We start from the raw sequence: 144,179 nt of genomic DNA on the forward strand, positions 1-144,179 counted from the left end.
ATTAAACAATATTTTAGTTCATATAATATTCTATATAATAGTTCAACATATAAATGTTCATTTGCTAGTTCTTCGTGAAAATTTTAAAGGGGCCGCCTCCAGGTACAACCCCAGGGATCACCTCAAAACAACATGAGATGTGCGCTATTATATTTTCCTATCTTAGTTTTTCTTTCATCTTTCTATTCAAAGCTGTTTCTGAGTTAAAAGCACTGGACTTTTTATCTGACACAGAATAAATTTTTGCGGCCATTTTGAAAACGGTGGCCAAAAACGAAATTTTTTTCCTGTAAAAGATGTTTCGTTTTTCAAGAATAACTGAATGAGGTATGGCTCATACATGGTCCCGTTAGAAAATTTGAAGTTGTCACCTGCTCCCAGTTCGAGAAGGGCACTGGGTGTCATCAAATCAGAAACGTGTGACGTGCTCTGTCACGTTTTATTATCTCATTTTTTTTTTGGTATTTTCCCAAACGTTTCTGATTTTAAGGACTGGATGATTTATCTGATACAGGACTCAATGTTTTGCGGCCCTTATGTAAGTGGTGGCCAAAATCGAAAATTCTTTCCTACAAAAATTGTTTCGTTTTTCAAGAACTACCGAATGATATATGACGCAATACATGGTCTCATTAAAAATTTGAAGTTGGCCCCTGTTAAGTTTCAATGAGGGCACTATGATAACCACAACAACAACATGTAACTTGCTTGTGACATTTTATTATCTCAATGTTTGCTTCGTATTTTTATACCTTTTCGTTCCTGATTCATAATGGCAGAACGTTTTATCTGACACAGTACCCAATTTCTTGCAGCCACTTTGAGAACGGTGGCAGAAAATCAAAACTTTTCCTACAAAACTTTCGTTTTTCAGGAACTAAAGATTGAGGTATGGCCCAATACATGTTTGCATTTGAAAATTTGTGTTTGGTCCTAGATCCCAACCTTGAGGATCCCAAGGGGACAACCTTGGGGATCACCAAACCAAGATGTGATGTGCCTTTTTATATTTTCCTACCTGTGTTTTTTTAAACCTTTTTCCCAGCCTTTTCTGAGATATAAGCACTGTACGTTTTATCTGATACAGGACCCAATTTCTTGCGGTGATTTTGAAAGCAGTACCCAAAAACCAAAATTTTTTCCCTACAAAAGTTGCCTCATTTTTTCAAGAGCTACCAAACAAGGTATGACACAGTACATGTTTTCCTTGTTTCGTTGCTTTGTTCCCAGCCGTTTCTGATTTATAAGCCTTGGGCGTTTTTTATGATACAGGTCACAATTTTTTAGGCTATTATGAAAACGATTTCCCAAAGCGAAAAATGTTTCCTACAAAGAGTAGAATCGGTTTCAAAGAACTACCACATGAGGTATTATTCCAATAGATTTTACTATTTAAAAATTTGACGCTGGGTCGTGGACGTTTTCTCGATGGTCCCTGGGGGTCACCATAGTAACACCATCTGATGAGCTTTATGACATTTCACTATATCAGATTTGTTTCATCTTTTTATTCTCGGAAGTTTCTGTGTTATAAGCACTGAACGTTTTATCTGATACAGAAGTTATTCTCTTCTGGCCATTTTGAAAACAGTGGCCGTAATGTATTTCGTTTTTCAAGAACTACCGAATTAGATGTTACTAAATACATATTTCCATTTCAAAATTGAAGTTGACGCCTAGTCCAAGTTCAAGGACAGAATTGCTAGGTCATCACAACATCAAATGTGATGTGCCCTGTGACATTTTATTATCTCTATTTTTTTCTTTTCTCCACATTAATTTCTGATTTATATGCAGTTGCTATTTTATCCCACACAGGACCCAATTTTGTCGGCCATTATGAAAATGGTCTCCCAAATCCAAAATTGTTTCCTAGAAAATTTGTTTCGTTATCCGAGAACTACCGAATGAGGCATGATTCAGTTAAGGTTACAATTTGAATTATTTGAAGTTTTCCTCTAGTTTTCCTATCGAAGGGCACTGAGGGTCACCACAACAACACCATGTGATGTGAATTATGACATTTCCCTATCTCAGTTTTAGTTTCATTTTTTTATGTTCAGACGTTTGTGAGTTATAAGCACTGGACATTTTATCTGATACAGGATACCCTTTCTTGCTGCTAGTTTGAAAATGCTGGCCGAAAACGTAAATTTTTTACTACAAAAAATTTACGATACGGAAATTTTATAAGTTTATCAAGAACTACAGAATGATGTATGATTGAATAAATGATTTTGTGGAAATTGAAGTTGATGCCTGGCAATGGCGGTCGCCACAACATCATGTGATGTGCCCTATGACATTTTACTATCTAAGCTTATGTTTCATCTTTTGATTCTCAGACGTTTCTGTGTTATATGCACAGGACCTTTTGTCTGATATAGGACCAATTTTTGCGGCCACTTTGAAAACGGTGCCCCGTAACGATTTTTTCCTACGAAATTGTTTCCTTGTTCAAGAACTACCGAATGAGGTATGATTTAATACATATATTAAATTAGAAAATTATCCCACTTTTTCACGAAAGTTGATACAAACTCAATTTTTTTGCGTCCATTGCTAAAACGCTGGCGCAAATAGAAAATTATTTCCTAAAAATGTTGTTTCGTTTTTCAAAGGCTATCCAATGAGGTATGACTTGTTCCCGTTTGAAAATTTGAAGTTGGTCCCTGGGCTTCTTTTATGAGGGCCCTGGGGGTTACCGAAACAACACCATGTGATGTGTATTATGACATTTTCTTGAGTTTGTGTTTCATCTTTTATTCTCAGTCTTTTCCGAGTTATGAAATCTTGACATTTTTTGATACATGATACATTTTAAAAACGGTGTCTCAAAACGATTTTTTTCCTACAAAAATTGCTTCCTTGTTTAAGAACTACCGAGTGAGGTATGATTCAATACATGTATCCATTTGAAAATTTGATGTTGGCCTTTGAGCTTAATTCATGGAAGGCACTGGAGGTCACAATAACAACATATGGGTGCATTATGACATTTTAATATCTCAGTTGTTTTTTCATGTTTATATTCTCAGCTGTTTCTCAGTTGTAAACTATGGACTTTTTATCTGATACAATACACGTTTTCTTCCGGCCATTTTCAAAGCGGTGGACCAAAAGGATTTTTTCCTACAAAAGTTTCTTTTTTCAAGAGGTGCGCAACGGTGTATAACTCAGGACATGTACACTTTTATATCAAGCTAATATTATGTTAAATATTAAGTTGACCCATGATCCCAGTTCAAAGAAAGCACTCAGGGTCACAACAGCAATAACATGTGGTTTTCATTATGACATTTTCCTCTCTCAGTTTTGTTTCATCTATTTATTCTCAGCCGCTTCGCTTCTCACTTATAAGCACTGAAGGTTTAACCACTTTTTTGCGACCATTTGGAAACGGTGGCTCAAAAGGAGGTTTTTCCTACAAAAATTGTTTTCTTTTCCTAGAACTACCGAATGAGGTATGACTCAATAAATGTTTCCATTTGAAAATTTGAACTTTGCCCCTGTTCACTCTGAGGATTGCCCTGGGGTCGCCATGACAACACCATGTGATACATAATATGATATCAGTTTTTTTTTCACCTTTTTATTCTTATCTGCTTCTCAGTTCAAAGGACTGGAAAACTAGTGGTACAATACCTAATTTCTAGCGGTGATTTTTAGACAGTGGCCCAAAAGGAATGTTTTCCTTTAAAAGGTGTTGGTTTTCTCAAGAACTACCGTATGGGATATAAACCAATAAATGTCTACCTTTAAAAATGATAAGTTGAACCCTAGTCCCAGCTCGAGGAAGGCACTGTGGTTAGCAGAACAACACCGTGTGATCTTCTTTGTGACATTTTTTTATTTCATTTTTTCTTATTTCCAGATGTTTCTGATGTATAAGCACTGGACATTTTATCTAATAGATGATCCAGTTTTTACTGCCATTATGAAAACTATGGTCCAAATCGAAAATAATTTCCTACAATACTTGTTTCATTTTCCAAGAACTAGCACGAGAGGTATGACTGAATACATATTCCAATTTGAAAATTTGAAATTTGCCCCTGGGCACTCTCGAAGGAGGGCTGTTGGGATCAATACACCATGTGATGTGTCCTATGATGTTTTCCTATTTATGTTTCTTCTTTAATCTTTTTATTATTAGCCATTTGTGATTTATAAGAAAATTACTTTTTATCTCACACAAGAAACATTCTTGTCTCCCCGTTTTGAAAACGGTGACCCAAAACGAAAATATTTCCTACAAAATTGATTTCGTTTCTCAATATCTACCAGATAAGGTATGAATCAATACATAGTCCCGTTTGAAAATTGAAGTTCCCTCTGCTCCCTGTTCAAGGAGAGCACTGGAGGTTACAAGAAAAGCACAACATGATGTGCCCTGTTATATTTTTCTCTCAGTTTCTGTTTTACCATTTTATTCCCAGCCGTTTCTGCTTTATAAGCGCTGGACCTTTTATTAGATACAGTGCCCACTTTTTTCGGCCATTATGAAAGCCGTAGCCTAAATCAAAAATAGTTTCTTGCAAAAGTTGTTTCATTTTGCAAGATGTACCGAATCAGGTATGATTAAATAGATGTTCCCATTTGAAAATTTGACGTTCGCTCCTGAGCGTCCTACTGGAAGGTCCTGGTGGTCACCACAAAAATACCATGTGATGTGTCCTATGACATTTTTCTGTTTCAATTTTTTCGTCTTTTTATTTTTAGCCGTTTCTGAGTAATAAACTCTGGACGTTTATCTGATACAATACCCAATTTTTGCGGCCATTTTAAAACAGTTGCCCAAATCGAAATTTTTTCTTGAAAAGTTTCTTATTTTTATCAAGAAATACCGGATGAGGTATGACTCGATACATGTTCACTTTTGAAAATTTGAAATTAGCCGCTGGTTCCAGATGGGTAAATTCCGGGGAAGATATATTTCGGTAATATTCCCTAGGAATATTCCTTGGAAGATTACCAATATGAGATTTTTTCCGGGAATTTATGTGCAATCACTTAGAAAATTAATTGCATTCTATTACTATATTATGATTTCATAGTTAAATTCGCTTTTTATCACAGTATATTATTACAGTTTCTTCAGAGGATTCTTTAAAATGTATATACATAATGGTACTATGTTACTTTATTAATATTGTATCATTGTTAGAGAGTATGCATAAATGTATATTTCCTTACCACACGTTCTACGAAAGTAAAAATATAAAAAAATGGTATAGTAAGTCCACATATTTTTACACAGTTTTTAAACAGTTTAAATTTATAAGTAAGTGAATTTTCTAAACTTCACTCTACCACTTATATTATAAAGATATTAAATTTTTAATGTTATAAAAAATTAAATTGAGTAGCTGCCATAAGATACATGTCTCACCAATTTATCAGCAATAATTTGTACATATTTATGTTCAAATATTTCCAAGATGCTGACTTATCTTTTTAATGCAGCACCAACATTCTGTCACTTGATCCTTCCTCCTATCTATTTCTTGAAATTTTATGCGATAATTCACATGTATGGTAAGTGAGAGTACCTCTTCAGAAATTCGGGTCTCCTCTTCAGACAGGAGACAGACCGATATCTGTTCGTGTTATATTAAGTGTAATTCATCACTATTTGTGCATAATTTGTACATTACTTTACAAACTGGTTCCTTTTATCATGTATAAATTAGTACTTTTATACTTTCTAGTGCAAATGGAAATGGAGCTAACAAAGCATATAATTAGTTATATAAAGTACAGTCAATGAATTTTATTTTTTTTAACCTCCAAATTATTTAAAGCCTAGAAGTAAATCATAATTAATAAATAAAGTAATTAGTCATTCGGTTCTTATAATTTGGAAGATAAAACAAAGAAATGGAAATAAATTCCTTCACGAGAATTTATAAGCCAAAGAAAGAACCGGGAATATTCCCATCTTTTATTTTCCTTCCCACCGGGAATATTCTCTCTGCGAATCACTAGTTATTGTTCAGGGAGGGCGCTTGGCGTTACCATAACAACACCATGTGAAGTGCCTTGTGACATTTCACTATCTCAATTTTGTTCCATCATTTATTCCCAGCCGTTTCTGATTTGTAAGCACTGTACGTTTCATCTCATACAGGATCCACTTTTTTCGGCAATCATGAAAACGGCTGCCCAAATCGAAAATGGTTTCCTACAAAAGTAGCTTCCTTTTAAGAAGAACTATCTCAAGAGGGATGATTCAATACATGTTTCCATGATGATTCAATACATGAAAATTAGACGTTCGCAACTGGGCATGCATCAAGGAGTGCCCTGGGGGTCACCACAACAACACCATGTGATGTGCCTTTTAACATTTTCTTATGTAAGTTTTTTTATCATCTTTTTATTCTCAGCCGTTTCTGAGTTTTAAGCACTATATATTTTATCTGATACAGGACACACTATTTTGGGCCGTCATGAAAACGGCGGCCAAAAACATTTTTTTCTTTACAAAAGATTTTTCGTTTTCCAAGAACTACCGAAAGAGGTGTGACTCAATATATCTTCACATTTGATAATTTAAAGTTGGGCTATGGTCCGAGTTGAGGTAAGGCCCTGTGAATCACAACAACAACACCACGTGATGTGCCTTATGATATTTTCCTATCTCAGTTTTTGTTTCGTCTTCTTATTCTCAGCCGTTTCTCAGTCATAAGCACTGGAAGTTTTATCTAATAATGAATTTAATTTTTTGCGGGCATTTTGAAAAGGGTGGAACAAAAGGAAAGTTTTTCCCCAAAAGAATCGTTTCATTTTCCTAGAACTGCCGAATCAGATATGACATAATAAATAAAATTTCAAGTTTTCCCCTGTTCTCCCTCAATGTATTGCCCTGGGATTGCCATGACAATGCCATGTGACATGCCCTATAATATTTTTATCAGTTTTTGTTTCATCTTTTTATTCTTAGCCGTTTTTCAGTTATATGTTCAGTTATATTGTCTACGTTTAAAAATTTTAACTCGACCCCTGGTCTCAGTTCAACGAGTACACTGGGGGTTACCAGAACAATACCATGTGATGTTTCCTGTGACATTTTATTATCTAAGTTTGTGTTCCGTCTTCTTATTCCCAGCTGTTTCTGATGTATAAGCACTGGACATTATATCCGATAGAAGACACAGTTTTTTACTGCCATTATGAAAACGGTGGCCCAAAACGAAAATTATTTCCTACAAGTTTGTTTTATTTTCTCCTGTTCATACTAGCACATGAGGCATGATTAAATACATATTCCAATCTGAAAATTTGAAGTTTGCCCGTAGGTCTCCTCCAAGGAAGGCCATTGAGATCGACACAACAATACCATGTCATGTGTCCAATGATGTTTTCATATATCTGATTCTTGTTACGTCTTTTCATTTTCAGCTCTTTCTGAGTTATAAGAAAATAACATTTTATCTCACACAACAAATATTCTTGCGCCCTCTTTTTGAAAACGGTGACGCAAAACAAAAAATTTTTCGCATAAAAGTTGTTTCGTTTCTCAACACCTACCGGATGAAATATGACTTAATAAATGTTCCTGTTTGATAATTGAAGTTGACCCCTGCTCCCTGATAAAGGACTGCACTGGAGGTCACCACGACAAAACCATATGAAGTGCCCTGTGCTGTTTTTCTCAGTTTTTGTTTTATCTTTTTTCACAGCGGTTTCTGATTTATACGCGCCAGACGTTTTATCTGATATAGGACCCACTTTTCTCGGCCTGTATGAAAACCATGACCCAAATCGAAAATTGATCTTACAAAAGTATTTCATTTTCCAAGAACTATCGAATGAGGTGCGACTAAATAAGTGTTCCCATTCGAAAATTTAACGTTGGTTTTTGGGCTTCCATCGCGGAAGATCCTGGTAGTCACCAGAAGCATACCATGTGATTTGTCGTATGATATTTTCCTGTTTCAGTAATTTTCATCTTTTTATTTTAGCCGTCTCTGAGTTATCTCTACACTCTCGACTTTTATCTGATACCCACTTTTTGCGGCAATTTTGAAAACGGTGTCGCAAATCAAAAATGTTCTCCTATAAAAGTTGTTTCGTTTCCTAAGAGCTACCGCATGAGGTATGATTCAATTCATTTTCCCATTTGAAAATTTGAAGTTGGCACCTTGCCCTTTCGGTATCCTTGGTTTTGGGGTATTTTCTAGGCTTTCAGTCAAGCAGCTATTGCTTCGCACTATTTATCCTAAGATCCTGGTCGATACCCCATTCTCTTTAGAATGGAGCTTGCTTTCAAATGGTACCACTTGTATGCTCATACCATATACCAGGAGAGGGAAAAGTGATGTCAAAGGTAAAATTTTGGGATGAATTTTTTTTTCAATTTGGGCCCCTCTGGAACGGCCCAATGTGAACGTACAGATCTCAAAAAAAATTGATAAATAGTACTTGGAAGATTAAATATGTGTGCCAAATTTAAAGTTTCTATCTTGAATACTGAGGGCGGGTGAAATTTTTATCAAGAATCCCCACAATGCCCCAAATTACCGCAAAGCACCATGATCTCAGATAAAAAAATTTCCTGAGACATCTCTATTTACCCTAGGAATATAATCCGCCAATCATTCTCTTTAGAATAGAGCTGCCTTTTAGGCGGTACCATTCACATGTCTCCATCACGTATGGAAGACGGGAAAATGCGTAAAAAATGGATTTTTTGGTCTAAATATCCCTTTTTCAACTTTTATCCCCTCTGGACCTCTCTGTTTCAACGCAGAAATCAGAAAAAAATCTGTTAAATACTACTTGGTGGACTTAATGTTTGTGCACAATTTCAATCTTCTAGGTGCAAAAATAAGCCCGCAAAAATAATACCGAAAATGTCCAATATTTCCCTATCCAGAAGTATATTTTGATAAAAATTTCCTGACTGATCCCTAATTACCGTAGGGTCATGTTTCGCCCATCATTCTCTTCATAATAGAACTGGCTGTCAGTCGATATGACTGACGTGTCTCGAAATGGATTTTTTGGTCTAAATAATCCTTTTTTATACTTTTAGCCCCTCTGGACCAACTCTGTTTCAACACAGAGATCTGAAAAAATCTGATAAATACTACTAGGTGGGCTGAATGTTTATAGACAATTTCAATCTTCTAGGTGCAAAAGTAAGCCCGCCAAAAAAAGTAAATACCGACAATGTTCCATATTCCCGTATACAGAAGGATATTTTTTTAAAAAATTCTCTGAGACATCCCTAATTACCCTAGGATCATGGTTTGTACAACATTCTCTTAAGAATAGAACTGCCTTTCAGGCGGTACAACCACATGTCCCCATCTTGTATCTACCCGGAAAATCCCGAAGAAAGTATTTTCTGATAAAAATGTCCCTTTTTTAACTTTTTGCCCGTCTCGATCCCCCCTGTTTTAACGCAGAAATCTGAAAAAATCTGGTAAACACTAGTCGGTGGACTAAATGTTTGTGCAAAATTTCAATCTTCTACGTGCAAAAATGAGCCCACCAAAAATAATCAAAATAGACTTAATAATAGAAAATATATATTTTAGAATTATGACGTCATCACCTCCTATTTCTCGACGCAGGAAGGCCTCTGGACTTGAAAAACCAAAAAAAACGGACGAAAAAGCTCAAAAAGGATAATTATACCATAAAACACCCGTATGGTACAAATTGTACCATCGGATGCTGAAAGGGCTAGGCTCCCTCTAAGGATGGTCTTCGGGATAGGCACAACATATCTTGTCTGTGACGTAGCGTAGTTTTGAATATTGTAGTATATGTTCAATCGTATGAGCTTCTAACCAGGTAATAGAATTTTGCTTAGTGGTCGGAAAGAATTTAAAGCCTGGTAGAACGAATATTGGAACTGTGTTAAAAGTAGGAACGGTACGGCAGATTTTGCAGACAGCCGTTTGGAATTTGAGCCATATTGTCGCTGCAGATCCACATTGAGTTAATCGATGACTAGATCATCTTCATTACCAAATGTGTTACAAGCAGTTGTATCACTAAAGTTGAGACGGTGTTTTTTGGCACGCGTGGGAAGAAGCCCATTGACAACAGTGTACCAAGTCGATTGAACATAGGGAGGGCATAGGTAGGATCTGGGCTAGATACCATAGTTCGGAAAATGTGAAGACATTTAGAAAATACACTCTGGATTGTAAGCCTATTTGACGGGATCTGTGAAGCGGGAGAACATGTTGCAAAGTATTAACTAACTGGTTATAATTTAACTGTATGGTGTCAGCAAAGAGAAGCGTAAATGCTATCCCAAGAATTTTCAGTTGGTCGACCGTTCGTATTTGTGCGATGTAAGAGTTCTGTACAAGTATTAGTATTTTAGTCTTTGCACGATTTACCTGAGACATGTTCACATAGTCTTCAATGCATGTTTCTATAGAATGAATATCCTCTTGGCCACGTAAGAACACCGTCATATCATCCGCATAACTGCAAACTTTTAATCCATTGTTAAAAGAAATATCTTGTGTATGAGAGGCAATGTGGCTGAGTAAAGGACTAAGGGAAATAATGAACAGGGTCATGCTCAGAGGACAGCCTGCGTTTCAATTTTATGGGATCACTCAAAAATCCGGTTATTTTAAGCTTTGTTTGTGCTTCATCATATAGTACACAGATCCATCTTATAAATTTCTCCCCTATGCCAAACTTTTGTAGAAGCGCCCATAAATAGGCATCATTTACTCTATCAAATGCCTGATGGAAATCAAAAGATGGAAATCAAAACCGCATGATTGCTAGATGCATCTTGGCAACTAGTAATTACATCCCGAATCGTTTGAAGAAGATGATAGATTTTCCTATCTCCTACACTTCCCAATTGGTATGGTCCTGCCAAGGATTACAAATAGGGCTGTAGTCTGTTATTCAAGCAGCAGGCAAGAATTTTATAGTCAGAGTTTATTAGTGTGATGGGTAGGTAATCAGTAACCAAAGTTGCAGTATTTACTTTGCGAATAAGTACTGTTACTCCTGGAGATTTATATTTTTGTACAGGAGCATCACTGAAATATTCATTGGCAATGTCTCTAAATGTGTCTCCTATGAAAGGTAAGAAGCGTTGGTACCATTCTGCTGGAACTTTATCTAGTTTTCTTAGAAGGTGTGTTCGTCACAGCAGATTATACCTCTTCTTTTGTAATCGGGATGTCCATCGCTCTAGCTGAATCATAATCGAGCACTGGACAAAGGTTGTAGAAAAGCTGCTGTTGGATATATGCTTCGCCGCTTTCACCAAATAGGGAACTATAGTAGGTGTAAAATGCTGTTTTGATTTCAGAGAAAGAAGAAAATCTGTTCCCTTCATCATCTTGAATGCGTGCTACTAATTTATTCGCACCATGCTTATACTCCTGCAAAACATAATGTAGTGAAGGCTCTTCTTCGAGGTCGAAGACAGACGATTTCGTTCTGATAAGTACACCTTTCCTTCTCTTTTTGTTCATGGTTATGAGTTTTACTTTAAATTTATTAACAGTAATTAGAACCATACGATCAGAAATCGCTGAATGTTGAGCATGACATAAATATCTGTAATAGAAATTATATAGATTACGATTATCTCGACTCTTCTCTAACGAATACCATCTGGAAGAACTAGAAACTCGAGGTTTTAGATATCGATGCAACCATTCGCTAAACGTTCAAAATTGTCGTTGTGTCACCCAATAATGCCATTTAGCTGTAAACGCTTCACAGTAATTGGTGTCAGCGAGAAGAGAAGTGTTCGACTGCCAGCATCCGCTACTACGTTCAATTTCATCATCTTGAATGCGTGCTACTAATTTATTCGCACCATGCTTATACTCCTGCAAAACATAATGTAGTGAAGGCTCTTCTTCGAGATCGAAGACAGACGATTTCGTTCTGATAAGTACACCTTTCCTTCTCTTTCTGTTCATGGTTATGAGTTTTACTTTAAATTTATTAACAGTAATTAGAACCATACGATCAGAAATCGCTGAATGTTGAGCATGACATAAATATCTGTAATAGAAATTATATAGATTACGATTATCTCGACTCTTCTCTAACGAATACCATCTGGAAGAACTAGAAACTCGAGGTTTTAGATATCGATGCAACCATTCGCTAAACGTTCAAAATTGTCGTTGTGTCACCCAATAATGCCATTTAGCTGTAAACGCTTCACAGTAATTGGTGTCAGCGAGAAGAGAAGTGTTCGACTGCCAGCATCCGCTACTACGTTCAATTTTAACATCAGAAATGTTCAAGGATATGGCTTATGGGTGATGATCAGAAAAGATGGTATGAGTAACTTCGACGTCTATAATCTTGTTACCAAGGCTGGAAGACAGATAGATACGATAAATTCTCGAAGTTGAATTATTCCTAACGTAAGTATGCTCACGTTCATATAAACGTTTCAATGGCCAGTTGTCTTGTAAGCGAAACCATTTAACCAGTTCGTTTAGGGTAGGAGAGTAGTTAAAACCAGGAGATCGGTCTTCAGGACGGAGTACGGCGTTGAAATCTCCAGCCAGTAAAACATGCTCATGCTTTGGGGAGAGGGCAGATGGAACATCAAGTACATAAAATTATTTCCGTACTACCCGATGATGTGATTCGGATGGTCAATACAATTTTACGATATCTATGCTTCCTAACGTTCTAGTCAATATTCTGCAGGTTGGGTAAAATTCTCTATGTTTGAAGTTTACTTCACTCTTGACCACTATTGCAGCACCTGTGCCGTTGGTGGTGTAATTATTATATATTGTATAAGCTGCACCACGATTTAGACTTTCTAAGGCAACTTCCTTTAATAGCGCGACATCTACGTGCAACTGAATTAAAAAAATCACGTAACGGAAATTCTCTCATAGGTTGTTAATATTAATAGTGGCTATATTAAAAGACATGATATTGAAGAAAATTATTGTCGAAAAGGTAAAAAGGTAAGGACACCATATTTTGCACAATCTATTGGAATCGATCAGAATCGATATGCTGAATTGAAATATCCTACAAACTTCACTATTGCTGGAAACGGATATGTCATACAATGTTCAATGTTGTCAAGAAAGTAACAAACAGGGAACAGACACGATGTGCAAACTGTATGCAACTAACGTAAAGTTATAGTACTTACTTATTATCGCAGGGACATGTTCAGATAACTGATCGTTTCTCTGAGAGAGGGCTTCACTCAGTTCGTGTCGTTTTGTGCGTTTCCGCTTAGTGTAGTCGGGTGTACTAGGTGCACTTCTTACTGTTTCTCGTGGAGACGGGTATTCCTGCACTTTATCATCTGCTAGAAGACTGAGAGCGGGGAATGATAGCGACGGAGCATTGAGATTTCTTAGGTTTGGTTGAATGGGGGTAGCACTTTTGGTCGGTAATAATGGTACGGGAATCATCTTCTGAACAAGAGGCGAAAGAAGTTACCATATTAGAAGGGGTGCTAATTGGGGAGGAAGTTCAGCGTTGAGGTTGCAGCATTGCCTCCGGTACATCACTTGGTTGTTTGTTGAGAGATAGTCAGTCATCAGCCTCATTATCACATGAAAAGGTTTTGTCACTATCAGCAGCACATTGAAACATAAGGGGTGGAAATTCAATGGTATTGTTGATATCAAATGATACAGGCACTACGGTATTATTCACACTAATTTTGGAAACTCACTTTTCTGACGCTGAAACATTTGGAGACACTGCAGGTAAACTTTCTTCACTTCCTCGCGGCAGAAGAGGTGGGGAAAGGTTTTTAAAATTTCGGAACGAAATTCGGGGTTGATGTCAAATGGGAGGGCTTTGTAACAGATATTGTCCAGCATAACTCAAGGTACCAGGAAAAGCCAGTGGTGTAGGATGGAGCTGACAATCCGAGTGTAGATGTTGGAGCAACTTGCAGCGGAAGCATGTCTTTTGTTGACCAGGATAGGTAACACAATATCGATTGTTCTGAATACTTAAGAACGAAGGAATGACATGTTTCAGTTCCATTTTGATCAGTTTGGTACCAGTTCGAATAGGGTAAACATATTCAACTGAATAAAGTTCGTCATGTATACTATATATCTTACCGTATTTCTCTAAGACATCCCTGACATTATTATGGGCCAACTCCAAGGGAGCTTTACTATTAGAATGCTAATATTTGCCCAAGTTACATTTATGTCATACGAACTTTGTGAATCGTGCAACTTTACATCACCATTTCCATCACGAAGGATTTTCTCACATAACTGTAAAGAGAACAGTTTGACAAAAATACACTTACGATACATATCCATTTCAATACTCAATACCTGATCAACAGTAACGGAGAAGGTGTTCTGCAACCACTCACGAACTACAAGAGACGTAGGTCGATCAGAGACGGACCGAAAACAAACTTTAAAGAATTTACTCGTTTAAGAGTAGACATCTTCAAATGGAGCACTAGAACTAGAACAAAATGTAGTCAACTAGAGCAAAAGATAAACTCACACGTATAAAGTGAATAACTTCACGCATAAGACTGAAAGTGATACAATCGTAGAGAACGCACAGCACACGCCCACACACTCCAGCAACCAAACGAGTTATGAGGTAGTAAGTTGATTGATGTTTGTTCTATTATGCTTAGCATAGCACATAACAAGGCAGATCAAGCCAATACAACAACATGGCAACTTTGCATTCAAGATGGCGACTTCTCCAATGACTTGTTTCTTCATTGAAACTACACCTCATCCTTATTAATATAACAAAGCGAGACTGTCCTACCGTAAGAACAATTTACAATTTTCATCGTTACAAACATTTGAACCGCCATCTTGAATCGAAGATGACAACTTTTAAAACATTTCCTATTTTTCCCCTTACTTACGCTGTAATCTACACACTTGAACGCAATTTCGTGATACATCATATCTACAAGTTGTCTAGAATTAGACCCACCATTATAACATTTCTAGCACTTTTTTACACCGAAGATGACTATTTTTTCATGTTTAAGGACGGATTCCCTAGCTACGCATCAGAATAAAGATCAACTCGAAATTTCGACGTTCTAGCTACAGCCATTACAAATTTTACATTTTCTACATTTGCGTCGCCAAACCAAAACTACTCTAATGCTCTTCTTTGGAACACAAATTATGTTCCTATCTTCACTACCTGACAAAATATGACGTTTCTACGATGTGCGCAACTACTATAAAAACCAACATTTCAAAACAACGAAAAATTTCGACACTTTATTTACATGGAAAATGTCGACTTTTCACGATATCGAAATAATCCCATTACTCACATCACATGACGAACACTGATGCTAATTTTAGTGTTTGTATGTTTTGGGGAAGAATGCAAACAATCAAGTGTGATTGCGACTTTAGAGGTATATAATACCATAGATGCTGACCCCATATTACTATGTGAGCAGTTACTAGAAACTTAAAATTTGAAAACTCAAACAGTTCAGTGGCCTTTAGTGCATTTAATGTTGAAGTGAGTAGACGTGTTTTCGCTCTGCGCAACAAACTCTGACTTGTTTACCTTCAACGGTGCTATTGTGAGTAATCAGTTTTCTTCTGTAAAATTTGAAACAGTTGTTTCTTTGTTCTATTTTTCTCTGTTATTTTTGTGAGTGAACTCGTTGAATGAACCATGTTGTTCCAAAGAGTCAATATGATTTTGGTGGTGTTTCACAGGCACCAACTACCTTGAGTTTGCATCAGTGGCTCAGTGATTCTTTCAAGTTTTCTGTTGATGATGTCTTGAGTTTACAAATGGATGTTTATCATAAATTGTTGTATGTGAAATTTCGTACCGAAGAACTTTGTGGAAACGTTTTGCATGCTTCTGCTACAGTGATACAGATGGCCAACATGCAGTACCAGTTTTGTGGGCTGATGCGCAAATTGTAACAGAAGAATTGCTTTGTACTCTAATGGAACTGGACGATTTTTAAATTTAAAAATTTCTTGAGGACTATGGGATCATGTCTAAAATTTCTGATGAGCTATATTCGGTTGATCATGTTTACCCTATACGTACCGGGCGTAAATTAATACGTATGGACGTGAAAAAACCTATTCCATTCTTTGTTGTCATCCAAGGACAAACGTTTTGTGTCACGTACCGCAACTAGATCAGAACGTGTCTCAGGTGCAATGGGGCTCATATGTACTCTAATTGTCCCCTTCGAGTTCCAAGTGATCCGAACAGGGATGGTCGCTCCTATATTTTGCAATAACAATCCTGCAGAGCGTGTTATGCCTAAATTTGAGTGTTTGTCCATTCCTTCCCGACACTGGTTCAAACCCGCCACTAGTGTATCGTGATCATCTAACGCAATTGTAATTAAAAGAGACGCTTCCTAATTTCCAGCACTACCAAGTACGAATGTTTCCTGCGAGCCGAACAGTGCTAAGACTGTTTCCTCAGAATCATCCGCAAGTGCGTGTTTTAGTTGTTCTACTGAAAAAACACGACGGTTCACAGCCATTACCACTTCCACCTAATGCACCTTTATCTAATTCTGATTCTGATCTCGAAACAGTTCCTGGGGGACAAAATCTCTCTTCTGTGCCGATTTTTACGACAGTTAATCGCAATGAGAGCTGCTTCCCTGGCTCCCAAGAAAAGTGTGGTTCTCCTGAAAGAATGTTTCATGCTCCATCCCCCATCTCAGTCTAGTGAGACGGAGGTCGCTTCTTCTATCATGGAAGTAAGTAGAATTAGTGACGACAATCGAAATCGACGCAAGCGTACGAAGCGTAATGAACAGTGTTGAATTCAGACATTTTCACCCGGGGGGGAATGTGAACTCCTCGGGGGGAAGGGTTCTTTTTCTGTATTTTTGCAAGAAAGCAGCATATTTAACAATTCCATTCACATGCAATCTTACCTAATATTGAGACTAATTGCTGATAAATATTCAATGTGAGATTATAATTTAAAAAAACAATCGTTTAATTTTATCTAAAACATTAAATAAAGACCGGCAAAAATATTTTAGACTAAACTTTAACTGCTATTTACAGTAGCTATTTTTGTTATTATTTCCTATACTCAGTAGTTACTGTTTGTTACCAATGTACAAGTTTTTAAAAAGATTTAAATCAACTCTAATATTTTTTGTCCTAAAACAAACATACATAGGATTATCTTAACAAAAAGTTATCATTCTTTCTCTGATTTCTGATTCTAAATCAAGCATATTAACCTTGGTTTCTACACTGCAATAGTTTAGTTTACGAAATCTTCAGTAGAATTAGTGCCTTGTCGTGGAAAATCAGTGCTTGGGGCGAGAGTATAAGATGACATCCCCGTACATATAAGTGAGGTCGACAGACCAGCCGCGAAAGGTGAGAAAATTTTAAAAAGTAAACCCTGCTTTTCCTTGATTTTGAGCACTTTTTATTACTTTTTTCCTTTCATTTTATAGATGTGAACATGCCCACATGTATACATGTATTTCATTCCTCTCTTTTTTCTTTCCTTCTTTTGTTTTCTTTTTCCCTCCTGAATTTTGCGCCCCTTACTTCGGCGCCCGGGACCGTCGCCCCGCTTGCCCCTTCCCCATGGCACGGCACTGAGGAGGATCTTCGTCACCTTCAATAGCAATCTTTCACTTATATACTACTATTATATTGATAAATTCTATATAAATCTCTAACACAGGAGGGATAACTGTTATTCCCGGATCCCTCTAAATGACGCCCACTGAATCTCGCCCTTTAACTGACTTATTTTTAGTTAATGAAAGGTGTGTTTACTCTAACAATCGTAAAACACATTTAAGTCTGTCACTTCCGATGCGAGAAATGGGATTTAGGCGCTCTATTTCAAATAATGCAAGAACAGTACATTTTCAAGAACTGAAGTCTGCTGACATCAGAGATCATATGGAATGATCGAAAGATCTTCCCTATCTTTCCTTTCCTATCTCAATCTGTGCTAGTGCTACCTACTAATATATAATATAGGGCGAGAGTATAGTACCTACTACAATACAAACCTTTCTTCAACAGTTGACAATTTCATGTTCTGGCAAACTCGGCCATGGCGTTAAGAAATACAGGTTTTATTGACTATTTGGTATTCTATCTTAGATATTACATGTTTAATATTTATATCGAATGGGTCTGAGTCATTTATATATATATTGAGAGATCGGATTTCGTCTGCACGTGCACGGAAAGAAAAGCAAATAATTGGGTGAAGTGATTTCTACATTTTGTGACTGAAATTTTGGGAGTTTCTCCGGGGGGGAATGAATTTTCTTCGGGGGGCAGACTCCCCCCCAGGGCTACCCCCTGAATTCATCCCTGGTAATGAATTGAATGAAAATCTAATTAAAAAGTCTGAAAATGACACGAATGCGTCTATTCTGTCTCCAAATACTGACAATACGTCGTAATACAGTACGTGTGCTATATTTTAATGAATTCAGTTTAAGTATCTTACAATACGTTAATCTCTAGTATATTACGTTAAATTCACATGTATGTCATTTAGATGTTTTAAGCTGTACTTTACTGTTTCTCTTCTCAGAAATTATGCCGTTATATTTACTTTTTCTGCTCATTCTGTTGTGTCGGTGGTTTTAGGTGCTTACGAGTGTGATAATCCTTGAAAGTGATGCGATTAATATTAATAATTTGCAATGTTCCGCCAAGCTGTTTGCTCTTTGTGACTTTTTGCGCATAGAGGGTATTGACGTTCCCCTTTTAAAGGAGGTTGATATTTTTGAACTAAATCTTAGTCCATCCTATGCAGTAGAAAATAACTTTGACAATAGTGGCACAGGTACAGCTATTGCTTACCACCTGTCCATCTGCTCGAATATTACGGGGTAATCCAGGAAACATCAATCTTGTCAATATTTATTCTCCGAGTGGTTCGCAAGCTCGCACCATGCGAAATGCTTTCTTTTCCCAGGACCCAATGTTGAGAGGTTAATTTTGGCTGAGGATTATAGTTACGTTTTAAAGGCTGAAGATCAAACGCCGGGACTTAACTACTGCCATGCCCTTCAAAAGTTAGTCAATGGACTTCATTTACGAGACACCTGGTTCCGTTTGAAGCCACAAGCACGGGATTACACTTTTATATCACACCAGAGTGCATCTCACCCTGATCGCATATATGTATCTCCTGTGTTGATCTCATGCATTAAGCACGTTGAAATTGTCCCCACCTCCTTTTCTGATCACTGAGCCTATATCGTAGCTTTCACCTTTCCTGATTTACGTGTTGAACGAGGTAGGGGTTATTGGCAATTCAATACATCGTTATTGGAAGACGATCAATTTTGTGCTCAGTTTCAGTCCAAATGGCGTTACTGACTTAGGCAACGTAATTACTTTCCCACCGTAGGTGACTCTGTCGGTGGTACTCATCTGAAAAATCCAGAGATCTTATAATCTGCTTTACTTTTATACCAGGTGTTTGCGAGAAGCTCGCTGTGCTGCGGTTTCTGACTTATCTATGTTCCCTCAGGTTAAGTGCTATCAAGCTTTGCTTCTCAATTTAGATCACCTCCATGTAGTAGGTACCAAGATCAGAAGCAGGGTTCCAATAATAGATGCTGATGAAGAGCCATCATTATATCATGTCTTCAAAAAAATCAAACGAAGCCAAAGAAAACGGGTAAATCAAATCACAGATAGATACTCAGAACTCTATAGTATTGCAGACACTACTACAACGTTGGAGGAATTATCTACTTCATTTTCTGGTATTCTTAATGATGCAGCACAGCGATCTCTTGTTCGAGCTTTTAGTATTGAAGATGTACATCACGCTGTTCTCGCAGCTCCGAAAGGAAAATCTCCAGGACTAGATGGCATATCTGCAGAATGGTATTTTTGTTTTTCCCTCTAATTGGTGAAACACTGTCCTGTCTCGTTAATGAATATTTCTGTTATTACCCACAGAGACGCATAGAAGTCCTGGTGTTACAGTATCTATATCTAAGCAAACACACCCTACAAGTATTACTCATTATCGACCCATCACTCTCCTCGACTGTGATTACAAGTTGCTTGCTCATTGTTTGAACAACAGACTATCCCAGTATATTGATATTCTAGCGGGACCATTTCAATATGCAGGAGTCGGAGGAAAAAAATATATCACGTACATCTAACTGTACGAGAAGTTATTGCAAATTTTCAGACTCATACTACTAGTCACGCTTTGCTAACCTTAGACTTTAACCAAGCCTTTGATCCTGTGGTCAGTATTGAACCATATGGGCGTTGGAGACTTATTTGTCCGTTGGATTTGCGTCCTGTATGGTGATGCTCAATCGAAATTAAAAATCAATTGTTTCCTCACTACACCTCTTAAATTCTAACGCAGCGTTAGGCAAGGATGTCCATTAAGCATGACTCTTTTTATGATTTCCATCTGTTCCTTCCTACATAGCATTGCGCAACGTATCCAAGGCCTTGTTATCTGCAATGTTCCTGTTAAGGTGTATAGTTTTGCTGATGACATGCATGTTTTCCTTCGTGATCCCCAGGATTTAGAAGCAGTTGAAGATTGCGTTCACAGGTATTCTGAACAGTCAGGGGCACGTCTTAATTGCTTGAAATCTAAACTTATGCCGCTAGGAAACGGTTCTACGAATGCATATACCAATTGTCCTCAGGTAGTGAAGGTTATGAAAGTACTTGGTATTTATTTTCCCTGCAACTTGGATGAGAGTATAGCAAAAATTTTGAAGATGTTTTTCTGAAGTTCCGATCTGTTTTACATCAACATACATCTCATCACCTGTCCCTGATATCTCGTGTCTACTTTGTGAATACATATGCATTTTCCAAGTTGTAGTACGTCTGTCAAATTTCGCCTATGCCTACATTTTATATTCAGAAGATTAGGAGAATTGGTAATTGGTTTGTGTGGACAGATATGATTTTTCGAGTACGATATCCAACTCCATGTTTACCATTTGGTGCGGGAGAGCTCAACTTGATCCATGTTGCAAGTCAAACGAAAGCTTTATTCTCCTACAGAGAATTCCAAAACATTCAAGGTATTGGAGATCAACTCAGCATGACCGTTCTTTCGTCTCTCGTAGCTACCAATGATGCAGAGTGCTACCTGAGAACTTATCTAAGATTCCTCCCGACTTTTAGTATTTTAAAGATGTAATATGTAATTCTTTCTATCTGTATGCCCATGGCCTTCAAACGTTACCTCAAAGAGTGAAACTTCTATATAACTTGTTTCTTCAAGAACAACCAAGCCAATGTCCAAACATAATTACAAAATTCCATTTGCGCATTGCCAACATATTTGGAGAACAATTTCATCTACTGTTGTATCAACCCCATTCCGCCCTTTATGGTAAAGAACTGTTAATAAGATTATAGATACTAAGACTAAACGACATAACTTTCAAATTACAGATAACGACCTGTGTTTTCTTTGTGGACAAGTTGATACTTTAGAACACCGTCTTACAACATACAACGAATCGACATCAATTTGGAAAACCTATAGGGAAATGGTTCAATATTTGTGTAAAAAAGCATGTATTTCATTACTGTTCAGATCCTTTTGTTTCTGATTTTAAGTTTTTTTCCCAATGAGAAGCAAAACCCTGTGGTACGACTCACTTCTAATACCATTGAATTTATTCTGTCCCCTAGTTCTCTTCAAGCACATCACACCTATAAAGGTTTCCTATGTTTAAGATATGGTAAATTACCACCACTAATTAAGAAAAAGCTTTTCGCATATTACCTAAATTACCTCTTGTATGGGTACGCACTATAATTAAGTATAATTTCTTTTTATTTCTCTACTATATATATTCGGTTTGTAAATACAAACTGTATCAATATATAGTATTATTTTTTTCCGAATTTTTCGCTCATATGTAATTTTAATTATTAACAAAGAACAATATCAATTATTAACAATAATTAACAAAGAAGTGGTCCAGTGAATGCATGTTAGACAACTGCGGGCGAGCCCTGGTTCGATCACATCAATTTTTGATTATAGATTTATTTCTTCAAACTTTTATTTCGTTAACGTATATTGATTGTCAATAAGGTTAAGTCAATTATACAGGCCTTTTATTCCCACCTCGCCCGATAGAGAACTAATGAATCGAAAGGAGTACTTTTCCACGTATCTCATATATTATAACTATATACGCTGCAGACTACACAACTGCCATAAGGTGTTTGTGTGTATGTGGTTAAAATTAAAATATTACGCTTTTTGAGCATTTGTTATTACTATTTCCCAAACTGTTGTTCCGATACTAACATACTTCCAATTTGGAGGCTAGATGTATGGTATATATTCTACTTTCGTTATACGCATGTATCGTAACGAGGATCATAATGAGGATAAAAGGAGAGATTTTGTTCGATCATTTTTCCCATTTTTTGTATCGTTTCCGAGATATCAGCTAATTTTTCGGTTTTAATAACACACGCTGACACTATATATTACAAGTGATGCCCACTGTTTCTTCAAGATCTATATTTCTTTGGGGGAGGAGGCACCGGCGGAGCTTTGAGAGTGCCTCTCGGAGCACACCAAAATTAAAGCTCTCATAGTAAAAAAGGTGGAATTTCTCAGCAGGAGACCTGGGTTCGATCCCCATCAATTTTTTTCCGATTTTTTCATTCTTCGAAAATTTATTTTTATAACACATATTGATAGGTAATAAGCTTGACTCTATTATATAGAGCATTTCATTCGAACTGGTCCCGCCACCTAAACTATTAAATCGAAAGGGGCACTAGTAAGTCGAACTATTAAATCGAAATGGACATATCCTCTACAGACGCGGCCAACGAGACAATCATCAAGAGGTGCCCATTTTTGTGTGGATGTGTGTCTCATCTAAAAATTAATAATTTTATACTCTCCAGTTGTGGTATTGACTTCAAACTTGGTATCCGCCTGTATCTTAACGAGGGACATAAAACGGGAGATATTTTGCAATCAATTCCAGTTTGAAGCAACACTGTTGTCGCGAGAAAAATGTATTGTAGTCTCGTATGGGCACTATATCGTGAAAATGATGCCCAATGTTTCCTTCAGACTCTTTTCTGAGGGACACTGCCTTCTCAGTGTGCCCCTGGCGGAGACCAAAATAATACGTTTATAATACAAAAATAAATAGAATATTATCAGTAGTGCCCCAGGTTAATAATCCCCCCCAGGACATTGCTTCGAAAAGAGACGCGGCTCGTGCTCCTTTTCCAAATCTACATATGTTTGATTTTAAATACTTCAGTATCGTCTCGAAACTTCACCTAAACATACTGTATCATTTCGAGACCATCTCAAAATTTGCCCTATAAATATATCCTTTCCATCTACGTGTTAAATAACAAAAATATTTTGTTCGCGCAATAGGAACAAAAAGTACTTTGCTTATACGAAGCAATAGAGATAAGGAAAAAATACAAGGCCAAATACCGTTTAGCCGGAATAGAACCACCTTCTACTTAGAAAGCACATACGTTAGTTCTGGATTTTGATTGTACGTACGTAGCACACAGAAAATTAACAACAATCCAACTGTCGTTAAAACTTAACTCAGAAGAGCAGCTCTAATAATAGCTATACTTAATTAACATCAACATATAAGAAAAAAATCAACATATTAAAAATATGAAAGAATTATTTAAAAAAATGATAGCTATTACATATTTGCCTAGATTCACACGTACGGGAAGGAAAGGGTCTATAGCAACACCACCTCTAAAAGCCGACTGAAGAGGCGTCGGTCCAGCTCTTGAGGGAAGAGCTTTCTGCGAGCGCGTCGCAAAAAAATCAAAATACGTGTTTAAATCTAACAAACTCATGTAGCGCTGAACATAGATTATCGTACAGGCAATTAGAAAGAGCACTGCATGACGTTCGGCTTATGGAAAAAAACGAAAATCTTGAAATAGCAAGTAATCAACAGAGAATTGATGCGGTGGGCGGCGGCTAATACAACCTAACATCGCCATCAGACTTCTCCAGGTTGAGGACGCACCTACGCACTTCGTATAACGATCGCATTAGGTGGAGGTGAAGTGCGAATAAACACGCACGAGTAGGAATGAGCTGATGCACAACTTTAAACCAGGCCTCTTGCATGTAAGAAGGTGACACAGCATCAAAAATATTGGCCCAGACTTGTGGCCAAATCACCTCCAGGAAATGGTGGAGTATTCTAAGGCGTGTTTGACGATATGTTAACTCCAAAAGGATACGATATAATGTACGGGCATTGTGACGGGAGGGGTCTATGATCATCCAAGCGTAGGTCCAATTACGAGCTAAGGTCATAACACAGGACGGACACTGGGACGCAAATTGTATAAAAGGAGGCTTCAGAGGATATTAATATCTCAGCCAGAAGCAACAAATCCACGAATCCATGTTAGTGTTACTGAGACTCCAAGGAGAAGAGCATTATAGAAGACGCATAAACAATGTTATACATTTAAGGCGAAGGTGAACGAAACTGAAGCCCTCACGTAAACGCGGAAGGTAAAGTGCTGTACGGAGAATGCGGAAAAAGAATCCGCGAAAAATATGCCAAAGAAACAGGGATTAAAACTTACGTGAGAACATTTCCGGCAAGGGATGTACTCTCGCCCGGTACACAATTTGGTTGCCACTTAAACGTTAATAATGTGAATACGATGTAAGAGATGTAGTCTTCGAAAACGCATGGAATATAAGAGCTGACATACTTGTGATATCATTGGGGACCAAATCTCATCATAATTCTGAGTTGGACATGACGTAAAGGGAATTCCTAGGATTGTTGAAGACGTGACCTGCGGGATGCACCTCGGTTATGTTCAGATCGTGAGCATACGCAAAGATATTTTGGCTGCGAAACATAGTGTATCCAGGAGGCGATAACGCAGCCAATCGCCGAAGTAAAGAGTCTAGCACCAATTCAAAGAGCCTGAAACTTAAACTACATCACTGGCGCAAACCTTGTTTTAACTGAATAACGGGGGAAAATAACCATTAATCTGATTGCGAACGTTTGCTGTACAAACATATTGGAGATGACCTGCCGGAAGGCTAACGGGAAAACCCAGGCTTCAAGTGTAAACGCTAAGATCGGAATTTGAGATCGTTAATACGTGCTAAATTTTCCAGGGAAGCAGGTGCAGCCCAAAGTTCACGAACAGCACTATAAAAAATCGTGAAACTGACGATCGTCTTCGCGCGCGATTCTACCGCGCCATTTAATAAAACTACGGATTTGTGGCTTACAATATACGTTCCAGTATGATGCGACAGTCGAATAATATTTTTTTTTCATATTACAAAAATAGACAAACTTGTAGAAAACAACTCTACCACTTCTTCCCGTGACATAACTTCCTTATTAATTTTCCAAAAAGAAGAACCTGAAAAACGGGGCTGAAGGTATGGAAAAAGGCAATTTAAAAGCCACTTCAATGGCTGAATGGTCTGAAAATGCAAGTGAAGAGTTAACAAATGTACCACGGGTGAACTTAAAGGTGCCGTTACGTATCCTCGGTCGATTCTGCTCTTAGTTGTTGACCTACCGAAGGTAAAAGCATGCGGCGAGTTGGATATACTGAGCGCATCAAGTAGCTGAATATCTCGCACAAGCTCCACTAACACATAACATGGTGATGAGGGGGTGAGTGAATCATGGGTGTTAATTACTGCATTAAAATCACCTATCAATATACACTGATTAATGTCGGGCGGAACTAAAGACGGGACGGTATGCTAATAAAAGTGTTCGCTTTCTCGTACCATGAGATAGCCCGAAGGCGCATACAATAGAATTAAAAATATATTTTGAATGTAACAACGTATGGCCCTCCCATCGGGAGATAATACCACTCAATCATACGTAAGACCATTCCTTAACAAAAGAGCTAGCCTGTAGATGATTCACAATTAATTATTGCGTGGTAATTACTAAGAAAATCTAACGACAGAAAACTCAGTTCAAAATACCACATACGTCGTGATGACGGTGTTCAATAAATTGTTTAAGGAGAGCTTTATTAGACGCAGAACTGATGCGATGGATATAAGGCGCTAACACTGTAAATGAATTTACAGCTGACGTATCGGAACAAAAGAAGAAAAAATGAAAAATAATATGCTCAGTATGAAAATTAGAAATCTTTTCTTCGCACACGAGTGAGAATTCTCTATTCACCAGTAGTATCATTGATACCAGTTCTGACGCTCTTTCTCCATCCAACCCCAAACCCGCCACTGACCATAGTACTTAAACAAAGTTACAGAGCGTAAAGTAGATTGAGTATTGTACCTTGTGCACTGGCTTTTATCACATTTAAAATCATAAAAACTTACATCTAAAAACTTACAATGGAATCCTACACAAAATATATTTATTGCATCTTAATCTCCAGTTTATAAGCTTTCATTTGACACTTGAATCATGAAAATCCGTTAATAATTAGCTTTAAAAACTCAATAAGAAGGAATACATATAGCTTTATAGAAGGAATACATATATAGGTGATCTGTCACTGATTCATTTTAACGATTCCAGTACTAACATTGGAACATCACAACACGAGATCATAAGAAGTAGGTTAAATAAATATGTTTAAAAAATCAGAGTTTATTTCAGCAAAACTGCCGTCGCAGAAATCCTAGGATCCATCTGAGAGGTCAGCGCTGATGTTGTTGTTGTTGTTTTCCCTCCAGATAGATCCTAGGATTTTTTGTTCAATTTCTATGTGCCTTTCTTCTTTCTTTCCTTCCTTCCTTTGAGGTCTGTAAGCGAACTTGTTGCTTTCCACCCAGCCTCAGTATAGCTACCTATCTGAATACGAGTCACAACATTCACCCACACAACTCACAATCTTATTGCATCCATCCCATCCCATCCCTGGCGCCAGGTTCCCCTTCCTTCCCCCTTCCTTCCCCCATTTTGCTGTCCCAAGTAACAGAGACGCCCAGCCATATCCACACATGAGTCAGAGGTGAGGACACTGTAACCATCTGTGATGAAAGACAGCAGTATAGCTCAGTTTACTTTACAGTTCCTTGAGAAATTACAAATTTATACCCCGGCCGTAGATATAAATTTGCAATTCCATGGCGAGGATTCGAACTTACATTAGCAGCTACGAACCACAAGCTTTATGCAACTGCGCGCTAACCAACTGAGCTACGGATTAACGCTGTATATAGGAGAGAAAATCAGTCCTTATATATGAACAAATACTTCTACAAGCAACGCCATCTATTAGCAAAGTGATAAACTACACGATATACAGCACTATCTACTGACTAACTGAGTAACTTCTTAGAATGTCCACCTAGCTAGCAAAAATAGCTAAAACATCAATGTTCAAAAAAAGAAAATAATGCCAGTGTTGCCAACTCACCCAATATTATAGTGTTTACCCAAAATATTTTTAATAGGGTAGTCTTACGTCCCCATAGTTATAATGTGCTAACTCATCAAATAAAAAAGTTGGCAAAATTCAGAAAAAAAATTATGAGTTGGTATACACTGCGAAAAATAAAATTCATAAATTTGAAAAACAAAAAATACTAACATAATCTTCACAAAAATTTAAGACTTTTTAAAAGAATAACATTTTCCCGAAAACTCAAAAATAAACCCGTAAAAAATTCCCGAAAATTTTGGTTTTTTCTAAAATTCTCTGTAACTTCACCGAATATTAACCGATTTTCAAAATTCCAACGACAATCGATAGAGACTTAAACGTACTATTTTTCTCATGTATAACTGGTTGCCTACCTTTAAGGATGCGATTCTAATTTTTAATAATTTCACTAATTATTGCTACTTTTGAAAAATAAAAAATACTAACATAATCATCACAAAAATATAAGTCTTTCTAAAAGAATAACATTTTCCCGAAAACTCAAAAATAAACCCGTAAAAAAATTCCCGAAATTTCGAGTTTGCTGTAACTTCGTCAAATATTAACCGATTTTCAAAATTCAAAGGACAGTCAATAGACAAATAAATTTCCTATCTATTGAATGTCTTATAAATTGCATAACTCTAAGGATATATTTATAAAAAACTCAAATAAATCCCTTATTTATACATGTATCTTAAAATTCAAATGACATTGTGTTCTGTATATTGAAAGGCCTTAGTTTTTATAGTGTTGATACTATAAAAACACTTATACACTTAAAACATACTTAAAACATACTTAAAATTACAAGTTCGGATACTGATAATGGAATCTTCTGCTAACCTCGTTCTCTATAGGAAACAGTGACTTCTTAAACTCTGTCCACTGATCATAATACAAGCTAAATAGACAGCCGTTAATATCAAAAACTACTTGAACTTCGGTTTGCACATTTTTCACAATTACATTAAAATTATTAGTAAGTATAAATTTCTTTTGAGGATCCATTCTATGCACTCCATTTTTTACTTCTGACGACATATTTTTTTTTCATTTTTTGGATTTACATACAGAACTCAACAGTTGGATAATTATCTTTTAAACCAGTGTATTTAATTTTTATTCCATCTTTAACGATCTCATCAATCATTTTATCTGTTAAGTGTTTTGTAAATCTAGGTGGAAGAAATACCTTAAACTCTTCACATTCAACTAAAATGCTCTTTCCAAACTTTGTTTTAATCTTTTCCATTTTCACAATCTTATATTCTGTATTTAATTCTAATTCTCTTAATCCAATAACCTGTTTTTGTTCAAGACTTCCAAGTTTATTTAAAAGTTCAATATGACTCGCCATCGTATTTATTATATTAAAACTTTTTAAAAATCAGTTTCTAATAGCCTCGAATTTCGTTAAGTATGTCATTGATTCTGTTAACAATATCTCTTACATTTTCATCTGTTAATTCACCATTCATGAGCTTAATTACATTAAGCTCATCTTTAAACAACCGAATTCGATTCACCATATTTTTATAATATTCTTTCTTTGAAGCCATATTAAACCGTGTTGATAGACCAGTGATAACAGCAGAAGCCGAAGCAAATGCAGTTGTAATAATTGAATACACTGTAACAGGAATAAATACATTGATGAACCCTGTTGCAGCTGATAATAGAATTGATAACGTAATAAGAGTAATATAAACACATTTTATTCTCTTAAACTTCCTTTTGTTTTTCATTAATAACTTCTCAAGATTTAATATAGTATCTTCAATTAACACAATTAAATTCTCACGTGGAATGTTATCTGGAATAGTCATTTTACTAAATAAGTTTTTATGATATTATCATAAAAACACTTACAAACTAAACAAATCTAATAAACATATAATTGGTTTATATCTTCTCAATTATTTATTCTTTCTCAACATCATACTCTAAATTTTTCTTACCAATCATAACAACATAGCAAATTGTTTTATCTGGTACATCGCTTTCAAAATTAACAGTCAGTTTCAAATTAGTTCTATCTCTTACAGTTACTGATTTATGCTTGCTTGTGTTAATTACAAACACTGGTCTATTTTCTAAAAATTCCTTAGGATAATAAAACATCTCAGTATTTCCAATTGTAGCTCGCTTATATACCGTATACGTTTCATAAACTTTCAAATACTTATGTTTTGCAAAATCTAAGTTTAAAGATTCTAATGGGAAATATTCATTTCTAGAATTACGAAAATGGATATTCTGAACTTTACAATGATCAAAATAGCTTGAATCTCTTTCTTGATTATCATTCCTATTTGTCTGGAAAAAGGCAATCACGAAATTAGGCATATCAAATTTACTTGAGTTAAATTGTGTGGTTAAATCGAATTCTAAATATTTGCCACTAACTGATTTCTGTAAACATTGATATGTGTTAAATGAAATAGGAATCTTACCTTCTTTTAACGTATTAGATCTTAACCAAGTGGCATAGTTAGGTTCATAATTAACAATAGGCATTCTTAATTCCATATTTGTAATCTTAATTTTACCTGGATGTGGTTGATCATTCTCATATGTTCCATCCTGCTTTTTTGTTTTCCAAATAGCAAATGCATTATCATCAGAACCACTTCTTTTAAATGTATATTTCAAACCTCCTTTCCACATAATATCTTTAAAATCTGAACAAAATTCTAGCAAAAGTCTGAGCAAAAACACTATTTCTTCATCTGTTCTTGCCCACGTAATTCCTTCCCATCCACATTCATCATAGTGATTTGCCTCTGGTTTTGAAATCGTACATGTGTTTACAGCTGTTGAAGTTAAACCAGGATAATCAATAATATCCAATATCTGTCCATGCTTACTAACTTGAATTTGAGAAAACAAATGTGGGAACAAATGTGGGTCTAATATTTTGACCAGTAGTATATTCTCCATCAGCATCTCTACCTCTAATTTCAAAAGTTACATAAATGTCAGCATAATAAGGATGTATAAAGCCATCACCCACGTCAATACCAAATTCAATAGACCTGTTTGACTTATTTAATTTCTCGATTTTTTTTGATTAGGTTTAAAGGATTGTAATTCATATGATTCTATCTTATCCATATTTATTATAAAAATATTTGTAATCGTTTTATGAATTAAGCCCATAAAAACTTAAATATAACTTCTCCAAATATCCTTATTCCTATTCACTTGACTAATAATTTCTGAAAAACTATACCCATCTGTAAACATTTTTAACACTGTAATGCATAAATGTCCACAAATTACCTCGTTATAATGTTGTATACGGCTGCTATTGTACTCTATATTATGACCAAGATATTTTACGAGTGTTTTTGGTGGATTACCTCCAAATGAATCAAACACATACTTTCTATTTCCTTTTTTCCAATAACAAATCCAATGCGTTCCTATATTTTTAGACGTATCAAAATTAACAATACCACACTCATTCTTCCTTGGTTGTTTAGGCAATTCATCACTCATAAATACACCTCTAAAGTTTCTTATCTTCAGTTTTTTTAACAAGTTGTATTAGGTCTAAATTACTTAAAGGTTTAATTTCTTCTTTTTCTTTACTGTTTTGGAGTTTACGTTTTTTAAAAGCTTACCACCATGTTTTTCTTCCATTGCTAAGTTATGTCGCTTTTGTTCCTCTAATTCCATTTTATTCTTTTTTGCATCATCTACAGTCTTAGCAATAGCAGCCGCACCTCCAGCAACCTATTAAAGCTAAAATCGTTGGAATAGTAAATATAAAACCACCATAATGAACTTTATTCCCAATTTAAGTAATTTAGTTTACCCATATTAAGTTGTGCACCAATATATTTTGCAAAGGAATGAATAGTGGCAATGAAACTATCCAACTCAATTGTATCTTTAAGGAGGATCGTCTGCTTAGGAGAAAAGTTTAAATTGTAAATCCGTGAATTGCATATAAGATAGTTTTACTGCAAGAGTATAAAGCAAAGGCATCACACACACACACACACACACACACACACACACATATATATATATATATACATATATATATATATATATATATATATATATATATATATATATATATATATATATATATATATATATATTGACAACCCAGTCACTCTGTGCCTAATTTGGGGATACTGCCACAATATATAAATATATATATATTAAAAAGATCATGCATAATGAACATCCTTGTCTCACTGATCGGTTAACAGCAAAGAATCGAGTATAAAATATCCATTAACCTGCACTTTGGATCTCGATATAGTATATAATGCTTTGCCTTGTTGTATGACTTCCATTCGAAACCAAAAATTTCTCATCACGTAAATAGTAACGATTTACTAAGTTGAAAGCACCTTGAAAATCTATGGATAATATTCCATGTGTTTTTTCTTGTTGTAATCCAAATATGACACTGTTTCTCTTAAATCCATCAGCAAATCAATCATGTTCCGATCATTAAATACAGCTTGCATTAGATGTAATATAGAGGGTATAACCTTCATTAGCCTATTGGTAATCCATTTTGTAATCCACACAAAGCATAGATAATGGACGATTATCTTTAATTTTACGTGAATATCTAGTTTTCGGAATTAGCCTAATGAAGCTTTTGAGAAATTCCGATGACCAAAGTTACCGAAAAGAATTTCATACACCATTTTAGTGAATTCTGCTCCAATGGTGCCAAAAAATTTCTGAAAATTCCACTATTAAACCATCTAACCCTGGCGTCTTGTTTCTTTCAAGATCATTAATCATTATCATCATAGGTATTCTGCCTTTATTGGCAGGTCACTTGCCGCAGCTGAGAAGCTTCCATGCTCCACGTTCCTCCGCTAAAGTTTTCGTCTTCGCGTATGATCTTTCTGTTTTTATATAATCCATTAATTGTAGTCTCCTTCGCCCCCTCCCCCTCTTTCCCGCCACCATACCCTCTAGGACGTCCCCTGTGATATAATCTCTTCTTAGGCAATGTCGCAACCAGTTTTTAATCCTCTTCCTAATAATATCTAAAAGTGTTCTTTTCTCACCCACCATTTCTAACACTCTCTCATTCGTTTTGCGCTCGACCCAAACTAATTCTTTCCATTCTTCTCCACACCCACATTTCGAAGGCTTCCAGCCGATTTTCGTCACCTTTAATAATGCCCAAATTTCCACCCCATAGAGATTCCACACGAAGCATTTTATGAGTCTTTTTCTCAACCCTTTATTCAAGGTCCCACGAAACAGACTTTTCTTCCTCCTAAAGGTTTCTTTCGCCATTCCTATCCTTGCTTTTATGCACGTTCGTACTTTATGCCATTACTAAGAATACTACCCAGGTATCGAAAAGTATTCAATTGTTCTATTTTCTCACCTGCTACTTTTATATTTGACACAGACCCCTTCGTTCCAATCACCATGGCTTTTGGCTTTCTAACATTTATTTTCATCCCATATTTTACAAAGCCCTTTCTCATTTTTTCTAAAATTTTTTTGATTTTCTTTTCAGATTCTGCAAGAAGCGCCATATCGTCTGCTAATCTTATACATCTAATCATTCTACCTCCTACCGAAATGCCATTATCATCATCATGGCTCTTTTTCACTATCTCTTCTGGATAGACACTAAATAGTGTTGGCGAGAGGCAGCATCCTTGTCCAATTCCCCGTCACTTCTTCCCGTATGCTAACACTTACTTGTTGGTTCATGTATAAGTTTCTTATGAGTTTCCATCTTTCCATTCCAACCCCATCTTCGTTACAACTCACAACAACAATTCCCAATTCACACGGACAAAAGTCTTTTCTAGATCAATATATATATAACATACACCTATTTTCCTTTTTCTATAAATCTTTCACCGATCGCCCTTAATAAGCCAATAGAATCTCTTGTGCCCTTGCCTCTTCTGAGCCCGAACTGCTCCTCCTCAACATCTTTATTTGTTCTTCCATATAACCTTCTGTTCAGCATTCGGAGCAGAATTTTAGCTGCACGAGATATGAGACTAATAGTTCTATAATCCTCACATCCCCTTTTGTTCGATTTCTTAGCCATCGGTATCATGATCGTTTTCAGAAAGTCTTTTGGCCATTCTCCTGTGTCATATATTTCATTGCATAGTCGGAACAATTCTTTCCTTCCCTTGTCTTCTATATTTGTAACGAATTTGATTGGTATATTATCTATTCCGGTTGCCTTTCCATTCAATCCTTTATCATTCATTCATTCCATTTCTTTATCATCCTCGCCTACTTCATTTTCTACTTCAACATTTAGACTACACGGTCTATCCCTACTCTTATATAAGTCTGCAACGTATTCTTTCCATCTTTCTATGACCTCATTTCTCTCGCTGACTACCTTCCCATTCTTATTTTCTACTGCAATCATAATACCCCTTTGTTTCCTCCGAAATTCCATAGATTTCACTTCCTTGTACATTTCCTCATATTTCCCAACTCTTTCTAATTCTTCTATGTTCTCGAATTTTCTTTTGTAAAACTCTTCCCTCGTTCTGTCTGTTTCTCTTCATAATTCATTACTTAATTTTCTGTACATCTTTCTGCCCTCTTCTGTATCAACCTGTTTCCACATCTTTCTCTCCCTCATTTTCTGCAGCATGTCCTCTGTAACCCATGTATTTTTAGCAGTTTTGTGTTCGCGGTTAGCTACTTTTCTTCTGCCTAAATTTTCAGTTGAATATATACTTCGGCCAGCACAAGATTATGATCAGAGAAAATATCAGCCCCGGAAAGGGTCTTTGCGTTCTTTAAGCTATTCCGATACCTGTCCTGAATCATAACACAGTCTATCTGATATCTTCCTCCGTATATTGGTGATTTCCATGTGTATCTTCTCTTGTGCTGATTGAACCAAGTGTTCCCAATTACTAGTGAATTCTGTCTACAGAAATTCATCAGTCCCTCTCCCCTTTCATTTCTTTCGCCTAAATCATATTTGCCTACGATACTACCTTCCTGTTTTTCTCCCACAACTATATTGAAATCTCCTATTAGAATTATGTATGCACCCTTCTTCTCCCTATCTATAATTTCTTCTATTGTCTCATAATTTTCCTCTACTTCTTCAATTGCATGCGAAGTCGTCGGGGACATGTCTGTATCACCACTACATCCTTCGTTTTCCTTTAAGTGTTAACATCATAAATCTATCATCAATAAATTCTACTTTCACTACCTTCTCCTTTTAGCGGTTTCCAAGAATTATTCCTACGCCATTATGCCCGCCCTTTTCATTACCTGAGTAAAACATTCTATATCCTTCGCTGTTCAATACCCCATTATCTTCCCATCTAACTTCACAAACGACTACAAAATCTAAATTATGTGACCATCTGCCCGGCCACAAAACTATGTTTTTGGACGAGCAGTGTATTTAACTTTTATTCATGCAACGAAATTATTATTTTGTTCATAGAAACGAACAGCTAGTTTCCTTCTGGTGAGAACTTCAATTCTTTCTGTTTATGCAGGCGTTCTCCGGCCATTCTTATCATTTTTCACGATAGAACAAAGAACTTGTTGTTTTTCAATGCAACTCTTATCGTCTAGACAGTGTGTTTCGTTGCAGCAAACTTATTTTTTTTCTTTCTTTAAAATAGTTGCCAACTTATAGTCTTCGTCACCATGACTGTTCCGCATATACTTTTTTCTTAACAACATTTATTAAGAGTGGGAATATTTTTGGATACGAAGTTGATATGGTGTGGGAATGATATTGGTTTTGTCGTGTTCCCACGCACTCTTATTACGTCATCCTTCCTGCCGTGAGAATAAGTGTTCATATCCTGCAGGAGTCATAGGTGGAATGACTCATACACACAATTACCATCGTTCGCTCCTTTCCACTGAACTGTTTCACGTATAACAGTAGTGCATAAAAATCCTATAACCATGGAAAGAATTTATTTGTTTAGACTGCTACACTTTTTTTAACTACTCTTTTCAAGCTTCTTTCCCACGGGATCAAATCAAATGTTGCCAGTGTTCTCTATTACAACATCGACACATTGGCACTGCGTATGAATGCAAAAAAATATTAACATTTTTTTTATTATTTGATACAGTGCATTGCCAACCCTAAGTGTCGAAAACGGGTTGTTCCTAAGAGTTAGTAGAAGCGGAGAGTTAGCAAAAAGAGTTCGATATATGGAGAAGTAATAGCAAGAAGTCAGAGTATGAACAACTTCGCGGTGCGACGATGTGAAGCAAAAGAACAAACAGATACCTTCGGGATATGTAGCGTCCTTTTGGAGTCAAGATACTTCGTTGACCAGTGTTTTTCCAACATTTCCTCTTTCCCCTTGTCAATATTACAAAGCAAAAGTCTTGACTCAGTGCGAACAGTCAATGTATAGTGCAAGTGATATTTAAACAAGGGCTACGTTTCTAGTGTCTGTATAGAGTGTGCGCATATCTACATTTACCCTGCAGTGTTAAGAGTTTTATTCTCCATTTCGCTTATTCGATTGCCGCAGAGCAATTTCTCCTTTTTGAGCATGTAGCTCTGTCAAGTGAGAATTTTGAGTGTTGTTAATGCATATATATATTTTATTCCGTTCCGTACCCACATACATCCATACTCAATAAATAAGAATTTACCTAAGTAAATATCATCGTCTTCATTCATGTGTGTTTGAATTCCTGCGAGCAGACGACTTGCCAGTTGCGTATATGTATGCGTGTGCATACGCAAAAGTAAGTATAATACAACCTGAGTCTCAAAAGCACCAACGTGGCTCATGCCAAATCACTTGTCATATTTCAACATCATCAATCAGCTCCCAAACAGAGTATGAGCCTGGAGCAGAATTGTTATCAGCTGTTTCTTAGGGAGTTCTTCGGGAGCCAGCACCCAAGGTAGCAATTTTAATGACGGCCGAACTAGCGACACGAGCCGAGACCGTCAGTGATTTTTGCATGGGGACAGTAGTTATATATGAATAAGTACTAATAATATTGGATTAGGAAATTTTATTAATCATATTTTCTTTTTACAGGTTGTCCCAATACAAACAATAATAGTAAAACTTAGTATTTTCGTATTACATAGTGTTCTGTAATATATGTATTTTATTTGAATTTCATTTACATTTATTATTTGCGATTAGTAATTTTATTTTCATTATGGCTCACCAACAGGTTGACATACTTAAGATACTTGAACAACTGCAAGCTGAAAATAGAGAACATTCTAAGAAAAAGGAACAGGCACAGATAGAACATAAAGAACATTTTGCAGAAGTAAGAGAAAAATTAGATAGACAAGAACAGGCACTGAATGAGAATAAGGAAAATCTTGCTAAGCTACAGGCACATATTGATGCAGTTGAAATTAAATGCGATGAGGGAACTACGAAAATAGCTGATAGAATACTAGCGTTAGAGAACAAAGTAGATCAAAATATTGAAAGAGTTCAGAGGGAAATCGAATATAATACAGTTGCTATTTAGCAAAGCAGAGATAACATAGAATTTATAGTCCGCGATGTATACACAACTCCAAAAGTGCATTACCACCTGCAATTCTCGTTTTCCTGCAATAGTTGGCAACCCAAAAAGCTCGGCGGTTGGGTTGGTTCCGAATTCGAAAGGCGTTGGACCAAACCACAATTCTCTTAAAAATATATCAGTGTGGCAAACTGAAAAATAAGGAAATAAACAAATTGTTAAGAATGACAATTTTATTATCGAAACGGAGTTGGATGATATCAAAAGTTACAAAATGATCTTACTTAAGCACCTCAGAAAAGATGAATGGCAAAAGACACATATCAGAAAAAACATTTCTCTCCTTCTCCCCCCCCAAAAAAAAGAATTTTAAAAAAGAAGGAGTTACATAAAGGAAAGCTTTAATATAAAAGCCTCACCCAAACTTTTGAAAACTGACACGCGAAAGGCAAGAATAACTGAACCGAAGTGAATAAAATTGTGCACAGATATTGCAGACGTAAAATGGCTTCATATTTTCCTGAAAAAAACGGTAGGGTGGGGCACGCACCTCCTCCAAACCCTTGATCACGAGATATAAAAAATGCTAGTCACAGTATGTCAGATGTGTATAAAGGACATGAAGAATTGTAACGAAACTTTTTCTATGGACAACTCGCAAAAAATAAAGGAATACGAGTTTTTACTGTTCTGCGGAAAACAGTTTTAGGGGGCAAAAGCCCTCACGAAAAATTTTGAAATTTGACGCCCGAAAGGTAAGAAGAAGTGAACCGAACTGAATGAAATTCTGCACAGATATTATAAACAAAAAATGAGGGAATACGGGTTTCTTATTTTCCTTTAAAAAACGGCGGGGTAGGGCACGGACCTCTCCAAACATTTGATCACGAAATACCAAAAGTGCTAGTAACAATATGTGAGATGTGTGTAAAGAACATGAAAAATTGCAACGAAACTTAGTGTATGGATAATATACAAAAAACATACGGATACTGTTTTTTTTTATTTTCTGCGTAAAAATGGTTTTACGGGAAAAAGCACCCACCCAAAATTTTGAAAGTTGACGAACGAAAAGCAAAGTCAAGTGAATCGAAATGAATGAACTTCTGCACACACATTGTAAACGTAAAATGAGTGAATACGGGTTTCGTATTTTCCTGAAAAAAAACTGTTGGAAAGGGCACGGACCCCTCCAAACTTTTGATCACGAAATATCAAAAAGTACTAGTAACAGTATGTGAGGTGTCTGTAAAGGAAATGAAGAATTGCAACGAAACATTTTGTATGGAAAATAACTATAAAATAAATCAATACGAGATTCTTATTTCCTGCGGAAAAACTGTTTTAGGGGTCAAAAGCTCCCACCCAAAATTTTGAAAGTCGACACCCGAAAGACAAGAAGAAATGAGCCGAAGTGAATGAAATTTGCATAAGTACCGCAGACGTAAAATGAGGATAAGGGCTTCGTATTTTCCTAGAGAAAACAGTTAGGTGGGGCGCCGACCCCTGCAAACGTTTGATAACGAAACACCAAAAATACTATTAATAGTATGTGAGATGTGTGTAAGGAAATGAAGACTTTCAACGAAATTTTTTGTAAATACGAGTTTTTCATTTTTACGGGAAAACGGTTTTATGCGGCAAAAGACCCCACCCCAAAATTTTGAAATTTGGCGCCAAAAGGGAAGAAAAAGTGAACCGAAGTGAATAAAGTTTTGCGCAAATATTGTAGACATAAAATGAGCGTATACGGATTTCGCATTTACCTAAAAAAAAACGGTTAAGTGTGGCATGGACTCCTCCGAATCTTTGATCACGAAATTTCATAAGCGCTAGTAACAGTATGTCAGATGTCTGTAAAGGACATGAAGAATTGCAACGAAACATTGTGTATGGAGAATACGCAAAAAGAAAATGAATACTTGTTTCTCATTTTATGCGGAAAAATTATTTTGCGGGCAAAAGAACCCACCCCAAAATTTTGAAAGTTGACGCTCGAAAGGTAAGAAGAATTGAGCCGTAGTGAACGAAATTGTGCACATATATTGTATGAGGGAGTACGGGTTTCGTATTTTCCTTGAGAAAACGAAAGCGTGGGGCGCCGAACCCTCCAAACCTTTGATAACCAAATATCAAAAGTGCAAGTAACAGTATCTGAGATATGTCTAAAGGACATGAAGAATTGCAACATATCTTTTAGTATGAACAATACGCAAAAAATAAAGGAATACGGGTTTTTTCTTTTTTGCGGAAAGACTGTTTTATGGGGCAAAAGAACCCACCCCAAAATTTTAAATTTGAAGCTGGAAAGGTCAGAACAAGTGAACCGAAGTGAGTGAAATATTGCACAGATATTGAAGGCTTAAAACGAGGGAATACGGGTTTCGTATTTTCCTGGAAAAATGGCTTGGGTGAGGCACGGACTCCTTCAAACATTTTGATCACGAAATACCAAAGTACTAGTAACAGTATTTGAGATGTATGTAAAGGACACGAAGAAATGCAACATAACTTTTTGTATGGACAATACGCAAAAAATAAAGGAATATGAGTTTCTAATGTTCTGCGAAAAAACGGTTTTAGGGGACAAAATATCCTATCCAAAATTTTGAAAGTTGACGCCCGAAAGGTAAAAAGACATTAGCCGAAGTGAATGAAATTCTGCACAGATATTACAGACGTAAAATGAAGATATAAGTTTCGTATTTTCCTGAAGAAAAATGTTGGGTGAGGCGCCGACCCCTCCAAACCTTTGATCACGGAATATCCAATGCGCTAGTATGTCAGATGTGTGTAAAGAACATGAAGAATTGCAACGAAACATTGTGTATGGAAAATAACCAAAAAATAAATGAATACTGGTTTCTTATTTTCAGCAGAAAACTGTTTTAGGGGTCAAAATCTCCCACCCAAAATTTTGAAGTTGACAGCCGAAAGAAAAGAAGAAATGGGCCGAATTGAATGAAATTTGCACAGATATTGCAGACGTAAAATGAGGATACGGGTTTCGTATTTTCCTACTGAAAACAGTCGGGTGGGGCGCCTACCCCTCCAAACGTTTGATAACGAAAAATCAAAAGTGCTACTAACAGTATGTCAGATGTGTGTATAGGACATGAAGAACTGCGCCGAAACTTTTGTATGAATAATGTGCTGAAAACAAAGGAATACGTGTTTTTTTATTTTTGCGGAAAAACGGTTTTATGGGAGAAAAGAACCCATCCCAAAGTTTTGAAATTTGACGCCAAAAAGTAAGAAAATATAAACGGAAGTGAATGAAACTTTGCACAAATATTGTAGACATAAAACGAGGGAATACGAGTTTCGTATTTACCTAAAAAAAAACGGTTAGTTGGGGCCCGGACTCTTCTGAACCTTTGATCACGAAATATCAAGAGTGCTATTAACAGATTGTCAGGTGTGTGTGAAGCCCACCAAGAATTCCAAAGAAACTTTCTGTATGGACAATACGCAAAAAATAAAGGAATACGTTTTTTATTTTCTGCGGAGAAACAGTTGTAGGGGGCAAAAGAGCCCACCCAAAGTTTTGAAAGTTGATGCCCGAAAGACAAGAAGAAATGAGCCGAAGTGAATTAATTTGTGCACAGATATTGTAGACATAAAATGAGGGAATACGAGTTTCGTATTTTCCTGGGGATAACGGAAGCGTGGGGCTCCGACCCCTCCAAACCTTTGATCACGAAGTATGAAAAGTGCTAGTATGTCAGATGTGTGTAAAGGACATGAAGAATTGCACCACAACTTTTTGTATGGACAATACGCAAAAAAGAAAGGAATACGGGTTTTTTATGGTCTGCGGGAAAACGGTTTGAGGCGGCAAGAGACCCACCAAAAATTTTAAAAGTTGACGTCCGAAAGACTGCAAGAAGTGGACCAAATTGAATCAAATATTGCACAGATATTGTAGGTTTAAATTGAGGGCATATGGGTATCGTATTTTCCTGAGAAAACGGTTAGGGGGCAGTTACCCCTCCAAACCTTTGATCACGAAATATAAAAAATGCTGGTAACAGTATGTCATATGTTTGTAAAGACCACGAAGAATTCCAATGAAACTTTTTGTATGGACAAATACGCAAAAAAAAGGAATACATTTTTTATTTTCTGCAGAAACCTTTTTAGGGGGCGAAAGAACCCACACCAAAGGTTTGAAAGTTGACGCCCGAAAGGTAAGAAGAAGTGAACCGAAGTGAACGAAATATTGCACAGATATTGTAGGTTTTAATTGAGGGCATACGGGTTTCGTATTTTCCGGAGAAAAACGGTTAGGGGGCAGAGACCCCTCCAAACCTTTGATCACGAAATATAAAAAATGCTGGTAACAGTATGTCATATGTGTGTAAAGGCCAATTCAAACGAAACTTTTTGTATGGACAAATACACAAACAATAAAGGAATACTTTTTTCTTTTCTGCGGAAAGACGGTTTTATGGGGCAAAAGAACCCACCCCAAACTTTTGAAAGTTGATTCCCGAAAGGTCCATATTGTCTCAAAGGTCGAAGGCATTCTTTATTGCTATTTTGAGGCAAAAATTTTCTAAGTCCAGCTTCGGGTATCTTCGGGGAAAAGTAAACCAGGTTCGAACCTCGGGGCCAATCTTTGCAATCGGGAGAAATTTTGCAGATGTGTTTTTCTTCTTTTAAATATAATAAGACTTGTTAATAATTGTATAAAAAACCAACATTGATTGAAATACTTAATAATACAATATTTCAAAACTTTGTATTAATATCAGCACATGCTTGTTTGTCATTTAGCTCTCCATACGTAATGAAACATTTAGATACGTAAACAAATCTTTCCATATGTGAAAGAATGCAGAAAATTAAGACATAGAACACAATTCTCGCCTGAGTACGAAAATAAAAGTCAAAATAGAACAAAAACAGCGTTTGCAGTGGATATGAATCAGAGCCCTGCAGGGGCTGGGCGTGTCCTGTTCGGCCCGGACACAAATGCTATAGGGCCGAACCGGGTGCATGTATTTCCGGGCCGAGCCACGCCGGCCCGGCTCGGCCCGGACACACAAAGACGGGTTGGAAACTAATGTCATTTTTTTCCTTAAATGTCCTCCACTACCCCTGCCTTTGCCGTGTTCGTACGGTCTTACTGTCAGTCTATGTTAATCGTAGTGTGTTTGGGAAACTGATTCTTTATTCAAGACTGCAAAGTACTTTAATACTACTAATATTACTACTTCTATTATTACTACTACGACCACAGTTAATACTACTATAACTGCTACGATTTCGCGTCAGAGTTGACATGTCTGGTGGTACAGAATTTACCTTCTAAGTTCAGTATTTTATAACAAGACGTTTTAAACAGGGTGAAATATTCCTATTTTCATTTTCCAACCATTTTTGAACATACATCGACTTTTGCGAGGTGAAAAAGGAAGATACGACCGAAGGAAAACAAAATTATTGTAAAAGCATTATCTTCAATATTTTGCATTCCAAAATACGAAATGTTTCTTAAAAAGGCATAACTTTAAAAGAAATATCTTCTAAAATGAAAGAACAAATCAGTGCATTTTAGGCGTGTGCGTAACAGTAATATACAAAATAAATAAATAAATATTACAATACTTTTGAGGGTCTAGATCATTTAGATTCGGTTATCGGTATTCCAAAGGTAAACAAATGAAATGTTTTTTTTTACTTTTGACTGAAAACGTGATTTTGAATTATATATATATATATATATATATATATATATATATATATATATATATATATATATATATATATATATACAGACTGTTCCATAATTCGTGTAATTTACTACAGCACTGGGAATAGATGAAGTTTTCACACCATTAATATAAAATTTGGCACTCTTATTGAGAAATATCTGAATTTTTCGAATTTTTAGGGGAAATAGGAGAAAATTGCTGTTTAGCTCCCCTTTTGTGAGTGTAAACACAGAAGTACATTTTCCTTATGGGAGATTCAATGTTAAATTTTGGAAGCAGTTTTTTTTCGTAAAGATCTTGGGGCAAATGAGTTGTATTTGTTACGAAATGCAAAAACACTCATTCACAAAGCTAGTAAAGCCGTCTCAAACATTAGTTTGGGAAGACCCCCTTTCGGGGGGCAAGGGACGTAAAAGATGGTGGGTGATGTGTTACCAAAATCCCAAAATTTATTTTCGGAGTGTCAGTAAACGTCAGATTAATCACGAATGTCACAGAATCAATGCTCCTTACATGTAAGAGTGATTGATAATGGGGCTACAGCCCCCTTCCAAAAGTAAGAAAATCACCATAAATATCCTTAGTAGGGACATACGAGAAGAAGTTATTTATTGTTAATTAATGTGAATTTTTTTCGTTATTGTAGCAAAAGGGTATGCATTTTTGAAATCTGGAATGATATTTTGGTAACGCACCGCCTTAGGGGGCACAGGGGACGAAGCATTAGATGATGTATCTTTATAAAAATTCAAAATTTTGTTCCGGAAATGCCAGTGAGCGTCAGATTTTCACAAATGTCACAGAATTAATATTCTAATGTTCCTTGCATGTGCCAGTAACTTATGTGGTTCTATAGCCCCTTTTAAAAAATAAAAAATATCCTGGTTATGGTTATGGTTACAGTTATATCCTGGTTATGGTAGAATATCTTAGCCATATCGTAATATTAGTATCTCTGCGAAACATGAAAGCTCCTACAGAGGCTAGAGCCATCTTGGACGAGTTAATCACGCGTTTTGGTCCCCCAAAGGAGATATGAACAGACAAGGGAACTAATTTCTTAGCAGCGATAATGGCCGAACTAAATGACTTATTTGACATTAAAAATGTTCGAACTGCAGCATTCAAACCGTCAACCAACGGGCTATGCGAACAATTTGACTCTGTCATTGCAAATTTTCTAACTAAGTATACGGCTAAGCAGCCTACCAAGTGGGTGGAATTTGTCCAGTAGTGTGCATACGCTTATAATGTATCAACTTCTCCTATTAGAAAATACTCCCCATACGAGATTGGTTTTTGGTCAAAAGGCAAGATTCCCCTCTTAGTTGGACACCAAGTATCATTTTACAAAAAAATACAGGAACATGAAAAACAACTAAAATTAATCCGTAAGCTAGCTCAGCAGGCCATGACACAAGTCCAGCAGCAGACATAATTACGAGTTGACCGCACTAGACAACTTATAAAACTAAAGGCTGGTGACTTAGTTTTATGCAGAGTTTATCTACCAAAGAAGGACGTTTCTCCTAAGTTGACACCAAGGTACACAGGGCCGTATTATTTAAGAAGAATTTCTCCCACAAATGCCTGTAAAATCGAATTAGTGGCTAACCCTAACCACACTCAGATTGTAACCATCAAAAGGTTAAAGAAGTATTTCCCCCGTGACAACTCACGCATTCTGGAAGTTTCTAGCGATAGTAAGGACGACGAATGTGAAGTGTAACGTATAGGTTGACCCTGCGTTCTAGTCGCCGCAATTTAGACGGACTTATGCCATACCAAAAAAGTGGGAAAACTTGGAGTATATTATTTGTTGAGTGTGCTGAATATCTCTTATATCGAATAGACCACTAAAAGGTGGAGTACACATATTTATACATGACCTCTGGCTCACCGGAACACGCACATACATAGCTATAGATAGAGCCTAAAGGTATATATGCATATTGCCATGACTCGAGAACCCCTCCCTCGAGAACCCCTCTTTATTTTGAACTCCACCCCAGCAACAGAGGGATGGGCCACTAGGGTCAGCTCCGGTGACTTTCTCATGCTGTTAGTCTCACTTTATCTCAAATATGAACCCTGGGTTTTCCTAGGTTTTTTTTACAAAACAACGAAAGGATCTCTTAAAAATAGTAAAAATGTGAAATGAAAAGAACTGTATAGTGTACTCTTCGAGAATCAGAAACAAAAAGTTGATTCTCCTTTTAATTCCTGGGATCCATTTCCCTCTGCTCTCGATGCCGCAACAGGCACTAGCAGGCCATATGTGATAGGCACTCGTCGTAGTTCGGCGGCGCTAAGACTGGTCTGAGAATCAAACAAGTCACTTATAGAATTAGGGCCCTACCATACCAAGTATGTTAGACGCGTCACAGGGAAATTACGTCGAGTCGATACCTGCATAATTGCCAAAATATTGGGATGAATATTCTTTTGTTCTTAGTGTGAATGTGGTTGGCCACGACTGAGTTATCCTTCTTCTTCTCCCATAAGATTCCCAATATGCTGACAAACACGGAGAACATATAAGGAAAACAAGTGTTGGCATAACTGAAAAAGAAATTACTACTAGTGATTCCGAACATTTATACATACATGTGTATATCCCTGTATTACCGCGTATACTCAACTCCGGCTTTAAGTATACTTTGCTGCAGGTACAAAGCCCTCATTCACATTAGAGGGATCCATCCGTTGCCGACACCTGATTACTTTATTTCTTCCCTCTAGGAAACCCGATGCTCTCCCTCTTCGTGTCTAGGAATGTATTGACCTGGAACATGAAAGAGATTCAGTATTTTTGCTCACCTACAGACTTACTCCTACCTATGATACACATGTTAATGTTACGTTTCGCTTTACATTTGTCTTTGTTGTCTACCCGTAAATTTAAAAAACAAAGGGGGCTTGATTCTCCCCACCAGACATTTACATAGGCTCCTTTAACTAGGCCCGTTATTTCTTTCCACGTTGTCCTCTCTAATTTTGAGTCTTATCATGGCCATGGCACGAGGTGTCCAAGAAGAGCGACATCTAGCGCTCGGTAATGTCAATTCTGTCGCTTCCGCTTATTTTCTTTTCATTGCTGGGGTCACCTTGGACCCACATCTCTTTGTCCCCTACGAATTATCTTTCCTTGTTACCAATGATTCCCCCCTTGACGGACCTGTCGCGTATGATTTCGATAATTCCTTTCTGGCTGCTCCTTTCTCTTCCACGGCTGACCTCTCCTATGCTAACCAGCTACGCATAGCCATAAACGAAGCATCCACTTACACCGCCTTTAATGTTGGCCATCACCTCTTAGAGGATGTGCTGGGGAGGATAATGACTCATATCCCTTATGGGACGGTCATTTTTACATACGGCAAAGCCGCCACAGAGTTGCTACAGTTCAAAATTCCCAAGCAACTGTTTATGGTCCTAGCAGTAGTGGGCCCCAACCCCTGGGACCATTGGCTTGCGTATCTGGATTTGGAGATTGATTTTACCTGCCCGGTGGTGGCACATCATGGAATCGATCCCAAGCGCTGTAGCCACAGCACGCTACAGCGTATGTACACCTCGTACATTAATTGCAATCTGCCTTCTCCAAGTACCAGTGACTGGGATCCAGATTCAGAGGCCTCCGACGTGTAGCTTACCCAGTCTCGCACCCGGGACTAGATGGGTTTGCACACTAGATGAGAATGACCCCGTTGTCTTGGGACAGGTGTCACTTGGGGGGCACCATTGCAGTCTTCACTGATTATGCAGTCCCGCTACTTGTTAGTGCGCATGCTATACCATTGAGCCAGTGCGTCTTTGCGACCGCTTCTGAGGCGAATCTTACATGAATTTACCGAAGCTACCACTTAACACGGACGAAGTGTCCAGGGATATTGTCCCTGGTGTAAGCCGGCCATGGCCGTGGTCGTCTTTCCCCTCGGGTATTCCCTAGGTAAGTCCAGCCTCCTCCCGCTTCCCCCTTCCTTCACCCTCTCTCCTGCGGCCTTGTTTTTTGTCTTGTTGCTAGAGATGCAAGGGCTCGAAGAAAACGGCTTTTTTGTAAAAAAAAAAAACTCGGTTTTTTCTGCTTCGCTTTTTTGCTGGGGAAATTTTGGGCTTTTTTGAAAATTCTGCTTTAAATTGATAAACCAGATTTTGTTTCGCTTCTCTACAGCACAAAAAGTCATTTAATTAGTGGTTGATGCCGATAATAATATAAAACCTCGAAAATAAACCATGAATTTCGAAAAGATATTTCAAACAGTTTTACTTCTCAACATATTTACATTATGAATTCCAAAGGATTAACGAATGTATATAATAAGATATTTTTTAACCTCCTACATACAAAAGTAAGCAGGGTTGGCAAGAGCCATTGTGGTTTTTGAAAATGCCAAAAACCCGTTTTTTGGGGGGAGTTTAAACTAGGCTTTTTTGGTTTAAACCAAGTTTTTTTGGGTTTAGATATTTTCCTTTATGTATTTATATTACATATTGACAGAAATAAGTTTGTTTCGCCTTGGTGTTATTATGCAACAACGGGGTTATGCTGGAAGAGGTCACATAAGCTTAAAGAAGTCCGGTCAGTAAATTTCTTAAATTGAGAAACTCCCGCCCTAGCCATCGGGAAAATCCCGTCATTACTCTAAATGTAAAACAATAACGGAAAAAATCCTGTTATTGCTTTGCATGTAAGATTTAAGGTCAATGTATCATAATCAGTACGCTAAAACTGAGGTACTAAATTACAAATTTAGTGCGTACATATCATTGAAAGTACAATCCATGATAATGTTAGAAACTACGTAGGCAATCGATAAATTTTGTCAATTTATATCGGTATATTTAAGCAACCTTGGCTTCTTTATAAAACAACAGGCATTCAGGCATGCAGAAATATACAATTTAGTTTCGTTTCGTATGTTCAGGCTTAACATCCTTACGTAAAACCGAGGTTATCAAGGAGAAGTCTTTCGCTTAAAGTGACATACGAACCGCTACTTTGTTTACGCATGAAAGAAGGGTTGTGGTTAGACCTAGAATTGAACATGGGACACCTTGATTAAAAGGTGAAAAGGAAATAAAACTAATGCAGATGGTTTGATGTATAGAAACCTCACCATGAAGTTCACACGATTTGCATTTTTCGTACCTTTTATTTTTTTCGGTTTAAACCAGTTGTTTACTTAAAAAAAGAAGAAAAACAGCTGGTGTAAACCAGCCAACACTAAAAGTAAATACTTCTTTTAAAAAAAATACTCAAATAAGTAGCAAAATTCTATGTAGTATTTTTACTTCAAAATATTCCATACCCTCTTTTTGGAACCAAATGAAATCAAAATAAAATATAAGAAATATACTTAGTTTTATATGATACACGTAAAGGCTGCACACCTAGAGCTTTTGGTTTTGTATATTCTTGAAATTCTACAGTTTTATATAAGCACCATCACGGTTTATTCAGTCTTCAAGTTTTCTGTATTTTTAACAAGAGGGATTGAACATGAAGGGTGTGAGATAAGAACATGGTAACCCATAATTTTACTATTTTAACAAATTAGAAATTTTCTGCTGCACAATCCATTTTGAAAGTCGGAAAGCTGACATTTCACATAAGTCTATACACGAGGGATTAAGCGAAGTGGTATGCGTTGCTGCCTATCTGATGCTGCGTAACTCAGCAATTGAAAATTTGTTAGTTACCATGTTCTAGGCTCACACCCTTCATATCATTATGGAACTCTCCCCACCCGACCAACACACACAAAAAAGGACTACGGAATATATTTAAGTTAAGATAAATACAACTGCACAACAAACATGATTGACTGGAGCTTTTGCGCTTCCATCGAGAAGTCCGGAATTCAACTCAGAATTCGACCATTCTGACAAAACTTTTCTTCATTCCATCTATGAAGTAGAAATAGTGCGTGTACTGTGAGTTGGCTGACTTCATTTCTTATTGTTTTTAAATCGTTATTATTACTAATTACCAGCATTGATTGTTTAGCACTGCACTCGGACGCAGAGACTACGCAGAAGCCCGAGAACTCACCATGCTATATCCCTTCTACAATCAGCTCCAGGCAGCAGACCAATCCTTCTTTAAGGAACGTGTTCGCCTCCTCGTTATTACTATACAATTTGATTGGCGCACAGGGCCGCCAATGCAAACTTCGTCTCCGTTCCAGGACTTGTGGTGCACCACCCCCCAGCTCTTTTTCGGCCACCAGCTTCCACCACGGCGAAGAAACCGGCGAAGAAGAAGATGGGTTCAACGGATGGCGCCTCCACCTCCGGAAAATGACGACCCACCTCCAGTGTTCGACTTTTGGACTCCGCTTCCAATACCCGATGTTCCTCTAGACCCTGTGCAAGATGAATTAGTTCAACAACCTGTGGTCCCCATGGAACCTTATGATCCGCTGGCGGACCTAGTTCTGGACCTCGACCTTCAACCGGAAGACGTGCAGTGGCCCCCAGCGGATCCACGTCTCTTATTTCTGTATCTGGCGGAGCAGCGCGGCTTGGACATCCGTCGTGATCTGGGAATCGGTGAACCAGTGGCGCAGCTCCCCCCAGACTGGGACTTTTGGCGTGCTATCCTACAGAATTTGAGTGAAGTTCCCGAAGACGAACCACAGGAAGATCAACCTCAAGATGAAGATACCTCCGATACGTCCTCCACACAAGACAACCCTCTCCAGGAATCTAACATTGCCCCAGCTCCGCTACGGCATGTTGTTCCCACTAGTGTCTCGTTCCCACAACCCGGCTCATATTGCTGTGCTCAACTTGTACATCATACTCCCCTTCGGGTGTGCAGTGCGCCTTACGGCGAACCCCCTTGTGTTATGCCCCGGTTGTGCGAGCTTTGTGTGCAGCTAACATACTTGAAGAAGTTCCAAAGTGCCTGGTCAAGAACTGTTTCCAAATATTCTGTGTTCCTAAATCAGATAATGATGTTCGTGTGATCTATGACTGCTCTTCTTGGACCTCGGCTTACAAATACTCAAGCCACGTTACTCTCCCGACTATTGACTCAGTGCCACATTTAGTGCAACCAGATGATCACTTAGTAAAAATCGACCTTTCTCAAGGCTTTTATCATTTAGAACTCCATCCGGCTACACGCCGCTATTTTGGTGTCCGTTTGGCTGGGAAATTCTACCGCTTTATGAGATTACCTATGGGCTGGTCACTTAGCCCGCTTTTCATGCAACTGGCTACTATACGTGAACTCAAGAACCATCTTCCCCCTGGGGTAAAGTTCTTGGTTTACGATGACGATATTTTACTCATGGCCCCCCATGATTTATTGTGCAGTGCAGTGCAGCAGCTCCAGCAATTGCCTTGGAAAATTAACGAGAAAAAGTCAGTGCTTCGCCCTACAATGGCGCTCACCTTCCTTGGTGTGGATGTGGATCTTACTACTAACACTATGTCTGTGCAGCGAAAATATTTAGATATTGTGCGTTCTGTGCCCTGGCCAATTATTGGTGCTTCTAAACATGCTCGCCAAGTGCTCGCGGGATACATAACCTGGATTGCTCCAGTTTCCTTCCTCACTAATCCCGTAGCTCATTCTGTGCTCCATCAAGGACCCTCTATGTTTGTCCGGAATGCAGTGAACAGTCCTCGTTCTCGACCGCGTCAAATCTGGTGTGATACTACCTCCAAATGTGAATTATATGTTGATGCCACGCCACGCTCTATTGCCATAGTGGATTCTCAGTGTACCCCTCTCTTTGCGGTAACCATTGATCATGAATACCCCATCTTTGTGATGGAATATCTTGCAGTTGCTATTGCAATACTTCTCTATGCGGAGTACACGCCGCACATATATTGTGACAACTTAGCAGTTGTTTATTACTTTACTAAAAAGATTTGTCGTGTACCATACCTGTATGCCATAGCTCATGTTATGTATAATGATTTTCTTTATAATGTAACCTATGTACACCTTGTCTCAAAAAAGTTGAGCGCATTCTTTATTGGTGTTTTGAGGCAAAAATTTTCAAAGTCCAACTTCGGGTATCTTCGGGAAATAGTAAACCAGGTTCGAACCTCCAAGCCAGCCTTTGTAATCGGGAAAAAGTTTGCAGATGTGTTTTTCTTCTTTAAATATAATAAGACTTGTTATCAAGTGTTGAAAAAAAGCAACATTGATTGAAATACTTAATGACACAATATTTCGAAACTTAGTATTAATGTCACCACATGCTTGTTTGTCATTTAGCTCTCCATACGTAATGGAACATTTAGATATGTAAACGAATCTTTCCATATGTAAAAGAATGCCCAAAGTTAAGACATAGAGCATAATTATCGCCTGAGTACTAAAATAATAGTCAAAGTAGAACAAAAACAGCGTTTCTAGTGGGTATGAATGTCATAATTTTCTTGAGAACCGTTATACATCGCTAAAAGTACCTTAGCAGAAGTCCTTGTGTTAGCTCACTGGTAAGCTGTTGGATTTCAAATCATAAGGTTGTGAGTTCGAATCCCTTCTGGGGAAATGCCTTTTTAAAAAATTATATTTTCCGCAATGCATGAAAAATTATATAAAATAATGACATTAAATACATCAGTTGTATATATATAACATAATCATTGCAGAATGTAGTAATTATTATGTTTAAAATATAACATCTGAAATAGGTAGGTGTCCACAGTAGGTCTGTATTATATATATGAGAATGTTAAATACAAGTTAAGAAACTCGTTCACTAGCAATAAATAAATCATGTAGTGTATTTATTTGCAGCTATTTGTCATATAGAGGGTAATTCTCAACATTCATAATACAGCATGTCATTTATGTTCTTGAAAACTTATTCGATGCATAAACCGAAGGTTTAAACAGAGAATCCAAAGTCGCAACGCTCGCAAGAAATTCATGAACCCCAAAGGTCACGTGAGCAGACTGGAATTGTACTTATGAAGCACGCCACAGTAGAAAGTCTTTACATAGATTTTCAATTCAATTCCTGATATATGCTTTTGCAATATGGAAGTGGTGATGCCTTTAGTCGCTCTCTCTCGCTCGCTCGCTCACTCTCTATTTATACAGAATATAAAAGTGGATGTATGTGTGTGTTTCAACATAATTCTGATATATCTAGCGCAATTATAACTATATTTCTTACAGTCTGGAAAAGAGTACTGTCGGGATACATATCAAAAATGCTAGAAACTGGTCAATATTAGTATCGAATCCATAGCTTCGTGGTCGCTTAGGTGAATAGTTCTACTTTCAATTCAAGTCCAATTAAGTTCCCATCAGCGCCCAGGGCGGTTACGTAGCGACATAAAAATATCGAAATCAACCGATATTAGAATCGAATCGTAAATTTTCAGCGCCGCTAACTGCGGCATTTCCCATTAGTCCACATTAGTCCACATTTCACATTAGTCCCATTGCCTAGAGGGCAATATATTTGCAGAGTGCAAAGTTTAAAACTTGAATAATATTTTAATTTTTTTCCGTATGAAAAAGTTAAAAATCAAGAGCAAATATACTATTTCATGAACAATCCTCTTTTACTGTTCTAATATGTATAATAATAGCGTAAGAAATCTAAAAATAATTCAGAACACGTTTCACATTTGTTATTTTTTGTTACGTAGTTCTAGCTGTAGCATGTAGTGAGTGGTATTTAAATGTAATAAATTCACTAATTAAGCATATTCGAGCGGAGAGGCGCCGAGCTTTTAAATGCAACACTGGTCGCTAAATTAATTGGTAGAAATTTTAATGTCATTTAAGACCAAATTTAGTCCTAACGGTGGCAGTATCCGTTTGCTCTCCTAGGAGAAATGAAAGGGGCTGACATCAAAATTATATATATATATATATATATATATATATATATATATATATATATATATATATATATATATATATATATATATAAAAGACCGACATTAGTGTCGAATCCATAATTTTCGAGGTGGATTAGATAAAGAGTGGCACTCCAGGTGCTTAATGATATAGAAAATTAGTTTTTCTTTCTTTTTTTACGTTGGTCTACTTTTCCTTGATTTGAGACTTTCAAATTTCATCCTATTTTCTACTGAAATGTGTCTGTAAGGCAACAAAGAAATAATTATATATGATAAATTTAAATTCATTTTAATTCGGAAGTTGAGAAACACTTTGCCATTATATATCGTAAAGGTCAGATCCACCAGCATAGTAACAGAGAGGTGCTTGAGCCATTGACGGTAGAAATTCAAACTCCGGTAAGTGATAATTTCACAGTCTTGTTTTATTACAAGTGTAGCCTCTTTAGTCAACGGAGAAGAGGACGTGGATCATGGGTCAGAGTTGATGTCGATGGGTCGGAGTTGGTCGCAATGGTTCAGAGTGGTTCATAGTTGGTGGTGGGTCAGAGTAGATCACGATGGATGATGGGTCAGAGTGGGCCAATGGGTCATTTGGGTGGTGGGTGATACTGGATCATGGTGGGTCGTGAATCAAATTTTCATTGACCCACACCATCTCTGGTTAAAATTGTACTAAAGATAAGAGGCACCGAAGATGCATGTCGGCTATTATGCTCAAATTTTGCACATAGATAGTACCCCACCAGAAAGCAATATATCTGAAACGATTCACGGTATCACCTCCTAGAACTCGAGATGTAGGGGTTTGTCTGATTGGCTAAATTAAGACGTCAATGATTTATCCATCAACAAGCAAGCATTTTATGATCGTTTCCGTAGGGAAATCAGAAGAACACGTGCCTAGTAATCGTAATATTGATAGTTCGCGTCCTCCCCGGGGTATTTGTTTTGCGTTTTTTTTATTTATTTATTTATTTATTTAACGGCAGAGTTAAGGCTATGTTTGCCTTTTCTTACACTCAACCAACTCAAATGTATACAAGACATACTCACCTAAATATAAACAAATCACACATATAGGCATTTTAACATATTTTGGGAGAGTAATTTTGTGGTTCGTTGTCGTTTCATCGCGTCTCTGCCCCTGGTAGTAAAGTTTTCAAAATGGAACTGGGGCCACCGCGGATTGTCGCTGCGGGGCCACCAATTTTTGGCGAGAGGTCAATAGTTGACCATCTGTAGTCCACCGACGCTTACAGCTTAGGGTAATGAACGATGTCTTTGCCTTGTAGACGTCATGACTACCGACGTCGGCAGTCAACTAGCTTTTAGTATTCCTTTACTAACCATCTATCGTTCATGTTTATACACGGTGTTGTAATAATAATAATAATAATAATAATAATAATAATAATTATTATTATTATTATTATTATTATTATTATTATTTGTAGTAATAGTAGTATAATTGATAATAGAATAATTATATTTTCTATGTATTGTCTAGGTTTGGCTCGTTTTAGTTTGACTCGACTCTAATCCGAGTCGAGTCGAGTTTCAAAGAAAAGTCGCTCGTGCTCATCCCTACTAATGAGAGCTTAATCGGAGTTAAGCGAAATCGAAAGTCACACTATTTATCTAAGCGACCCCGAAAACTATGAATTCGACACTAATACCGATCATTTTCTAGCAATCTTTTATATGTATCCCCCTCCCATTCACCATAGGTAACCCGACAGCACTCTTTTTCAGACTATAAGAAATTTGGTTAAAATTACTCTAGGCCAGTCGTTCTCAATCTAATTCCTATCACGATCCCCTTTTATCACATCCTCTTGCCAGCGACCCTTTTATAATTTGTGTTTTATAATAAGCTTGTGTGAGATTTTTAACATATCTATTTCTATAATAGTAGAATCCATTTCTTGTTTATAGTGAACAGTGCCGTGGCATGGAAAATCAGCGCTCGGGGCGAGAGTATACGACGATGTCTCCGTACATATGAGTGAGGTCGACAGACTAGCTGCGAAGCACCACCATGGTTGGCACGAAGCTCAATAAAATTTTCAAAAGTAAACTCTGCCTTTTCTTGATTTTCAGCACATTTTATTACGTTTTTTCTTCTATTTTATACATGTGCACATGCACTTTCCTATAGGGATGCACGCGAGACGCGAGAAGTCTCGTCTCGTCTCGCATTTGCGATACGAGACACGAGACGAGAGTGAAAATTTTTTGCGAGACGAGACGCTAGACGAGACTCGGTTAAGTCTCGCACGAGAAGTCTCGCGAGACTTCTCGCAGTCTCGCAACATTTATGAATTACATTTAATTGTATATTTAGTAATTTTACATTTATTGAGTTTTCTAAGTTGAGCGTTAATGCCTCCAGGAACAAAAAAGTGATTGGGGCAATAGACATTTTATGAGATTTATTATTAATCAAGGTTAATTTTCAGAATTAAAGCCTTCTTTAGTTTCTAAAAAAAGAAAAGCTTTGTAAATTGGAAATTTATTACAGCATCGATTTAGGACTTTATTTTGCGACACAAACATATACACGCGGGCGCGCACGAATACATGAACTTCTATTTTTGGTCTGAAAAGCGAATAAGACTCCCTATTGCTGCGAAATATGATATTTCTGTTGTTTCTGTCTTTTTCACATTACTTTAACTCTTTTTTTTACATTCATTAGCGATTAATGTTGGGGAATGGCGAGGAAATCCCCTCTCGTCAAAGTTTATCCCTGGCCCGGCTCGCAGAAATAACATGATATTTTTACATGGAATAAGTATCTTCTTTCTATATATTTATCAAAAACACCCCCCTCTAGTTCGGAAGTTTAATTCAAATACTGGTTTGGTAGGATGTCCCTATAGGTTTCGTGGGAGATGGTAGGAATGGCCCTATATCTGTCAGTAATTTTATTTTCTAGATCTGGCAGTATAAGTTGAAAGCGAAAGTTGATAAAATGCGATAATCCAACATTGCTACAAGCCCGAACGAACCAAAAGAATTGGGTCGTATTGTGTTGTGAGGAGTTTTTCTGTTGTGTACAAGCGCTTTTGGTGGTATAAAAACATCTTTATACTGGAAAATCACCGTTCAAGGAAACGACCAAAACGTATAAATGTTGATAGTGGCGACGATATTTTAGAAGAGGCAAATATTGCTGGAGACCTCTAAGCTGGAAAACAATGTTGGATCCAGCAACAATTTATGCTGGTTTTGCTGTAAATTATGCTAATTTGACGAAAATTAATGGTCCAGCGAACAAATTCCAGCACAACTTTTCTTTTAATTTGGAGCGGAGGGGACACAAGTTCGGATACCATATTGAACTCTAGGTTCCTTCTCCTTAGGATGTTATGAACATTCATCCCATGGAAAGCAATGGCAAACCACCATTCACCTTGCCAAGGGACTTTTAGGTCAAATACCTGCCTTCGGACAGAATATCACATCATCATTCATTAACAGCCATAGAATAACACATTGCAAAATTTTGACCTATAATATATGCGAGACCATGCAAGAAAGTCTCGCGCGAGACGCGAGATGAGACTCAAAATTTTATGGAGACGCGAGACAAGACGTCACATTTGCGAGACAAGACCTTACGCGAGACGAGACCAACGCTTGAGGTTGCGAGACGAGACGAGACTTTGCATTTCTCGTCTCGTCTTGTCTCGCGTGCATCCCTACTTTCCTAACATGAGTAACACACTTCCTACGAAATTTGTGCCCCCTTTTTTCGGCGCCCGGCATTGACAGTGGATACAGTAACTGTACTATCTATATTCCCAACGACGAAGGTGCTGGTTCAAGATGGATGTTAAACTTCTTCTTTGAAGAGGCCATTAACGTATCTGATCTAAGCCCACAACTTCTTGACCAAATAATAGAATGATCATGCTACAAGTCTTTGCAACTGGTTTTCTGTAACGAAGACTTGGACAAGTTCTGCCTGATGAGGAGAGAAGAATATCCTGGTCTGGTATCTGCTGCTTTAAAAGTAATAATTCCATTTGCTACATCGTACTTGTGCGAAAGTTTTTTTTTCATGGTAAACATTAAAACAAAGACAAGAAATCGCTTATCAGTTAAAAATGGCTTCATAATGTTCGTCACGAAGATTGAACCGGGCATTGCTGCACTAGTGAAATTACACCATGCTTAGGTATCTCATTAGGTTTCAATTTTAATTGTATTTCAATGTGCAGGTTTTGTTCCATGTGTATTTTTCTAGTATTTCTATATACAGTTCTCATTAGTATCATATCATATCATACGTCTTTCATTTAAATTCATTTTTAAACAACTCTGCACCCTTTGACAATGTTCAGTAGACTTATTTTTTATTGTTCTTTATAGTATGTATAAAAAATAAAAGTATGCCTATCAGAACAAAATTCAAAATAATTTCCGGTATTAGATTCTAACTATATTTATCTCTTCCGCTTATCTTCGCGACCTCCTAGAGGCCACGACTCCCAGGTTGAGAAACCCTGCTCTAGGCATACATGAGTTATGTTGGAACATACATACATACACTTTTATATGTATAAATGCAGATAAGAGAGAGTTGAGAGAGAGCGATTAAGGTATTACCGCTCTCAATCTCTTCACTTTACTTTTGCGATTCGTGAGTTTCTTACGTGACAGTTTGGGGCTAGCTAGTTTTTTGTCTTGAACCACGATCCGATTTTCGATATGCTCTACCTAAATGCTGTAATGCGAATATTGAGAAGTTACCTGCGTATGAAAATAGCTGCAAATAAATACATTACATAACTTATTTATTGCTATTACACGATTTTCTTAATTTGTATTTAATATTCACATATAACATACCGACGTTCTGTCAATACCTCAAATGTTATATTTTAAAGATAAGAATTGTTTATGTCGTGAAATGATGTGAATATATATATTCAACTGATATATACAACTGATGAATTGTAATGTAACTATTTTACATAATTTTCATGCATTGAGGAAAGTAGAATATCATAAAAGAATCTCACCTGAACGGGTATCGAACTCACGATTTAAACGCTCGGGTGTGTACCACTGAGCTAACATGACCGCTTTTCGGAAGCTGCTTCTGAAATATAACTGAGCTCATACGTAAATTATTTTTTTCGTATGGAAATCACAATGACGAAACGAGAGTGTGAATATATAGTTTCGAAATATTGTATCATTAACTATTTCAATCAACTTTACTTCTTTTCTACACTTAATACCATTTCAACATGTCTTATTATATTTAACAGAAGGAAAAACACATCTGTACATTTTATCCCGATTGCTAAGGTTGGCTTGGAGGTTCGAACCAGAAGCTTTAGTTTACTGTTTTCAGAAGATACCCGAAGTTGGACTTCGAAAGTGTCGTCTCAATACAGCTATCATCATATCGCTCAATCTGTTTGGTATATGGTATGTGTTTTTATACGTGTAAAGTCAGTATAACAATTCATTCTTTAAACAGCTTTTTGTATGTATTAATACTCCTTTATAAAGACTGTTTTTAATATTATTATTACGGCGCACCATTTTCAGATTTCTTTCGCGAGTCGTTGACCAAGTCGTTCCCCACAATAGGCGTGTCGTTCAATTAACCAACCACGCGTCAGGTACTAGCTTTTACCTATTGCTTCCTGCTCACAGCTCAGAACATTGGAAAATATGGATAGACGTACAGCAGTAATTACTTTATGGGAGTTGGAAGGCTATTCTGCAACTGCAGCTAGCAGGCGAGTAGGTGTCCCGGCCTCTACAGGAAAGCGATGGATTCGGAAATATGGTCCTACACGTCAAACTGGTAATTTACGATCTTCTGGTTGTCCGCATGTGTCAACCGAAGCCAAAGATGCGAGATTAGTAAACGAAGCCCGGCTAGACCCACTAAGGACGTCTAGACAGCTAAGGGAAGCTTCTCTTTCTCCTGGTAGTAAGCATTCAGCTCTGCGAAGGATTCGTCATGCCGGGTTACGTGGCTGTGTTGCTGCCGTGAAGGAAAAACTCTCAGACGACCACATAATTTACCGTCTCGCGTTTGCACAGGCGAATGTGGGTCGCAATTGGGAAAACGTGGTTTTCTCAGATGAATCCATATTCACAACATTAAATGAGGGACGCCGTTTTGTGTATCGCCCGAGAGGCACCCGATATGACCCTGGATGTGTTGCTGCTTGAAATCGCAGTGGCCATGTATCTATTTCATGTTGAGGTTGGATTTTCAGGCGCGGAGCAGAACAGCTTCACAGAATTGAAGGACACCTGGACAGTGCTCAGTACTTAGATATTATGAGTAATGTCATGGTGCCATCTGTACGAGCATTTCAGCCTGATGGTATAATTCAGTTCCAGCAAGACCAGTCGCCAATACATACTTCCCGTGTGGTTTAGGAATGGTTCGCAGGGCAGCCTGAGATTGATTTAATTGACTGGCCGCCTCGTGGAGTAGACCTCAATCTCATGGAAAATATGTGGGCAGAAGTGAAGAGTACTCTAAGGGATAGTTGGCCTGAGGCAGATCCACCAGAACCCAAGATGACCTGTGGCATCTTGTTTCCGAAGCATAGCTGGAGGTAGAGGAAGGAGATAAATTTGTCACCCATTTAATAGATTCCATGCCCAGAAGAATAGGGCGTGTAATAAATTCAGAAGGGTGAATTTTTTTTATTCTAGTGTTTGTTTTAAATTGATAACATAGATGTAATATTTTATGTAAGACTCCTGTAATTGGGATTCTCTTGTTGGAGTCAGCGGATTTAAATAAATAAAATAAGTATTGGACACAATGTCCCCGCCTTAACTCCCGAAAACAGTCCTTTTCAGGGCTACCTAAACGCTTCTGAAAATATTTCTAGAAGTAAACCACTCCTTGAATCCGATTTCTGTGCAATTCTACTAACAATAATAATAAATATAATAATAATAATAATAATAATAATAATAATAATAATAATTCTCTGCAGGCTTTGAACTCAAGACGACCTCATTAACAAGCCCGTACTCTACCAGTGAGCTAACATGAACACGCAAATCCAACCTGAAGAAACACGACTTTCAATTTCCGGTATTCCATTACACTGATGGTCATATACTTTGCAAATGTTGTATTCAACTTGGGATATTCCGCAACACATAAACAAAGCGAAAAAAAAAGAGAGAGAGAAATGAATATACAAAAGCATATTCAACGTATTCGAATGAGACTCTAAGTAACGATATTCCGTTCTAAAGAGAATTTGTGTTTCTTCCCGTGACGTTAAGGGGATCGGGAAAAGTTATGTGTCTTGAAGCAGGATCCGACTTTGGATACTCTGTTTACACACTTTCTATATCCGTAGGAATATACTGTATTTCACGAATGTAAATGACATGCTGTATTGAGAATATTGAGAAGTTACATCTGTATGACAAATAGCTGCAAAAAAATACACTACATAATTTATTTATTGCTATTAAACGATTTTCCTAATTTGCATTTAACATTCTCATATATAATACCGACCTACTGTGAAAATTATCTCAGATTATATATTTTAAACATAATAATTACTACATTCTGCAATGATTATGTTATATATATACAACTGATGTATTTAATGTCATTATTTTATATAATTTTTCATGCATTGCGGAAAATATAATTTTTAAAAAAGGCATTGACCCAGAGAAGATTCGAACTCATAACCTTATGATTTAAGGTCCGACATCTTACCAGTGAGCTAACACAAGGACTTCTGCTAAGGTACTTTTAGCGATGTATAAATATTCTCAAGACAATTATGACATTCATATCCACTACAAACGCTGTTTCTGTTCTACTTTGACTTTTATTTTAGTACTCAGGTGATAATTATATTCTATGTATTAACTTTGAGCATTCTTTTACATATGGAAAGATTCGTTTACGTATCTAAATGTTCCATCACGTATGGAGAGCTAAATGACAAACAAGCATGTGGTGACATTAATACAAAGTTTCGAAATATTGTATCATTAAATATTTCAATCAATGTTGCTTTTTTTCTACACTTGGTAACAAGTCTTATTATATTTAAAAGAAGAAAAACACATCTGCAAACTTTTTCCCGATTGCAAAGGCTGGCTTGGGGAGCTTGGCTGGTTTACTATTTCCCGAAGATACCCGAAGTTGGACTTTGAAAATTTTTGCCTCAAAACACCAATAAAGAATGCGCTCAACCTTTTTGAGACAAGGTGTACCTTCTTTGGAAAATAAAGCTGATAGCTTGTCGCGGGCTGGCGCCCGATTCTTCTCAGCGGGGCGGTCTTTCGGACTGAAGCCTGTCATAAACTCATTTATTCATTATTTTGGCTGTATGCAGCTCAAGCAGTTTAATTCTCTTTTTAATTAAAAGGACTGGCACATACTAGCAGACGACGCTTCTATGTGTGTGTGTTCTCTCACTCAGTGAATGCACGTGGTGGCGTGACCTTGATCAGCACTTCTTTAGCCAACCACAGCTTTGTCCGCTCTTACGTCACTCAACGCGTGAAACCCACGCGAACAGCGAGAGCTGAAGAGATTTAGCGCGAGACAACTTACTTGGCGCCGAACATCCGAAAACACAACAATCTAGTCTACACTGCTGCGAAATTCTTTATGTAGTTATGTTATTTGCATAGTTGAATCCACGTATATTTTGTAAGAAAAGAAGCATCTACAATTATTATTGTCCCATTTACCTTTCCATGATGTAAGACGATGTGAGTATATTATAAACATTAAAATTTTTGAATCTATTTTTGAGTGTTCCCTACGATTGTGCATGTCATCTCCTTACGCCTCGTGACAGTTCGTTTGAGTGCATGGTGCAGAAATTATCCTCACTTATTGTTTGTGGAATTTATTATCTTTTGAAATATATGATGCTGAATCTTCTGCCTTTTTAAAAGAAAAGGTTGTACGTAGAATTTTTGCTTATGTGTAGTTGGCGTTGAAAGGAGCTTTCTTATGATAACTTGTTTCATCGTCAACACTCGAGCAAACGTCCTACTTACGACTATCTAATATAATGTTTGCTCTATCTGGATTGCCATCCCATGGAGTAAACGTTATAAAATGGTGCCGGGATAAATGTGTCGAAGCAGGAACCTTTCTTTTTGTACAAATGTTCAGTTTTTGTGTTTACGAGCACAGGCCTAAGTATTCTTGATGTTCAAAACTTGCTGCGTAATTTTTGCCGCCATCTCAGGGGGTCACCAGGTACATGAAATTCATGTCACTGTATCCTTATTCAGTGCAGTCATCCTTGCATATTGAAGCCTAAATCCTGTCTAAATTAGAGAACTACCTTTTTTAATTATTTGCACTTTTAGATTTTTGTAGAAATTAGTCAATTATTTTTGTTAGTGAGTTCGTTATATTTGCAACATCATGGCTGAGGGTGATCTTAGAACAGTTCTCTTATCGATGCAAAGGGAACTGAGTGCATCAATTAACGAAATTAAAGAAAGCCAAAATGAAGTGAGTGTTAATCAAAAACGTGTGAGTGAAAGTGTTGAGGCGATAAATGTAAATCAACAGAAAATGCAAGACGATATCAATGAATTACGTAGCGAATGTCGTGAAAACATATCCCAATATAAAGATGATTTGTCAGGTGAAATCAACAATGTGAATGTTACCATGAAGAATGAAATCAAAAATTTGAATGAGTGTATTAGTGCAGTGCGGCATGAACTAATAGAACGAATTGAAGCTGTGGAATCAAAGTGTTTTAATACGAGTGAAGACACACGTAGAAGTGTACGTGAATTAGCAGATGAAGTGCACGATGTACGAGGCACAGTTGAAGAAAATACGCGCCAAGTAAACGACCAACGACGTCAATTAAGTGAATGTTACAATAGAGTGGATGATTACGAGAAAAGATTGCTTTTGGTCGAAAGTCTCGACAAGTACCGCGAAAGTAGAATTCAGAAGTGCGTGACTAAACAAAGTGAATACTGTATAGTAGTGCAAGAGTGTATTCACGTGTGCCACGAGCAGAATAAATTTAATCAGCAGTGTTTTGAAACATGTCTTCGCGCTAGTGAATTAAGTGAACAAACCAAGCAAGATGTGGAACGATTATCAGAGCGTGTGCAACGTATAGAATTAGCAAATGAGCACCATGATACTGGAAGTAATATGTCACAAAGAAATACAGGTTCCGTGCACAGTGTGAAGCGTGAGAGAAAATCGAGCAGTGAGTCTCAAACGGCGTCTGGTACAGAGGTGGAAAGTGACGTAATAAGGAGAACTGTGCCAAGAATCAAAACCGAAAGAAAGAGTCTGTATATTAAATGAGCGAGAAACAGCGAAGTGAGTGCAAGGCGTTGTTCATTGCGATTAGCAGATATTAAGCAACTCTCTACATTTTCAGGTGATATGATGAAGGAAAGTGCAAGTGCATTTTTAGAAAATTTTGGTAGAGAAATGGCGTTCGCCGGAGTGCCTCAAAGAGAATATTTGACGATCATGCCATTGATTCTTAAAGACAGTGCACTTAAGTGGTACGATTTACACGGTAAGAATTGTCAAACTTTTAAAGAGTTTGTGATAGAGTTTTAGAATGCAATTGAGAATCCCTTAGTGAAAGCCACGCGTCAGCGTAACTTGCGTTCTATTCCGTTTGACCCAAAACGTTATAGTAGTGTTGCTGATTTTGTGACAGAGCGTTTTAGTCAAATTCAGGCTCTGGAAGAGTATGAAAATCCAACCATCACGTTGTCACATATCATCACTCTCCTGCCCAAGCGGTACCAATTAGCTATGATGGGCTTTATGCCTGATAACATAAATCAGTTCCTTGCGAGTGTGCAGTCCATTGAAGGATTGTCAAGAATTACTAATATGTACGACAATCAGCGTAATAAGCAGAAACAGCAAGGTGGTGCCGGTGTTAGTGTGAATAATGTGAAAGTAGAACACGGTAGTGAAGTGATCAGTGATAATAGTGCGCGTCCGAATTTCAAACAGGGATGGAAAAGAAATTTCATAGACGTGGACGGCGAGGTAATTTTAACAGAAATAATAACAACTCGAACGGTGGTAATCAGTCGCAAAGAAATGGCCGACAAAACACAAGTGCAAATGAAAATCGAAATGAAACGCAAGTTGCAAGGGCAAACGAAAATCAAAGTAGTGTGTCGACTTCCCAAGGTAGTCCGAATCAAAATAATAATTGGTTTCCTACGTTTAATAGAGGTCCTAATGTGAACAGTGGAAATAATCAGGAAAGACAGTTCACTTACCAACAGAGTGGGTTTTATCCGCAGAGTTCTGTGCCTTTAAACTAGTACCGCCCTGCCACTTGGACGCAAGGGGGAGGGATTTCAATAGTGTAAACCGAATTACTTTTCCACATATGTGCAACGAAGAAGATTTACAAGCAGAAGATGATATAAGTAATGATAATGAAGAGGAAGTGATTAAGTGCGAATTAGGTCATAATACAATGAGAGTAAAAATTTTGTTAAATGATCAACCCAAAATTTGTTTATTAGATAGTGGATCAGTATTCTGCTTTATTACGGTACAATATTTTTCGAGAAGTAACAAAGTGTGTAGCAAATGTACATTTGCAGAAAGGAGAGCATATCGTTTTATGTGATTTTCTAGGAAGAAAGAAAAAGAACGTGAAAGGAAAGGTTATTTTAGCGGTACGAATTGAAAATGTGGAAGTGCCAGTTGAGTTTCTTGTGTTACCAGAACTGCACGAAGATGTAATACTCGGTGCAAACTTTCTTGAGAAACTAAACAGTGTCATTGATTTTAAGCGAAGTAACTTGCGTGTTGAATTTCAAGGAATTAGTTGTTAAGTGCCTTTAATACAGAGAAATAGTGAAAATGTCATTGTAGCTAATGTAAGTGAAGTTAAGTGCCAGGTAGCCCCTATTGTTGTGTTGTCTGAGATAAGGACCTTAATGAGTTTTATGCGAGAACGGTGAATTTGTTCCGCAGTGGGTGCGCCGAGCCTTTAGAGAAAAATGAAGCTAGTGACTTAGTGGAGGACTTCCCACCGGATCTATATTTCACTGTAGATGAGATAAGAGATGCAGTTACACGCGCTACGCAGTTTAGTGACAACGAGAAAGAAGAATTATTTCAGTTGTTAATGAAACATAGAAGAGTGTTCGCCCGTTTTCCTGGCTTGTGTAATAAATTTCAGTACCGACTAGAAGTGGATATAAATGAACCCATTGTTGCTCGTCCTTACGATATTCCGCACAAATATAAAGAAGAAGTGCGTGAAGAGATCCGAAAATTGTTAAAGCAACATCGTTAAGAGATCGTGCCACAAGTGCAAGTGTAGCAAAATGTCTCGCTGAGTCATACATGCTTCATCTTGGTTTTTTTATGAACATCTTGGTAGATAATGGACAACAGTTTATTGGCAAGGAATTCGTACAAGCTATGGAAGCGTATAACGTCAAAATACATTATACTACGCCTTACCATGCACAAGGAAATGTCATCGAAAGATTTCATGTTAATTTAGAAAGAATTTTGCGTGTGTTGTGCCGCGATTCTCATTCTTCATGGGCAGAATATATTGTGGAAGCTTGTTTGTTGTTGAATTCTACTATTAGTGCCAGTTTGGGAATAGCGCCCGCAGAATTACATCTTAACATCAAGCCAGACGAATTTACGTTGTCACATTTTGGAATTGTGAAAAACAACGAAACAGTTGATGAGAAAGAAGGTATAGATTGGAATGGAAAATTAATTACGGCTGACTTACGGCGAAAGAAAATCATTCAGCAACGAAACGAAAAGTTGAACGTTCACCAGAAAGCTCGAAGAACTTTGTGTGAGGGTGATTTAGTTTTCTTACGTCAGTATAATATTAGTAGCTTAGTAGACAAGCGTATAGTCAAACTGTGTGAAGTGTACCGTGGACCTTACTTACTGTGGAAACAAGTTGGTGAAAATGTGTTTGAAGTAGTGGATCCGCAAAGTGGCAAATATATTGGATTTCAGAATGTTTCTAGAATGAAGTTGTGGAGGCCAACACCAGCCACTAGGAGGAAGTGGCTAGAAATTCTGAAGAAGCATGTGGATGAATAACGGTTCAGTGACATTTTAGAGAGAGCCGAAAAGGAAGCCAACGGAGATTACATGAACCATGAAGAAGAAGAAAGTAAAGAAGATCAATTGTGTAGTGTAAACCTGGAAGATCAAGAAGTGAGAGTACATTCTAGTTTTGTCGACGAAAATGTTTTTTTAGTATGTACGGCATGGTTATTTAGATGAGCGAAAGTTGTTGAGTTTATTAGAGAAATATTACCATTAGCACTTCGAAGACGTTAATTTGAATTTAGAGATATGTTAGGAGTTATTAGAGTAATATACACATTTATTAGAGTATTCATTTTGTTCTTATTGGAACAACATTGAAGTTTTCCCTTAAAACCTACGACCACGTTTCACCATGAATTTCATGTGCATCGTTTTCTTTTTGTCTTCTATAAAACTGTATGGGGTTTCCTTAGTATAACTTATTTTTGTTAACCACATCTCTGTGTGTCTTCGTGGTCGTATTTACAGTGGGTAGGTTTATATGGTTTTTGTGGGTTGGCTCTTCTTCATTTAGTCGTCAGCCCATCCCTAAGATGGATACAGGTTGGCATCTGTAGACATCTGACTTTGCCTCAATATAATTCTCCATCATTCGAGTTTATATTGGTTTATTTCTATCTTCATTATAGTATTCATGTAACAGTCATCATTAAGATTATATCTATAGGCTTATTATATTATCTATCTATATATATATATATATATTATTCAGCATCATGTCCTATATAGGTATATTTCAATATTAATTTATCGTGTATTAATTACTTATTCGATGAAGTTGCACGAAGGCGTTGAGGATTGAGACGTGCTTGTCGTGGTTGATACTCATGAAGGGATTTGAAAAAAAAAAAGAGAAAGAAAGAAGAAATACTTACATTTTCTTTGTTAACCCATCCCAAGTCAACTTCCTTTTAACCATAATCATATTATTTTAACCTTATTATAGCAATTACATGTAACCTGTAAGGAACATACACATGATATACATACACGAAGAATACAACACAAAAAAGAACACACGCAGGTCTAAACTATAAGAAGAACACACATCCTATTCACTTCCACTTAACATGAATGCAGAAGTAGTAAGTGCAGCACATTTTAAGTTAAAAAAAAGAAAAAAAGAAGGAAGATGCAAATTATACGTTGAATAAATTTATACGCAATAAGTTACAGTATTCCATGCATCTTCATATCGGCGCTGAATTTTGGAAAATAGTCTTGTGTCATAAAAAGGACTATAGCCTGCAGAGACCTTCTAGAACTTCCACCGATGGACCGAGCCCTATCCAATGGGAAGAGGATAGGAGCAGAAGATTTAATCGCCGAATGTTCATTCAAGGGAAGAGAATGAACGAAGAGGATGGCCTATGGACTGGACATTGTTCTGGAATATGGTGTGGATTGTGGATAATAAACAGTTTAGACAGTGTGACGTGTGCAGATAGTGAAAGTATAAACAGTGTATTATAACTGAACAGTGAAGTGTTGTTATTCGAACTGGAAAATATATCTATATTTATTTCAATATTCATTTTTTTATGTTTAATTAGTTACAAAGGTGAAAGTGTTCTAAAAGTTGAAATTAATTCATTGTTTGAAGTGTTTTCTCATTTTATTCATATTATTTGCAATATTTTAGTGAATGTGTTAAATATTCAATGTTCATATGTATTAAGTGAGCTTATCCTTAAATTATCATGACTATAATAAATATATTTCTATACATTTATTGAAATATTACATATTTATTAACTGAATAAACATTTTATATAGTGATTGCAGCAGTAAGTGAAGTGAAGTGTTTGTGTGAACTGTAACTGAACCCATGTGTACGTCAAAACTTTATACAGTGTGTCCCCATCATACGCAGACACAAACTATCAGTGTTGCCAGGGTTCTTAGGATAAACGTATCTCATCAGAACTTTACCTATCAGCCGTTCGGGTGCCATTTGTCATAAACTCATTTATTCATTATTTTGGCTGTATGCAGCTCAAGCAGTTTAATTTTCTTTTTAATTAAAAGGACTGCACATACTAGCAGACGACGCTTCTAGGTGTGTGTGTTCTCTCACTCAGTGGATGCACGTGGGTGGCGTGACCTTGATCAGCACTTCTTCAGCCAACCACAGCTCTGTCCGCTCTTACGTCACTCAACGCGTGAAACCCACGCGAACAGCGAGAGCTGAAGAGATTTAGCGCGAGACAACTTACTTGGCGCCGAACATCCGAAAACACAACAATCTAGTCTACACTGCTGCGAAATTCTTTATGTAGTTATGTTATTTGCATAGTTGAATCCACGTATATTTTGTAAGAAAAGAAGCATCTACAATTATTATTGTCCTATTTACCTTTCCATGATGTAAGATGATGTGAGTATATTATAAACATTAAAATTTTTGAATCTATTTTTGAGTGTTCCCTACGATTGTGCATGTCATCTCCTTACGCCTCGTGACAGTTCGTTTGAGTGCATGGTGCAGAAATTATCCTCACTTATTGTTTGTGGAATTTATTATCTTTTGAAATATATGATGCTGAATCTTCTGCCTTTTTAAAAGAAAAAGTTGTACGTAGAATTTTTGCTTATGTGTAGTTGGCGTTGAAAGGAGCTTTCTTATGATAACTTGTTTCATCGTCAACACTCGAGCAAACGTCCTATTTACGACTATCTAATATAATGTTTGCTCTATCTGGATTGCCATCCTATGGAGTAAACGTTATAAGCCTGTTCCCCAAAATTACGGAATGTCTAAAACAAACGAAATATCTATTAGTTATGCCTTTACTCATAAACTTTAAGGTGCCGTCAAATAAAAATTACGAATGTTTAGAAAAACTAAACATTAGTAAGAAAAAAACCCTCCCAAAATACTATTCTAAATCCGCCACTGATTCTCAGTATAAAATGATCTTCAAGGTTGTATCCGTAAGATTATCGCTAAATATATAAAAGAAACGAAATACAGTATTAGTTATGTCTGTACTCATAAACTTCAAGCTCCTCCCAAATAAAATTAGGAGATTTTAGAAAACGAAACAATCAGAGAAACCCGTCCCAAAGTACGTTTCTGAATCCACTACTGATTATTTGTATAAATGAGTATTCAAGGTTGTATTCGGAAAATTGTTGCTAAATCATTGCACAGCTACAGTATAATAGAATTGTGGAAGTACGGTTTGACGGATATATTGAAAAACGTACGCTTTGACGGATATATAGAAAAACGTAAGTTTAACTTCTGCGTTAGAAGCTAGAGTACTAAGCTCTTAGAAATGAAACAGACGACAAACTGAAATGATATTGAGAAGAAAAAATATCGATAACTCAAAAGTTAAAATAAAGTTAAATAGCCTCTAAAATTGCCCTCAAATACTACATTCTTCATGTTAGCTTTAATTCGTAAAACATGTGCTCCATCCATCTTGATGGTGAATTTTAGAGCGAAATATGGCATTTAGGTCATGGAATTCTTATCTAAGTATAGAATATACTATAAGAAAGCTATTTAGATAGAAAAATCATGAAAATGAAAAAAGCAAAAATTTCAAAAATTCTCGGTTTTTTCCCAAAGAAGCCGGCTTTTTTGTAAAAAAAAAAACATCCATTCAAAAAAGCCGGCTTTTTTCATCTCTAGTTGTTGCTACCTATCCCCTGCGAGAAGCACTCTCATTTCTCTCGCCTTTTTATGAGCTTTCGTCTGCTCTCCCTCTTTGAGCTTTCGTCTGCTCTCCACTCTCACCTGCCTTTGTGTACTCCACCGATGATTTGCCCCTTTTGTTTTTCTTCTCGAGCCCATTTAGTAATTATTATTTTTTCTTTTTTTTTTCTTTTCGGCGTAGTTCAGTAAAAAAAGGAGAAATACCCCTTAGTCTCTGTCATGCTTTTTCTTCTGCTGCTAAGAACACCATTTATATACGTGCAACTTTCCTGCGATCCTTCTGGGCGAGCACAAGTGAACTGTAAAATTGCTAAGAGAGTGAAAAAAAGGCGATGTACTAGCGTACTGCGCATATTGTACATAATGCATTTACAATTATATATGTATCGTCGAATGTAAATAGCTGTGAACTATACTTCGCTACCTTTAGTTAGTAAGATTACGCTACCTTTAGTTATGTTCAACCCATGTCGAATTATGATCACGGAATAACAGTTATGTTCATTAAAGCTGATGATCATTCTAGACTAATGTTTTCAGTTATAAGGACATTAATGATATTTATCAAACTAATTGGAAGTATCATCAAGTATCACTGTCTTTGTTCATTGTGGCACGCTGAACTTAAGTATGACGACCTCTTGATTTCATTGTTAACATTTTAGTTAAATAGTTAGAGACACCACATATTTTAGCACTTCATCAAGGATGATTAATAGTCAAACATGTTAGCTTATCGATTGTTATTAAAACTATTAATGTTCGTATACTTAGTGTTAAGGCTACCATATGTATTTAGTAAGGACATTGGGTGTAGATCGAAGCCCCCATTTTTTATGTCCACCCCGCATTGGGTAATGGGCTAGAACCCGCTTCTAGTTCAATTATTGTACCTAAGACTAGAACTTGATTATATTAATTTTCGATATGTTATGTAAATTAACGGTTACGTAAATAACATCATTGTGGATTATAGTGACTTGGTAGATGTTGTCTTACCACTACACCATTATGCTCGTGTTGTTCAATCATCCCTGTGTAACGGCCTTGATACAAGTTAAAAGCTTAGCTCGGTTTGATTAAAACGCACACAACGCAGATAATACAAAGCAGAGTGGTATTAAATCACGCTATCACTTACACAATAAAAATAAACACTGGAAGAGAATCATTACGTGTACATCATTTCGTAATTGGGTTCTAAAATCGAATAATAGAATCCATCACAAGTTACATGACACACATTAAGGACACTCGAGCTCTGTCAACTCGTTTTTAATACATACGGTATAAATCAACTTAATTCTAGTCAGAATAAAACTTATGATTAAACCAAACAAAAGACTTAAAACCTGTAAGTCATGAGACTTTCAAATTGGATGGCACTCTCCATAAGCGGCCCTGTTTGATAGGTAGGTAACATTACATCACAGCAGCGCACAGCACCGTTGACACACGATAAGTCAAAGCCAGATAATCCGTGCGAGTGATATACGAAATTTAGGATATAAATTTAAAAACTTGACGTTAATTATAATTTTAATCGGAATAAGTTAAATGTCAAATCAAACAGACAAAAGTAGTGCTTTTTCAAACTCAAAATTTAATCGAATATCATTTGTTTAATGAAATTTCTTAAAATGTTTGTGGATAGTTTCTGCAAACTCGCCTCTCATTCAGCGTTAAAACTAGAGCAAATCACATTTTATTAGGTTACGATAGTGAACCCAGCTGCAAGCAGGAAGTCATGATAGTTGCGCGTAACTTCAACATTGAAGAACACACCAACAAACATTTACAACGAGAAAAAATGTAAATAATTAAGGATATGGGAATGAAACTACAATGAAACGAATAATAACAATATTGTTGTCCGACTAATCATCACGATGTGGATACCTCGTAGTCTCTGTTGAGCAATTTGTTCTTAGCAACCTCTGGTTCGATCCCCGATGAATTACTTCTTTTATCCTATATCCGAATTATCGCTCCGCACAAGCTCAAGATTATAACCGGATTGGTTACGTGTAAGTAGGTTAAAATTAAATACCTTCAATAGAAATGTAGTTTACCACATATCATCACTATCTACACTAGGGGTCCCAAGCTCGAGACCCGGAATATTCTTGTCAGAGTCAATATCATTGACAAAATGATCTCAGTTTCCGGTTATTATTGGCATTTGCACAATCGCATCCAACTTTGAAAAGAAAAAAATAAGTCTGAGATCGAAACCCGACGGCCGTACTTTCTGTATGCGTGACACGCTCTAAACTATGGTAAACACCGTTTTTGTTTTCCTTAGGGAAGCACTTACTAAATTCATAGCTATCGAATTAACACAAAGTTGGTACCGTGTACTATAGCTGAAGCCTCGAATTTGACTACTGGCATTTGAAAACACACCTTTCCTACCGAATATTAATCTGCTACCACATATACATCTTTCTATTGTGGTTCTAATTAAATTTAGTGATAATAGTAATCGGTAACTTGTGACATATCAGGTGACACGCGAGCAGTTTTTAATCAAAACTCCCAAAGACGCTCCCGGAATATGAATTTGGACTCATAACACACTAGATCTAACCGTAGACGCGCAGTATATCTGCACGCAATAAATGCTAAAACCAGTAATTCGCAGTTACTCCAGCATACTGAAATTGGACGTTTTTCGTGGTTGACAAGTGGGTAAAAATGGTATTATTAATAATAATAATCACGTTACCTCATTAGGCGGTCAGCGCTTAAGCGCTGTAACTCTTTTCTTCTCATACTACACAATTCACTTGTAGCTCACACAAGAAACAAAAGTGAAAGCACTCACCCTTTTTTCCTGGGGACACGGGAAATTTCCGGTAATTCTCCTACCTTGTTGATTTTCGCTTTTGAATAAGTCCTCCAAGCAGAATGGATCTTTTTATCAACCACCTGAAAGCACAAACCACAAACATAAGCACTTATTAAAATTCAATCGTTCTTATATCTACTAACTGGCTAAGAAGATAATATTAACCACCCTCTAAGAATAAAATAACTTTACATTGCCACATTTTTGAGACTTTCAGAAAATAGGCGTACCACGCCACCGTGACACGTCGAAAGTTAATTATTTCCCAACCCCAAAATTAACGGACAGGTGTTGACTGATGATTAGATAAAATCAAATCTAGGTAAACTCCATCTAAACTGGTAAAATGATTAGTTAAAAGTGGCCCAATACATGGAAATTGCGTACGTGAAGAAATGAATATTCAGCATGAAATATCACTTTCGTTCAAAAAAAAAATGATTAGAGCCTCGCGGCACTACTGTTACACTCGAGTCCCCGGATTCGATCTATATGACTATTTTGTGTGTGAGAATATTTCGTTTTAGAGTTTGTATTCCAGACACCTTCCATCAGAAGCCTGGCAAGGTAAGGACTCTAAACCAACCTGTGCGGCCTACACTGGATATAACTAAGTATTACTTTTTCTCTTTCCTACTATACTACTTAAGGAAGCAAACAGTCATTCTAAGAGTACTCAAGTGCACAAGATAAGACTACCTCCCCTGAGGGTAAGAGTGGACTTTGATCAATTTTAGAGAGTTGCATAAGAGCTCAAATCAAATACACATTATTCATGCAACGTTCAATGCTTGTTATGCCTTATTCTGGGATGTGTCTTATCTTGAACACTATATGCATACTAGTACCCACAAGTTGTGTAACGATGAATTCAAGTAACGAATTTATGCAAGCTTAGGACCTTCTAAGTTAAACTAACTTGGGTTAAACTTGAGTGAAGTTACTTTGGAACTATTTCTCATGTATTGATATTATTAGTAAGACGATGTATACGCAAACCTAATTTTATTATAAATAAATAAATAACAACAATCATAAATTCTAAAACAAACAACGAACATTACAAGTTGTGATTATTGTCGAAATTGGAAATGCTCCGAGGCAACTTTTTAAGACATCAATTATTAAACAAAAGTTATTAAAAATAATTAAGAATAAATCCATGTGAGCTAAAATGTTAATTCAAATTGGACTAATTACAAAAAGCATGAGAAAACAATTTCTTAAAAATAAAAACTCTGTTGTTTTGAAACTAGTAAGCTGTTTGAAACTAGTAAGTCCATTCCATTCCATTTTTAATAAAAGTAATCATAATTAGTATTCTAATCTTAGTAATATACTAAGGTATAAATTAACCCCTCTTATTTGCACGTTTCACTTCCATGCATAGCAACTATAAAAAAAACTGATCACACCCGTTCTTCTAATTAGAAACAAATTACAAATATACTTATCTGACAACTTTGTTGAATATCTCAGGATCCGAATGTTCACGAACTGGCCGAACAACAGTGTCACTGCCTGTATAAACGATACTCTTGGCTGTAGTTCTATCACCCATCTTTGCCCCACATCTCCCCGAAATTGCCGCAAGCGGAGCTGATAATTTTTATCACATGGGTACGTCATGAATACATGGAAACAAGCAGTATAATTAGCATTACCCAACATCTGATTACTACCAACTTTCCTTCTTATACGCTGCCTCTCAAACGTGTACACTGCTGAAATTAAAAACATGACAAAAGCATCCTAGCAATGAGACCATCTCCAGGCATTGCACATTCGGTCAAACACTTTGGATTGTTCACCACACGAATTATCTTCCACTTGACATAGGAGGAATACATTGACAACTATACTCTGCTCCCCCATTATTGTTCTACTCAAGACGAAACGCATCAGATGAAGCAACACTTTTAACATATGGGAAACAATAACTGACTTACCGTCATACGACCTTTAACTTCTTCATTTCCTTCACTGCTCAAACAAAGAAAGCAACGTAATAATAATAATGGTGCCTGGTCAGCGCACCTATACATATTTTGGTCATGATACAAAATTGGTTGTATTGGCATTGTCGACGTCTACAACATCACACATTCAAAAAATGTATATAAAGACTGTTTCATTCCTCCAAGAGATGTGTGGACAGCACATTTGTGATAACTTGACTAACATTTTCAGCTTGCGCCAACTCACCCAGCTTTCAATTAGGACAATTATGATACTAATAACACTCACACGTCATATCACCTACTTGATGTGACGTGTGGTCAGCTCCCTTTACAGCAAAACTCCGAAACAAATCGGCACTAACTTATCATGCCCCCCTGTTTCAAACCTCGACACGTAACATACGTACTATATGTGCAACGCATTAACAACTATACCTATCCTACCTAGAAAAGGTACGATTCCCACATGCTATAAATGCAAGTACTTACTACTGACCAAGGATGTTTTGATAATTTGTTAGTAATAATGTAAGCTAAAAGTCTCTTTGATTTTAGGTTTCAATTCATTGCTATCCCAGTGTGATGCCTAGAGTAAGGCCCCCCAACAGTCCTAGTATCTGGCGATACCAAAGGATCCAGATCACGGCTTGTCGGCCCCATCCAGGGCTGATTCAGAGGGACGATACAGACATGTTTTTTTTTTCGTTTTTGCGACCCATCAATTTTTATTAGTGGAGAACAGTTATCTAAAATCCGAACCTCCATCCGGATACAAAATATCTCTGTGCCACACACAAAAAAAAAAAAAAAACTTATGAACTTCTGCAGTGACAAGGAAATTTCTTCCATCTAGACAGACTCCCCTTTTTTAAACATCAGTTCATTTCTTACAGATGAAAAAACTCTTCTTGTACCAGAACAAACACAAAATTTGGACAAGGGATAATTTTCATAAGCAAAACGAATAAAATTCTTTCCATTCGGTGTTGTGACAAATCATAAGAAGATTATAATAATAAACAAACGGCAAATGTCAAAAGACCATGAAACAATACTCGGAATAACTCAATATCGATGTAATAACCACGATAATAATGTATCAAAACCATTGAAATTTGTTGCCTGATATATAGTTCAAATTCCTATTATTTGGTGAAGAAAAAACACAAGACTCCTTTCAGGCAATTGAGAAGCCTATATGTGAGTATGGTAATCGCATCTCCACATTCTCATTCCACTAAGGTAGAGACCGTAATGTTTTTTGTAACCCTTGTATATTCATATTTTGTCAAAAACAAAGAACAAAACAAGAACGTATTTTATTGAATTATCCACTGCACATTAAAATTATTCATAAATGCCTACAATCTTTGCTCAACAACAGGATATATATATATCCATGTATTTAGTATCTATGTAAAATTATTCCCTGTATAACAGAGATACTTATAATATGTGTTTAAAGTTTACAACAGAAAAGTTAGCCACAGAGGAAGCATATGGTTGAGTTATCAATCAAGGTTATTTGATTTAAAGAAAGAACGGAACATACTTCTTTTAGTGTTTAAAAAAAGTAAAATCCTCTATCACAACCATAGCTTTGTTGTGGTTAACTTTTGTTTTTAAAAATCTAATCTATGAAGACAACAGGAACCACGAACATATTGGAACACGATCCCTGTAACTTTACGTCGTAGATTTCCTTTTAACTACAAATAAATCCCTCTCGACTTCGTTTTGTATTTAGAGAAATAAAATAAAATACAAATACTATTTCTAATACTACTACTACTAATAATAATAATACTAACAATACTAACCTATAGACCCTTCAAACATTCCCCCTAATTACGACGATAATTTATAGCTTTTTCTTGTACAGTCTTTTTCAAAAACATGTACTCTAGTATTGATAATGTAACTGCCTCCCTGATCATTAGAAATTCGTTACTATTATTCCTCTCACTCGAATGCCCCTCTGTTATTACCGTAGGCAATTAGGGCATTGACTAACACACTAACCATAGGGCCAGCTCTTCAACTATTAAGTCTCCTTCTTGCCGGCAGAACCTCTCATAGAAAGTAGATCCATCCTTATTTGTATTCAGTCTGTAGGTGCGCTCAAGTGCGCTAATCAGCTTGTAATGTCTATATATTGTTAGTATAGGTAAATGTCAATGTGTCTAGCGTTATGCATACCACACAGGATGAGAGAACTGAATCAAGGTCGCTTCAGTAAGCAAAATGACTAAATTAAAAAAAATACTTTGATCACTGGTATAGGTCAGAGTTATGCAGCAAGATTGTAATGTATTACACTTATTGCAACCAATGTAGATAGTAATAGCCAATGACGTAAATTATCTTCTTAGATGAAAAATATAATTAATATTATTATCAAATGTTATAAACGAACTCGAAAAACTTAGTAAGCATTGTTTAATATTAGTTGCTCATTATTCAACTTAGTTTAACTTTTGATCAAGATAATAACATCACCAATAAAGGACATGACTAAAATCATAATAGTTAATTCGCAAGGTACAATATCATATTCAAGTTATATTGCATACAAGCTTTAAGCATTTAACATGCGATCGATTCTTGTGTTACAAGAAATGTTTTTACAGGATATGCAACATTGTACTTAACTAATTTTCAAGTTATATTTTTTTCTTATATGCCATAAATATTCAACATTTACCTGATTCTTGCTTTATAAAAAAAGTAGTGTATCGCCTATGCTTGTTAATTATAAATGGTGTATTAAATGACACAACATAATGAATTTTGTTCACTAAATGTAAGGCACACACCCCACAAGTTTAAAAAAATAGAGAAAAAGTGTTGAGTGTACTATTCTATATCGTTATGTGCTTCTCATTTGCGTTATGCTACAGACAAATGGAACTGCTCTTGCAATTTTTTGTACAGATCAGTCCAACTTTAAAGCGCTTCACGCTACTGCTTGGGTGTACTTAATTTTATTTCTTTTTATTTCTTAGCTGAACCATGTTATTAGACTGAGACAATCACATTTAACACGTGCGACTAACTACACAAAGAACATTGCTTACATGTATCCGTAATTCAGTTATGTACTATTCCTCACTCATTATTTGCCAGCAAATTTGATTGTACTTAGCAGATCAGTTTATTCACAAAATCTTATTTTTTTTATGACACTAGCGGTTGCACTCGTAACTGGTTTGAATTCATTCATAATACTAAGGTGAGAAACTGGTATTAGTAAAAAAATGTATTATTTTGATTTCACACGAAACCTCTTTGCAGTTATATGCTAGAAGGATAGCATGATTTTAAGATTTTATTTTACAAATTTCGAATCATAGAGCTCCGTATATACTATCTACCTCTTCTACTGAAAGCAATATTATACATGGTTCTCTAATCTACTGCTTTGTTAATGAAGCCATTTGTAAGCATTTAAACGTACTATAGGCGAAATACATGAAATCTTACAATTCCGCTCTCTTGTAATTCATTCTCCAGATTCTTGGTGATTGTTTAGGTTCCTTACCGCCTTAAGTAAGGCTCGTTTTATATTAACCTTTTAAATTCCTGCAACTTACCTTGGAGAACCTTTTTTGTACTTAGATACCTTTTATTAGGACGATACCTTTTGACATTTTTTATTTTTTTAATGAGGTCGGCGGATAACTGTTACACAGTTAAGCGTCTAAGTCCTAAGCCGGGTTGAGACGGCCGCGCTTTTCTAATTGGGTATGCGGAAGAGAAAGAGAGAAAGGGAGAACGGAGTCAAGCCATGCATTGATTGTATTTGCAGCCTGATGTCTCATTGACGCCAACCCACACGCATGTAATAGTGACATGACCCTGGCTTTGATTTACCCAAATCACAGTGCTGGGTCGCTGCCGTTAATTTATTGAACATCACGCAAGCAACAGGTACATTAAAACAATATGTATTTGGAGCTAAACGTGAAATAAAGAGGTATTAGTAAATGTAAAATATATATTTCTGCCCCGGCGTGATGGAGAAATATCATGGAAAAACTAGAAGTCTTCGCCACTATTGGGCATGCGCCTGAAGAGCTTCACTAAGCTCGTCAAGGCTCGTGACGCAACCTCTCGAGCGTCGTCAGAACTAGCAGAAAATGCGTGGGACGAAGTCGCTTTATAAGCGAGGGCCTAAGCCGAGCTCAGATTGTTCTCTTCCGGCATTCATCCAATGTATTTGGATCTTCGTTCCGGACGCTCGTCATAAAATCAGGTATGTGATTGTTTTTCTAAGTTCCGTTGATAAGGGACGAGCACTTTGAGACTTCTTATAAATTGACATTAAGTTGCGACTTGAAAATGAGACCAAGTTTCCACTTCGGAGTCCCCCGTTTGCCCAATGCAAGTTGCAAGTACAAATCATCAAAATTACTATTTTCAATAAATCGTGGTTTAGCGTGATAACCTTCTAGCACCCAATTTTGTAATGTAGGGGTTGTGTCCATACATGTCATGTGGTAATTCTTTAAGCTTGTATTTTCAAGTTTTTGAATTGTATTTTTTTTGTATTGTCATTTTCTTTATTTATTTTATAAATAAACTTGAAAATGGTCTCTTTAATTTAGTCATGCTATCCCTTCGTATCTGGATTCAGTCCACAGTCTTCATGAGTTACCTAGGTTTCGATTTCAAGTACAAGTTCTACCTCTGAGATACAAGTCTCCCCCACCCATTATTGAGACTTTTAGTGCACTTTCTCATCATCTTCAAACCAGTAAAGCCTAAGACGTCCTGCTACTGAGGCTTAAAGGAAGTTGGACTCAGTACCAACTTTAACATACAGGGTGGGGAGTAGAGAGGTGATCTCAAATACGATTTCACGAAAGAAAGTGTACGCAAAACACAACGACAATCTCATAAACACATAACAAATGCGTACGTCTTCAACTATACGTTTGCTGCATGATGTTATATATGGTTGTACGTTAGTCCAAAAACTACAGGAATTACGAATGTAACCTACATTTTTAAGTACACCAACTGCATCTTTTTTCTCAGCGCACGGACGTTCTTTTGACCATTTTGAAATCAATGGCAGAAAACGATCTTTTTTCTTACAAAAAGTTGTTTCATTTTTCAAGAACTACCGAATGAGGTATTACTCAACACATATTTGCGTTTGAAAATATGAAGTTGGCCCCTAGTTCCAGTTCAAGGAAGGCCCTAGGGATTACAACAACAACGCCATTTTATGTGCCTTGTAACACTTTATTATCTCAGTTTTAGTTTCGTCTGTTTATTCCTAGCCGTTTCTGATTTACAAATACTGAACGTTTTATCTTATACATGACCCACTTTATACGGCAATTTTGAAAACGTTGGCCCAAATCGAAAACTGTTTCGTTATCCAAAAACTAACGAATAAGGTATTACTCAATAATGTTCCCATTTGGGAATTTGACGTTCGCTCTTGTGCTTCCTACCTGGTGGGCCCTGTGTGTCAACAAAACAACACCATGTGATGTGCATTATGATATTTTCTTATCTCAGTTTCTTTTTGATCTTTTTAACCTCAGGAGTTTCTGAGTTATAATAACTGGACGTTTTATATGATACAATAACTACTTTCTTGACTCAATTTTAAAAACGGTTGCCCAAAACGAAAAAGATTTCCTTCAAAAGTTGTTTCGTTTTCAAATATTTACGGAATGAGTTACGATTAAATACATGTTCCCGTTTAAAAATTGAAGATGGCCCCTGGTCCTAGTTGAAGGAAGGCCCTAGGAGTCACCGCAACAATAAGATGGGTGTGTCCTCTGACATTTTCCTATCAGTTTTTGGTTCGACTATTTTGTTCCCAGCCATTTCTGATTTATAAGTGCTGGACTTATTATCAGATACAGGAACCACTTTTTGTGCCCATTTTGAAAAACGTGGCCCAAATGTAAAATTGTTTTCTACAAAAGTTATTACGTTTTGTAAGGCTAATGCATGAGGTATGATTCAATACATGTTCCTATTGAAGTTGGCCACTGAGCCACCCCCAAGGATTACCCTGGGGATCACCACAACAACACTATGTCATGTGCTCTATAACATGGTAAAAAACCTTTATCTCTACAAAAGTTGTTTCATTTTACAAGAACTAACGAATGAAATATGACCCAGTACATATTCACATTTGAAAAATTGGAGTTTGCCTCTGGTCTCAGTTCAAGAACGGGTTCAAGCACTGGGTGTCACCACAGCAACACCATGTGATGGGCCCTGTGCCATTTTATTATATCAGTTTTGATTCGTCATTTTGTTTCTAGCCGTTTCTGGTTTATAAGCCCTGGATCTTTTTTTCTAATGCAGGACCCACTTTTTGCTGCCATTATGAAAACTATGCTCCAATTTGAGAATTGATTCTTACAAAAGTTTTTTTTGTTATCCGCGACATTACATACGACATGCGCCGCATGAGGTATGATTCAATACATATTCCATTTGAAAATTTTACGTTGGCTTTTGGGCTTCTTACCTGCAGGACCCTGTGGGTCACCACAACAACACTATGTGTTGTGCCCTCTCACAATTTCCTATATCAGTTTTTGTTTGATATTTTTTTCTCCGCCGCTTCTGATTTATATGCACAGTACGTTTTATCTGACACAGGACCCACTTTCTTGTGGCCACTTGTGTCCCAAAACGGAATTTTGTCCTACAAAGTTGTTTCAATGTTCAAGAACTACCGAACGAGATATGACTCAATATACTTTCCAATTTGAAATTTTGAAGTTAGTCAATCGTCCCAGGGCAAGGAAAGCCTTGGGGGTCACAAATCAACACCATAATATGTGTCTAGGACATTTTATTATTTCAGTCTTCTTTTGTCTTTTTTCCGGCCGTTTCTGATTTAATAACAATGTACGTTTTATATGATAGGACCCACTTTTTGGCAAGCATTTTGATAATGGTGGTCCAAAACCGTTATCCTACGTAATTGTTTCATTTCCAGCGTCTACAGAATGAGTTATGATTATGTACATATACCCATTCAAAAATTAGACGTTGGCCCCCGGCTTCCATCAAAGAGGGCGCAGGTGGTAACCACAACAATACCATGGGATGTGCTCTATGACATTTTCCTATCTCAGTTTTTACATCATCATTTTAATCTCAGCCGTTTATGAGTTATAAGCGCTGGACGTTTTATCTTATAGAGGACACTTTCTTTTGTCTTTTTATTCAAAGCCATTTTTGATTTATAAGCACTGGACTTATTATGTGATACAGGACCCACTTTTAGCGCCCATTTTGAAAATCGTGGCACAAATCGATTTTTTTCCACAGATGATATTTCCTTTTCTCAGAGCTACCCCATGAGGTATGATTGAATACATGTTCCTATTTGAAAATTTAAAGTAGGCCCCTATGCGGTCATCAAGGAGGGTACTGGGCATCACCACAAAAACACCATGTGATGTGCTCTGTGAAATGTTTCTCTCAGTTTTTCTTTTTTTCTTTTTATTCCAAGTCTTTTCCGATTTACAAGCGCTGTTTGTTTTAGCTGATATAGTACCCACATTTTTGCGGCTATTATACAAACAGTGCCCCAGATCGAGAACTGTTTCCTACAAAATTTGTTTCGATTCCCAAAAACTACCGTTCAGGGTATGTTTCAAGACCTTTTACCATTCGACAATTTGTCATTGGCCCTAGCGCTTCCTGCTTGAGGGCAATGGATGTCATCAAAATGTGATGTGCATTGTGACATTTTCCTATATCTGTTTTTGTTTCGTCTTTTTATTGTGAGGAGTTTCTGAGTTGTCAATAGACATTCTTTGTGATACAGTACCCATTTTCTTGCCTCCATTTTGAACACGGTTGCCCAAGACGGAATTTTTTCCTACAAAAGTTGTTTCGTGTTTCAAGAAATACCGAATGAGGTATGACTCAATACATGTTCTCATTTGAAAATTTGAAGTTGACCTCTGGTAATATTTCAAGCAAGGCCCCCGACGTCACCGCAAGAACATCATGTCATATGTCCTATGCCATTTTCCAATCTCAATTTTTTTCGTCTTTTTGTTCCCAGTTCTCTGCGATTTATAAGCACTTTATATTTTATCTGATACAGGACCCACTTTGTTGCGGCCATATTGAATACTGTGGCAAAAAAGATATTTTTCCTACAAAAGTTGTTTTGCTTTTCAAGAACTACTGAATGAGGTATAACCGTTGCATGTTCACGTTTTAAGATTTGAAGTTTTCCTCTGTTCGAAGTTCAAGGACACCACTGGGGTCACCACAACATAACCATGTGATGTGCACTGTGACATTTTGATGTCTCAGTTTCTCTTTTGTCTTTTTGTTCCTAGACGTTTATTACTTGTAAGGGCTGGGTGTTTTACCTGATACAGTACTTACTTTTCTGCCGACATTTTGCAAACCGTGCCCCAAATCGAAAATTGTTTCCTACAAAAGGATTTTCGTATTCCAAGAATTACTGTAAGAGGGGTATGATTCAATACATGTTCCCATTTTAAAATTTGACGTTGGCCTTTGGGATTCCTCATGGAGGGCCATGGGAGTCACCACAACAACAGCATGTTGATTGCCTTGTGACATTTTACTATCTGAGTTTTGTCTTTCGTTTTTTCTATTCCCAGCTGTTTCTAATTTATAAACACTGTGCGTTATATCTGATACAGGACCCACTTTTCTGATGTCATTTTGAAAACGGTGACCCAAATCGAAAATTCTTTCCTACAAAAGTTGTTCGCTTCCCAACATCTACCGAATGAGGTATGATTCAATGCATGTACCCATTCAATAATTTGACGTTTTCCCTTGGTCTTACTTATGATAGGGCAGTAGGGGTCACCACAACACGTTGTGATGTGCCATATGACAGTTTGCTATGTAAGTTTTCTTACATGTTTTTATTCCCAACCGTTTCTGAGCTATAAGCAGTGGACGTTTTATCTGATACAGGACCCACATTCTTGTGGTCATTTTGAAAACGGTAGCCCAAGGGGATTTTTTTTTTACAAAAGTTGTTTTGTTTTTCAAGAACTATCGAATGAGGCATGATTCAATACATGTTTCCGTTTGAGAATTTGAGGTTGGCCCCTGGGTCCCCTCGAGGGACGTCCATAGGGATCACCACAACAGCACCTTGTGACGTGCCCTACGACATTTACCTACCTCAGTTTTTGTTTCACTATTTTATTCTCAACCGTTTCTGATTTATAAGAACTTGACCTTTTATCTGAAACACCTTATATATATATATATATATATATATATATATATATATATATATATGTATGTATGTATTAGATTGGTAAAATCACATAACTAACAGTGGTCGGTCGTCCCCAAGGCTTATTTAATTTCCTTTTATGTAGACAAAGAACGAACAAATTTTCAGGACAATTAGCCATATTTTCAGGTCGCTCAATTTTGTATTTTTTTTAGGTCTGATGGCATGTAGAAAAAATGCTAGTATTTGTATTCTCAACTTACAAGAATGCTTTCTCCAGTGGAGCGGGAAAATATTTAATATGGTTTTCAACCAATCAGGGAATAAACTGCTTCAGCTTATCATCTTTTGTCAATTCTTTATTATATTTTTGGATGAGTCTTATACATTTTGCAGCTGCATCAATTACCACAGCCACTATCTAACTCTATGGCCTATGGAACCCGGAGGTTCAATGCCGCGTTCACAAAAGCTCTCCACTGACTTCTATCCTTAGCTAACTGCATCCAGTTTCTACTTTTTATTCCAATCTCTGCGAGATCCATCTTAATATTATCCTCCCATCTGCGCCTAGGTCTTCATAATGGTCGTTTCCCGATTGGTCTTCCAGTCAAGACTTTGAAAGCGTTTCTACTTTCTTCCATTCTAGCTACATGACCCGCCCACCTAAGCCTCCTAGACTTGACCACCCTAACAATGTTGGGTAGACCATATAACTTATGTAGTTCCTCGTTATGAAGTTTCCGCCATTCCCCATTACCGTTCCTCTTGGGTCCGAATATTCGTCTCAGGATCTTGTTCTCAAATACTTTCAGTCTATGTTCTTCCCTCAGAGTAAGTGACCATGCTTCGCAGCCATACAGAACAACAGGCATAATTATCGTTTTGTATATTTTAAGCTTCAAATTCTTCGACAGAATTCGCGACGACAAGAGATTTTGAACCGAATAGTAACACGAATTCCCTGCTTTTAGTCGACATTTAATTTCTTCGTGAACATGATTTTCCTCTGTTAATATTGCTCCTAGATATTTGAAACTATCCACTTTATGAAAAGTATTATTTAATATTTTAACGCATCCATAATTTGCTGTATTCCGGTCCCGACGCACTTCCATGTATTTACTTTTCTCTTCATTTACTTCTAAACCCATGTCCCTGCAAGCGTTTAATAAGATCTCTTCATTTGTTTCTATTATTCTCCAATCATCCCCTATTAAATTTACATCATCAGCATATGCCATAACCTGGTGAATACCGTTCAACTGTAGGCCCTGGTTGCTATCTTTGATTTTCCTTATAGCGTATTCCAGAACGAACTTAAATAATAATGGCGACCACACATCTCCTTGTTTCAGGCCATTTTCGACGTGAATGCTCGTGGACAAAAAGTTTCCTACCCGGACTTTACTTTGGGATTCATTTAAACATATCTTAATTAATCTAATTAGCTTTCTCGGTATTCCAAGTTCACCACAGCCACTTCTTTTGATAATTCGCAAAATTCTGAAAAAAAGATTTATCTCGCTAATGTTGTGAATGTGTTTTGCTTTGCCTTTTTACCATTCGGACATCAAATATCGAGAGTGTTCTCTTTGTTACTAGATCCTCCAAGTTAAGTTCTCTAGGTTTCTTTGTTCTCTTATATCATCGTCGAATCTTCGGTAACATTGTCCGCTGCAGGCTTTGGACCATCTTTTCATTTGTTTCTTCTCATTCTCTGCCATCATGAAATGCTAATCCTGATAAATGTTCAGACAAAATGCAGATATGTTTTCCAAATGATGCATACGCCTTACTGGAAATACATTCGTTTATACAACTGTTCAGAACTGACAAAAAGTGAATACCATTCCGAAGTGCTCGGTTGGCAAGAGGAGCTTCATGCAGTAGTACTTCTCCTGTTGCCATCTAGTGATCATATTGAAAGCTACGAACTTATATCTATTAGCACAATGACTGCGTTAAATTACATTGCAGTATTAACACCCATTGTGTAGTATACAGGAACAGAATGCAGAATATACCCATTTCCCACCTTTAATTTTTATAGTGCAGCATATATTTACCCTACATTTACGAATGAACGAGTATATATATAGAGGTGGGCATACGCTATATTTTTGAAAAGTGTCCAGCGTATAGCTTGCAAAATTCAAGCATTTGATCATTCGTAATATTACATGAACTAAAAGTTTTAAAATGGAGCGGTCTTTAAATATTGACCAATAGGATAGATAGATAGATAGATAGATAGATAGGTAGATAGATAGATAGATAGATAGATAGATGGATAGATAGATAGATAGATAGATAGATAGATAGATAGATAGATAGATAGATAGATAGATAGATAGATAGATAGATAGATAGATAGATAGATAGATAGATAGATAGATAGGTAGGTAGGTAGTTATCCGTGAATGAACCTACTAGTTACGCTTCAAGTTTTTAGAATAAAATTTCCAAAATTTCATATATGTACACATCTCATTGCGGTTACTCATTATTTTGGTCGTGTTTATATATTTGATGTTTGAAGTACAAATTTTGGAAATGTGCATAAACTGCACATTAGCGGCGGAGCGAATGAATATGATTTACTACGTAAAAACTTTGACATGTTGTAAATGGTCAGTTTATATGACTGTAGGTTGTATCGTTTAGATGTTTCAATTCGTCGGTTCCCCAGAAAGTACTACCCGACTTCTGCGTTTGGTTGCCATATTTATGTGCAGCTGATATTTGTTTATATGCTATGCGTACATTCTAGTGTCAATTTTGATAAACGTGTTTTTCCTAACACTCTTACATGTATATGTATTCTAGTACATTGTACTAACACTTGTACTAAAAGCAGGTTGCGATAAAAGTACGACAGTTGTTTACTGGGATGTACTCATGAACCTTTACATACCCATTGTTACAATTATTTTTATCATTGTATTGAAATCTATTTATAAATCAAACCCCCTTTCAAGGCTTCCGTAAAAGTAGGAGGAAACCCTGCCTTGGCATGCTACTACGTAGTAGATTGCTGCCGAGACCGGTTTCGTGAGTGAGTAGCTGACGTCACAGCGAAGGCTTCCTCCTCGTGGATCACGAGAGGCCCTTCCTATTGACTGCAAGTCTAGTGAGTGTAATGTAGGGGAAAAGTAGCTGTGCTTAAAAAAGAGAACGGGAACGTGAGAAAGTATTACACATTAATAACTTAACGGTTGCATATTATTTATGTTTGACTTTATGGCTTTGGAAGACTGAAAAGAGAGCAAATGAAGGAGGAAATAATACTTAAATCAGTGTAACAGATATTTGAAATAAAAACTAAGAGTAAGTTGTTACCATCTTTGAGCCTCATAAGCTTTAACTGTAAATGGATGATTCACGGAAAAAGTGGATGAGTTAGTGAAAGGCTCCTCTATGTTAATCCTCTTTTGGTATTTTGTTTTTGTTCTAAAATTTTAGAGGAGTCAGTCACTGACGATATTCACTTTCCTTCTCAAGTCAAGCTTCCATTTAGTCACAAATTTAATGGCAGAAAATGAAGAATTTAAACTAAAGCTAAAAGTTAAATCAGGTTTAAAAACTTGAACATAAACCCGGTTCTATTTCGGAACTATGAAGGAGGATTTCATAATTTAAAAGGGAAAGGATTTGTTAACCATCTTTGGGAAAAAGTAATAAAATTAAGAGCTTTAAGACTTAGTTTGGTTTGAATGCAACAAAAGTATTTGTTCCCAGTTCAAGGCTGGATTAGTTTTGCACTACTTAAAACTTTCCAAGTTATCATTTCCAAATACAAGATTAATTTGTTGAATATATATATTTATTATTGTTGTCATGAGGATTTGGTTACAATAAATTGTTAACTACCTTGGAATTTTTGGGGATTTACAAATTCAGAGCGTAGTTTAGACCCTTACACCACTAATTTGGTACTCATTAAGAGTTAAGTTATTTTTGCATATAAGGTTAATAGAATTGAAGTAGAATATTTATGGAAAGTATTAGTTACTCCATTACATGTAGTGCGAAAGTAAACTTGTATTTCCGTGGATTTGTCCTGCGGTTCCTCCTTAAAAAAAAAAGGTTTTTGAAGGTAGGAGCTAGGGCTGGTCTACCGAGGCGGAGGTTTGCATGTTGCGCGGAATTATGTATGTTGTGGTTAATCGCAACACCATACTGTAAAATCTGTATTTTTAGAAAATAACCTCCCCATCTCTGCAGTGATTGCGGAATCTCCAAAACGTACTTCTTCTTCCTCCATAGGTACAATCAGAAACTTAAAATGCATAATGAAATAGCAGTGATTCGAAGTAATAGCGTTGTAGAAACTTCTAGAACCTATTTGAGGCACTCTTCTCGTGACATTTTCTTTACGGAATAGCGTTTCACCGCATAATAGTGCATCCCTTGGTAAGACTACGTCTAAATCTAGAATCATTCGAAACTCTCAGTGATTAAGGTGACACTCAGTGATGAATCTTCATCCATTACAGCTACTACTCAAACAATGAATAAATGATGAAACATTTTAGAACATTTTAGAGATGAGTTGTGTATATATATTCGAGTAGTTTTCTGTTTCGAATAGTACTCAGTGTACGTCTGACGAGGATCTTGTCTAGAAGATGCAAACGTCACGTGTACATGTGTTTTTATATTAAATAAGTGCAGTCTTGTTCAGCAGTGTGAATCCCGAAATGCACATGGACGCTAAAACTGACGCGGATGTAGACACGATGTAAAATACAAAATATATAAGGTAACAGCATCTTCGAGAAACTCTTACTGGTATATGATTACTATAATTCACTTCTCCTTGGAAGAGCGTTTATATATATATATAAATACTTCTAACAAAAATGTTAAACCAAGGAATTAAAACATTCCTATAAATTTCTTTTTATCAGAGAAACTTAGCAATATAATCTATAAGATAAATAATATTAATAAAGAACAAATAAATATTAGAACAATCATCGTGAAATTCCCAAATTTTAATTACTTCAGAGTACTGCAGGTTTCTTGGCTGTAATGATGTTTCTGAACAAGTCTCTACATGTCATGTATTTCATGTGTTGTGTAACTTTACATTTTACTATGTAATATCTTATTGCATTAAATTACCATTTTGTGATGCGTCCTTTCCCGATTTTCAGCACTTGAGAATGGTAAGTGGAAAGTTATACTTAATAAGCGAGTGCTATGATACTGTGTGATTCTAATCAAGTAACTATTTTTTTTTTCAGTAGAACATTTATCATATTTGCATCAAGGCATACAATTACATATAATAAGTAAAATATATAAATTTGTCTCAAAATTAGTACATGAGAAAAATGTTTATTACTTTAATATCTATCATTTTAACTTTTCATCTATCTGTGTTGAAGCGGCACACCAAATTATCACACAAAATCACATATTTCATGCACATTTCGGGGTGGTAGAGAGGGGGTTCGTATCCAACGTTAAGTAACAACAAATATATATTTTTTTAAATTCCTTCTATGTGGTTGATTTCATAATGGGTATTTAAGTTTGAACTGCGTACTTTAACAAATGAACCACAGAATTGGCTTTCTGTCAATGAATGTTATTCTGTTGAAACTAATATTGACAATTTTAGTTCGACCTAAATGAATTGAATCAAATAAGTGGGAGTGAGCTGTAGTTGCTCAAGAATCTTTAAATTTCCATCCCCACAAACCGTAATCAATACTCGTCTATTTCAAAGTTCACCGATTCATACTATTACAATCTGGACTGTCGTTGTCCTAAGATTTGTAATACGAAACACAATACTTACAATCGATAATTCTGCTTCTATATATATGTCATTAAGTGTGTTAACTTAGAATGTGTTTCTTCTTATACGACCGGGTCATGCACAAAATAAGTACAGGTTTCATGCCAAATATCTCGAACTTACGAATAGCGTATTAAGGTAGACTTCCCAAAATGGCGTAAGAAGGTTTAAATCAAAATAAATTGTTCAATAGTTTTTATGTGTCTGCTAATCAAACTTATAAAGATTTTGTGTGTCTCCTTGGATATATATATAGATAGAACCTGAAATATATGAACAAGCTCCGGGAGGTGATTCGTGACATCAAAGGAAGACAAACGCTGTTGCATATTGTCGAATTCCGTGTCGTGTATACTGTTCACATCTTTTTTTTAGTTGTTATAAATTGTTATGACTAGAATTTCGATCACAAGTTGACAGCAACGTCACATCTTTCACGTTTGCCCTGTGTATTGCTAGTTTTGTACCCTTTGGAAAAATATGAAAACCTCTAATACTTTGAAACGTACTTTAAAAAAATAAACAATATTATGAGGTATTCTATTACGATTCATCATATTTTTTTATTGTTTTAAAATTTTTGTCACATGTACGGATATATTCTCAAATGCTTGTGGATCATTCGTCCCTTGTGATACTCTTCACTTACCCCCGAAACAGTTACAATTTCAGGTAGTAAGATATATTTTAAAATGTCAACTCATGAACGACAATTCGTATGAGCAAAAGACAAAGGTATTGTCCAAAGTTTGTTAAACCGTGTTTGTAGTGTACGTCTTCAATCTTGCTATCAAGTCAGAGTAGTAATACTCCACCAATCTCTGGTTTGAATTTTAATTGCCATATCTGTATCTTGCTGCAAAAAATGCTGTACCTAATTAACTACGGTACAGGTAAAATCCTTAGCCCTATTCTTCTATATGATTTTGGTACAATTGATCCACGATTGTCAAGTACTTTTTACAGCAGTAAAATCGTGCGATCACCAACTAAATGGTAAATAGTATGATTGTAGAGTCTTTGGATTTCTAAGACAATAACATATATCGACCCTTCAGACTCTTTACGATGCTGAACATTTGCTATTTTCTAAAACATAATACCTGTGTGCTTATCGATTTCTTACAGTAAAAGCCCGCGTGCATACGTATACTTCTTTTAATATTTGTGTTAGGCCTAAACAAACTCTACCTTAGACTCCGTGGACAAACTCTACCTTTCATCAAAACATTGTTTTATTACTTTATCCGGCTTAACCTATACATTTATACCGAATTGCTCCTTTAAATCACAAACCATAATCTTCACGAAAACTTACTCAATTCTTAAATTAGCAACCGCCAACTTTACATAAACACACACTATGAAATTCTACCTCAATTATCCAATTATACAAACAATCTACCTCGCAACGCTCTTCAGTTTCTTTTTCAGTATATGCACTAACTTTTAACACTTTCTACCCATATGCTCCCAACATTCCTCCCGGGTATCAACAAAAGAAAAATTAAAACCATAAACTCAAATTGCCGTTTAACCTTAATCAAACATACATTTCTTTCGGTAACTCTTGTTTTCATTGTAGCCTTGTCTATTTGTTCTGATATTGCTCATTTTAATCTCCGTTCAATGTCAGTCACTAGATTCCACCACTTAAGCACTTTTCTTTGCCAATTACTAAGATCCTTCACAACGAATTGAATTACTTCCTGCTTCAAATTCAAAATATCTTCCGCTACCTCCACCTTCTTTATACTTGTAAGACTTTCACTTCTCTCGTATTTCTTCCCACAAGCATTCCTTCTTATGTTTCTGACTTTGCACTTTTGTTGCTCCGTCTCCATATGCGAGCTATACCTGCTCCGTTCCGCACTAATTAAATCTTCTTCCTCCGAATCTGTGAACAGTTTGTAATTGTTAGAGCTCGTAGTTCTTTTCCCAGATTTACTTTCTGTTTTAGATCTATGTTTAGTAAATTTCTTCTTTTTTAATATGTGTTGCTGCATGTCTTTCTTATCCTCCAACTTGCCATTAATATCACTGTGTGAGTTGTCCGATAGTTCTTTCTGAACTTCACTCGAAGATTCATAATGAATTGTTTCCAGCGTTAACGCCTGATATAAGTCTTGCACTTGATTTATGTCCAACGGTGAAGATCTTTCATCATCATTTTGCACCTGTTGTTTAATATCTTGAACATTTACATTAATTTCTTCATCTATGTGTAGTTGGTTTATATCTCCATTTAATTGTTGCAATACACAAGCTTGTGCGAAGTGGTGAAGTCCCGTACATTTAAAGCATCGTTTACCGAAAGCTGGACATTTACTTTTAGCATGAACACGATGACAATTTCTGCATTTAGTAACCTTTGTTTTATTTTTGTTAGATGTATCTGATGTTACTGAATAAGTTGATGCTTGTCTTGTACTTCTCTGTGTACTACTAGTAGAAGGTGATGGTGTGGGACTAGCGTAAGGTGATCTTCTTAGCATTTCATTTCTTCCTCTTATTCCTTTCGATTGCATAAAATTAATCTGATGTTGATTTCCTGAACTACTGTCAATTTGAAAGTAAGATATTTCCAAAAAAATAGAGTTCAATGTTGTTAAGTTCGAATATAAATACCGCCAAATTTAACTTATCATTGTTTGCTTTTAGATGTTAATATTGTGTCGAGTAGCTGCTTACTCACACAAAATTTACTTACAGAATTACTCCCAACAAATTCTTCCATCCGTCATGTCAGCAATTATTGGAATCTTCGGAATTCGTAAATAGCCATGTCTCTTACCGCTCTTATTGGACGCATTACCTATATGACACTTCATTATATAACATTGATTCATTTTAGAAAACTGAAAATTTTGCAGTCTCTTTACCATTTCATTAAAAAAGAGATATTACTCTTACGCTATTTACGAAGTCAATTCCAGTATTAACCTTTCTCTTTTCATTTTATCTACTTTATAGAAAATCTGACTACGATTCGTCACAAATACAGCATAGAAATTTACCTTATCCTCAACTAATATAACTGTAAACACAGAACGTTTACAGTATTGCTGACAAAACAAATATCCATGTGAATAGTAATTGCAAACTGTAGGAAATACTCAAACAAAATTTTATTATTTCCCTGATATTCAGTGATAATTCTAATCATTGCTGTGGTGAGATTGGCGCGATATTTAATATGGACATGTTACTTATCTACTGGAATCATAGTACGAAACTTAACTAAAATATATGCAAACGAACGTGGATTTGGCGGCGCATTATTTACATCTACCTGATGATGTAGATATACTTTACTACGTGGAAATTATGCTAAATTTCTCCTCTCAGGAATGTACTTAGGTCAGAGTGTAATGTTGATTTTGAAGCTACTCCTGACGAATAATTCGTTTTTTCTGAAACTCTTAATGTTTTAGGTCTAGATAGAGCAAAACATTGCGTATCATTCGTGCTTGTATAGGTTAGTTTAAATGTAAATAAAATGTAAAAATCTAAAACGCAGTGAGACACAAGCTGGCCTGTATTCAAGGGGGTCTAAGAAGGCAGGTCCCTCCTAAACTTTGGGTGTTCCCTAAGCGTTTCACGGTAAGCTTGCTAATGAACTATAATATGATGATGAACTATAATATGGTTGTATCCGCCTCCCTCTATTTTGTGCTGGCTACCTCCCTGGATACAACTTAACAACGTCTGAATGTTGTCAAATTTACCCAATGTTCATCAAATTAATACTTCTATTGTGCTCATTTTAGCAGTTAATAGTATTTTGGAGACTGTATTATGTGTACATAGCCAACATTTTGAGTCAATACAGAAAATATTACTAAAACGTTTAACAATTTTAGTAATATCCGTAAAATTATGCGGTTGTACGCATTATGTTTTAGGTTGTTTTAGGTTGCTATATTTATGATTATACCAATAGACGGCGGATGATATCAGATAGACTATGTTATGATTCAGGACAGGTATACGAATAGCTTAAAGAACGCGAAGACTCTTCCCGGGACATTTTCTCTGACCACAATCTTAGTACGAAACTGATATGGCGCTTGTTTCAGAATCTGAAAAAAATCAATAAAATGTTAGAAAAATGAGAAATGGCTTTGAAAAATATGGGGTGAAAATAAATGTTAGAAAGACAATTGTCATAGTGATGGGAACGAAGGGGTATGTGTCCAATATAAAAGCAGAAGGGGAGGAAATAGAACAAGTGAATAATCTTAGATATCTGGGTAGTATTCTTAGTAACATGATGAAGTGCGAACGTGAAATAAAATCAAGGACAGGAATGGCGAAAGAAGGCTTTAGGAGGAAGAAAAGTCTGTTTCGTGGGACCTTGAATAAAGAGTTACGAAAAAGACTTATAAAACGAGGACATTACGTAAAGGTGACAAAAATCGACTGGAAGCCTTCGAAATGTGGATGTGGAGAAGAATAGAAAGAATTAGTTGGGTCGAGTGGAAAACGAATGACAGAGTGTTAGAAATGGTGGATGAGAAAAGAACACTTTTAAATATTATTAGGAAGAGGAAGAGAAACTGGTTGGGACATTACCTAAGAAGAGATTTTATCATGAGGGACGTCCTAGAGGGTATGGTGGCGGGAAAGAGACGGAGGAGGAGAAAGAGACTACAATTAATGAATGATATTAAAACAGAAAGATCATACGCGAAGACGAAGAAGTTAACGGAGGACCGTGGAACATGGAAGCTTCTGAGCTGCGGCAAGTGACCTACCAATAAAGGCAGAATACCTATGATGATGATGATTTACGATTATTTACTAACTTTATTTATATGAAGTCCTGACGGTTATTGATGAGTATAGGGTGCTTTGTGGTAAACCAATTTTTGTGCATTATTTAGTCATGAAACTGAATAAAGTAGTCACTAGTGTGAATATTCGTTGAGGCTGGGGTACAATATTTACTCCGTGTTTTTAGTCAATTCCGCCCTCTGGGTAGCTTAGGTGCTTTGACTATTTGTTATATTTAACAGGCTGATTACAGCTGATTGCTATTATAATGATTGCTACATTAAATGGGGAAAGGATTATATCTCTAGTTCCAAGTTTTAACCTTCTACGTTATGTTGTTATTTCCTCTTCAGTTCACTCAGGCTTTCATGCCTGAATGCGACAGATAAATTACGACATAATTTTTGCGAAATTAAATGGATGATTGTCTCAATTAGCTGAGTTAATCCGGTTAAACGGTATTTAATAATATTGAGAATGATTACCAAGCGTATTCGCTGGAATAATATGGTCCTACATAACTGTGAGGACATGCTTATGAAGGATGTTTGGTCCAAATGTAGCTTGGTAAGCATAGTGTTCTATTTTACATAGTGCAAAATCTACATATTTTCGTGGAGACAACCCGCAACACGTATTACCTTCAGTAAGTCTAGTGGGTTCTCTCCAACTTTTAAACCTGACTCTCCTCTTTTAATGTTGAGGCGATAAGTACTGCTGTGTCAGGCAATCAGATTTTAAAAACAAGATATGATACCTGAACCCACAAGCGCAGATGTCATTTACCCTTTACGTTTAATTTAAAGGTACTTACAGTTTCAGCACCACAACAATTCCAAGTTGATTAGTGTATCATTGCTATCCTCAGGGACATCCGCAGAGGGGGGTCCTGCGCGTCTTGACAGCCCGACTTGCTTGTAAATTTAGTCTAATTTCAGGTGCAATTTTACAAATTTTAATATAGTTTAGCTTCAAATTATATTTGGACCCCCGACAAGCTTAGGACCGCCCCCGAAATAAATTGCTGCGTAGTCTCGGGCTATCCATATTGCTCGCACTTCATCGCTAACAAAGGATATCAACAACTTCACGGTTTAGTTTATATTGAAAAGTTGGACAGAGAAAACGTTTTGTGTATACGTTCTTTTGTAGTTACAGTTTGGTACCTTTGACGTAGTGGTGGTGAGATGTTGGGTGGGTGCTTCGATTCTTCTCATTCTTCTTCTTCTTCTTCTTATTATTATTATTATTATTATTATTATTATTATTATTATTATTAATATTAATATTATTATTATTAATAATAATAATAATAATAATAATAATAATAATAATAATAATAATAATAATAATAATAATATTGATCGTTCTATGACCAAGAATAATAATATTTATCGTTCTAAACAGAAGCATGTCGCGTAAATGTATTTGCAGAGCACAGGAAATTATTGTTTTTAACGAAGTGAAGCGAAAAGTGGAATTTTGCTCCTATCATAAAGAAAGCCTATCACTTGTACTGTGGCTGTAAAGTGGGAGATGTGGACTAGAAGTGAGCACCACAAATATGTTGTAATACTTGTTCTACAAATTTGCGGGACTGGATACACGGAAAAAGGCCATGGGTGCCATTTGAAGTTGCAATGATATACAGAGAACCGACAGATCATACTTCAAACTGCTATTTTTGTATAGTTCTTCCAATTAAAGGTCTATCAAAAGAAGAAAAAAGTGGACTGCTACTTATTCAAATATTCCTTGAAATGTTCAGCACTTGCCACACTCTGAAGAACTAAAGGTTCCACAACTTCCCGTACCTTACTCCAGTGTTTCACCAGATGAAGAGAAAAAGGTGAACAATGTCGACCCACATTGTCAAATTCTGCTGCAGATTCATCGTCTTCCACCGATCCTAACCTCACAAAACCAAAATATCATTATCCATTCACCATATGATACTCAACCTGCATTAAATGACCTGGGGTTGTCAAAAAGTAAAGATGAACTGCTGGCATCCAAAAACAATAAGTGGGGAGCTTACTCTGAAGATCTAAAAGTGTTCGTGTTTTGAACACGTCAGAATCCGTAAACAGTATTTTCAGTGGAAAGAGACATATTACGTTATAACAATGTAGGCCTAACTGATCTATGAGTAAACTTCGATTCGATTAATGGCGGCTATTCATAGACACATCTAAACATTCTTCAAATATATTCTGCGTAAACTTCCACGAATTGCTGAAACTAAAATCAGGTAAGAACCCTTACTGGCACTCAAATTCACTAACTCTTCAATGGTCCTGAATTACATGGAGTGTTTAGAAAATGAGGAAAAGATTGCATGAAATTCTTTCCGAGAAGTGGTGACGAATGATTTGGGAAACGAGCGGTCTCAGAACTATAAGGAAGTAGAGGTGCACCTAATACCTTCTACCAAGCAATAGGGTGTAATGTATACACGACTCCAAAAGTGCATTAACACCTGCAATTCTCGTTTTTCTGCAATAGCAGGCAACCCAAAAAGCTCGGCGGTTGTGTTGGTTCCGAATTCGAAAGGCGCTGGACCAAACCTCAATTTTGTAATAAATATATCAGTGTGGCAGACTGCAAATGAGGGAATAAAACAAATTGTTAAAAATGACAATAATATTATCATGACGGAGATGGATGACATCAAAAGTTACAAAATGATCTTACTTAAGCAGTTCAAAAAAGATGAATGACAAAAGACACATATCAGAGGAAAACATTTCTCTCCTCACCTCCCAAAAAAAGAATCTCATAAAAAAGAAAAAGTTACATAAAGTTACGGAAGTTTTAATATAAAAGCCCCACTCTATATTGTGAAAGTTGACACCCGAAAGGCAAGAACAACTGAACCAAAGTCAATAAAATTGTGCACAGATATTGTAGACGTAAAAGGAGGGAATACGAGTTTTGTATTTTCCTGGAGAAAACGGTTGGGTGGGGCACGGACCCCTCCAAACCTTTTATCACGAAATATCAAAACTGCTAGTAACAGTATGTCAGAAGTGTATAAAAGACATGAATAATTGCAACGGAACATTTTGTATTGAAAATACGCAAAAACTAAAGGAATACGGCTATTTAAAATTTTCTGCGGAAAAACGAATTGAGGGGCAAAAGCTCCCACCCAAAATTTTGAAACTTGATGTCGGAAAGGCAAGAAGTGAACGGAAGTGAACGAAATTAAGCGCAGATATTGCAAACGTAACATGAGGATACGAGTTTCGTATTTTCCTCGAAAAAACGGTTAGGTGGGGCTCGGAACATGGCACGGAAAATCAAATGTGCTGGTAACAGCATGTTAGATGTGTGTAAAGGACATGAAGAATGTAATCAAACTACGTCTATGGACAATAAGCAAAAAACAAAGGAAAACATTTATTTAAATTTTCTGTGAAAAAAACAGTTTTAAGGGAAAAAAAGCTCAAACCCAAAATTTTGAAACTTCATGCCCGAAAGGCAAAAGGAAGTGAACCGAAGAGAATGAAATTGTGCACAGATATTGTAGATATAAAATGGGGGAATACGGTTTTAGTATTTTTCTGGAAGTAACGGTTCGGTGGGGCACTAACCCCTCCAAACCTTTGATCACGAAATATCAAAAGTGCTAGTAACCGTATCTGAGATGTGTGTAAAGGACATGAAGAATTGCAACGAAACTTTATGTGTGGACAAAAAAATAAATGAATATTGTTTTTTTTTAATTTTCCGCGGAAAAACGGTTTTAGAGGGAAAAATTCCCACACAAAAGTTTGGAAGTTGACGCCCGAAAGGCAGAAGAAAAAATGAAATCTTTCAGTTTTGCGTCTCACGCTTATGCCGGTTAGGCTAAAGGAGACAGACGTTGATGATGAGTAATGAATGAAATGATGGAATGAAGAAAGTGGGAGGAAACGGAGAACCCCTAGAAAACCCACGCACACGGTGTTTGTCCACCACAAAGTTCACTTGGCGGGGGCTGGGATCGGACCCAGGACCCCAAGCACCAGAGGTGAATGCTCTACCACTGAGCCACGGCGGCCCCTGAAAAGCAGAAGTAAACCGAAGTGAATAAAAATTTTCACAGATATTGAATACGTAAAATGAGGATACGAATGTCGTATTTCCCTGGAAAAAACGGCCGCGTGGGGCACGGACCCCTCCAAACATTTGACCACGAAAAATAAAAGTTCTTGTAACAATATGTCAAATGTGTGTATAGGACATGAAGAATTGCAACGAAACTTTGTGTATGAACAATAGGCAAAAAATGAAAGAATACGTTTTCTTAATGTTCTGCAGGAAAACGGTTTTAGGGGGGCAAATGAACCCTCCCCAAAAGTTTGAAATTTGACGCCGAAAAAGCAAGAAGAAGTGAACCGAAGTGAATGAAATTTTTCACACATATTGTGAAAATAAAATGTGGGAATTCTAGTTCCGTATTTCCTGAAAAAACTGTTCGGTGGGGCACGGATCACTCCAAACATTTGCTCAGGAAATATCAAAAGTGCTAGTAACAGTATATCAGATTTGTGTAAAGGACATGAAGAATTCCAATGAAACTTTATGTACGGGCAATACGCAAAAAAAAAAAATGGAGAAGGGTTTTCCTGCGGGAAATCGGTTTTAGGGGCAAAAGCTCTCACACAAAGTTATGAAAGTTGACGCCGGGAAGACAAAAAGAAGTGAACCGAAGTGAATCAAATTGTGCACGGACATTGTAGACATAAAATGAGGGAATATGGGTTTGCTATTTTCCTGGAAAAAAAGGAGTGGGTGCGGCACGGTTTGCTATTTTCTTTTTTGCGGAAAGACTGTTTTAGGGGCAAAAGAACCCAAAATCAAAATTTTGAAAGTTGACGCGCGAAAGGTAAGAAGAAGTGAATTGAAGTGAATGAAATTTGGACAGATATTGTAGACACAAAATTAGGGTATAAGTTTCCTTATTTTCCTGGAAAAAACGGCCAGGTGGAGCATGGATCCCTCCAAACCCTTCATCACGAAATATCAAAATATCTAGTAACAGTATATCAGATGCGTGTAACGAACATGAAGAATTGCATCAAACTGCGTGTATGGGTTGAGTTGAGTTGATTTTAGTTTAGCGTCCCTTTCAGCAGCGAGGCTATATGAGACGTGGACCTACTGATTAACGTGGAATCCGAACCATATGAGCTCCCGCCGGGAATCGAACCCGGGTCTCCCACGCCAAAGGCGCGTACGCTAACCGCTTAGCCACGGAGGAGCTCTGCGATTATGGGCAATACGCAAAAAATAAACGAATACATTTTTCAATTTTGGTTAAAAACGGTTTTGGTTGGCAAAAGCGCCCGTCTACAATTTTGGAATTTGACCCCAAAAGACCAGAAGAAGTGGACCGAAGTGAATGAAATGTCCACTAATACTGTAGAGGTAAGGTGAGGGAATACGTGTTTCGTATTTTCCTGAAAGAAAAAAAAAATGTGAGTGAACCGAGGCGTTGAGTCGCTGGAGACGTGGACCGAAGCGAAAGCAATTGTATGTAGATATTGGATATATAAAATATGGCCTCTCGTGTTTCACAAGTGTCGTGTCTCCATCCGATTTCTTCAAATTTGGCAGATCAAGTAACAGCAAACACAAACAGTATAGCGTATTTTAAAGTATTTCAGGAGGCACCTTTAACCCTTGCAATGTATTTTCAGCATAAAGAAAAACACGTGCCGATTTATTTCCAGTTTGCTATTGGTATGCCAAATTTGAAGCAAAACGGATAGGAACACTTGAGAAACACGAGAGCCCTTATTTTACATATAATGTCTACACACAATTTGACTAGCTTGGGTCCACTCCTTTCTGAGCTACTACGGTAATATTTCCTTTTTTTGGGGGGGGGATGGGACCTAGGCCCCAACACTGTTTTTCCGCAAAAATTAAAACACGTTTCATATACTGTTTTGCAAATAGTCCCTTTACGAAGTTTCGTTCCAATTCTCCATATTCTTTAGGAACTTTTGCGTATGCTTATTTGCACTTTTGATATTCCGTAATCAACGGTTTAGAAGGTCCGTGCCTCACTCAACCCCTTTTCCCAGGAAAATACGAAACCCAATTATCTCGTTTTTTGTCTACAATATCTGTGCACAATTTCATTTAATTCGGTGCACTTCTTCTTGCATTTTGGGCCTCAAATTTCGAAATTTGGGATGGGGGCTTTTGCTCCCTAAAACCGTTTTTCCGCAGAAAATAAAAGAAAAACCGTATTCGTTTATTTTTTGCGTATTGTCCCTACACAATGTGTTGTTCCAATTCGTCATGTCCTTCAAACACTTCTGTTATTAGCAGTTTTAATATTTCATGATCAAAGTTCTGGAGGTGTGGGTGTCCCACCTAAACGGTTTTCTTTTTTTTCTCAGGAAAATGAGAAAAACGTATTCCCTCATTTTATGTCGACAGTATCTGTGCACAATTTCATTCAGTTCGGTTCACTTCCTCTGGCCTTCCGGGCCTTAACTTTCAAAATTTTGGGTGATAGCTTTTGCCGCCTGAAATCGTTTCTCAGCACAAAATTAAAAAAACCGTGTGCCTTTATTTTTTGGTATGTTGTTCATACACAAAGTTTCGTTGCAATTCTTTCTGTCCTTTACACACATTTGTCATATTGCTATTATCACTTTCGGTAATTCGTGATGAAAGTTTTGGAGGGATCCGGTCCCCACCTAACCGTTTTTTCCAGGAAAATACGAAACACGTGTTCCCTCATTTTATATCTGCAATATGTGTGTAAAATTTCGTTTACTTCGGTTTCCTTCGTTTTTGCTTTTGGGGCGTCAACTTTCAAAATAGTGGGTGGGGTCTCTTGGCCCTTAAAACCCTTTTCTCCGCAGAAAATAAGAAACATGTATTCGTTTATTTCATGTATAGTATCTACCTTCCAAATTTTATCAAGATCGGAATGTTACACTTCAGAAGTGTTGCTTGTTAATAATAATATTTCTCTAAAATTTTATGAACAAATAGAGGGAATTAAAGCGAAAAATTGGGATCAATTGGAACTTCGGCTCCTACCAACATTGAAAGAAATGACAGCACAAGTATTTAGATGCAAGGTAGACATAAAATTTAGAACTGAGATTTAACTATATTTCTGTCATGATTTTAATGCAGACTTCGAAGTTCTTAAATGCTAACTAGCAGCGTTCACCCCGCTTCGCTGCGGTCACCCCGGAACGCAATAAACTTTGTTACTTAGATAATTTTTACTTTTTCGCTTTCAAATTGCAGTAGATGTTAACATTATAGCGCCTGTCATTTATGTTAACCCGCCGAGTGACACGGTCATGCGGGTTGCATATAAATACGTTTATTTTTACCTATGATGAACTAATAACAAAGGATTTGTACGTATGGACACCTGAATGGTCAATTATCTCAAGACACTGGTAATTAAAAATTAAAGTGATATGATAAAAACCATCTAGGGTCCAAATCCTAACAACCCCCCAAAAATGAAAGAAATTGGTTCAGCCGTATTAGCGTGATGAGCGGACAAAGGATTTTGTACGTTCTCTTTTATATATATAGATTAAGTCAGGATTTCACATCCAAATTAAGTTGCAACATAATAATTCTTGTTAGAAAACCCGAATCGGCAATGCGAATTTAAGATTAGCCGATACTTTAGATTGCATGGGAAAAAGGTGAAGAGTGTAACCTAAGTGTGCTGCCAAGTGAGTTGCGAGGCGGTATAATAAATTGGATGTCTTGTACTCGGCAGAGTCCACTTTAAACGTTTAATTTTGTTTTAAAACAAAACATTTTTGTCATGAGTTACATTTAGGGATGCGCACGAGACGAATCGAGACAGGATTTTCCTGACAAAATTCGAGTCAAGACATGGCACTTCCAATAGAGAAATATACATTTTTTGAGTCGAGACATCACTTTTACAGCACATATTCGAGACGACACAGCCACAAATCTTGTCTCGTGCGCATCCCTAGTTATATTAGCACACACTACATGAGTGACAATTTATATTATGATAGAATACACTACGAGCTTGAATAGAAAAAGTGTAGACACTCGATAATTATTTTATGAAGTAAGATTTCAATAGATTCAGTGCTTGATCGTGCCGTGTATGAAGTTGTGAAATATGAATTGGTTTCAACAGGCGCGGATCCAAGAGGAATTTTATAGGGGATAGGGATACAGCCCCCCCCCCAAGACGCTCAGGTGTAAACTGGATAGAGTGGGTTTCAATCCTACTTTATTTACACTGTGTAAAGTTGGAAACTATGGTTTAGTCCAGCGTTTCCCAACCTTTTTCAACTTGCGGCACACTTCAGGGTAACTTGAATTCTCGCGGCACACATATTATTATTATTATTATTATTATTATTATTATTATTATTATTATTATTATTATTATTATTTGAAAATATAAAATACTGTAGTATTTTTTTTCTGATTACTGACATCCTTCTCACAGAGAAGAAAGATAGACCACTGTTTTTTTTTCCCGTGGTAAATCATTATGCTTATTTTTCATTTTAATTTAAAAATAGAAAACAATTACAATCAATTTATAGGGCTCAAGTTGTTAAAAATACACTTTTTTTTCGAAAACTGTATCCAACCTTTCATTAAGAAGGAGGATCACTAAATAACGAACGAACAAACGAATCTCTTTTACTTTTAAAACACAAATATAGGTAATTCGTATGCATGTTTACTTTGCCGGAAGGATTGAATAATATTTTAAAATTTCAAGTTACGAAAGAGTCAGCATCAATAAAGAAGCAATAATGGTCATAACAATGATAACAAATACTTTTTTTTTCAAAATTAGAAATGTACAGAAAAATGTTCTACAGAAAAGTAACACAGTATGAAATTTTAGATTCATAGTAGTAATTTGAAATACAAATATACCTTTTTCTGTATGTCTTGCAATTTGATTGCTATAGAATTAATAATTTTGTTCCGATTTCCTCGCGGCACACCAGCGACCCATTCGCGGAACACCACTGTGCCGCGGCACACCGGTTGGGAAACGCTGGTATAGTCCATTTCTTGATCATATTCTGGTTCTGCGGTGTTAATATCTGGTCAGAACTTGCTGTTCTAGATGCCTTAAGTTCATACGCGATAAAATAGTATTTCCGCATTATGCACCTTTTTAAACTATTTTCAATATTTGTATGTATCTTCAGATAAACCTTCCGTGAAAAGTTTTATTTATTGGATACTGTATTTCTGACGATGCTTCCATTATCAAATAGTGTATGTAGTTTTATTTAACATAGAATTGCATACGACAAAACCGTAGAAAACATTCTCCTTGTTTTAACTTTTCTTGAGTTGATTTTGAACTTAACGTCCCTTTCAGCAGCGAAGCTATATAAAACGTGGACCTACTAATTAACGTCGAATCCGAATCACAGAACTCCCACCGGGAATCGAACCTGGGTCTTCCGTGCGTTAACTTTACTTGAATTTGGACTCGAACGCTCTAAAGCGGATTTAAAACGGTGGACTTGCCACCCCTGAGTTTTTCAATGAATGCATTTCTTAGTAAATATTTTAATTTTACTTTTGAAAAGGTGTAAGCATTTTGCTTTAAAAAAATCCTTGAATTATACGTAGTCAGTGTTGAATACAGGTTTCATTTTTGTACGTGGCAATAGTAACTTCCATGGTCCCCTCTCTTCTACCTCTAGACACAGAAATTTTGTTTTTAATAACGCCAAATTACGATTTTTATCAATAAAGAGTTGCTGTCCTACTAACTCGTGTATCGATTTCCTGCTCAGCAAAGATAAAGTGAATCTGAAAAGGTAGGGGAACGGTAGGTAGCGGCGTGACATCACGCCGTCCCCCATGCTTATCTTTGCCCATTATAATTTCTTAGGAACTGGGGGGACGCCGTACACATTTTTTGGAGGTGGGGGACGGCGTCCCCTGCATTCCCAAGCACTTTTACCTCTGCTGCTAAGTATTAATTGCTGTAAGGACTAACGAAAAATATTATGTGGTAATTCTACTACTACTACTACTACTACTACTACTACTACTAATAATAATAATAATAATAATAATAATAATAATAATAATAATAATAATAATAAATGATGTGAATGATAAAGATATTTTCTTAACTTTCTAATACAATCTCTGTGGGCTTTCGCGAATCTGGATATATTGCTTTTATGAGGAATAAAGAGGCTTCAAACAACGACGATTTGTATAAAATTCTTATCAGGTGTCTGACAGCTGACTTTGTGTTTGTTTTCTTTAAACACAATGTTACAATGCACAGAAGCGTGCGGGCATTTTGCTTTCTTTCTTTTTGCCTAAGTGTAGTTTCAGTACTAAAATCAAGACTTTCGTTCTGTCGTTGGCACGTGTCGAAGCAGCTTGTTTGCTGTGCGATGTTTTGCCTTCAAGCGATCGACTAGATCGAAGAGTCAAGAAAGAAAGAAATAAACAAAACGATATGCTTGTTTCATGGAGATATGCTTGCTTCTTGGCATTAGTGTTTGAAAACCAAAACTGTTCTGAGTATCCATTTTGTTATGTCCATGATAAGTATAAAGGGAAATGTTAATTCTCATATATAGTAGGGGTAAAACTGAGGGGGAACGCGAGTGTAACGTTATATATATTAGGGATGGCGGGATCCGGATCTGATCGGATTCGAAGATCAGGATCTGGATCCGGATCTCGGATTTCGGATCTGGATCCGGATCTGGATCCGAAATTCGGATCTGGGTTCGAAATTCGGATCTCAGATCTGGATTCTTATCCAAACCCACATCCCACCCAAATTGTGATAAACTTGAATATCAAAAATTAACCGAAAGAAATTTCACGAGGTCCTGACAGTGAAGAAGAAAACAGAAAATTAAGTAGAATACTAGCAAGTCTATTTGTCTCCTTCAATCTACACTAACGATTAAATGCTTGCCTAGCTAAAAGATAACCTGATTTGATCCGGATGAGAGTTCGAATGTCGAATCTAAGTCCACCCGGTTGCAGGACAGAGATGAAATACATACATATTTATATTTGAAACCGGAATACAAAACACGAATACTTAAAATTCCTCAATACACCTATTTCATTGACAGTTAAGAAAACATAAACAGTTAAGATAAATATTGACTAGTTTTTACGTATATTTATCTTGCTCAGTATGCTCAAATATCAAATGTATAACTTACAATTAGATTTAATAATTATTTAATAAATCACAATATGAGCACCGAGAATAAACTATGAATTTTGGTGCCCCTTATCTAGATTTGAAATTTCGGATTCATACATAGAATCAGGCTGAATGATAAATATTTGAGATCTGGAAACCGAAACAAGTGCCGTACCAAGATCGTAGCCGTTTGTACCTAGCTGGTGCGAGCGGAAGGCACTTGCACTAAGTCCGGGTGTACTTTGGGGAACACGAGAAACTAAAACAGATATATATTCTTTTTCAGGGGCAAGTCGCGCTTTAACATCACTTTTCATGAGTGTTGTGTTTAAATATGAAAACTGTAATGGCGACTTTTTTGAATTAAATGCCATTTTTTAGCAATAAAGTTAGGTACTTTCACAGTGAATAAAAATTACCAAAGCACATTTCGCTGATGGTTCTTATGGAAGCTTTCACACTGAACCGAAGATTTCCTCATGTGGGTATCGGATTGCCACAATTCACCTTTCTGAAAGACGTGGTTTATCAGGAGGTCGGCCAAGATTCTTTTGGACTTAGCGTGTAGACTGCTTCTGGTCTCAATTATTCAAATGTAGTAAGACTAACCGTATATAAAGTTGGTTCGAAATGATTTAAAATGAAGGGTGCGGTGGCTCCGTGGTAGAGCGTTCACCTCCGGTGATTGGGATTCCTGGTTCGATCACAGCACGCGCCGTGTGGACTTTGTGGTGAACAAACATCGTGCTCGTGGGTATTCTCGGGGTTCTCCCGTTTCCTCCCACTTCCTTCATTCCACCATTTCACTCATTTCTCATTATCCCCGTCTCCTTTAGCCTAACCGGCATACCCGCGGGACGTTAAACTTAAAGATTTCATTTCATTTCATGTTTTAATATATCACTAATTGACCTTAAGGTTATAATGGCGATTTAAATATTCGTAAATTAGAAGAGATGTAAAAATTAAGCATTAAAATAAATCCGATAATTCCTAATGAAATCTAATAATAGCAATAAAACTCCTTATGTAACATTTTCAAAGCTAAGATTAACAGTTATGTTCTTGAAGAGGGTTTATGGCAACATAGATTATAAATCCAATTATCATAAGTAGTACCTCTGACAGCCCCGCATTTCACATCACCATCGCCCTTCATCCTGACAATTCCGGACATCCGGGCAATTCACTTACCCACAATGACTTTTCAGCCGTTCCAGTGACATCAATATCTCAGTTTGGGTTTGGGTTCATGCTTCGGTGAACCTTGACTATCACCTTCAGCAGCTATTAGAGAATCAGAACTTATTTCTGTATTAGATAATGTGGGTAACTATAGCTTTTCGTCTATAGAAGACTGAAAGCCTGCCTTCGGTGCCCGTGGTCATGGATTCAATTTCCGGAGAGGCATTCAACAATTTCGATGTTGACCCAGCATCGTGGGGGAGTTATCTTAAGTAAGAGGTAGCGGACTCCAGTCTAGAAAGCCGGCATAAAGACTTCGGGTGTCGATGCGTTGACTACACATCCCCACTTTGAACGTAAGGCCGCTGGTAGGAACCAAAGGACTGTCGTGCCAAGAATTTAGTTTGTTTTAATTATCATAAATGCCTTCTTTATTATTAAATTTTATCCAATGTTTTCTTTTCAACTAGTTTGCGAAACTCGGAGCTAGCTACTTGTTTTCTTTTTAATTCATGTTCATAGTTAGAAGAACTAATCACTAAGGAAAAGCAATCTTTTCAATAAAATTTGTCTCGCGTCTTTCGTAGCTCTAAGTTTAGTTATTTTTAGTTTTCTTTTTAAGTTGAAGGGCGGTTTATCATTTCCCCTCGCTTTCCCTATTTTTTTCTACTTTTACCTATATTTCTTTGCACGGACATTGCACCTATACCCACGTGCTTAGTGTGTTCGTTTACAAAAGCGGGCCATTTTCCTACCACTATAGAAAGTAAGAGTGCACTGTATCAGAGAAATATTAATTGACGTATGTAAGTGAATATATCTGTGACGAAATCATAATTACTCAGTTTTTGCATCGTACATAGTTTCCTCATCCTCATTAATCTCTTTACCCCCGCTTCCTGAATTCCAGTTCTAGTATTCTTTCTTGATAGCGGACTGATGTTTCATGTAGACTTATTAACTATAACATCAGCAATAAATAAAGTACGGTTTAATTTGCACTAATTTTAAAACATTACATTAATTAAATAATAATAATAACAATAATACGGAGCGAGCTCAGGCTACTTGTTATGATTCTTGCTTCGCAATTGGATAATACCGGATTCGAATTCGGAGACCAGCCATCCTGACTGAGGATTTTCCAGGGTTGTTTCTCAGTTATACTGGGCAAATGCTAGGTTAGTACCTTGATCTAAGGCTCTGGAGACCTTCCTTCCATTCCTTTTCCAATGTTTTCATCTGTTGATTACTACAGTGTAAAGTAGCCTCTGAGGATGTATCTGGTAGCTTATAGTGAAAGAAACAATAACGACGTAATATATCTTCACGAAACGTGTGGGTTAATTTAACTACAGCCTTACAGTCCCAATATATAGCTAAAGTTTTAATATCAATTTCCTGACTTTTAAATACTATTTTCATATTGTTTCAGCTTTCAATTTTCTCATGTATGTTCCCACCGACAATTGAACCTGAGATCACATGAACAAATGCGAATATGTTAAATATTTTTGAACACTTTAATATACAAAACACAAAACGCTTCAATGATACGACGCATGGATATGTTTTGGTTACCTCCTGCAATGTATGTTTAAAGAAACATGGAGGGTGAAGAAAAAATAATAGAAATCTCTTTTACATTTACTCCTTCAACAAACGACCGACCTCAGAAGGGCAAGCCATAAGTTGGGTAATAAAGCCATACAACGAACACAACCATGTCGCTCTCCTGAAATTCTCACGCCAACCAGTCTATATTTTTTGTTGTATATACCTTCGAAGTGAAAGATATTCATTATTACATTTGTTGATGGTTGGACTCTAGTGAGTCAGAAACTACTATTAATAAAGAGTTTGTTTTGTCTAGTATTCCTGCGATCAAAAGGGCCTTATCTAAAAGATATTTCATTTGTATCTGAGAAAACGAGAAAGTTTATTTTCTAAGAATAAAATAAATATTATCAATGTGAAGCTAACATTAAGTTTCGAAGAGGAGCTAAACACAAGAATTTGTTACCATTTACATCAGTTTTCAGACAGTTCACTATACTCTGAAATGAGAAGAAATCAAACTTGGAAACATTTTACTAAAGCGACTTCGACAGAAAGTGCAACATGTAAATGTTGCAAGGTTAAAATAAAATAAAGAACAAAGGTAGCACAAACGTGTTACGGAAACATTTAAAAGCACAGCAACCTACTATATCAGTGAATCCGAAAAAAGTTTTAACGAATTTTAGATATTCAATTTTATAAGATCACAATTTCAGATGCAAGTTTGGATATGAATCAAGATCTGAGATTCGAATTTCGGATCCAGATCCGAGATCCGGATCTGAGATTCGGATCCGAGATCCGGATCTAGGTCCGGATCCGACAAGATCCGCATCCGGATCTCACTGGATCCGGGATATCCGGATCCGAAAACTTTTGGCCATCCCTAATATATATAATAACATAGCATATTTCTTTCCAAAATTTTATAAAAACTGTTTATTTTATAGAGTTCAAAATTCGGCCAAATGTTTATTAGTATTAATTTTGCATGTTCACTTTTACTTTTTCTTGCTAAGGTAATATTATAGCGCGCTAATTAAAAATTAATTTTCTTCCATTTAAAAGCTGTTTAAGATATTGGCTGCATTTTGCAACAGTGCAGAACAGCAGATAGGAATCTAACCAGGTAGATTTCTTTCTCTCTCTTCCCTCGCTAGGTCACGTGCGTGAACTTAGGATTGTCCGCGGAGAAAAAGAAACCGATGGAATGCAGATTGACAGCAAATAAGAAAAAAGTCTGTTTTCTTTCTTTTCATAGATCGTAAAGATTTCCTTGATTTTATGTAAACATCTCCGCGAATAATTACCTGTACAGGAATATTGCAGCTAACAACGTACGAAAGTTTCAGAAAACCTGTCTATGTTGTTTTCAAGTGTGGGGAGTCTGTTCATCTTATAAAATCAGTTTCGAAATGTAGAGCGTAGAACAAACTCACTTATTTTTTGCATCAACTGACAAAAGTTTACATACAGATCAAAGAGAACTCTTAGTGCGTTTGCACACGGCAACGATAATATCGGTAGAAGCATCGATAATGTCGGCGGTGAAATCGACTTCAATGTACTCAAATCGTAGCTTACACACGCCACCGATATTATCGGCCGATCCTCCGACACGCAGATGCTGTCGGCCAAGCCCCAGATAATGTCGGCGGTATCGCCGACACCGATTTTGTCGGTGGCAATGTTTTCTTATGATTGGATGCACATGTGGCCGATAATGTTGGCCGGCCAGTGGGTTAGATAAAGAGAGTGAGTGACAAGGCGCTGTATATTTTTGTTTCGTTTCTTGTCTTTGGAATTTTGTTGTTTCCTTTTTTTCTATTATATTTGTATAATAATATTATTATTATCTTGTCCTATAAACAACTTCGGAACAGCTTATTATTTTTTTTAAAGTCTCTGTTTTGGAGTAGCTAATTCCCTTTATTAAATAAGTATAAAATGTGGGAAGTTTGAAGAGTACTCTAAATAGCTATTGCCAAATAGAATATAGAAAATTTAGATAACCAAGTTCTTGATTATTTTTCACTAATTTTTAATTTTTGCTCTTTTTCTCTCTGTCTCTCTCTCTCTCTCACACACACACACATTCTTTGATGGTATATTTTTTAATCTATTAACGCATTTAAATTTCAATACATTCTGGAAATTAATTTAAGCGTAAGTTTCAAATTTTGATACACTGTGAACATAAGCATATGGAAAAAATCCTGATTATTATTACTTCCTTTTATTTTCATTAGAATTGTGTGCAGATCACTTTTCCCGGTTCCACTCAATAAGCAGTGATTGAATACAATATTTTTTGACAAGTCAAAGTAGAGTTATTATTTTGAAACGAAACCAACACAATCAAACACTCTTTCACAAACTCCAAGGACAAGTTACTCACTTGGCATTTTCTTGATTGTGATCTCAACAATAGGGATGTGACTTCATGCTTCACTTGTTACAGATTTTTTCTCTCACTTCCAAAACTATCCCAAATCTCCCATTTTAAAAAATAATGTGTAGAATGGCAATTGAAAACAAAGACCAAAGCTATGTATCCAAGTTTTCCCTCTCCCCTTTGTACCGGGATCGACCCCCTGATAGAGTTCTGCATTTTAGCTACAGTGACTGGATCAAAAGGTTGTGTATTATTGCATTCTTACCTTTCTAGTTTTGCTTAGATTTTTAGAGGTGGCAGGAATTTTTCCATTCGATATTTTAACCGTTATTGAACTTGTGGAATGTAGACTTTGCATATGGGATAAGATAACAGACTCTTTCAAGGACAGGATTGAAAAGCAAAAAGCACGGCGAGAAATTTATGCAAGCCTTGTACAGGATTTTGAGTTCATGGACAAAAAGAAACGAGAAACGACAGGTATGTATGCAACAGCGCAAATCTGTCTTCAACATTAGGGGTGGAGGGGGGATGGGTAAGATCATTCCCATATTATATATATACATATATAGCGATGTTCAAAATATTTCTGTAGCCGAGAAACAATGCTGTAGAGGATCAGAGGAGCAGAATTGTCTTCAACATTGGGAGGCGGGCAGATTTGAGGCTTATTCTGAGTGGACATTAATTTCATCTCACTTTCCTTTCTAGCAATCGGACACAAATAATCAAATTTCTCTCCCAAAAAACACATTTCAAATCGGATTATTGGGAGGACAATCTCCTCAGTTCCAAGATTGGAAGGGACATGTCCCCTTCATCCCCCCGGGATTTGCTCCAGTGTATGTATGGAGGAATGCAAAACAGAATTACTAATTCGAATTTTATCATTTAATCTACTATGACATTAATGTTAACTGCATGGAAAACAAAATTATATATATACATGTGTTTTCATTGGGAAGGCCGATGGGGGATGAATTTGAACGTAAACACTATCGGGGTTGTCACTATACATCTGAGCAATCCCGATAAATATGGATTCGACACAAATATTGGTCATTTTCTACTACTTTTACATGTCCCGGTAAACGCCCCCTGAGACCCCCTTGGTTCGAATTGTGAAAAAATCGCCTCTGGCCTCCAGCCGATACCGCGAAAACTATGAATGTGACACTAAAATCTGCCACTTTCAACTACTTTTAAATATTCCGATAAAAGCCCCTATGATCCTCTGGTTCCAATTTTGAAAAAAACCATGCCTCTGGCCAGCAGCCGATGGGGGCAGTATTTGGAAGTCAACACCTGTGTGAGTATCACCATTCATCTCAGCGACAGTGAAAACTATTGATTTGAGACTAAAATCGGTCATTTTCCATTATTTTTACATGTCTCGCAATTCTCCACCCCGGTGACCCACATACAATGGTGGCTGAATTAGTAAATCATCGCTAATGAAAGTATCACCATTGATCTCAGCGACCGCGAAAACTATGAAATCGACACTAATATCGGTCATTTTCTACTACTTTTACATGTCTGGGTTAACGCCCTCCTGAGACCCCCCTGGTTCGAATTTAGTCAAAAACGCTTCACCTTGGTCTGGGACCTGAAGCAAGGTATCCGTGTCCAAAATTTGGTAACTCTCGGCCAACTTGTCTGGTTCCCAGGCCGGTCCCGGTTGAAAAAAAAAACTCTTCGTCTTGATCTGTGGCCTAGACCAAGCTACCCGCGACCAAATTTTAAAAACTTTCGTCCACTCGTCTGGTCCACGGGCCGCACACAGATAGAGAGACAGACACTCAAGCAAACTCTATTTTATTTATATTAGAAAGGTCAGATCCACCGTTATTGTAATAGAGCGGTGCTTGAGTGATTGATCGTAGAAATTTAAAATCCAATTAGTGATAATTTCATAGCCTTGTTTTATTACAAATTTAAACTCTTTAGTCAGTAGAGAAGAGGGCATGATTCGTGGGTCAGAGTTGATGACAATGAGTTTCGGTGGGTCTTGCGTCACAGTGTGTGACAGTGGTTCATGGTGGGTGGTGGGACAGAGTGTGTCACGGTGGGTCATGGGTCACGATGGGTGGTGGGTCAGTTGGTCGTGGCTAAAGTTTTCATTGCCCCATACTCTCTCTGAACTACAGTGTTGAAAATTAATCAGTGAAAATCAATTGCAATTGATCAATCAATTGAAAGTAATTGCTGTGGAAATCAAAAATTGCAATTGAATTAATTGCTAATTAATTTCAATTGCAATTACTTTCAATCGATTGATTAATTGCAATTGATTCTCCTTTATTAATGGGCAACTGCAATTAACAATTAACCATTACTTACTTCCGTTGTCAATTGCAATTAACAATTAAATTTACAGATTAATTGTTAATTGTCAATTCAATTGAAATTTGCCCAACACTGCCACTCTTCTCTTCACTGTCCCGATCCGGCCCTTCAAACTTTTTTTCCTTCTATCGAAGCCAGTACTGCCTATTTGGGAAAAGTCTCAATGTAGAGTGGTAGTGATAAAAACGATGCATATTCGCCGTTCTGTTGGAAGGGAGGCTGGTGGAATGTGCCGTAAAATTTTACGTTGCCCTCATAGGAAAAAATCTAGATTCGACACTACTAATATATATATATATATATAATTGAGAAACACTATGTTTGTGACTATAAATCTCATGAACCGCCCCACTGATCTTAATCAAATTTGAAACATGGATGTGTTTTACGGCTGGGCTGGTTTTAGGCTATTTACTTTGATGGTACAACTTAGGGGGGGTGTAAAAATAAATAAAATTTAATAATTCCTGAACCACTCGGCCAATCTTGATCAAATTTTCAACATAGATGAGGCTCAGGCCTGGGATTGTGTTATTTAAATTTGACGAAGTAACGTGGGGGCGGAGAAGGAGGAGAGATATATATAAAAATCAATTTATATAAGACTGAAAGCCACTATTTTTGTAACTTAATAACTCTTGAACTATATCTTGAATATCCGACCGATCGCAATCAAATTTTCAAGATGTATGAGGTTTGGATCTGGAAACATTTTTGTAATTTTACTTTAACGGTACATCCTATGGGGGAGGGGGAAACGTATAAATAGAAACTAATAAAACCTAATAACTTTTGAACCACCCAACCGATCTCGATCTAATTTTCAACAAATATGAGGGTCGGGCTTTGGATGTTTTTTTATCATTTCACTTTGACGAGCCAACGTAGGGGAGGGAGAGAGGGCAGATATGTGTAAAAAAAATAAAAATAAAAATGCCTGCCTCTGTGACTTCATCACTCTTGAACCACCCGACCGATCTAAATCAAATTTTCAATATACATGAGTATAGGGGCAGGGATTACTTTAGGCTATTTACTTTGACGAAACAACGTAGGGGAGGGCGAGAGGGAGAGAAATTTAAAAATGATCAAAAATGACCGATATTAATGTTGAATACATAGTTTTCGGGCCCGATGAGACAAACAGTAACACTTCTGATGCTGTTTCAATCCAAGTTCAGCCCTAATAGTTGGGAAGGTGGAGGGTACAATGGAGGAGAGGGGAATAAACGTTTAAAAATGATCGAAACTGAGTAATATTAGTGTCAAATCAATAGTTTGAGGAGTAGCTGAGATTAACAGTGACAATTCTGATTTCGTGTGCCGCAGCACGGGGGAGGGGGAGCTATATATAATAATAATAATCGAAAATAACCAATATTAGTGCCTAATCCATAGTTTTCGTTATCATTCTGATGAACTGTGACACCTTCGATCCGATTTAAATGCAAAATCAGCTCCGCCACTTGCGGGAAGAAGAGAAAGTAATATATAAAATGATCGATAATGGCCACTATCAGTGTCAAATTTATAGTTTTCTGGGTCGCTTAGATGAGCAGTGGTACTTTCGTTGCCATGGCCCGGAACATATGGGAGGAGGAAATATATATATAAATGACCGAAAATGACCATTATTGGTGTCTAATCCATGATTTTTGGGGTCGCCGAGTTGATCAATGATCTTTCCGATGCTGTTTAAATCGATGCCATTAAAAACGAAAACAGCATATTTCACGGGTACTAAACACATGAAATTCGGAGTTGTGCTTTAAAATTTTCATTTTAACTTAGCAAAGCGGGTAATATATGCTAGTAATACTAATAAAGCTCAGGTACTGTCCTTTCTCTATTTCAAAACCACCTATTTTTTAAATCTCTTTGCTATAATATCTATTACTGGAGCTATCAGTATATTTTTGTTTTTCGTCTTTATACAACACGAGGGTTATAAAGGAATGTCTTTTATATGTGGGTTCGGAACTTGAATCTGATAGGTCGTTCCCAACCATACTATCAAGCCTCCAGAAAAACTGGATTACAGGGCAGAGTCTAAAGCAAGAAATTTCTCTCTCTTTTGCTAAAAAAACTTTAGTTCGCATACTAGTCATAGCACATGTTGAGAGGTTTTTCAACGAATCTGTATTAGACGAGACCTGCAAATGACACAATACTGAAAGTTGAGCTTACACCAGGAGTCGAATCTGCTATCATCCTAAAACAAAAAAAATCCTAATGGCTGACTACTTTAATGCTCATAAATCATTCTAATGTAAAAATTTTTGGTGTGCCCGGCCCCCTAGACTCCCCGTGGATACGAGCCTGTGTGACCCCCACCCTCGTACACAATTTTCTGGAAGAAAGCCTCTATTCTTCCTTTTGTCTGTCTAGTTTACTGAAAACATGAAAAGCAAACTAGATCACAGAGCATAGAGTTGGAAATGATGGACATGTTGCATTGCAGACATATTTCGTACCTTTGATGATTTTGGGAGGTTTACTAGGGACAAAATTCACCTCGGAGTTATATCTCCTATGGTGCCCAATATGAGTTGACTTGATTTTGTCGTCCCTTTCAGCAGCGAGGCTATATAAGACGGGACCTACTGATTAATTGAGAAACCCGAACTACATGAGCTCTCACCGGAATCGAACCCGGGTCTCTCACGCCAAAGGCACGTACGCTAACCTTTTAGACACGAGGAAGCTCGGAGCTCATATTAGAAAAGAAGAAAGCACATTATGGGAATTTCAGTGCAGACAACTAAGTACGACGACTGTTAAAAGAATATTTTTCATCTTGAATATATTGTAATAATGGTCAATCTTATTCGATAATGTCATTTTTTAAAAAATAGCATTCTCTTTTCTGTAACTTACTACAGTATACAAGTTAAATTTCACACAATGTGCAAAAGAGGGGAAGGGATTACAACGTACGATGGGCTTCGTTCGCTTCCTATCCGATGGACAAAACCTTTCTTGTAAAATTCAGCGTTTCAAAGAACCTGTGTGGTTGCTGATAGCTACACATAAATTGACAGAATTTTAGTACTGTCTGCCTGAAGCAAAGCCTTAATTTTAGTACTGATGCTGCCTGAGGCAAAAAAGCAAGCACACCGCAGGCGTGGTGGCTTCTGTGCCTCGTAACATTGTGTTTAAAAAACAGACACAAGGCCACTTGTCAGTTCTTGCAACTGATAAGGCCTTTTTTCTTTTATACAAATCATATTGTTGTTTGAAGCCTCTTGATTCCTTTCAAAAACAATATAACCAGATTCATGGGAACCCACAGCAATTGTAATAAAAGTTGAAAAAATATCTGTATCATTCAGATACTTTATTATTATTATTATTATTATTATCACATAATATTTTTCGTTAGTCCTCACACCAATTAATACTTAGCAGCAGGGGTTAAAGTGCGTGGGAACGCGGGGGACCCTATCCCCACCTCCAAAAAACTGTGTACGGCGTCCTCCCACTTCCTAAGCAATTACAATGGGCAAAGATAGGCATGGGGGACGGCGTGACGTCATGCCGCTACCTACCGTACCCCTACCTTTTCAGATGATTCCATCCCATCTAGCCTAATCCCACCTCGCCTAACGATTTATCAGCCACTTATATCTCCAAAATAAGAATGTCTACCATTTTAGGCGAGATGGGAATTTCCATCTTACTTAATCCCATCTCGCCTAAAATGGCGGTAGGATGCAAGGAGGGAATTTCTGTACTGAAGAGGGAATTCCTCTAATAGAATTTTAACCAGATATTTCAATCAATATTGGCAATCTCTGTCAATTACAATATAAATATATAATAAGTACTATACAAGAAGAAAGCATAGGGGGAAGGCGATTTAGTGAATTTAGTTCACTTTTAGTTTATTTTGGGAATACTGGAAATTGATTGGCAAAGAGAAGCTAATCAGAAACAGGATAGAAATATAGAGAGTGTTTCAAAACAACACTTACAACGTTCGAGAGCTCATTCCTGACACCGTGATAAGAAAACCTGGGTGCACAATGCTTCCTTTTGGCGCTATGACCAGCCAAAAACCAGTCGGAAAAATGCCCAAAACAGCCGTAACTCGAGAACAAAATGTCGGATCGAAGTCGGGGGAAAGGAAATGTATATTATTTTTAGCCATGGCTTCCATTAATGCACAACCCGATATGGTACAGAGGCAGCACAAAGGTCACCTCAAATAAATTGAAGAATTATGGGGATATTTTTTTTGAAAGGGGGTTATAGCCCCACACAAGTTACTGGCACATGCAAGGAGCATTAGAATATTAACTCTGTGACATTTGTGAAAAATCTGACGCTCACTGGCATTTCCGGAACAAATTTTTGAATTTTTATAAAGGTACATCATCTAATGCTTCGTCCCCTGTGCCCCCCTAAGGCGGTGCGTTACCAAAATAGCATTCCATATTAGAAAAATGCATACTCTTTTGCTACAATGACGCCAAATTTCACACTAATTAACAAAAACACCTTCTTCTTGTATGTCCCTACTAAGGATATTTCTGGTGATTTTCTTACTTTTGAAAGGGGGCTGTAGCCCCAATATCAGTCACTCTTACATGTAAGGAGCATTGGAGCATTAATTATGTGACATTCGTGATTAATCTGACGTTTACTGGCACTCCGAAAATAAATTTTGGGATTTGGTAACACATCACCCACCAGCTCTTTACGGCCCTTGCCCCCCGAAGGGGGGCGTTCCCAAAATAATGTTTGAGACGGCTTTACTAGCTTTGTGAATGAGTATTTTTGCATTTCGTAACAAATACAACTCATATGCTCCAAAATCTTTACAAATAATTATTGGAGAAAACTGCTTCCATAATTTAACATTGAACCTCCCATAAGGAAAATGAACTTCTGTGTTTACACTTCCAAAAGAGGGGCTAAACATATATATAATTGAAAATCACGTTTTCAGTCAAAAGAAAAAAACATTTCATTTGTTTATCTTTGGAATTACAATATCTAATCTAAATGATCTAGACCCTCAAAAGTATTGTAATATTTATTTTGTATATTACTGTTACGCACACGCCTAAAATGCCATGATTGTTCTTTCATTTTAGTAGATATTTCTTTTAAAGTTATGTTTTTTAAGTAACATTCCGTATTTTGGAATGCAAAATATTGATGATAATGCTTCTACAATAACTTTGTTTTCCTTCTGTCGTATCTTCCTTTCTCACCTCGCAAAAGTCGATTTATGGTCAAAAATGGTTGGAAAATGAAAATAGGGATATTTCACCCTGTTTGACAAGTCTTGTTATAAAATACTGTACTTAGAAGGTAAATTCTGTACCACCAGACATGTCAACTCTGACGCGAAATCGTAGCAGTTATAGTAGTATTAACTGTGGTCGTAGTAGTAATAATAGAAGTAGTAGTAATATTAGTAGTATTACAGTACTTTGCAGTCTTGAATAAAAGTCAGTTTCCCAAACACACTACGATTAACATAGACTGACAGTAAGACCGTACGAACACGGCAAAGGCAGGGGTAGTGGAGGACATTTAAGAGAAAAAATGACAACATTAGTTTCCAATCCGTCCTTGAGTGCCCGGTTCCAACCCGGAAATACGTGCGCCCGGTTCGGCCCTGTAGCATTTGTGTCCGGGCCGAACAGGACACGCCCAGCCGGTACAGGGCAGAGCCCTGCAAACCCAGGCCCGAAGACGGCCCGGCCCGACCCGAATGGATCTGAATTCTGTGCCCGGCTCGACCCGGCCCGAATCTCGAGCCGGGCTCTAACCGGGCTGGGCACAAATCGGGCCGAAACGGGCCGAGCACAAATTGGGCCGAGCCGGGCCGGCCCAACTCGGCCCGACTCGGCCCGAACACTGTGAAAGACGGATCGGAAACTAATGTTGCCAGCCTGTGTTAATCGTAATGTGTATGGCATAGGTGGCGATTAGGGGGAGGCAAAGGTGGGCAATTTCCCCCGCACTTTTTTTAAGTAACCAATTAATGTATATAGTTTCATTTGGAAATGTAACGATTTTGTATGTCTTACTGATTAATAGGAAAAAATGCTCCCATATAATATTTACCGTTGCGTGAATACGTATTGGATGTCTTCCCGTGGAGTAAAGAAAGCTACAGTAATTGCCTTTTAATCGCCACAGAAAATAACCCCAAAAAATAACCTATTGGAGCACAATTTCAGCATACTTTCATTTCTTCTTACAAGGGCTCGATATGTTAGTGAGCCGCTTTGAAGCTAATCGAAAGAACATTATGCAAAAAAGTAGGGCCTATTTCACAAGTTATTCTTTAATTGCACAAAAATTGACAGTTCCTAAAATGTATTTTCTTCTTTCTAAAGTAAAGAATATCGATTAAAAAGAGCCTGATAAGAAACAACTTTTACCTTTTCCATTGTTTTGTAGTGTAATATACGAGTGAAATGTTGTGTTTAAGGATGTACGAGTGTATATACAATAAAATTTAGTAAATTGAACATAATTCTAGGTTTTAAGTTTATTTTGTATAACTGAAGTGTGGATTGTAAGTATTGTTGTGTTTTGATGTGTTCCAAGAAAGTGAAATCTGCACCTAATGGCAACGAACATATTTCAAGAAGTTGCAAAAGCAAATATTTCTTTAAATGTCGTACCATGCTTGTAGTATTCACTGTCTTTCATTTTCTAAGAGTAATAACATACATTTCATATCATGTGTGGAATTAAATATTAAGTTTTTCATTAATCCTCAGTTTCAATATAACTTTTGCAAAACAAGCATCATTATTCATTACTATGATTAATATTATCCTTTCTATTTATTTGTTTTGCAAATTTATTAAATAATCTGATCACACAATTTTCCAGACAGAATTTTAAGATGTTCATGAGCAAGGAATCAAATCTCTTCTTACACTTTCGTTGTTTAAGAGTACAAAGATCTAGTATCTACTTGCGTTGTTCTTCTCAATTTACTTAATAAACTATTATATACGATATACGGTATTTTAGCTGAAAATACAGTATCCTATTAGTTATACAACCTTTCGTCAAACAAAATGTTAGAAACAACCAGGAAAACTAACATTTATATACTAATATTCAGATCATGTCTTGCCCCCTCACTTTTAACGTCAACCGCCGCCACTGGTGTTGGGAAATTAACTCTTTATTCAAAACTGTAAAGTACTGTACTTCTACTACTCTTATTACTACTACTACTGCTACTGCTATTATTATTATTATTATTATTATTATTATTATTATTATTATTATTATTATTATTATTATTATTATTATTATTATTATTATTATTACTTCTACTACTACAACTGCTACATGCGTGAGAGTTGACATGTCTGGTGGAACATACTTTACAATCTAAGTGCAGAAAAAATCGAAGAAATACTAGTTATTATGGCCAGTCTGCGTAGTCTGGCCAGTAGAATGCATTCACATCTGGTGCTAGAGGTCGTCGGATCGATCCCTAATCGTGTTATGTGAGCTTTGTTGTGGACAAAAATCTTGAGCGTGGGAGTTTTCGGATTAGACCGTTTTCGTCCACTGTATTCATTCCACCAATTCATCCATCATCATTCATAGTCTTGAGCCGTAATTGCCTAAAGAACATATGTGAAAGTCAAGTCCTTGACCCACTAATTAGAATTTGTTCCGCTACATTAGACCACGGAGGGCGAAACCATGAACTGGCGTGTTCATAAGATTAGCGCAATTTGTAGTAATGTTCAATTAGCACGGCATATTCCAAATCATATTACATGTTCCTGTATTCTTTATAATTCGATGCTACAATAATAATAACAAAAAACAATGATCAAATAAATCACCCAGACCCCAGGATCGATGAAGTGTTCCTGGAACGGTGCGTAACAAGTAAATAACAGAGCTATATGACGGAATGCGAGGCAGTAAATCAAAACAAAATCAACACATATCATTGTTGAGCAAAAAATACCTAAAAAGTCCCCTGAATGAAAAATGTACAGATATCAGCTAGCAAAAATGCCTCTTAACATCCCATGTAATAGAAGGGATAGTGATATTAAGAAAATGAAAATATAAGGTTTCCTAAGAAACCAATAGTGCAAAATGAACATCGCTTTACTGTATGTCCTAGTACGCATCGAATAGCACGGAAACAGATTAAACAGTTTCAGGCTTTAGAGCATTTCTCCGTTCCTGAGTACTAAAATCTCTTTCAGTAGACGCACTAGAAGCAGGGATGACGAGATACTGAAGCGTTAATTTACACAATTTTGGTAATGTTTGTTCTTGTTGCTTCCACAACTGCAGGATATCTAGTTCTCTTACACATGATGACATGTTGAGGTAGATGTCTACTTCATCATCAAATTCACCAGAGACTGAATGTCTATCTTCCCAATCATTAGTTTATTCTTCTTGGTAGGTGGTTCCAAGTTATGCCAACTAGCCTAAAGGAGACGATGGTGAGAAATAAATGAAATAGTGGAGTAAATAAAGTGGAAGGAAACAGGAGAACGCCGCGAACCCCCACACGGTGTTTGTCCACCACAAAGTTCACTTGGCGAGAGCTCGGATCAAACCAGGGACCCCATACACCAGAGGTGAACGCTCAACCGTTGAGCCACCGTTCCAGGAACACCTAATCGACCCTGGCGATTTGGTGATTTATTTGATCATTATATTTTGTTATATTTTAGCATCATACTATAAACAATACATGAACATGTAACACCATTCGATATTTGCCTTGCTAATTGAACATTACTACAAATTGCACTGATCTTATGAGCACGTCAGTTCATGGTTTTGCCCTCCGTGGTCCAATGGTAGCGTACCAAATTCTACTTACTAGGTCAAGTACTTGACTTTACCATACGTTCTTTAGGTAACTACGGCTCAGGCTGAATGGATGATGATGGGATGAATTGGTGGAAAGAAAACAGTGGCAGGAAGCGGAACCACCCCAGAAACTCCCATGCACACGATGTTTGTCCAAAACAAAGCTCACATAGCATGAGCAGGGATTGATCCGACGACCTCTAGCACCAGATGTGAGTGTTTTTTCTATTGAGCCACTATTCTCCCTCGTAGATCAAGCATCGGTTCACATTATACGCAGACCGGCCATAATAACTAGCATTTCTCAATTTTATTCTGTACTTAGAAGGTAAATTCGGTACCACCAGACATATCAACTCTGACGCGAAGTCGTAGCACTTGTAGTAGTATTAGCACTGGTCGTAGTAGTAATAGTAGAAGTAGTAATAATAGTAGTAGAAGTAGTAATAGTATAGTATTACCAGTACATCACAGTCTTGAATAAAGAGTCAGTTTCCCAAACACATTACGATTAACATAAGCTGACAGTAAGACCGTACAAACACGGCTAAAATAGAGGTAGTGGAGGACATTAAAAAAACAAGTAGGCTGACAACATTAGTTTCCGAACCGTATTTCAGACTATCGGGCGGAGCCGGGCCGGCCCAGCTCGGCCCGGTTCGGCCCGAAATGTGCCCGGCCCGGTTAGGGCCCGGTCCAGTTTGATATTAGTTGAAACGGGTCGGGCCGGGCCGGACCCCGGGCCGAATCGGGCGCGCCCGGCCCGTGCAGTTCACTTGTGCAGGGCTCTGATTCATATCCACTGCAAACGCTGTTTTTGTTCCATTTTGACTTTTATTTTAGTACTCAGACGAGAATTGTGTCCTATGTCTTAATTTTCTGCATTCTTTCACATATGGAAAGATTCGTTTACGTATCTAAATGTTTCATTACGTATGGAGAGCTAAATGACAAACAGGCATGTGCTGATATTAATACAAAGTTTCGAAATATTGAATTATTAAGTATTTCAATCAATGTTGCTTTTTTATACAATTAATAACAAGTCTTATTATATTTAAAAGAAGAAAAACACATCTGCAAAATTTCTCCCGATTGCAAAGGTTGACTTCGAGGTTCGAACCTGGTTTACTTTTTCCCGAAGATACCCGAAGCTGGACTTAAATTTTTTTTTCCTTAAAATAGCAATAAAGAATGCCCTCGATCTTTGAGACAACATGTACCTTTCGGGAGTCAACTTTCAAAAGTTTGGTGTGGATTCTTTTGCCAAAATAAAACTGTTTTTCTGCAGAAAATAAAAAAGCATTCCTTTATTTTTTTGCGTATTTGTCCATACAAAAAGTTTCGTTGGAATTCTTCGTGGCCTTTACACACATATGACATACTATTACCAGCATTTTTTATATTTCGTGATCAAAGGTTTGGAGGGATCCGAGCTCCCTAACCGTTTTTCTCAGATAAATACGAAATCCGTTTGCCCTCAATTTAAACCTACAATATCTGTGCAATATTTGATTCAATTTGGTTCACTTCTTCGCGTCTTTCGGGCGTCAACTTTTAAAATTTTGGATGGGTCTCTTGCCGCCTAAAACCGTTTTCCCGCAGATCATAAAAAACCCGTATTTCTTTATTTTTTGCGTATTGTCCATACAAAAGGTTGTGTTGCAATTCTTCATGTCTTTTACACACATCTGACATACTAGCACTTTTCATATTACGTGATCAAAGGTTTGGAGGGGTCGGCGCCCCACGCTTCCGCTTTCCCCAGGAAAATACGAAACTCGTATTCCCTCATTTTATGTCTACAATATCTGTGCACAATTTAATTCACTTCGCGTCACTTCTTCTTGCCTTTCGGGCATCAACTTTCAAAACTTTTGGGTGGGTTCTTTTGCCCCCTACAACTGTTTCCGTATTCCTTTATTTTTTTGCGTATTGTCCATAGAAAAAGATATGTTGCAATTCTTCATGTCCTTTACACACATCTCAGATACTGTTACTAGTACTTTTGATATTTGGTGATCAAAAGTTTGGAGGGGTTGGCGCACTACGGAACCGTTTTCCCCAGGACAATACGAAACCCGTATCCTCATTTTACGTCTGCAATATCTGTGCACAATTTAATTCACTTCGGCTCACTTCTTCTTGCCTTTCGGGCTTCAACTTTCAAAAGTTTGGGTGGGGCTATAGCCTTTAAAACCGCTTCTCCGCAGATAATAAAAAACGTATTCCCTTATTTTTTGCGTATTGTCCATACAGAAAGTTTTTTTGGAATTCTTGGTGGGCTTCACACACACCTGACAATTTGTTACTAGCAATCTTGATATTTCGTGATCAAAGGTTCAGAAGAGTCCGGGCTCCAACTAACCGGTTTTTTTTAGGTAAATACGAAACTCGTACTCCCTCGTTTTATGTCTACAATATTTGTGCAAAATTTCATTCACTTCCGTTTACTTTTTCTTACTTTTTGGCGTCAAATTTCAAAATTTTGGGATGGGGTCTTGTGCCCCATAAAACCGTTTTTCCGCAAAAATAAAAAACCCGTATTCCTTTGTTTTCAGTGCATTGTCCATACAAAAGTTTCGGTGCAATTCTTCATGTCCTATACACACATTTGACATACTGTTAGTAGCACTTTTGATTTTTCGTTATCAAACGTTTGGAGGGGTCGGCGCTCCACCCGACTGTTTTCTCTAGACAAATACAAAACCCGTAACCTCATTTTCTGTCTGCAATATCTGTGCAAATTTCATTTACTTCGGCTCATTTCTTGTTTTCTTTCGGGTGTCAACTTCAAAATTTTGGGTGAGAGATTTTGACCCCTAAAACAGTTTTCCGCAGAAAATAAGAAACCAGTATTCATTTATTTTTTTGGTTATTTTGCATACACAATGTTTCGTTGCAATTCTTCATGTTCTTTACACACATCTGACATACTGTTACTAGCGCTTTTGATATTTCGTGATCAAAGGTTTGGAGGGGTTGGTGCCTCACCCAACCTTTTTCTTCAGCAAAATACGAAACTCATATCCTCATTTTACGTGTGTAATATCTGTGCAGAATTTCATTTACCTCGGCTAATGTCTTTTTACCTTTCGGGCGTCAACTTTTAAAATTTTGGATGGGGTCTTTTGCCCCCTAAAACCGTTTCTCGCAGAACATTAGAAACTCATATTCCTTTAATTTTTGCGTATTGTCCATACAAAAAGTTATGTTGTAATACTTCGTGTCCTTTACACATATCTCAAATACTGTTACTAGTACTTTTGATATTTCGTGATCAAAATGTTTGAAGGAGTCCGTGCCTCACCCAACCCCTTTTTCCAGGAAAATACGAAACCCGTATTCCCTCGTTTTAGGCCTTCAATATCTGTGCAATATTTCACTCACTTCGGTTCACTTGTTCTGACCTTTCCAGCTTCAAATTTAGAATTTTGGGGTGGGTTGTTTTGCCCCATAAAACAGTCTTTCCGCAGAAAAGAAAAAACCCGTATTCCTTTATTTTTTGCGTATTTTCCATACAAAAAGATATGATGCAATTCTTCATGTCCTTTACACACATCTCAGATACTGTTACTAGTACTTTTGATATTTGGTGATCAAAGGTTTAGAGGGGTTGGCGCACTACGGAACCGTTTTCCCCAGGACAATACGAAACCCGTATCCTCATTTTACGTCTGCAGTGTCTGTGCACAATTTAATTCACTTCGGCTCACTTCTTCTTGCCTTCCGGGCTTCAACTTTCAAAAGTTTGGGTGGAGCTATAGCCTTTAAAACCGTTTTCCCGCAGAACATAAAAAACCCGTATTCCTTTATTTTTTGCGTATTGTCGATACGAAATGTTTCTTTGGAATTCTTCATGTCCTTTACACACATCTGACATACTACTAATAGTACTTTCGATATTTCGTGATCAAAGGTTTGGAGGGGTCGGTACCCCACGCTTCCGTTTTCTCAAGGAAAATACGAAACCCATACTCCCCCATTTTATGCCTACAATATCTGTGCACAATTTCGTTCACTTCGGCTCAATTCTTCTTACCTTTCGGGCATAAACTTTCAAAATTTTGGGGTGGGTTCTTTTGCCCACAAAATAATTTTTCCACATAAAATAAGAAACAAGTATTCATTTTCTTTTTGCGTATTCTCAATACACAATGTTTCGTTGCAATTCCTCATGTCCTTTACAGACATCTGACATACTGTTACTAGCGCTTATGAAATTTCGTGATCAAAGATTCGGAGGAGTCCGTGCCACACTTAACCGTTTTTTTTTTTTAGGTAAATGCGAAACCCGTATACCCTCATTTTATGTCTACAATATCTGCGCAAAATTTTATTCATTTCGGTTCACATTTTCTTCCCTTTCGGTGCCAAATTTCAAAATTTTGGGGTGGGGCCTTTTGCCCCATAAAACCATTTTCCCGCAAAAATGAAAAACCCGTATTTTCAGCACATTTCCCACACAAAATTTTCGTTGAAAGTCTTCATTTCCTTTACACACATCTCACATACTATTAATGTTATTTTTGATTTTTCGTTATCAAACGTTTGGGAGGGTCGGCGCCCCACCTAACTGTTTTCTCTAAGAAAATATAAAACCCTTATCCTCATTTTACGTCTGCAGTACTTGTGCAAATTTCATTCACTTCGGCTCATTTCTTCTTGTCTTTCGGGTGTCAACTTTCAAAATTTTGGGTAGGAGCCTTTGACCCCTAAAACAGTTTTTCCGCAGGAAATAAGAAACTCGTATTGATTTATTTTATGGTTATTTTCCATACAATATGTTTCGTTGCATTTTTTCATTTCCTTTACACACACCTCACTGTTACTAGTACTTTTGATATTTCGTGATCAAAACTTTGGAAGGGTTCGTGCCCTTTCCAACAGTATTTTTCCAGGAAAATACGAAACCCGTATTCACTCATTTTACGTTTACAATATGTGTGTGATAATTAAAAGCAGTATTAGTAACAAAACCAATAATAATACGTTTAGTCACTAGGCCTGAAAACAGATCTGGAAGTGTACTATCCATAATTCCTTGTGGCAGCGTTTCAGTCTTCACTTGCACTTTTGTTATAGGATATTTTACTCTAAATTTAGGATTTTGTAATACTTTATTTTGTGCTATTTTAACGGCCGGTGACACATCAACCTTTTTCACAAGCAATGTTGCATCTGTAATTACAACTTTTCCATCAGCATCTGCGTCGCCCATTAGACAAAATGTAGGTTTAGCTGGAATTAGTTTAATACGCAATTGTACACCATTCAGTAAAAATTTCTCCTGATTGAAAATATCAGCATGAATATAACCCAATAATTCAAATGACTGACTTAAAGCAGTGAGAAGAAAACGTTGTTTAAATCCTACATTAGCATCGGCCACACTGTCCATATGCCCTGCAGTATCTTTAAACCACATTGATGTTTGAAGATGCGTTGTTTTAGCTTCAGCATTATAATTTAGTAGTTTTTCATTATACGATCGATATGGATATGTATGTGAAGAGTAGGAAATAAGTTGATTATTTAAATATAATTGCAATTCACTGAACATTGCATTGAGAAAATCATTTACAGGGCCGATTTTCTTATCGGCAGAAGTTAAATTAGAACCATCTGATTTAGTAATTTTACCTTTAACATATAACATTGTGTGCGGTAAGTCAATATAGTCATCCCCATGACCGGGGACTACAAATTCTATTGGTGCATTATCAGCTATTGAAGCCACAGGTTTATATGGAACTATTTTATTATCTATAATACTGGCTTGAGTGGGTAAACCAGCAAATAAATCTAATTCTGATTTCATACACTCACACTGCATTTTTGTCTTTTTTCTTACTATTAATATTCACACATGGTAAAATTTACAATACCATATTACGTCTACGAAAATGTAATTTTACACATACACTGCCATATTTGAAAGGAAGTGGATTACCTGTACTATCTCTTAAATCAATAATAATTTGATCAAATTGTTTACGTTGCACAGTGACATAATGAGGATTATCAAAAATATGTACATTATTAATACCATGCTCTGTAATATTTGTATTTATAATACGTAACAATGGAGCTACGGTGTCACCCACCATTTGTGGTTCTACAATATCACTGTAAATATACATAAGTGTAGGTAGCGCTTTTTGTAAATCAGGTGGATAACGAGCATGATAAACAAGTGCAATATCTTCCTGCTGTATATGATCAAAACCTAGTATTCGGGCTAGTTCAGGAGATAGGCGTACTTCTATATGCTTCTCTTGATCTTTTATTACTCTATTAACCTCAATTCGTTTCACTGATGCTTTGACTTTTAATTGTAAATTTAATATATCACTTTTATGATTAATTTGAGATAGAATATCATCAACATGATAATAGTGGCCTGGTAAGATTTGAGTTATGTTCCAGTTTTTTGTATTCATGAGACGGTAATAAATATTATTTGTATATTTGGAAACATTCTGAAATGAACTTGTATAATGCACTTCAACAACAGCTGTTTCCCACACTCCTTTCTCCAGTACAATAGGTTGATATAATTTAGTAGTATAACAAGCAAGAGTATTTTGAGGAAAATATTTCATAGAACTATTGCAAAATATTTCACTTTGCTCTATAATTAATCAAAAATATCTTTGGATCTTTTTATCCGTTTCACACCAGCACCACTAAAATGAACTTTCTTTCTTTTTCTTCTTCCAGATCCTTCCAACACTTGATTTAATTTATTTTGAGCTTTATTTTTTAAATTTGTTTTAGCTTCTTGCCATCGATCATGCAAAGACTCTTCAATAGGTCTATTATTATCTAGTACATCTCCTGCTACATTAATTCCTGTACGTATCAATTCTTTACCAACAGTTTTTGCACCTTGTTTTAATAAAGGAAATACAGTACGAAATAAACCTCCTAGAAAACTACCAATGCCATAACCTTCTTGATATGGTGTACCTCTATACACGTTATAATTACCTCCTGCTTGATATATATATAATAATTGAGGTAGGGCTCATTCATCTTTCTTTCTTTCTATATACTTAAAAATATCAATAGATAACAATAGAATATTATTATTATTGCTTATAAGTATACCATTTGCGTTTACGGGGTGGAGGACCATCCTCTTCGTCTTCTTCGTCTTCTGTTAGTTTTCTAATATAATCTATTCGTTGAGGATTACCAATGTACTCTAAGGGTATATTGGCTTTTGCTAATAATGTAGCAAAAGGTTTCCAGCCGGCAACTGAAATATTTTTCTTACGACATCTAACAAAATCGGATATCAAATCCACTATATTTGCACCTGGAATTAATTTATTATTAATATTCACATTTCCATTATCGTCCCATTGAATATTTGGATTTTGTTTCAATTTACGTAATAAAGGTCTCGCTTTACGTTTACAAATTTCAGGGAGAGTAGATATTATTTCATCATCCTCCTCCTCGTCCTCCTGTTCTTCTTCCTCCGTAGTAGTTGTTGCTGTTGTTGTAACTGCTGCCGGTTTTTGAATTATATTTAAATATTTTTGTAAGACGTCTCTATATTTTGTCCATTTTTCTTCTACATTTAACTTTTATTATTTAAAATTTCTTTCATTTCATCATCAAGATTAAATATCCTTTGATAATGATGCAATTTTTCTGGTGTGATTAAAAAAAGTTTTTGTGCGTTTTGCATAATTATTTAATTAAACTAGATAGTATACCTCCAATAATAGGTGCAAGCAAAGCAGTAAGAAAACCACCTTTTTGTATAATTATTCGTTTTTTCTTTTGTTTTAATGACTGACCTTTTTTCACCAAATATCTCAGTTCCTTTTTATATTTTTTTAGCTTATTTATCTCTGTTTTATTTAATGGAACATTTCCCTGTAATACGTTATAGGAACATTCACAAATAGAGCGAATTAAATCAGTATCTGCATTTTGTAAAATTGCCTTACGTGCTTTCGGTTTTGACTTTGCTAAAAGTTTTAACAAATGTGCATTTTCCTTACTAATCATTTTTTACGGCTATTAAAGCACAAATAGTTGTTAGAATATAAACCATATTACAATTATTATTTTTTACAGGTACATAAACATAATTAAAAGAATCTGTTGGAAAGATATTTGTTCGAACTCGCTGCTCATCAGGAGTATTTTGTTTGAAATCAAAAAGTAAATAACCATGTGCAATTCGAGTTGCATCTTTATATGCTTCTTGAATAAATTTTGTATTACCTGGATACAATTGTCGTGCGAGATAATTAATTTGAACTTGGTCTCTAGGATTTTTAAAACAAACAATATAATGACAATTTAACGAAATATCCCGCATTCCTTTTTGTTGATGGAAAATATTCTGTGTTATAAATATTACACTTATATTTCTATGATGGCTACCCTTAGTAAATATATCTACAATCCGATGGTCGCACTCACGCATTAAATCATCTATATTGACAAGATGTGGACCCTCATGTGCATGAAATTCATTATTTTGAGGTAAACCTTCTTTAAACGTACAGTTTGAAATAGTATCATACAACGGTTGCCATTCACCATACAATATTTTTAAATAACTTACTATAATGGTCAAGAAATGTTTTAACAAAATATGATTTTCCACAACCTGTAGGACCTGCTACCATACATGTAAAAGGAATTTTCCATTCCATCTCTATTACAGATATATTGCATTTATTTTAAATAGCGTTTTTAAATATTTTGCTTTCTTTTCTCCTTTACATAAAAAAACAGCGTTTGTGGAAGAACGAATTTGATTTAATATACTTTTTACTAGTGATACTGATAGACCTCGTGATGATGATGATGATTATGATGACAATTTAACTAAGCAACAAAAATTTACAGTGTTGCTAGAATTTAAAATATAAAATTCACTTTTTGAAATTATAAAATCTACAAGAAAAACTTGTGATGACATGCTTCACCTATAAATTCTTGACTTCTCTTTTTTTTACAATATAGTATGTTTTAAATCAATCCAAGAATTTTCACTTTTTGGCAGACCTAACCATTTCACATAGGCCTTATGATTTTTCTTTCGCAACACTTTTTCAATTAAATATGTGTTTGGAAATTTCGTTAATTGTAATTCGTGTCCGTAAAATCTTCCTTCAATAGGTTTATTATTTGAGTCTACTAAGTGATATGTCGGAGGATTAGTGAAGAAAACTTTAGCAATTCGAAAAATTTCTGTACTCCAATTGCGTGTAAAACCTCTATCAAAACCAGGACGCTTAAGTTTACTAATTCTTACATATTCACCTATCTTAAATTTACTTTTTCTTTTTATCACAGAAAACTTTTTGCAATAGATGTTTGTCAATAGATGTTTTTCATTTTCTTTTTTAATAGCGTCGATAGGTTTCATTTTAATAGTGGAATGAATAGTATTATTATATTTATGTAGTAATTCCGGCAGAATGCCAATCCATTTATAATTTCCCTGCAGTGTAAATTTTCTCCACATTAAATTACGTAATGATCTATTAAATCTTTCAATAATACTTGATTTCACATCACTGTACGTGGAATAATGTTTAATTTTATTTTGGTTCATCGCCTTCTGAAACTCTGAGTTATAAAATTCTCGACCCCTGTCAGTTTGTAAAAATTTAGGGCTTTTGTTTGCTTTTCTCAGCACTGTTATAAATGCTTGTGTAATTTCTTTCCCAGTTTTATTTTTCACAGGAATAGCCCAAGCATATTTAGAGAATGTATCTATCACAGTTAATAAATATTTGAAATTTCGATTAATTTTTGCTAGACCTTTCAATTTTCCACTATTCATTTCAACTAAATCAGCTTGCCATAAATCATGAATCCCTTTCGTTATAACAGGTATTCGAGGATAGTTTCGAGTTGCACTTTTATGTAATTCTGCAACTATTTGTTCTCGAACTGATTGTGACATATTTTTTAATACTAATATATCCAAAAAAAATTAAATCGTATTTACAATATACAAATCGTACATTTTACATCTTTATTATTATAATACCCCCAAGGAACAGTGTATATGTTACAATTTAAAATTTTTCTTTTGTCATCATACGGATCTAATGCTAATTTTGTTACCTGATTTGTTGTTAAATTATGGTATTTACTTTTAATTTCAAATTGTGTTTTATGAATCGTTTCGTTTTGAAATAGACATGATTTATAATCGTTAAACGTAATTTGTTCTTTAACTATATTTTTCTTGATCCCTTTACATTTTTTCAATTCTTTATTTTCACCAGTTTTTATAGCATAATTTTTTGCTCGTAACCCAACATATTCAATCATAGGAACTCCACCTAATTCGTCTTTCATTTTACCCAAAACGTGTTTATTTTGTGTGCTATATAAAGAATTATTTTCAGGATAATTTGAGGTGTAAAAATACTCATTCATATATTTTATATCGTTATAAATATTGTTAGTTTTAATTTGGTAAATGAAAGAGTCAGTATCCATATATGCAATTCTAATTTTATCTCCATATCGCGGTTTCATTATTTTATAATGGAAGTTATATATAGCTAATTTTGATAATTCTAAAACTGTCGCTCCTACGTAAATTGGTTTATTAAGGGTTACCGATTTTTTTACCATATGAAATAATGCCAAATTATCAGCCAATTTTACCCAATTTTCAAACTGATTTTGCGCTACTAATTTTTTACACTTTTTTTCATTGTTAATTAATTTTATATCAATTCGTTTTCGTACATTCTCCATTGTCTTTCCGTATACAGAATTATTTAATAACTTATAGAAATCTTTTTCAAGTTCAATTGTAGCATTTGCACGGCGTTGAGTATTTTCTTGAATATAAGATGCAAGCCATTTAGATTGACGAAACCATAATATTTTATGTACTTTTACCAATATTAAACCTTGTTTTAGATAAAATTGTAATACTCTATAATGCAAGATATAATTCGATTTCGATTTAAGTGTCAATAGTAATTTTGAATATTTGCCATTCGGTGGAACTTCATTAGTTGGAGCACATGGAAAGTCAGAATGGTATTCGTGTAAATAATTTGGATACTCTAAATCCACTTCTAGAAAAAATCCCCATTCACTATCCGTGGGCCAATTGATAATTTTATGTTTGTCTTGCCAATTGTCAATTTTATCCTCCCACCGAAAACCACCATATGGTAAATAGTCAATCATTGATAGTCCGTACAGATTGTTCATGTCAATATACAGTAAATAAGATTTTTCTTTTTCCGCATCAAAATCATGTACTTAAGGATTATTAGCTTTGGCATATCTTAACACAGCTTGAGTAATACCTCCGCGAATCGATTTTTCTACAAACATATACATATTGATATCTGATAAAAGTTCAAGTTCAATTTTTGTTCTATATAACATGGCTTGCCATGCCAACCCAGGTGCAGTAAAACAATTAATCGGATCAATACAAAAAGCATTTAAACATGTCTTTCTAAAATTCTCCAACACATCTGCTGTGAGAAGTACATCACATTTTAAATATAGATCGTGGTAGTCCCCTAAATTTTCACATTTAAACACACGCCAAATCAGTTTTGCATATTGATGATCAGTCTCGGAAATTTGTGTTCCATTCAATTTGCTACTAAACGCTTCTCTTCCAGGAAATTCAGTTTCTTTAAATGTATCTAAATTTGTTATGTATTCATAAAAATAAATTCCCTTACGGAGAATTAAAGGAAACTTTTCATCAGAAAAATATTGCTTTGTATAGACAAATTGCTCAGGTTTTAATTTTGACACCAAATTTTCGAGACTATACGGTAGGAATTTAAATAAGTCTACAAAACGTAACTCGATAGGTCTACCATTAAAATTAAAGTGCTTAGAGAATGTTATGTATTTCTCAGTGCTTTCAGCAATTACCGAAATATTTCCAGGGGTGCAACCTAATTCTTTCACAAATAAATGTGCATCATACCCAGACAAATTATGGAAGATGACAGGGATAAAATTACTTTGACGCTTAATTTGTAAATTACAATTGTTGCACACCGTGGCGATAAATTGACCAGTTAAATGGTTATGATGTTTAACTTTTCTATTGTTACTCGTATATTTACTATCGCAAACCGAGCATTCAGTGGATAGGTTCAACTCCTGTAACTGAGAACTATTTAATGGTATTAATGGTTTTTCTTGATCTAATATGTTTATGATTTTTCTTAATTCATTCTCCATAGCAGACATAAACTTCATCGATACATTTTTTCCCCGATAAATAACTAAATCTGATTTCATATAGTTGTTACTCCAACATACAATATAACCAAAACTGCATGGTATATGTTGGTGAATTTGTATTGTATGAGATCCACATTGTTTATTTATAGGTTTTAATAAACTTTCCATATCTGCAATTATTATCACATCATTCTGTAATAACAATTTCAATTTTCGAAATTTTAAAACTTCTCCTTGTTTCGGCATGTTAATTTTGGTTGGAGTGTGTTCTTTACATAATTTGTCATGTTCATCTAATTTTGATTTGTTATAAAAAGATATTAAACATCGTCTACAAATAAATGTTTGATGACTACCTAACTGGTGTCTGACTAAACCATTTAAATTTGTAATTAAACAGTAATGAGAGTTTAAATATAATAAATCAATGTTTACCTACAGCTATGTTTTCGCTTATACGTAACGGGAAAATAGTTTCATTATCATAATTAATGCCATATATATTAATGGAAATTTGTTCCTTAGGAAATACGGAATTATACAAGTGCTCAAATTTGCTTATGTGTGCTATTTCGACTGGAAATTTTTCAAATAACGGTAATAAAGTATTACTATATTGTATGTAATTATTCACACGATATGGATTATCTTTTGCGGGATGCAACGCAGCTAGAATACTATACATAAAACTTCTATTATCGTTATTTTGAATATTTAAAACACATTTTGTGGATAAAATCCATTGAGGCAATTTTATATGACTCTTCAATAACGCATTGATATTTTTTATTAGACAATAATGAGAGTTTAAATATAATAAATCAATATGTTTACCTACAGCTGTGTTTTCGCTTATACCTAACGGGAAAATAGTTTCATGATCAAAGTTAATGCCATATATATTAATGGAAATTTGTTCCTTAGGAAATACGGAATTATACATATGTTCAAATTTGCTTATGTGTTCTACTTCGACTGGAAATATTTCAAATAAAGGTAATAAAGTATTACTATATTGTATGTAATTATTCACACGATTTGGATGTTCTTTTACTGGATATAAAGCAGCTAGAATACTATACATAAAACTTTTATTATCGTTATTTTGAATATTTAAAACACATTTTGTGGATAAAATCCATTGAGGCAATTTTACATAAGTTTTCTCTTTATGACTCTTCAATAACGCATTGAGATTTTTTATTAAACAATAATGACTGTTGCAATTTTCTTCACAATACAGTAAATCTATACGTTTTATCTACACATGTTTTTTTCGCTTATACGTAACGGGAAAATAGTTTCATGATCATAGTTAATGCCATATATATTAATGGAAATTTGTTCCTTAGGAAATACGGAATTATACATATGTTCAAATTTGCTTATGTGTTCTACTTCGACGGGAAACTTTATATTGGTTTTTTCAAATAATGGTAATAAAGTATTACTATATTGTATGTAATTATTCACACGATTTGGATGTTCTTTTGCGGGATGCAACGCAGCTAGAATGCAGTACATAAAACATCTATTATCGTTATTTTGAATATTTAAAACACAATTCTTTTTGGATAAAATCCATTGAGGTAATTTTATAAAAGAAGAAGCAGAAAGAGGATCATATTTACTGATTTTAATTTCTAAGTGATGGTTTGGTTCAGAACATAAAGACCACCCTGATTTCTTAATTGCTCTATTTTCTTGTTCAACTAAAATTTTATTAAATAGTTTTTCTATTATAGAATTCACATCTGTACTCGGTAAAATAATTTCGTTACCACTATTTACAAAGAATCGACATGTTTCTAAATCTACTGGTTTTACAAAAGTTGTAGCCAACGAAAAATTTACTTTAAATGCTGAATTATCTTGTTCCTGTTTTAATATATCTAAACAGTCTTTTCTTTTATTCTTTAAAAAACATCCACTATCCTCATTTAAATCAGTATCACATTTTAAAATAATTTTTTTTAAATTATTATTAAATAGAGTATCACAATTGATAATATTTGATTTGACCTTTTTTGTTGCCATTTTTTTTAAAACTAACTCTTCAAAGTTACTATAATAATTTTGAACTGAGTTTTTATAATATAATATTAATAGTATTATTATAAAATGTCTTACTTACAAAAGAAAACAAAACCACACTATTAATAAACCACACTAATAATATAAACGCACACACACAAAAAATATCTGAACTTTACGCTTCACACGGTAAACATGAAGTGATTACAAAAAAACATGTCGGTCCGTCTTTTATACCTGTCTGACAGCATTACGTCATATTGCGCAATAGTATGAGTCATCCTCGGGAATTCCCCTCTTTTTTTATACCTTTGTGATTGATTACATTACGTTCAGGGATTCCTATCGTTAAATGACAAGTTATTGTCTGTTAAAGAGAAAACTAGGTCAATGTTTTTTCAAATCCGGATAAATGACGTAATGAGAATTATCTACATATGGCGGAAGTTATTATGTAACTGATAACAAAACACGGAAGTTTCGCATTCTTTAAATAATCAGCTCTGCTATGTTCAAATATAGGTTAAAACAAGTTCACTCCTTAAAAGAATCTTTGCTATAGGGTTCGAATGTATTATCTGTTATAATGAGAACGAGTACACCCTTCCCCGTAGTCTTATGTCTGCTATGTGTTGTGGGAAAATAAGTCATGTTCTTTTATTAGCTGTGCTATCTGCTATGTTAAAATAGGGGTTGGAAAAGGGAACGAGTTCACCCCCCTAAAAGACCATGGGTTCAAATAGGGTTGCAAAATATACCATACTCTAAATAAGGGTGGAACAAGTCTTATGTATCTGCTGTGTGTTCACCTCTGCTATGTTTCGTAGTCTATGTGATGTTGAAATAGGGGTTGAAAACGAGTTAACCCTAAAAATGGACTATGCTTAAATAAGGGTGGAAAAATAGGCCCACAGATATGTTACATTAAAACGAGTACACCCCTAAAATATGCTCGTAAGAGGTAACGAAGTTCAAATAAGGGTGGAATCCAAAACGAATACACCCCCATTCTCTGCTATGTTCATTATGGTCAAATACGGGTGGAATACACCCCCGTAGTCTTATGTAACTTCTTCTATGTTTTATGTATTCACTGCTATGTTCCAATAGGGTTTGAATATTATCCATTCTCTGCTGTCTTCAATTAAGGTTGAAAAATAAGTCATACTCTTTTACTAGTTCTGCTATGTTCAATTAGGGGTGGAGAAAATGAATACACCCCCTGTGCTATGTCCGCCATGTTTCGTAGTCTCTGTCATGTTGAAATAGGGGTTGGAAAATATGCTCATAAAAGAGAATGAATACACCCCTAAAATGGAGGTGGTTGTGTTTGTTATCTGCTCTGCTGTATGTTCATAGTCTCCATGTATTCTATGCTATGTTAAAATAGGGGTTGGAAAATGTGCTCGTAAAAGAGAACGAATACATCCCTTGTGTGTTACGTATTCTTATCTGTTATCTGTTCTGTTGTGTGTTACGTAGTGTTATGTGTTCGTAGTGTAATTTCTGAAATAAACCATGTTCTTTTATTAGCTGTGCTATGTAATTTCTGCTATGTTAAAATAGGGGTTGAAAAAGGGAACGAGTTCACCCCTTAAAATGTGCTCATAAAAGAGAACGAGTTCACCCCTGAAAGAGTGTTCATAAATGGGAACGAATCTGTTCTGTTGTATGTTCATATTCTGCTGTTTGTTCATAGGGGTAGGAAAATATGCTCATAAAAGGGAATGAGTTCACCCCCTAAAATGTGCTCGTAAAAGAGAACGAATACACCCCCTAAAAAGTGGTCATAAAAGGGAACGAATTCACCCCTAAAATGGAGGTCGTAAAAGACCGTGGGCTCACGGTGCACGGTGGTCATTTTCCCAGTGGCTTGTGAGTTGGCTAATGTTGGCCCAGGTCTGAGCTAGATCGATCCATTTTCTACTACTCAACGGCTATATTGGTAAGGTTGCCACATTACAGAGTTCGTTTAAAATAGTATCTACATGTCTCCAGATGTTTTGTCCGCCTTCGGGTTATTCCATGTTAAAGTAAATAAGCTTAACTCCTCTCGCTGAGTCTGTTGACATTACAAGCTACGTTAAGTCCACTCGCTATCTGTCATATATATATCCCGTCCATTTCTCCAACGTTTATCTAGTTAATATATGCATAAATATCTCATCCAATCGTCGTCTACTAAGAGTATTATATACCATCTTATCCATTGTTTATCAAGTTCAGATTGTCTACCTGTTGTCTACTATTTATACTGTCCGTCTAATTCGTCCGCCCGGAAAGGAACATTATTATTAAACGTCCAAGTCACTTGTTGCTGTGTCGGCCCAGTGAATGCTCGGCTGTACACGTTATTATCTAAGCTGCTACGCCATATTGCGCTGCGTGAAGTGTGTGAACAGGAGTTCGATCATGCTGAAGTGGTGTCTGAAGATCAGGTGTATAATATTTGACTTCGTTAATATTATGACATTAAGTTAGTAGTAAAGTGCGCCCATGGTTGGAGCTGCCGAACGGAGATGTTCAGTAAATATTTTATCCGTTCCTTCGTCGGTTGTGGTCTTCGGCACCTGAACTGAACCGGAAGCGGTAACACTTCTTTCAGCTGGCGATCGCTCAGGCGAGAATCACTCTGTTCTTGTTATTGTGCCGTACATATGATGAGTGATGTGAAATTCTCAAATGTTTATTTAACTTTCTGTGACTAAAATACAAGTGTTCCTCTTAATTGGTGTGACGAAGTGATAAGTAACTGTGTCTAACTCTTACAGTACAATTTATTTCAAGTTATTGGGTTACTGATAGTTCTGTTATGAAAGATGAACAATGGAAATCTGATAATGGTTTATATTGTAAACGAATTTGATATGAGGCTGACAGACAGAATTCTAATTGTATTCTCTTGATTTTTTTTTATGTTCAGAGATTATAGTATACGTACCAAGGCACCTTACGCTGATTGTAATGTTTTGGTTAACTACAACGACAGTAAGAATTGAGGTATTGTTAATAAACCATATTTAGAAATGATTTTTTTTCTTTTCTTCAAAGTGCTTAAGATAAATCAAGGTAAATATAGATGTATACACACATTTAAGTTAAGCTTTATTAAAAGGGATTAATTAACCGGAGCTCATACTCCTTCCTCTAATCTGCATCCGCAGGAGGTAAGTTTCTGGTTCTTCATTCTTTTTTTCTTTTTCCGTTTTTGTTTTATATTTCCGTTGCGCGAAGAATTCTCTTCTCGGTTCCTTTCGGAGTTGGCAGGATGTCGAATCAGGGATCAAGAAGGTGAGTTCAAGGGAAGCAGTCGTTACGTATTGGCAATAGTCAAGCCTTCCCTTGAACTGGGTTATAGATTGTAGTAGTGGTTACAAACTTAACCTTTTTTTGTAGAGGGCAAGCATTAATATGCGTAATTGGGCCAACTTGAAAAAGTTGGTTCTCTTATTTTTGGGCTTCCTTTTTCCATCTATCTTTTACACTTTATGGGCCCCTAAGCCTGTGAGGCCATTAGTTGCACCTCTAGTACCGTTCCATATATGACAAATGAATTAAAGGGACAATATTGATAAATTTCAAAGGCATACGAACAAATATTATTTCTAAGGCCCCTCATAATAAGAATCTTACTGAAATGAACCCATTACTTATTTTTGTTTTATTTACCTTTTGTGCGCGGTTTCGTTTATATGGAATGTAGTGAGCCTGTTTCATGCATCATTTATAATTTCATGTTTGTATCGTATATGGAGTAAGGAAATTTTGTCTTAAAATACGCCCCTTGAACGACGAGGAGCTTCCCCTGGGGGTAGTTGCCCCCTTCCCCCCACAAGTTACGGCTTTGAAGAATGACTGGAAAAACTTCGCTATTCTAGCTTCAATGGTTTCGCTAAAATAGTGAAAAAACGTAATTTTGAACGCTACCACAAATGTGAGTAAAATGTATAAGAATTGTGTTTTCCTTTCTTACTCTATCACTGTGCACTCATTGAAGCAAAGGTGTACTGTATATTCTTGAGTAAAATTTGTTTTTTTTTCTTGTTTGTCACTTTTTCTCATCTCCTAACTTGTACCTGCAACTGTAGACAGTGACAACAATTGTGAAGACTATTGTTGCAGTTAGCGTTAAATTATGCAGTCGTTCTTTCCACTAGTCTTGAAGTGGAAAAAAGAAAGTGAAAAGAAAAGAAAAATGTCCAATATTAAACCCAAAAAATACATTACAGAAAAAAATAGTTATTCTTATCAAATACTTAGGTTAGAACAAATATCTTGTTTCCCGTACTTTTCGGCCCCACCTTGGAGAGCGGTTTCACAGCTTTTCTGAATACGTTAAAATTGGCGCCAACTCTACAATTTACAATGTTGCTCATGAAATACCTAGGTTAGAAATAATATCTCAAGTTTTCCTTTATGTCGGTGCATTCTCCTGCATTCCTATACCATCTCCTTCAGTCACTAAACATAGTGCAAGAGCATACGAATTTCTTTTTGAAAATTGGGAATTAAAGAAATCTCTACACTTACTTCCATGCATGGTGTTTAGGTACACCTTGTGTAAAATTTCGTTCTAAGTTCAATGGTTTCATTAAAACGGTGAAAAAACATAATTTGGCATAACCGCGACCAGAAAAGTGAGCAAAACGTACAAGTGCTTTAACTTGCTTTCTTAGTCAATCATTGTTCACTCATTAAAATAAGAATGTGTATTGTTGAGTAAACTTTGTATAATTTCTTTTTACCACTTTAACTCATCTAACTTGTGCCTGTTAACCAGTATGGATACTGACGATAATTGAGAAGTCTCTTGTTATAGGCTGAGCTAAATTTTGCAGCCGTGCCTTCAATAGTACTGGAGTGGAAAAAACAAAGAGAAAATGCCCAAAGATCGCACAATGAAAACTAAGTTAAAATTGGCCAAATGTTTTTACGCTTTTTCAACCGAATGTCCCTACCGGGAATCGAACCCTTCATCTCTCGCATCAAAGTCGAGAGCGTTAGCGACTACGCCATGCAAGACCACTTACATAGATGTTACATCCTATTATGTATGGGTGCTTCAGAAGCGTTCACCGAGTAGAAGTGAATGTAATATATCGTAAATTTTTGATGTCACGTTTTTGACAAAGGCTAACTACTGTTATGTCTGCTGTTATATGAATGTGTGCGTATTAACACCGTACAGTTACAATATTGTATATTTGAAATATCCTTTGTTATAGCTATTTGAAAAAGTAATCTTTTTTTTAGCAAACTTAATTGTTAATGGGATTGTAGTAATTTCTTTGATGTCTAAATTATTTTTTGTATATTTGAAATATTTGAGAATATAGTTATTTGAAATATATGTGGCATTTTTATGTAAGTTTCCGTCACTCATTTATGTATGATTATGGAAACACTGCCAGATTTTCTATATACGGGGTTTTTCCTTCTTGAGAACATCGTTAGGCGTAATAGAATTTGCTCAAATGGGATTGGCATTTCACCTAAAATGGCGGTCGTGATTTTCTGAGATTGGCAGCTGATAAAGTGTTAGGCGAAATGGATATTAGGCCAAATAACGAGTAAATCGCTTGGAACGTCAGGATGTATTCGTGCTCAATGTTAACTACGTTATTTCTTTCGATCAGCTTTTAGGACTTCTACCAGTACATTCATGTTCAATTCCCTAAGAAACGAAACTAAATCGGTACTCAAAATTAGGTACAAAATGACCGAGCGTTGTTTCTCAAAAGTAAGGGGAATTGCATTTAGAAAGGTAAAGTTGTGAAAAAGAGTACACTTGGTATACGTAGAAATTTTGAGAAATGTAATTGCATTCATACACGCGGATTACTCTTCTCCACTTTACATTTATTTTACTTCTCTCTCTCTCCGCTTTTCTTTAAAAGGTTTGTTGTAAATATTTGGGAAAATATATTAAATATAATAATAATAATAATAATAATAATAATAATAATAATAATAATAATAATAATAATATTATTAATAATAATAATAATAATAATAATAATCTTTATTTTAGTGCCGCGAACAGCTTTTGGCAAAAATACAGCACTTGGTATCAGAGTATGCGAAGGAACAATAATACTACTTAAAAAATAATTAATAAGAAAGAAAACAATAAAAAGAAGGGTAGTAATATAAAACACAATGTAGCTAAAAGTCAGCTAAGCAGAAATAATTTCTTGTCAACGCAGTAAAAGGTATCAAGTTTTCCATCCATCTAAAACAACAAGAAGCTAAGAGCAGCAGCCATAAAATTACGTTTGGCTTAATGTTTCTAAACGTCATTGATTAAAAACTATCAGTCACATCACATAAAACTTTCACATTGTTTGATACAATAAGAAAAAAAAACGAGCTTAAAGAATATGTCAATCTCTTTAAATAGATTTCAATTCAGAGGTACTAAAATCATGGTATTTCTTATGCTATGATTTGGCACTTTAAAACCTATGTTTTGTAAACAATATTCACTGATATAAATGTTATCTAGTATTTTTTGCATGCATACTCTATCGAAATTTTTTTGTCTATTCACAAGGCTTTCTAAACCCCAATAATCAGTCCAATATTCATAACTATGTGAGTAATAGCTCATTTTCATTTTAAAACATAGAAGTCGAATAAAACATTTTTGCACAGATTCAATCTTGTTTGTCAAAGTCTTAGAAATGCTGTTCCAAATCACCGAACCAAATTCTAATTTTGGTCTTACAAGTAATTAATATAGAAATACATACGTTTTATCTCTTTGAAATACAGGCCACTGTTTAAAAATAAAACCTATTATCCTTCTGGCACCTTGTACAATACAATTTATATTGTTAGAAAACTTTAACTGACTGTCAAATGTAATACCTAGGTCTTTAATAATGCTTACTTTCTCAATTTGTACACCATTGACCTCATATTTACTGACATAATATTGAGTTTTATTGGTGTATGACATAAATTTTGTTTTCTTATCATTAATTTTTAGAAAATTATTTCTACACCACGTGTTTACTGCATTTCAGTCTTGTTGCAGTAAATAATTATCGAACTCATTGTTGACTAATCTGAACAACTTCATATTGTCAGCATATAGGAAAATTTTAGAATATTTTATTTTTTTCTGTCAGGTCATTTAAAAATAAGGAAAGTAAGAGAGGGCCCAAGGGCGACCCTTGTGGTATTCCGTTTTTTACATAGCCTACACTAGGATGTACAGGTTTGATTTAAAACTTTGTAAGTTCTGTTTGACAGATAGCTTTCAAACCAGCGAATGTACAAAGGTCACAAACCAATATTTGATAACTTGCTAATGAGATACTTATGACTGACAGAGTCAAAAGGTTTTGATATATCTATGTATATTACATGGACTTGCAATTTATTTTTCAGTGCGTTACAAGTAAAGTCTGTAAAATGAATTAGATTTGTTACAATTGACTTGCCCTTATAAAAACCATGTTGAGACTCATTTAAGATATTTCTTACATTAAAATATATGTGTTTATGGACAATTAGTTCAATTATCTTCGAGAATGCATTGACAAGAGTTATTGGTCTGCAGTTGCTTGCAATCTGTCTATCACCTGATTTATACACCGGAACAACATATACTTGCTTCCACATTGAAGGATATACACCTGCACGTAATGAAACGTTAAATATATTTGCCAAACTAGTTGAAAGTTTAGTTACACGAGATTTTATTACACAATAAGGAATATTATCTGGATCTGGAGTAGTGTACGGTTTCATTAGTTTAATTGCTTCCATTACATCTAAATCAGTAACGGTAGGAATTCCGATTAGACACTATTACTAACGATATTCTCAGGCAATACCTCTTGACCTACTTCTAAGGTCAAAGCCTCATAAAATACACTCTTTAATGCCTCAGCAATTTCGAGAGTGTCTTGAATTAGGATACCATTACAATTTATTTGCTTCGGTACTTGTTTATAGTCATACTTTTTAAAAACGTTCCAAAAATATGAGCTGTTCTTATAAATACTATTTTCTAAACCTGAATAATAAGATTTTCTTGCTTCTATGTATTTGTTTTTTACAAGTTTCCTTAGGTCTGAATATCTCTGATACCATACGTCATCATTTGTTCTTTTGGCTTTAACAAAATATTTAGGCTTTAACAAAATAACAAAATATCATCTGTTATTTTGGCTTTCAATTCCCGCGTTATCCATGGATCCTTATATATTTTTACAACCAATTGACTTCTTAGATTCATGCTCATTAAATACAGAATAAATTAAATCATATAATTGGTCAGTGGTTTCATTGACACTGTTACTGCAATTATTAATTAAGTCAATTTCTCTAATGCCCTTGTAAATACCTGGGAAATTTGCTTGTTTGAAATTATATGTATCGTACTGAGGAACGGGACAATATTTGCCACTATGTATAATTTTCCACTCAAACATGAATGGGGGATGGAAGCGATCGACTTTAGTCATTGGTGGGATGTCAAAATACATAGAACTGTTATTCAAATTTGTTAGCAACAAATCTAATAATAATAATAATA

The sequence above is a fragment of the Thermobia domestica genome, chromosome 4 (assembly GCF_964235325.1).
Source record: "Thermobia domestica chromosome 4, izTheDome1.hap1.1, whole genome shotgun sequence".
NCBI lineage: Eukaryota > Metazoa > Arthropoda > Insecta > Zygentoma > Lepismatidae > Thermobia > Thermobia domestica.